The 142,854-nt window shown below is 38.9% G+C and overlaps 11 protein-coding genes and 1 pseudogene across 18 annotated transcripts; 5 read left to right on the top strand and 7 right to left on the bottom strand.

Annotated features, from left to right (window-relative positions):
* Positions 1 to 40,674: 40,674 nt before the first annotated feature.
* On the top strand, positions 40,675 to 41,149 carry LOC108045734 (shematrin-like protein 2). Its single transcript, XM_017125134.1, has 2 exons — positions 40,675 to 40,999; positions 41,079 to 41,149. The coding sequence occupies exons 1-2, from the start codon at positions 40,699 to 40,701 to the stop codon at positions 41,147 to 41,149; spliced, it is 372 nt and encodes a 123-aa protein (XP_016980623.1). The 5' UTR covers positions 40,675 to 40,698.
* A 786-nt stretch (positions 41,150 to 41,935) lies between these two features.
* Positions 41,936 to 46,506, top strand: LOC108045757 (delta-1-pyrroline-5-carboxylate dehydrogenase, mitochondrial). Of its 3 annotated transcripts, none has more exons than XM_017125176.2 (8): positions 41,936 to 42,064; positions 43,595 to 43,762; positions 43,954 to 44,427; positions 44,708 to 44,879; positions 44,940 to 45,127; positions 45,185 to 45,407; positions 45,475 to 45,842; positions 45,896 to 46,506. In XM_017125176.2, the coding sequence occupies exons 2-8, from the start codon at positions 43,698 to 43,700 to the stop codon at positions 46,128 to 46,130; spliced, it is 1,725 nt and encodes a 574-aa protein (XP_016980665.2). In that variant the 5' UTR covers positions 41,936 to 42,064; positions 43,595 to 43,697; the 3' UTR covers positions 46,131 to 46,506. The 3 variants fall into 3 exon arrangements, with proteins under 3 accessions (XP_016980665.2, XP_016980679.2, XP_016980672.2); XM_017125190.2 differs by having other exon boundaries at positions 41,963 to 42,110; XM_017125183.2 differs by lacking the exon at positions 41,936 to 42,064 and adding an exon at positions 43,326 to 43,422.
* A 1,495-nt stretch (positions 46,507 to 48,001) lies between these two features.
* LOC108045739 (nucleolar protein dao-5) lies at positions 48,002 to 51,715 on the bottom strand. 3 transcript variants are annotated; one of them, XM_017125155.2, is made up of 4 exons: positions 51,481 to 51,711; positions 49,755 to 51,272; positions 49,156 to 49,317; positions 48,002 to 48,383 (listed from the first exon to the last, which is right to left on the bottom strand). In XM_017125155.2, exons 1-4 carry the CDS (start codon positions 51,577 to 51,579, stop codon positions 48,231 to 48,233), a joined length of 1,932 nt encoding a protein of 643 aa, XP_016980644.1. In that variant the 5' UTR covers positions 51,580 to 51,711; the 3' UTR covers positions 48,002 to 48,230. The 3 variants fall into 3 exon arrangements, with proteins under 3 accessions (XP_016980644.1, XP_016980652.2, XP_016980637.2); XM_017125163.2 differs by having other exon boundaries at positions 48,274 to 48,910; positions 51,481 to 51,715; XM_017125148.2 differs by lacking the exon at positions 49,156 to 49,317 and having other exon boundaries at positions 48,274 to 48,910; positions 51,481 to 51,712.
* Positions 51,716 to 52,265: 550 nt separating this feature from the next.
* Positions 52,266 to 53,946, top strand: LOC108045780. Of its 2 annotated transcripts, XM_017125209.2 has the most exons (4): positions 52,266 to 52,307; positions 52,380 to 52,974; positions 53,030 to 53,726; positions 53,785 to 53,946. In XM_017125209.2, the coding sequence occupies exons 2-4, from the start codon at positions 52,424 to 52,426 to the stop codon at positions 53,914 to 53,916; spliced, it is 1,380 nt and encodes a 459-aa protein (XP_016980698.1). In that variant the 5' UTR covers positions 52,266 to 52,307; positions 52,380 to 52,423; the 3' UTR covers positions 53,917 to 53,946. The 2 variants fall into 2 exon arrangements, with proteins under 2 accessions (XP_016980698.1, XP_016980691.1); XM_017125202.1 differs by lacking the exon at positions 52,266 to 52,307 and having other exon boundaries at positions 52,319 to 52,974.
* A 19,211-nt stretch (positions 53,947 to 73,157) lies between these two features.
* On the top strand, positions 73,158 to 74,410 carry LOC108048300. 2 transcript variants are annotated; one of them, XR_006417679.1, is made up of 3 exons: positions 73,158 to 73,643; positions 73,828 to 74,180; positions 74,247 to 74,410. XR_006417679.1 is itself a non-coding variant. In XM_044460753.1 (3 exons), exons 1-3 carry the CDS (start codon positions 73,426 to 73,428, stop codon positions 74,262 to 74,264), a joined length of 720 nt encoding a protein of 239 aa, XP_044316688.1. In that variant the 5' UTR covers positions 73,158 to 73,425; the 3' UTR covers positions 74,265 to 74,410. The 2 variants fall into 2 exon arrangements, 1 of the variants encoding a protein (XP_044316688.1); XM_044460753.1 differs by having other exon boundaries at positions 73,158 to 73,774.
* On the bottom strand, positions 74,206 to 75,505 carry LOC108048299 (putative nuclease HARBI1). Its single transcript, XM_017128850.1, has 2 exons — positions 75,243 to 75,505; positions 74,206 to 75,186 (listed from the first exon to the last, which is right to left on the bottom strand). The coding sequence occupies exons 1-2, from the start codon at positions 75,455 to 75,457 to the stop codon at positions 74,346 to 74,348; spliced, it is 1,056 nt and encodes a 351-aa protein (XP_016984339.1). The 5' UTR covers positions 75,458 to 75,505; the 3' UTR covers positions 74,206 to 74,345.
* A 424-nt stretch (positions 75,506 to 75,929) lies between these two features.
* Positions 75,930 to 76,496, top strand: LOC108048298 (small integral membrane protein 8). The gene is made up of 2 exons (XM_017128849.1): positions 75,930 to 76,134; positions 76,205 to 76,496. The coding sequence occupies exons 1-2, from the start codon at positions 76,036 to 76,038 to the stop codon at positions 76,361 to 76,363; spliced, it is 258 nt and encodes an 85-aa protein (XP_016984338.1). The 5' UTR covers positions 75,930 to 76,035; the 3' UTR covers positions 76,364 to 76,496.
* On the bottom strand, positions 76,351 to 79,421 carry LOC108048297 (eukaryotic translation initiation factor 2A). Of its 2 annotated transcripts, none has more exons than XM_017128848.2 (4): positions 79,135 to 79,415; positions 77,800 to 78,964; positions 77,470 to 77,747; positions 76,351 to 77,136 (listed from the first exon to the last, which is right to left on the bottom strand). In XM_017128848.2, the coding sequence occupies exons 1-4, from the start codon at positions 79,172 to 79,174 to the stop codon at positions 76,703 to 76,705; spliced, it is 1,917 nt and encodes a 638-aa protein (XP_016984337.1). In that variant the 5' UTR covers positions 79,175 to 79,415; the 3' UTR covers positions 76,351 to 76,702. The 2 variants fall into 2 exon arrangements, 1 of the variants encoding a protein (XP_016984337.1); XR_001769478.2 differs by having other exon boundaries at positions 77,020 to 77,136; positions 77,196 to 77,747; positions 79,135 to 79,421.
* A 549-nt stretch (positions 79,422 to 79,970) lies between these two features.
* LOC108048295 (matrix-remodeling-associated protein 7) lies at positions 79,971 to 81,137 on the bottom strand. The gene is made up of 2 exons (XM_017128846.2): positions 80,946 to 81,137; positions 79,971 to 80,887 (listed from the first exon to the last, which is right to left on the bottom strand). The coding sequence occupies exons 1-2, from the start codon at positions 81,075 to 81,077 to the stop codon at positions 80,513 to 80,515; spliced, it is 507 nt and encodes a 168-aa protein (XP_016984335.1). The 5' UTR covers positions 81,078 to 81,137; the 3' UTR covers positions 79,971 to 80,512.
* A 604-nt stretch (positions 81,138 to 81,741) lies between these two features.
* Positions 81,742 to 83,117, bottom strand: LOC108048294 (cyclin-H). Its single transcript, XM_017128844.2, has 5 exons — positions 82,721 to 83,117; positions 82,461 to 82,662; positions 82,175 to 82,403; positions 82,005 to 82,116; positions 81,742 to 81,944 (listed from the first exon to the last, which is right to left on the bottom strand). The coding sequence occupies exons 1-5, from the start codon at positions 83,029 to 83,031 to the stop codon at positions 81,827 to 81,829; spliced, it is 972 nt and encodes a 323-aa protein (XP_016984333.1). The 5' UTR covers positions 83,032 to 83,117; the 3' UTR covers positions 81,742 to 81,826.
* Positions 83,118 to 89,295: 6,178 nt separating this feature from the next.
* On the bottom strand, positions 89,296 to 100,546 carry LOC108048296 (protein embryonic gonad). The gene is made up of 3 exons (XM_044460754.1): positions 100,335 to 100,546; positions 93,551 to 93,628; positions 89,296 to 90,820 (listed from the first exon to the last, which is right to left on the bottom strand). Exons 2-3 carry the CDS (start codon positions 93,626 to 93,628, stop codon positions 89,768 to 89,770), a joined length of 1,131 nt encoding a protein of 376 aa, XP_044316689.1. The 5' UTR covers positions 100,335 to 100,546; the 3' UTR covers positions 89,296 to 89,767.
* Positions 100,547 to 139,988: 39,442 nt separating this feature from the next.
* LOC123037903 overlaps positions 139,989 to 142,854 on the bottom strand; it is a 3,997-nt pseudogene continuing 1,131 nt past the window's right edge.

The raw sequence follows: 142,854 nt of genomic DNA, 5'->3' as shown, positions 1-142,854 counted from the left end.
GGCGCGCTCTCATTCTTTGCTCGCCAAGGAAGTCCCTGCCAAAGCGGATGTTAACTTAAAGGTATTAAGAAATTGAATCAAAGTTGAAATATTATAAGAGAAAATACGTACTTCTATAGCAGATAGGAAGTGAAAAAGAACATACACCAAGAAAAATAATACAATCATATTTCTCCGAATTCAGCTTTATTTAATTTTTATGTATGTCTTTTAGATTAAATAAATAAATTATACTATATTGGATTTATAAAGGCGTTCTTAATGGTTTTACTAAAAACAAGAGGGAACGTTATATTCAGATACCAGTAACTCTGTAAATCAATTTTAAAATAATGAAGTTAACGATTTTTGGGCATTAGAGTACGAGTGGCTTATCTCGTATAGTTTTCAAGATCTCGACGTTCATAAGGCTATGGATCCTGATCAAGAATATATAAGCTTTGCCGTAATAGTTTTAGAAAGGAGTCCTTTACACTGTTAAGGCAGGGGGCAAAACTGAAGACAACATTTTTTTTTGGTGTATAGTGGAGTACAGCGGCGAGAAGAGGGAACGAAATTGGAAACGAAGGAGTGGCGGATGCTGCAGTTGAATTTGCCGTTGCCTAAGTGCCGCTCCGACTTTGAACTATGACGTTGGCTTTTAGTGTATTAAGAAAATGTCAAAGGAGCTGGCAGCTCAAGCTCCAGTCGAAGCAGTACCAGGTGCTTTTCTGCGAATTCGAAGGGGACAGGGAAACTAATACATAATAATGCAATTTGCCAAGGACAACGGCAATGAGGAAGGCGGATTCATTTGGCTTATGCCAAATGCCAAGCAGAATTTAAAATCTGTAATATAAGAGAAAAGCAAAAAAGTTAAAATGAGGGTAAAAGGGTGTGCTTACAGGATTATAATTTTCTGCAATTATTCCAGGCATTCTTTTAAACCGAAATGTGTGCGGTATCACCGGCACTCAATGAACAGAATAAGCAAAACAGAATTTATGTGTACCCAGCAGAAATTCCATAAACCCAACATAACAATTACAGCCATGTTGGAGCACATAAATGTTTTATAAGGCACGAATCCCAGGGATCCCCGTCCCAGCAATCACCTGTGTGTATGTATGTATACACGGGATTCTTTCACCTATGTATAACCACTGTCCCAAGTGTCCTGCCCTGCGCTTAATCTCAATTTGATGCCTACGTATACCCTGTCGTTTGTAATTGAAGAGTAAAGAGTGTACTAAACATTGTAGCTTAACCAAAAATGCTATTATGAGTACAGCAAATTCTTATTTTTTACATTTTCACATGTATTAAAATGTCGGTCTGAGTTTTTTAAGAAAATAACAACGATAAGAATAAAAGGGAACCTGGGTCATTAAATTCACTTAATTAATAAAAATACAATATTAAGAACATTATTATAACTGCGAGTCTGTATATTTGTATATTCTGAAGAGTAAGTTAAATCATATACCAGATATCTCTTATTCGACAAATTTTCACTCACTACTCTTGGTTGTTTTATCATAGATTTTCATTTGCATTTTTATTTTCGCAATTTATTACAGACCTCCCAACAACCACTGAATCCATCCCCTAGTCCATTCCTATAATCGTATATGCCATAAGCGTATTAACGCAATTCAATTTTGGCCCATTTTGCCTCCCTCCAAAGGACAAAAAACAACAACTGCAACGATGGGAATAACTACAGCAATAAGAGCTGGCCAAAACAATGTAGATTGCGCCACCTGCGCATAGTCAGCGGATTTATACGAATCCTTAATGACCTTTTGGATATGGAAATTGAAAACATGGTATGCTTGTTGTAAAAATAGATCATACAAATTATACTGATCCAAAAAAAATACCGAAATATTATATATAATATATTATTGATTTGAACTGGAACCTATATTTAAATCACCTAAAGATAATGAATTAGAAACAATATAGTTTTTAACTGCTTTCATTTTATTAACGATTCAAAATTTCGTTTTGAATTCTAAAGGAAAAAGCACTGTTGGCAGTTTAGAGGAGGTTGGAACTAATTGGTGTTTAGGGATTCGCTGTGGGATATGCCGTGTGGTTGAAAGTAGGGCATCAAACGGTAAACGTATTAACTTCCGTTCACTTTTATAGGCACAAGCAAACACACCCACACTTCCACTTCCACCAGCGCACATTGTGGCACACATATGCCAAACTCAACTCGATGATGACCAAAGGACACGTATGGGCACCGCCTCCTGGACAAAAAAGGGGAGGGCTTGCAGGAGGGGGAAGGACGGGAGAGATCCGGCCCTGGGAGACCGGAGACCGGAGACCGAAGCAGGACAGAACTACATCGCGTGTTTGCCCTAGCTCATACATATGCAGGGAGAGGTAGGACGTACGAACAATTGGATGCTGGCGGTGGGTGGTCGTTGGTGTTGGTATTTTGTGTTCATCGGAGTACCTGTGTGTTGTGTAACGACTGGCAGTATACGTCGCTTTTTGTTTGCCCACTGCAAAAAATTTACGAACTGAAAAAATGTATTAGTATTATTATTAGAATGGGCAGCATTCCATAAGTACCATATGTACCAGAGTTATGCCAAACATATTGTTATCATCGTCAAAACATCGAGATGAGTCATCACGTTCATCAATCTCATTATTCAGTTAAGCACATGTAAATTATTTATAGGTTTCTTATGTATATTTTCAAAACAAATTTATTCCACCCGCAAATATGTTAACAGTTCAACATACTTTAAGTTCTGAAGCAGACAGGACCTTCTGGGTCATCTCTATTTTTGGCGGGTTGAATCCAATTATACTCCATTATCTTTCGGGCTTTTTCTTTTTTACATGTTAAGACACAAACGGATATGTCTTGATCACTTGAACTTTTACCTTACTCCATAATTTGTGGTTTTGATCTTGATTTCATCTATAAATGCTGTAATAATCATTTTTGCCACTGTATCTAAGGTTATTGCCTGACGCTGACAGCCAAGAGCCAGTTGAATGTTGCATGGCTACCTTCTTGGTCAACACATGGATGCCAACCTGTACGTGCAGTTCTCTGACTCGTTTCCACTCCGTTCTTCGTTTTCCCTGAGTCCCTGGCCTCGGGTCACCGTCCGTTTTTTTTGGGTCACCAGAGCGAATGCTCACGGACAAAGCGAAATGAAAATATTTGTCTGTTGTGCGTTAGACATGTTCGATTGTGTTAGAATCAGATTGGACTATTTGGAATGATGCCGATTTTGAATATGTGCTAAAAGGTTTAAGCGTTGAGAGGCGTTGGTTTGTCTTGAGTGAACAATGAAGTTCGGCAACGGTTTGCTTAGCAATGGTTCATAATAGCACATTCATTTTTATACCAGTTATTCATAGAGTAAAGGGGTATATTATATTGTTAGTTAGTCACAGATCGCAGACAGCGTTTCCTACCCTAATACTCTGGAAAGTATAAATTCCCGAGTCGATCTGGCCATGTCTCTCTGTATGAAATTTTTATTGGAAAACCACGCCTTTTACGGGTAATACATTCATTAAGATAAACGAGCTTCTTTTTTAAGGTCGGTGATAAACTGTTATCGAAAACTCGTCTATAGCTTCTGATGAGAATTTCCCGTAAGGTTCTCGGCAAAGTAGGTTTTATTACGTAATAAAGCCTTAACCGCTCTTAATACCAAAAATACCATAATCGCAGGTCTTGCTTTAAAAATAGTATTCTGATTTAAATAAATTGTAGTTGTAGATCTTGGATCTAGGACTGCAGTCCTGTCGACTGGGTTGTTGGAAAATATTTTGTAGCATACTTTTTTGACTATAATTCTTTGTTAAATTTATCTTAACATTAAAGTGCACATATAAGGTATGTTAAACCGATAAATACAAGAATTTGATCGCTAACATAGAATATGTCTGAGCTGTTAAGAAGAATACAAATTAAAAAAATAAAACTTATGTTCCAATTTGCCGCTCTGTTTAAAAAGCAAAACATGTTGTTAAAAAAAATAATAATTTTAGTTATACTAAAAAATGTACGCCAACAATATTAAGTATCCGCCATGTTGGATATGTGGGCAAAAATGTGACCGTGGTCCAATCGGCATGATAGTTATAATAATAACCTTAGCTTTAGTAGAGCTAATGTGCGCAAGATTTTAACGATAGACTGCTAGAAAAGAAACAGATTCGCTTTCGGTTCAGAGTACACAATCAATATTTTTTAACTGTGAAGCTAATTTTAATAAGGCTCGGTCTAGAACTATTTTTGTGGCAACGAGAATGAAATCTTACTTCGGCAAAAGTTTTAAATAAAAACAGTCGAGGAACCCGACAATAGAGTTTAATTTTCGGGTACCTCGACTGTAAGATACCCTCTCAAATAAAATGTAATATGTCCTATAACTTCTAAGGCATATAACGACGTTCATAGGGACGGAAATACGGACAGAATATATATACTTTATAGGGTCAAAAACGCTTCAATAAACCAATACTTTTTAGGGGATACAATAAGGTACTCGATTTTCATCTACGAGTAACGGGTATAAAAACGGAATTGTTATAAGAGTTTTTTTGCAAAACGAATAGTCTATGTCGATTTTCCTATTCATTTCTTTTCTTATAGGAGTTCAATTTTGACAAAACCTTAGTCTTATTTCTGCAACCATGACGAAGCTTCCATTTTTTGCAAATTTATTTTCGGACCTTCTTGCGATGCTGGTCAAGAATATACATACAATATAGAATCTGAAATATATCCTACTCTGATTTGCAATCATCCTTACTTTTGCTAAAAACTTTCCCAATAAAAGACTATTAAACTAACGAAGAGAGGAGGGCGAAGATCGGTGGCATCCTTTTAAAAAATCAAGATTTAAATTGAGTTATGAAAGCTTTCAGCCGGTTAATCTTGAGATGGGAGCAGAGCAGAGGCATGCCAACTAAACTTATCAGGCGACATCCGGTGTGTGTGCCACAACAAGACAAGACAACACACAGCAACCAGAAACTGGCAACCGACAACCGACAACAGTGACAACCACCCACCCACATGCACATCCACAGAGAATGCCAGCCAATATCCTGCACAACATGGCGATACAGTGCAAACAATTCCGCCCCTCCCCCTTCTTTCGGCCATGTAAACCAACTAATGAAACTGTCAACTGGCCACAACTGTCGGGGGAAAGGGATGCGGACTCCGGGGCGAAGGGCGGGGGAAGCGGAGGCTGGATTGAGTTGATAGCTGGCCGCTTTACGGCGCTGCCTTTCACTTTTCACTCGTCCCTATGCCAAAGCCACCCAAGCCCGCTATGCGGCATCCCACCGACAAGCAACAGGCTGAGCCTCTGAGCGGGCGGCTTCATTAAAAGAGCTCGCCACCAAATTGATTGCCCAGTCAGCGTTTGATTAGCACTCGAAGGCTTAAAACTTATCAGCGCCCGGCCACCGACATATGGCCAAGACAGAGGAGCTGCTTCTTCCCAGTTCGAAAATCCAATTTGGCCCGGACAATGCCTGCCTAGTGGACGATTGAAAATTTCCATGTGCTCGCGATATTTTTGGATTGGTCATAATCGCCAACCGGGTCCCTTGCCGAGAATGGGAATGAGCCCGAGACTGAGTTGGTTATGAAAATGGATTTTCCAGCCATTCACACACATATGTCTGTCTATTATGCATAAGCTTTCGTCTGCCTCGTCCTTAGTGGACATGTGTGAGTGTGCCGTCACAAAACGGAAAAGCTGCTTTTGCCTATCAAAAATATTCCAGTCATTGGTTTTTCGAATATTCTTAATTTTGCCAGGCGATGATAAAGCAGTATATATTTTGCCTAGAAACATTATTCTCCCCTGGAGATATTTTATGGGAAATAAGCTGAAAAATTTGGTGGAAAAAATTTACATGTGTAAAGATATATTCACTACTAATTTTTAGAGCTAATGTTTAATTACGATATGTATTAATCCTAAAGAATAACGTATGTTTTATAACCTATATGTATACCCATAGACAAAACATGAACTTTTGTGGTTTAATTAAGATACGGTTATGTTTAATTTCTTGAATCTTTGACCAAAGAGTAAATCGAGATATTATGGGTTTCATAACCTTAGTTTGGAAAGATATTTACAGAGGGTGAGTTCTCGCAAAAATAGTTTTAAGAATCGCCTATTGGCCGGGATATTCAAGCCGGGCCAAATAGTTTTTTGTTTTCTGCTAACAAAAATTTCGAAATTCAAGAGTCCAGCTTTAAGGCAGAAAATGTTAGAGGGTATTCCAGCTACGCCTAGTCCTGCGAACAGAAATACGTGTGTTACATGGGACCCAACCTTTGCGCGCATGCAAATTTATGACAGGTGGCAATGGGCTGCTGGCTGTTCGTTGCTGAGTTGTGTTCGCTGGAAACAAAGGCGGGGGGGCGTGGCGGTACATCGGATGTGTGCGGATATGTTTTGCCGCTCGAGTGAGTGTGTGTATGTGCGAGAGCTTTTTCCGTGTGCTTCTTCTATAAAATAAAAGAGTGGCTTTGTGTGTTATGAGCGGGGGTGGGGAGGTTTTTTGTTTGGGTGGTTGAATCTGTCAACACGGGGCTGACACACACACCACACCCACTCACACTCACACACACACACACAGGAAGCATTTGTTTGCTCATGTTTGTTGCATGTGTTTGACGTTAACGCGACACAATTAAGTCGCTGAAGTGCGCCCACACACACTGGCAAGCGGACATATAGACACACACCCACAAGTCAGCCATTACACATTTCAATTTTGAAGTGACAAGAGCGAGAGGGAGAGAGGCACCAGCCATCTTCCTCTAACACAACTTTCTTAATGAAATTTCAATTTATCTTCATCTATGAGGGAGGGAAAAAGAAAGTAGATGTGGGCTTGCAAATTACATTCCGTATTGCGATTCTCTCTCGTTCTCCACTCTCATTTATAATTGAAAGCATTATATGCACACATTTTAATTACACGATTTGAAAGGATTATGATTATGATTACGATTATGATTATGCACATAGAAGTCTCCTGGGAATTTCAACGCAGGAAAAAGCTTTAAATGCCATCGGGGCCAGGGGCTTTCACTAGGTTGAGTGAAAGTTGCCTTGAAGCGAGGTAAGCGCGCTAGTGAGCTCTTCAAGGGAAATCAAGCTTGGCCTGATAATCAAGTGGTTCCTTTAAGTGGTCGTTATAAACGCATCCAATGCCATTGGCTGCGATGATGATAGTGATGGATTCCCTTTCCGAGCGCACCTTGTATTAATTCCCGGTCTTGTTGAAAATAAATCTGGTAAAACTGAGATACATGGTTTTTTTTATAACAAAATAAGTAGTGAGAAAAATTCGATAATGATGAGCTAATAACAACCAATTTTTATGTATGTACAATTTTTGTGAACAAGAATGTGGATTAAAATCTCGAGAATAATTCCTAAATCAAAATTATTAGACATGAATACCAATTAAAAGCTAAATTTTCTTAGCTAAATGTCAATGAAGAAATTAAATTGTTTTTTTCGAAAATAAACATTTTATTAAGAATTTGGAAGAGTGGATATTTTTTTTAGATTCAAAAATATGGTTTAGATTGTGAGCTCCTTTTGCTTTTTATGTCGGTATGCCCATTGATTCGAATAAAATGGTCCAGCTCAACAAACATCCAGCGATTTAAAATTGGGTCTTAGTAACGGTATTTTTAAATTCAATTTTTTTTTTAAATTATAATTTTATTTTCTTTAAATATGCAATAAATATTTGTTTTATTAAAATAATGGTAATTTAAAACTAAAATTGATTTTTTTAGTGTAGGGTCCCCATGGCTAATTCGAAGCGAAAGAGTACCCGTCATCTAATTGCAACTTAAAACGACCATCCGGCAACACATTGTCATTTAAAGCCAGGTTTAAGCACACACATGTCTAATTAGCAACTCATTAGCCAGCCCGTGGATGCAACACAATGTCGTACCATCTAGCCCGCTTATAGAGGACCCCCGAAGAGGGTGTGTGTTGGGTGGGCGACGGGCGGCATGTGGAATCAATGCTTATCGGAAAAATGCAGCAACCGCAGGAGAAAAACGTGTGGAACTGAAGTTAATTGTTTCAGGCGGGTAAAATGGCGTCCATCAGTGGGGAATTGTTGCCACCGTCCTTCCTATGGCCTGAATGACATTTTTAGTTAAGCATTGTTGCCAATGAGTCAGTGTATCAATGGAGTGTATTACACTGCTAAAAATGTACGAGTCAGATACGCGTATAAATTAATAAAATTTTATTTACAAATTTCGAAACATCTGAAAAATATTTCTGCTAGCAGCATTTCGTAATGTTTAACAAAAAATAAATCTTACAACTCTTGTCATTGGCATTGATTTTGTTGTTAAGTTAATGTTATTAACTTAAAAATAGCTTAGACATAGAGAACCAGGAACATTATTCTGAAACTGAGAACACTCGTTCTTGTAGAGTAAATTTATATTGTATTCGTTGAAAAGTATGTAACAGGTAGAAAAACGTTTCCTATTCGTCAGTATGAACGTTGAGATCTCGGAAACTATTTGAGATTAGAGATTTCAGATTCTAGTAATACATAAGCAAGTAGAGACAAACAAGACACACCAAAAATTTTCCAAATCAAACTTTATTTTATGAGTTATTAATAATTTTAGTGTTTATAATATATATCATATATTATATATTCATATATTTGTAAGAGAAGAAGAAAGCGAAGCTTATCGTGTTGATACTGCAGTTCGGCAAATGGAGCCACCTAAAAGTTGTATTTATTAATTTATAAATTACTATAGCGTTTATCATTTGCATTTCCGATTGTTCCCATGTTCCTTTGCAAACTTTTGACTGAAATTATATTGCTATGTACAAGGGTACTACAGGTAATGAGAGTTATAATGTTGGCAGAGTTATTTATCACATTTAAATTAGATTGCTCGACTTGAGATGAAACATTGATAGAATCTAAAATGTGCTTTAATGAGGTCTCAGACCATTTCAGCTTTAAGTATGCCCTGGAGTGCAGCACCCATATATGTACATCCGGAGTCATGGATCAGGTTCAGAAGCATAACCAGATCCAGAGGCTATCCGATAATTTGGCCAATGAATGTCGTATGCAAATGGTCAAAGGTTTGCCCTTATGCTATTATGGTTGCTGTTGGTTGTTGGTGACTCTGTGACAGCAATTTCCAATTATCGATAAATAACTGAAGTGAAGAGTGGACAAAATTGTTGTCATAAAAAATGGCTTGTAAATTCAGCAGCTGTGCATCCGATGATGATGAGGACGAAGTCGCCGGCCAGGCAAATTACAAAGAGAACACAAGGAAGATGAAAAGTTTTAACCAATCTAAAGGGAAAACATAAAGTCGAATTGGGCATACGCTGAATTTGAAATTGGAATGCTTAGGAATCCGAATTTCTTAAAATATATTTTTAATACCAACCTAAAATCCCTATCCACAAATAAAAAATAAATGTTAAAAACGTTCAAAAATTAGTTATTTGAAAATAAATCAGAACCAAATGAAGATGAGGTCAACCACTAGCAGTTTATTACCCAGGATGAGGCAAATGAGTTAAAACGAAGTAGAGCGAAGGATATGGCAGCAGGACATTGCCCAGTCGATATACAAAAATGCAAACTTCGGACCTGGGCGAGGTCCCGTGCACATGAGCAGACGTTTTAATTTTATCGAACGGATGACAGGCAGAACACCACCGACCGGACAAGCCAGGACCAACATTGGGCCTCACAATCGAGCACGCTTGGCGGCGCAAATAAGACCAGTCCTGTGGGGAGGAGGCGTTGCCCACTGGACAATGACAAACCCGTATTGGAAACTGTGGGAAAACCAGCTGAAAGCAAACTGAGCTCACATGTGAGGCGGGGGGTCGTGGAAGGGGAGTGCATTTTACAAGCCGCTGCTTCTTAATTTAAATATGTTTCAATGCACAAAGCTAAATTAAAATGTATTTATAAAGGACAAAGGTGGGGCGGGCCGACGAGCAGAAGCAGGAACAACCCTTTTAATGACTATTTTTATCAATATGAGCGCGCTCACCTTGCGAGTGCTCAGCCCAGCGTTAAGTACAAAATCCTTTAATAAGGCCCAACCCGTGTCACCCAGATCCGCCCTCCCACTTCCTGTTTGTGTGCACTTGCTTCATTTAACCAGCGCTCCCGCATCCGCTCACTAAACAGTGTCAACCGCGAAGCCAAACCAAAGTCCCGCTTTTGCGTCCAAAGCAGCCGCACACTTTTGGACCCTCACACGGCGGGGGCAAGGGCTCGCCACTCCTGGGGGGTAATTAGCGACGGGGCAGGATCGGGCGACGGAAGTGTACCACAGTCAAAACTGCTTTGTGGTGGATACGCGTGTCGATGCTGCGGAGGGAAGGGAGTCTCACGATATTCCTCCCTAAATTATTTATGCTTACGTATCGTCATAATTAAAAATGGTACTGTAAACTCGTTAACTCGTAAAAAAAACGTTAAAAAATTACACGATTTTTCTTTTTGAAAGGTGTTGCATATTGCAACATAACTTTATTCGCCCACTTATCTTCAAATATTCCTAAATGTATATGGGATTTTTCTACGAAGCTTAGAAAAAAATAATTTCCAGTGGTAAATATGATTTATATATTATAGGCTTACAATTTATCCAAATCGAAAATGTTTAATTGTGTACCGTTGATCATTGAATCTATCTTGTTAGCCAAATTTTAGGCTAAGGACCTAACTGAAATACTAAACATTTTTATAATGTTAATTTGGATCCACAACTTAAAAAAGAACGTAGTCTTTAACCAAGAATGTGTTTTAATTTGCAGTAAATAAACAATAAACTGTTGAAAAGCGGAATCAATCATGCATCAGTTCCAAGACTGACTTCCAACCTTGCAAGGGGGCACTAACAAGCCGTAGTCGATGAGTTCAATTAACGCTGACAAACCAAACAGAATCTTCCCCACAATTAGCATCGAGTCAACTGGGATTCATGACTTGGCTAACCCCACTGTCATGGCCATCCTGCATTTGTGCAAGCTCTGATAAACAGAAAAGGAAGGATGGAGACGATTTCACTGCATATTTACACTGAACACAAGCTCCAATCTAGGAAAATATATGTATTTCTTAAATACATACATAAGGAGATTTGCACAACCTTTTTGTCCCGATATTATTCTCAACTCAACTAAATGAAGAACATAACATTTTATAGATTTTTTTAAAAGAAAAAAAACTACATCAGGATCGCATAATCATAAGTTTGCAATCATGGTCTTTAAAAAAAAGTAAAAAACTTAATTTATTGTGTAAACATTTTATAAAAAGCTAAGTTATGCGTCTATAAGTATAATTTAATTGATTTATTATATTATTTTTCACAGATTTTTATTAGTCTATTGCTATTTTGATACTCCTTGTATACTCCTTTGTATCTATTGGTATATTTTAATACATATATACTCGTATAATCAGAATTATAAATACAATTAAAAATTACCCTAATTCTTTTTTGATAAATAAAGACCTTATAAGACTATTAAGGAGATTTATTTCGAGTGCAGTCCGAAAAAAATGCGGGACTTGCAGCAGTAGTTCACTTGCAGTTGGCAGGCGTGCAAAGCCGCTGCAGAGGCGCAACCAAAGCCAGAATCGGTACTAGCATCTGAATCGGCCTCGGACTCTGACTCGGTCAGAAGGTGTGGGCCTGGCTAGAACAAGCTGAGCAGGCGGCTTCGTGGCCGTTTAGGTTATTTCCCTTTGATGATGATGATGGCATGCTTTGCGCGACCATTGAAGCATGCAATGGACTGGCGCACTCCAGCAAACAGCAGAACCAGAAGGAAAAGCAAACGGGTGGGTGAATGGGTAAACGAATGCGCGCCTGAATAGTTTCCCTACTCCTTTCTGGAAAACTTTGGGCCAACTCCTTTGATTTGCAGCAATCATTTCGCGGAGCAGAAAAAAATTAACTTTCAGTGGCTTCATAATAATCAAGCTTAAGGTTTCCTTCATAATTTTCCTTTATTTTGATATTTCTCTCGATAGGCCAGTCAAGAGAAAATTACACAAAAAAGGCCAACTCAGCTCCTAACCAAATTGAATTAGAGTAGAAATTTAAATGGCAAAAGGCAAACCAGACGAAAAGCAAGGACAAAAATGGGAGAGGTTGGGAGGCAGGAAGCATTTTGGCTGCCCGTTCTTGTTTGTATATTATTTATTTTAATGATTGTGATTACCCGAAAAGGAGCCCACAACCGAAACTCAACTGGGCGGAACCCAGTTTTCTTTTTACTATTTTCCTGAAAAAGCTCAGCCCAAAAGCGTGCTAGGAAATCATTTGAGAATTGCCTTGCTGGGTGGAAAATGACGAGGGGTCGTTATTCAGTTGGGCATGCCAACTTAAACTTTGATGGTTGAATGCGAAACCATGTGAAATATTAAGGGGTAATTTGTCACGAAAGGCACAGGCCGAGGGGGTAGCCCACAGAGATTGGAATGTTATTTCTTAACGAAAACCCAAGTTAACAAAGAAGGTTAAAAAAGTAATGGATATCGTTCGACCACCTAAATTGCACTAAGTGGCTCGACAAACCAAAAAAGTTCTTTAAATTGTTCTGAGCCATGAAAATTTTGACATGTTCTAAAACTGTAATTTTTCCAACTCTGTAGACTATCTGAAGTAGTAGAGCTATCTGCTCAACAAAAACTATTAGAAAATAAGTCTTTATTGAAAGTCAAATTTTGTAACATAATGGCAGCAGAACTACATGATCTTTTAATTTGTATCAATATTCTACCCATCAATATATTATGTTCAATGCTATAATTTCGGTGGTCCACAAAAACGACATTTTTAAGAAAATGAATGGCCAATTAAATAAAATTTTTTGCGATAATTACGACGCCACTCCCAGATTCCAGGCCGATTACTTTTAAGACTGCGTAATTTATAATGATCATCTAGACCAAAAATTGTTTTCCTTTTTGGCGTTCTATACATATTTACAAACTTAAGGAGCATTATAAACATGGTATATTCTGTTTTAAAATAAATTATTTTAAGATCTATATTATAGTACTATGAAAAATGTTCTTACCAACATTTTCTCCAACAATAGGTTTCAATGAAAATTCAACAAATGCCTAGTGCTTGCCCTAAAGCACTTTATGATTTCAGACACATCATAAAAACCCAATTTATACCAGTCACGCCGGCACACCCCGCCCGGCAAACATTTCCCCGGCCCGCCGTCATGGATATTGACTGAAATCTCAGCTGCGGAAATATTGAAATCTAAAAAGCAAATAATTTAATTCGCTTAAACTTTCAGCCTGAGTCAGGATCAGGATAGCGACAGGTAGTGGTGGCGAGGGGTTGGGGGGAGACATAAGGGACGACATAGACAAGCTCGCTGCCGTTGCCTCACTTCCGGCCATGGGGATGGTGGATGGGGTGGGGGAGGGGGTAATCGAAGGGCGTGGGAGGAAGCCACAGCCGCCATCAAATTTGAATTCGCAAAATGGGGAAGGGGCGGCAGGGGTGTTGCTGTCACGCATTAACTAGGAGCTGAGGCTGGCAAACCTCCCACCTCCACAAGACACTCAACGTTTTTAGCGCAAGCTGTCAAGGCACAGGACACACAGGACGCAGAAGGACACAAGAGGAGCAGAGACACACGCTGGCTGGCATGTACTGAGAACATATTTTATTTAAGCCCAAACATTATTTTGAGACTTTGTTTTTAGTCCAATTTTTGTTTTGAACTACATTTTTATTTTTACCTAGAAAAAAATGCTTTTGTCAGACATAGCATCTTGTTTTTGTATTTTGTTGTTGCTAACTTTTATGTAGTACTCTTTACACTTCTTGAGTTGTTTTTATGCTAATTGTAAAGTAACTATAACAATAATTTTTCTAAATATTACAATTTTTCTAATCTTTCTGCATATATAATTCTGGTTTCTGTACGTTTTTAAATACATACTTTACCCGCACTTTAAAACGGCCTGGCATGAACTAAAGGATTACATTGAGAAGGTAATTTTACAGTTTTTGTTGTACAACTTTCAATTTTTGACTTTTTTTGAATTTTAGCTAAAGAATTATTTTGCCAAGATGTTTTTCTGTGTTAAATTTATTTGTTGTACACCTTATTATTTATTAATTATATTTATCATGTGTTAATTTATTTTTAATTGAAGTTGAATCTTTTTTGAAAATGAATTTACATATTCAATTTTCTCATTGTGTAGGCGTGGAGGCTGGCGTCGCATGGACCGCTTTCCTGGATGGAGCGGTCGGCCCATGTCTGTCTCTCCTGCCTCGTTCGCTTTCAATTTTTATTTGCCGTGTTACAACCAACACGGAGAATGGAGAATGGCAAACAGAGCGAGGAAATGGGGCTAAGAACGGGGAACTACAACACAGTTGCCCGTGAGGCATTTGACGCGACGCAGAGTTTGCCTCTAAATGCTTTTGGGCCAGCACTTTAGTGCAGAAGATGGGGGGGATAACAGGGATGGGACCTGGTCGAGGCATTGTTGGGAGTTGGACAGGTCTTGCCGCTTCTGCGGCTGCTCCTTCCCGTTGGCCGCTCCACTTGAGCAGATAATTTTCACGGTTCTGTTTTTATAATGATGATGTGAAAATTCCGTTGTTTTTTTATGTTGCATGGGCTGTGGGCGTGTCTGACCGGGATTTGTTGTGACACTTTTTGTAACCAGCACTCTATATAGTTTGTCGTATTTCGGGGATGAAAATGGTGCGGAATGCAATGGAAATTTATACTTCAAAATACAATAAAAAAAGTGTTTCGTTTGGGAAAACATCTAACAAAATTGGTAGTTTTTAGAGGTTGAATACAGAAATCGACTTTTAAAAGTGAATTAACAAAACAAAACCTGTACACGTGAGAAAACCAGCCAAATAAGTCACCTTTGTATGACTAAGGAATAAATAAAGTACGAACTTTATTTAAGTAACATAAAACCGTAAAACTGATATACCTAAATTTAAATAATCTAAAGAATTTGCAATTTATTTGATTACCTTGATAAAAAAAAACGGATCGGAAAAATTTAAAAAAATTTATACAATCCTTCAATTGTTTTCTCTAATAGAAAAAGAGAAAAAAAGCATGAGCAGTATGAGTAAGACATAGTCAAAATTCATAGTCGTATTTTAAACATATTGTCCCTTTTTTGCACTGACAATTGAAAACATCGAAATTATATGCCACCCTTGCGACCCAATTAATAGTTGATTAAATCGAGTACCATTTCTTATCAATTTGTTTTTCTGAGAAAAAATTTAAACTGCATTTATATATTTGAAGAGTCAGACACTTATTGAATGTACCCTACATCTTGATTTCCTTTTCATCGCCTTACAAAAATTCCAGAGATATTACCTTTCCACCTCTCCTTCAGTCTTCCACAAATTCTTGCTTAAAGTTGGTTACCAACCACTAAAGTTGAATACCCACAGTCTTGGTCCAGGCTAACTTCTCCGTTTACATGCCATCAGGTTCTTTTAAATTTTATAGCCTCCCTCTGCTCCAGGTGAGTTTTGATTACCGTTTGAGGAGCTGCATTCGAAATCAGTTTTAGTTTGCATGTCCTTTGGCGCAGAAAGCGGAATCGAAATTGAATTTTCGATGGAACCGACACTTTGATGTTGTTGTTGTCGTTCCTAAACAAGGATAAACAACAGGACACTTAACGCTTTTGGGGCATTTAAGGACAGGGACGCAAGCGACCTGCGACTCTTGGCATTCTGATTCCTTCTCGTTTGATTGACTGACTGACTAACTGAATGCGTGAGTGAATGAGTGACAGGCTGACTGAGTGATTGACTGATTGCCCTCGCAAGTCCTGCCCGAAGCCTGCTCATTCTCTCACTCTTGTATATAGATGCCTGCGGCTCGTTTTAGTTGGCCAGGCTAAAAAGCTTTTTTGTGATAATCGCAGTTAAGTGTCAATTTTAATCAAAGGCATTAGTTCTTAGCTTAGGGGGAGATGGTCTTTTGTAACCGTATCAAAAGAGCAAAGTAATTCGTTGGGTAATTGAAAAATGTTTGTACTTTAAATTAAATCAGATAGATAAATCATTAGGGGATAGAAACAAGAAATTTGATATCTGCCCGAAATACTTCATTGTGTGAAAAGTTTTTGGAAATAATAATCATTTTATGAGTGTTATTTATGTCGTATGATATTTATTTTCGAAAACTTAAAGTTAAAATAATATTTTTTTGGATTACCTCGTATCTAAATTCATAAAAAAAATGATTTGAATAAAAGTTAATGTCATTAATTTAAATTTGCTATTTCATTTTTTCATTTTAATGCCATTTAATATTGGAACACTGAGGTCAACAAATCATTTTTGGGAGCCGTGGTCAATTAAAAAATGGTAATAGCCGCCCTAAACACAGTTTAAAGACAGTGCATTGCACACAACCTAATCCTTTTAATTTAATTTTCTTCTTCACGTTATTTTATATTCTGATAACATTGATTGGTTTGTATTCGCATTATGTTTTTAATTAGCGGATACAAGAGTCTGGATAAACTTTCAATTGTGTTTTATTGGATAAGTCATTATTTTTAAGTTTCATCGAAATTCAAATTTGGGTTAGGACCTAATATGTGTAAATCTAAGGAAACTGCGTCAAAAAATCGAGGTATGGGGAACTTAAAACCTACAAAAATCTGCGATCGGACTTTAGACTATATTAATGGCAATTAAAATAAATCGGAGACTTTCTGTGAAATTTTTTGCATTATTATTGACAGCTTCGGTTTCTTTTTCGCATTTAACCAATTAAGTTGGTAATTTTTCAATTTCACATGAATTTTGCATGCATCTATCTCATTTTATTTTCCCCTTCCTATCTCCTGTCTACTATCTCTCTTTTTCTATCTCCTGCTTAAAATGCAAATTACTTTGTTTCTAATTAAAATAACTGTGCACTGCTTTTGGGGGATTTCACCGCGTTATTTTCGCTTTTCCTGTTATTTTTTTGCTTTTTTCCGAAAACACTTTTTGGCCATGCCGCAGGAGGAAGAGTGGGAATCTACAGAGCTTTCTGGATCTATTATCGTTTGCAGTGCAGCAGCCGAAAATGGAAAACCAGAAAACCATCCCCAAAGGGGGCGTGGCTGAGCCACCGCAGAAGGTGAACGATTTTTCGTTTTGGGAATGCTTTCTCGTCTCATTTTCTCGTTTTCTGTCGCCCGCTTTGAATTACAAAAATATTTTCTGCCAGAGTGGCCACAGTTTGCGCTCGTCAAATTCGAGCAATTTATTTAAATTAGAGTGTTGAGCTTTAATGAGCCCATAATGAGTTTGTTTCGGGTTAAGAATGTATTAGTGAGTGCTTGACTTAAGTCCGTGGCGAAGATGGGAGGAAAGCGGACTAAATGAAACTGTAGTTTTTGATAAGCTTGTATTATAAAATATTATGGACAGCGAACATGGTTTGGTACCAAACTTGCATAACTTTTGTACACCCTTAAACAGGGTATTGTCCTTTCAGTCAAAAGTTTGCAACGCTGTGAAGGAAACGTTTTTAAAACCCTTTAAAGTTATTTTTGATGTGGCGATCTCCGTCCGTCCGGTTCTAAGAAAGCTTTCAGTTTTAAAGTTATTTGGATAAAACTTTTTTAGCTAAAGAATTTTATAAATTGCAATTATATACATAAGTCAAAACGGGACGTAATTAGGGTTTTAATATTATTAATACTATCAATATGGTCAGTGTCTAACAGAAAGAGCGAGCTGGGAACTGATAACTGAAACCGTATAAAATCCTCATCATAAAATCACACGGGTATCCTGCGATTATCTTTTCTTTTGAAACTATATGATATAGTCGTCTGACTTTTATAAAATTTATTATATGTCTATAATCGTAAATAATTTGTTTTTCTCTTCTTTTTCGATTGTTCCTATGATAAAGTCGACCGACCCAGACCGTTCCTACTTATGCACTACCCGCAGTAGAAAGGAGACTTTTATTAAAGTTTTATCCAATTAGCCTTAAAACAGAGAGACTAGTTTGCGTAGAGCGGACAGACGGACATGCCAAGATCGACTCTGCTGATCAAGAATGCTTAATAGGGCCGGAGTCGTCTCCTTCACTGCAATGCAAACATTTGACTCAAATTATAATATCCTCTGAAGGCTATAATAAAAAGAAAACTTTATAACAGAGTTATTAAAGTACATTTTTAAACAATAAAGATGTACGTAGCTCACATATGTATTATTAAGTGGGAACAGGGAATAACGTATACACTGAAAAATACTTATTTATCACAAAAGATGAAAGATCGTAAAAGTTGATTTCTCGGTCGTTTTGTTTTTGTTTTAATCATATGGTAACTAGGCTGATATTCTCAATAAAAATCTTTAAGTCAAAATCATTTAACAATAGGTACAACAGACTTTCGGGTTTTTCTGTTTTAAACGTTTATAAGGACAAATAAGCAGACAGAATTGGCTGTGTATAATGATGCATAATTGTCCACAATATGGCACTTTTGTGCAAAAACAATTCACATTTTTACTTCAAAGTAACAAGTATAATTACACTGTTAGTTCATTTGCAGCTAATTTCATTCAATGCCAATTATAATTTTATTGATAGCTCACTTTTAAGTTAAAATAATTTCCTCCCCTATGTCCATTTCTTTACAGACACTTTTCATTTAATCTAAGTAATTACTGTATAATCGCAATAATTCAACAGCTGCAAAGACAAAGGAAGATAAAGAAGGAATTCAATAAAACAATTCTATTTGGCAAATGCAGACAAAGCCAGAAAAACCCCCAAACATCTGCAACAAATCAATTATTGCAACAACTTTTCAACTTCGCATACACATACCAACATTGGTTGCAATGGCCATTGCAATGCTGTGCAGTTTACTTCCAACGAATTTTTATTAGTTTTGGATTTTCGGTCTTCGGGTTTTAGGAAAGGGGAATGAGGTTTTATCGATTAACTTTCCTGTGAAATGTGGGCGTTGGGGCGCCGGGGCATCCAAATTGAATTGAATTGACCTAAGTTGGTCCATCCCGGTTCTGTTGCTGGCGTAAGTGAGTCGAAGGCTTCACTTTGTTTCTGATATATCAAAGGACTTTAAATCAAAATTCAATTACACTCTACCCCCACACCTTCCGTACCGTAGAGCTCTTAAGAATTGGGGGGCCAGCAGGGGGCATGGCCAGCCCAAAGGTAAAGGTAGGTCGATCGAAATTGTGTCGAGAGGAGCTGCCTGGCAGTGACAGAGTTCAGAGGCTTTTCAGGCTCACTTTGAAGTGTTTGATTGTGGCACTGGCACACCTGCCCATTTTCCATTTCCCGATTTTCCACTCCCACTTCTACTGCATCAACGGCCACCGAAATGAGAGCAACCTTCTGCAAACAGAAGCGAAAATCAATCCATGCAGCATTTTGCATATTTAAATTAGCCAAAAACCCAAAAAATATTCCCCGCCCTCGGAAAGGGAAGTTTATCTTTTAGCTCTCCAGAGAAAATTCCCAATTTCCAATTTTCACATGGCATTCACCGGAGGCACTGCGGAGCTCGAGGGGGTAAAGGGGTTGGCTATGTCATGGCGAGCACTTACAACAACTTATAAATAGCCTGAGTCTGTGCAAATTTTCACATTAATTAAATTTCAGCAGCGACGACGACAACGCAACCAGAACAGCACAGAACAAACCCAGACTGCGAGAGTGGGGTAGGGGCTATACCACGACAACGTTGACATATTGAAGGAAAACGACAGATTTAGTACATAATATATAGACAACCTATATGCTGTTCAGATGCAGACACAACAGAGAGAAAAATCAGCTAGGGTTGCATCCACAATAAAAGTGGTACTCTCATAAAACATTAGACCAAAATTGAAAAGGTAAACTAAAATTGAAAATGGGTATTTTAACTAAACTTACACACAGTTTACGTTTTTAAATGGTTTTCATTATGAACAAATAATAACGAGTGTGTCGACTGAGAAACTTATATTCTTATATTCTCAGCCGTGTTAAGAATATGTCCATTTTGTTGTGACAAACGGGTATAATGAAAGTCAATTTATAATTGAGCATTGACAAGTTTATAAGGAATTCCAAATTTAAAATGTAATCTTCAACGTTATAATATAGTGTGGCTCTTTTAAGCTTTGTATTCATAAAATTAACTGTATAACTTTGCTTTACAGAATTTGATCCTTTTAACGAAGTCGGCCTTATTTTTGCGTCATAAATTTTCGTTACATTTTATTGATATTTTTATTTGTATACACCAACAAAATCTAAGACATCAGTTTGGGGGTATAGCTTAGGAGTAGAGCATTCGACTGCAGATCGAGAGGCCCCCATGAAATCTGTTCTCGAGACGCTTCTTTGGATATTTTCCACAACTATTTCAGTGCCAGGCTCTGCGTGCCCGATGAAGCTTAAAATGTTGCCATTGCCGTGGCATCATAAACCACTTCTCCAGTCTTGAGCTGCGTAAACATTTTCCACACTTCAAAAAGGATGCCTTGCACAGTGGCTATATTCTGTTGCAATGCGGATAAACTTCTTTATCCGAAATAATTGTATTTTTTTACCGTCAACTATCTAGTATAGCTTGGCAAATGCGAGATTAGCTATGGTTCACCATACATATTTCCCGTGCTGACTTCATTATTTATCATTTTTTATTTCCCAGCGCTAAAAGTAGTAATGAACTTATTTTTATTATTATTTAAATTTTAAAGTCAGTACTAACATCAAAAAATGGAAAAGCAGTTGACAATTTGTTTTTGATTTTAACATCCAATATTATATTATATCATATTAAGAATATTGGAATGTTTAGGCTTCTTGATTGTAAATGTGAATTTAAACATTTTTTAAGTGGTGTTGACTTCATAATCGAGATTCATTTGTAAAAAACTATTGAATACTGATAATATTATTTGTTCTTGCCAGAAAATTATGTTTTCGGTAAAGGAATAATAGCAAGTTTTTGTTATGTTCTAATTTTGAGTAGGCTATGTCTGGTAAAAAATGAAATAAATAATTTACATATCTCCAATATTAACCACTACACTATAGGAAATCAAGTTGATTTTTCGTGAAGGGTTCTCTGGGGCTACCCAAAAATAATTTCTTTTCTACTGTGCAGGGAAGAAGAGACCGTCGAGGACAGACCCAAGCGTTTGCCCCTGTGACGACTCTCGAGTGCTGTTGTGGTCCTGAGGCCACTGTATTTGGCATAGAGCGAAGAATCTTCGTCCATCCGATCCGTCCCGCCCCCAAAGTTGGGTATGCGGTATTGGGGGGCACTTAGGAGTGCCAGCGTTGTCGTTGTCGCCGTTCGCTGACGTCGTGTATTTATAGCCAAGATTTCTCTGCTTTTATTTTTCGCTTATTTTCTTTCTCCTCAGCATTTTTCCTTTGCCATTTACATGGCTACGCAAAAATATGCAAGTACAGCAGCAAAACAAAATGAATAAATTTATTTGTGTAATTTTTGTGTATGTTTTCTGTATCGCTTAACAACAAAAAAAATTGTTAATTTAATTGAATGCTACAAATACGACAAAACTATACAAATAGCTATAAATTGCAGAATTTCAGATCTGAATTAGAGTATAAACACTAATTGGTGAACATGGGTCGGAATGACAAGCAAATACAGACATATTTAAACAACGAAAAGGCTGAATTCTTAAAAAGTTATCAATATTATTTCTCAGAAATATATTCTACATTTAAACTTTTAACGGAAATGCTTTTATGAAAATATGGTACAACAAATTTGTTATGAAACAGCGCACCACCTAAAATTCTGGATACGCCATTTATAACTCTATTAGGTCTCTGAACATTGAATTGACAGAAAAATGTATTATTTTATAATAGATTTCGGTCCTTGCACTTCGTCCTTTCCAGAAAATGGAAAATGGGTTGCCAAAAAATTTAAAAATATTAATCCGTTTGCGTTAAACTTTGTTGCAATCGTGATAACCAATATTTAATTTTTTTAAATCGCACCATAAGGAAATTCATCATATTTGAGTATTGGTTACCGTAACTTGCAAAGAAAGTCAACGTTGAATAGATAAAAAGCCATACAATTCTATATCCTGCTATTTATCCTGCAGAGAATATTATTCCCCCTGATGCATTAAACTGAAATCAGCTCAGATATATTACGCACGCCAATCCCCTTAGAAAAGGCTGAAGAAAACGCAGACGAGAAATCAAGCTTGAAATGTTATTCTCCTGGCAGCCGACTGGAGATACGTATGATATGTGTATCTAATGGCCATGTAAGGAGCATGTAAGCCCTACCCCGCCCCATAATCTCCCCATCCCATCCCATCCCTCAAGGGGCATTGTCGGCCACATCAATCATGTGCCGTGTCCTTGTCCAAGTGCACCGAAAAGTATGCATCGATGCCTGCACTTAAGTATCTGTATCTAAATATGCTACTCCTTGTGCAGCGACTCTTTGTGTGTGCGTGGATTGGTTGTGGGTTGCAGAAACCGCACAAATATGCTTGCTCCTTCCTAGGCAAGATTTGTCAAGGCAACCGTAGGGAGGTCCCTGGGACCACTCTCTTGCACCGCCTCATTAAAATTTTAAATAAATATTGTGCTGGGTCGGGACAAAGTCGAGGGTGCAAATAATTAATGAAAAGTAATATCAGCAACACCAGCAGCCCAAAGGCAACCCCAATCCAAAAGGAACTGCCTTCGTCAAACTTCGGTTGACCGCAGAAAGTGGCTGTCTCATAATTTAGCAGGCAGCTACACAGCGAGGGCTTTGGCATTCTAATTTGATTAGCGTCAGCCCAGGAAGGCATTTACCTCAGCTCTGGATTGAAGTACGACTGCTGCCGCCGCCTCCATTTCCCGATTGATGGCTTTCGTTAACCGAAAACGGTTTCAGGTGGGGCAGAGCGGCAGCTTCATTAAAACTTCTGCCTCACCACGTTCCGTATTTCTAGAGCGAGCGATTGGTTGTGGTCTGCGCTAGAGCTGGAAACAGAAAGCGAAAACCGCAACTTTTCATTACCGCCCCGGTTGCCAACACGGCTCAAGATGCGGCGCGATTTCTAATTGCAACGCAATCGAAATCGGTTTGCAATCCTGAAGTGACAGACCTGTAATTATAGCAAAGGGCTTATAGACAGTTTGCCCAATTTTGTCTTTGCACAAATTTGTTTAACGGTTAGAGCCATATCCAAACATGCAATTTTTTTATGTTGATTAAAAGTTGAAGTAGCTTTTCTCTCTTTACGGTCAATCAAAAGGAGTCATTAAGAGGAATACCTAATTTTTCAATTTGAAATCTTAACCTACCATAAAGTCGGATTTTAAAATGTTTGTTATATATTTTACAAAGTTAAATGAAAGTCATTAGAAATTATATCTTAGAATTTCTAAATTTCGCAAAAAGAGTTATGAATAATACCAATATGAACTTGTAATCCGATAAATCATACGCCAGTATGATGTTTTCTATACTTTGAATTTTTTTATAGATTTAGACTGCAAAAACGTTCTGTCTTTATGTTTCATAGGTCCAAATGTCAATTATACCAATTATTTTTTCTCTACTCGTAATAAGTTGACTTTTTCCAATTATTATCAGACAAAATTGTTCATTTTAAGTATAAGAAATGTAAGCTTAGGAATGTTTGCCAACTTTTTCAATTCCCATTCATGATTCTGTATCTAACAAAAATGCATTCCAATTGCCAATTTTCATATTCCAGCATTTTTTGGGAGAGATGCAGTCCCTGTGAGAAGCTTCGCTCAGCGGCTGTCAAGCAAATAGCACATAAAATGCCAAGGGGAACTGCGAAGGACGAGCAGGAAAAATAGACCGGGCAGAGGCGAAGAGAAATCAACAAAGTGCGCCAGTTACAAATCAAAAGAAGAAACCGAAAAGAAAAGGATTTTTTTGCATTTTTTTCGCCGCTTCTGATGCTACTTCTGATATGCAGAAAAAAAAGTAGGATTAGGAAAATCTCAAGGCAATTTTTAGGAATTTATTCGAACCTCTATAAACTTTCCTTACTAGTGTTTTTAAATTAATAAAAATAAATAAATAATATATAAATAATAATAAATTAATAAATACAAAAATGTCTAAGATTTTCATAAAAATTTAATTTTTTTGCCATCTATGGCAGATATATCAATAGCGTATCTCTGAAAAAAAGAAGTATAGACGATTTTTTATTTCTAATTAAAAAGGTTATAAAGTAGGATTGGCTTCCATTTTATGTCAAGTTCAAAATATTTTCCAAAAAAGGTTTTTTTTAGAACAAATCAAATAAATTACTTAACAACTGAAATACTACTGTAAAGATTAAGAAATCCATGGCCATTTTTTTCAGTGAAATGCACGGATGCCAAGCAGATATAACATCCAGCGGGGTGGCAAAAAAAAGGGGCGGAGAGGCGTGTCTGGGCAGTGGGAGGCGGCTACACAAAATTGGCCAATTTACATGCGTTTGTGTTTTTGTGCTGTTGTTGTTGTACGAGAGGAAAGATTGAAGTTCAATTTTGAGTTTTTCTGTGAGTGTGTGGGTGAAACAAATGCAAAGTGGCAAAGCTGGGGTAGGGGGTTGGAGGTTGGAGGTGGTGGGGGGTGAAATTGCGAACTGCTGCAGCGTTGAAATGGCAGCAAAGAGTTTAAGCTCAGCCAAGCGAAGCACTCAAGAGGCATTAAGACAGAGACACAGACAAGAAGAAAGATAGATGGATAGCTGAATAGCTGGATAGCCGGAAAGAGATGGAAGGAGCAGTGGAATGAAAATCGCTTTGAAAGCGTCTGCAACGGAAGGGCTTTAATAAGCTCCAGGTGAGAGGGCGGACGGCTCCTGGGACGCTCTGGGGCCAATTGTGGTTTCTATGGTTTACTTACAATTTAAGCAGCCGTTTCCTTAAAGCCCACTGCACTGCACACATTGCGTATACGCAGCATATTCCCCTCTGACGCCTCGGGATTGGATCGTCATGCAACGAAATGTGGCGAAATGACAACATTGTTACTTGCATTACGTTAATGAGCTTATAAGGGCCTCCAATGTACTAATGAACCGACTGCTGCAATACAGTGTGTTTATATTTATCCTTCAAGAAGGCTTAGTCGTCATGCCAACAAAGGCAAATTTATGAAGTTTAAGGAACATTTCAGAATATTACAAATAATGGAATTAAATTTAAATCAATAAAGTGACTAAGATTGCAGACAAATGCTCTATTCTAAGCTATTAACTCGAAAAGCAAACAACACCGAAATTTGTGTTTAAATTTGAAAATGGTTGTATTTTAGTATTTAAATAAAAACCAAAACAAAGTGACTATATTTCAATATATAAGTTAATGTCTCTTGCTTTTGCCTATGGCTATTTCAATGTCAAGTAATGTCAGATTTAAATGAGTATTAAAAACTTAATCAATTTAATATTATTTATGTGGCTTAGAAAAATTTAGCTAAGCACTAAAAAGTAATTCGATGAGAAAAACAAGAAAGGAAAGCTAACTTCGGGCGGAGCCGATATTGATATACCCTTGCAGAATATTCTGTAAATTATATTGGCCAAAAATAGAACCAATAAAAAATCCCAACTTCCTAACATTAAAAACACAAAAGTTATTGCATTTCCAATCGTTCAGTTATATGGCAGCTATAGGTCGGATTGATTGGCCAAAAATAAAGCCCATTGAAAATCCCAACTTCCTAACTTTAAAAACACCAAAGTTATGGCATTTCCGATCGTTCAGTTATATGTCAGCTATATGATATAGTCGCCAGATCCGGCTCGTTCCGACTTATATACTACCTGCAATAGAAAGACAACTTTTGGGAAAGTTTCAAGCAGATAGCTTTAAATCCTGAGGGACTAGTTTGCGTAGAAACGGACGGACAGACGGTCATGGCTAGATCGACTCTCCTGGTGATGCTGATCAATAATATATATACATACTTTATAGGGTCGGAAATGTCCCCTTCACTTAGTTCAAACTTTTGACTGAAATTATAATACCCACTGCAAGGGTAGAGGAACTGCATTTGAACACTTTTAAGTTATAACAAGAAAGGAAAGCTAGCCTCGGGCGGAGCCGAAGTTGATATGCCCTTGCAGAATATTCTGAAAATTATATTGGTTGGCCAAAAATAAAACCCATAAAAATTCCGAACTTCCTAACGTTAAAAACACCAAAGTTTTGGCATTTCCAATCGTTCAGTTATATGGTAGCATTAGGATATAGTCGGCCGGTCCTTATGAAATTTGGTAGGTCGGATGGATTGGCCAAAAATAAAACCCAAAGAAAATCCCAACTTAATAACTTTACAAACACCACAGTTATGGCATTTCCGATCAATCAGTTATATGGCGGCTATAGGATATAGTTCCGACTTATATACTGTGTGCAAAGTTTCAATTCGATATCTTTAAAACTGAGAGACTAGTTCGCGTAGAAATAGACAGTCGGACAGACAGCCGGATAGACAGACGGACATGCTTAGAATATATATACTTTATAGTGTCGGAGATGTCTCCTTCACTGCGTTGCGCACTTTTGACCAAAATTATAAGCCTTTAATGCTTTTTATTTTGCAAGACAACAGGAGACTATCTTAACATTATACTTATACTTAATTAAGTACCCTCTCTCGTTCAAGAACCTCCGAAATTACCAAAAAATGGTTCGTCGCACATCCTGATCCATTCTCTAATCTGGCTTACCCCGTAGATCATGCTTCGTGCACTGTGTGCTAATACCAACACTTTTCACACTTTAGCCAAGAGCCCACAGATAGAACTTTATCAACCGGACGTCGGAAAATGTGCAAGTGTGGCAAACTTTGGCTGCACATTTGAACATTGCTCTAATTACTTGCCCCTATACAAGGCATAACAAAACAATTTGAAAGTCAGATCAAGGATGCGGGGAGAGGGAAAAACCACACACATGCAGGACAAGGTATCCCTGGAGGAGATGGAATCAAGCCGAAACAGGAAACATCAACATGACAGAGAGGAGACCAGGACAAACATTTAACAATTTTGCAGGAACAATATTCAATTTCCGACTGTCTAATAAGTTTTTGGCCAGCACACTCACACGCAGAGGAGTTGGCCCATGTAATAAGCCAACTCCAAGCGTCTGAGCTGTCTATCCATTCGTCGCCCCAGTCCCAGACCCCTGGCTTTCCCATTCCCATGGCCCGACCCGACCCCACCCGACCCGACAAAACTTCCATTACTCAAACCAGGGAAGCGACGCAACATTTTCCTTTAATTTCCTTTTTAGTTTTTTTTCGACGCCAAACTAACTTGCCATGCCCTGCCACAGCGAGCTCCTCTTCATCCGTCCGTCCGCCCGCCTTCCGTCCGCCTTTCGTCCGTAGAGCCGGAATATTGTCAGCTTTAAGCCGGCAATACGTGCACTCACCCACTAACCAGATCCCTCAACTTTAATGAATACCCGCGGGCCAATGCAAACACAACTGTAACGGCTAACGGGCCATATAAAATGCATTTCGAGTAACAAACTTTAAACACTGCGAACGCGTTCATTTGGGAGCGCCATGGATGCTCCCCAACGGGGTGGCTGCGATCTGGGAATTCGGGGCTTGAAACCAGGGGCTTTGGGCTTTGAGGGACATCTAGCGCGACAAGAGCGGGTGAATAGTTGTGCCTGCACCACCTTACCCCAATGATGACAGTCAATTATGGTATGAAAAATGCATGTTTATACGACATGATTTCACGATCCAGGGTAGCGATAAAACATGGAATGATTTAAAATGTTGCAGTATAGTAGTGGAATTCCTGAAATTCGCGTTAATAGCCACTGTTATGATTAAATAGTTCAGGGCAACCAGACCTTTAAGAGCATAAAGAGACAGAGAGGAGTAACTTATTGAAATTCCTAAATCTAGTGGCGATTTGCATGAAATTATTTAATAAAATTCAAAACGGATGTATTATAAAAACAAGAAAGGAAAGCTAACTTCGGGCGGAGCCGAAGTTGATATACCCTTGCAGAATACTCTGTAAATTATATTCTCCAAAATTATTCATATAATGCATTCTTAATACTCATAAAAAATCCCAACTTCCTAACTTTACAAACACGAAAGTTATGGCATTTCCGATCAATCAGTTATATGGCAGCTATAGGATATAGTCGGCCGATCCTTATGAAATTTGGTAGGTCGGACTGATTGGCCAAATATAAAACCCATAGAAAATCCCAACTTCCTAACTTTACAAACACGAAAGTTATGGCATTTCCGATCAATCAGTTATATGGCAGCTATAGGATATAGTCGGCCGATCCTTATGAAATTTGGTGAGTCGGATTGATTGGCCAAATATAAAACCCATAGAAAATCTCAACTTCCTAACTTTACAAACACGAAAGTTATGGCATTTCCGATCAATCAGTTATATGGCAGCTATAGTATATAGTCGGCCGATCCTTATGAAATTTGGTGAGTCGGATTGATTGGCCAAATATAAAACCCATAGAAAATCCCAACTTCCTAACTTTACAAACACGAAAGTTATGGCATTTCCGATCAATCAGTTATATGGCAGCTATAGGATATAGTCGGCCGATCCCGGCCGTTCCGACTTATATACTGCGTGCAAAGGAAAGAAGGGTGTGTGCAAAGTTTCAATTCGATAGCTTTAAAACTGAGAGACTAGTTTGCGTAGAAACAGACAGACGGACAGACAGACGGACAGACGGACAGACGGACAGACGGACAGACGGACATGGCTATATCAACTCAGGAGGTGATCCTGATCAAGAATATATATACTTTATAGGGTCGGAGACGTCTCCTTCACTGCGTTGCACACTTTTGACCAAAATTATAATACCCTCTGCAAGGGTATAACAAGAAAGGAAAGCTAACTTCGGGCGGAGCCGAAGTTGATATACCCTTGCAGAATACTCTGTAAATTTTATTCTCCAAAATTATTCATATAATGCATTCTTAATACTCATAAAAAATCCCAACTTCCTAACTTTACAAACACGAAAGTTATGGCATTTCCGATCAATCAGTTATATGGCAGCTATAGGATATAGTCGGCCGATCCTTATGAAATTTGGTAGGTCGGATTGATTGGCCAAATATAAAACCCATAGAAAATCCCAACTTCCTAACTTTACAAACACCAAAGTTATGGCATTTCCGATCAATCAGTTATATGGCAGCTATAGGATATAGTCGGCCGATCCCGGCCGTTCCGACTTATATACTGCGTGCAAAGGAAAGAAGGGTGTGTGCAAAGTTTCAATTCGATAGCTTTAAAACTGAGAGACTAGTTTGCGTAGAAACAGACAGACGGACAGACGGACATGGCTATATCAACTCAGGAGGTGATCCTGATCAAGAATATATATACTTTATAGGGTCGGAGACGTCTCCTTCACTGCGTTGCACACTTTTGACCAAAATTATAATACCCTCTGCAAGGGTATAACAAGAAAGGAAAGCTAACTTCGGGCGGAGCCGAAGTTGATATACCCTTGCCAAATACTCTGTAAATTATATTCTCCAAAATTATTCATATGATGCATTCTTAATACTCATAAAAAATCCCAAACTTCCTAACTTTAAAAACACCAAAGTTATGACATTTCCAATCGTTCAGTTATATGGCAGCTATAGGATATAGTCGGCCGATCCTTATGAAATTTGGTAGGTCGGATTGGCTGGCCAAATATAACACCCATAGAAAATGCCAACTTCCTAACTTTACAAACACCAAAGTTATGGCATTTCCGATCAATCAGTTATATGGCAGCTATAGGATATAGTCGGCCGATCCTTATGAAATTCGGCATGTCTGATTGATTAGCCAAATATAAAACCCATAGAAAATCCCAACATTCTAACTTTACAAACACCAAAGTTATGGCATTTCCGATCAATCAGTTATATGGAAGCTATAGGATATAGTCGGCCGATCCTTATGAAATTCGGCATGTCGGATTGATTAGCCAAATACAAAACCCATAGAAAATCCCAACTTCCTAACTTTACAAACACCAAAGTTATGGCATTTCCGATCGTTCAGTTATATGGCAGCGATAGGATATAGTCGGCCGATCCCGGCCGTTCCGACTTATATACTGCGTGCAAAGGAAAGAAGGGTGTGTGTAAAGTTTCAATTCGATATCTTTAAAACTGAGAGACTAGTTTGCGTAGAAACAGACAGACGGACAGACGGACATGGCTATATCAACTCAGGAGGTGATCCTGATCAAGAATATATATACTTTATAGGGTCGGAGACGTCTCCTTCACTGCGTTGCACACTTTTGACCAAAATTATAATACCCTCTGCAAGGGTATAACAAGAAAGGAAAGCTAACTTCGGGCGGAGCCGAAGTTGATATACCCTTGCCAAATACTCTGTAAATTATATTCTCCAAAATTATTCATATGATGCATTCTTAATACTCATAAAAAATCCAAACTTCCTAACTTTAAAAACACCAAAGTTATGACATTTCCAATCGTTCAGTTATATGGCAGCTATAGGATATAGTCGGCCGATCCTTATGAAATTTGGTAGGTCGGATTGGCTGGCCAAATATAACACCCATAGAAAATGCCAACTTCCTAACTTTACAAACACCAAAGTTATGGCATTTCCGATCAATCAGTTATATGGCAGCTATAGGATATAGTCGGCCGATCCTTATGAAATTCGGCATGTCTGATTGATTAGCCAAATATAAAACCCATAGAAAATCCCAACATTCTAACTTTACAAACACCAAAGTTATGGCATTTCCGATCAATCAGTTATATGGAAGCTATAGGATATAGTCGGCCGATCCTTATGAAATTCGGCATGTCGGATTGATTAGCCAAATACAAAACCCATAGAAAATCCCAACTTCCTAACTTTACAAACACCAAAGTTATGGCATTTCCGATCGTTCAGTTATATGGCAGCGATAGGATATAGTCGGCCGATCCCGGCCGTTCCGACTTATATACTGCGTGCAAAGGAAAGAAGGGTGTGTGCAAAGTTTCAATTCGATATCTTTAAAACTGAGAGACTAGTTCGCGTAGAAACAGACAGACGGACAGACAGACGGACAGACAGACGGACAGACAGACGGACAGACAGACGGACAGACAGACGGACAGACGGACAGACGGACAGACGGACATGGCTATATCAACTCAGGAGGTGATCCTGATCAAGAATATATATACTTTATAGGGTCGGAGACGTCTCCTTCACTGCGTTGCACACTTTTGACCAAAATTATAATACCCTCTGCAAGGGTATAATAAAGTTTATAGAAAAGCGAAAACTATTTACTATCGAATTGCACTTTCAAAGCCCATTTAAGACCGTTTTCTCAGTGTCATGTTAAGATTTGACAATAAATTTTATTGCTGTTTCGCAACCCTTTGCTTTGTCAATAAAATTGACTAATAACTCTTAACTTGAGGCGATATTAATATTTGTCGGTTGTATAAAATGACAAAGAAACGTGTTCCTTAGGCTAACTTTTTATAACATATTGCAAGCTCGAGCTTTAACATGTCATATGATCAGAAATCGACCCTTAGTATCAATGGGCATGTTCTGATCTTCTCCCCAGGAAATTTATTTTGGCATAAAGTTCAATATTGAATTCTGTTTTCCCGGCGCATAAACGTACACTTTTTCGCTAGGCCTGCTCCAAAGTAAATACAGCGTGTTTCCCGGCCTCTGTCGAAGAAGGCTCCATAAGGCCGACCTCCTCCGCCCTTTCAGGATTCAAAGCCATGCAAATAGGATCCAAATGAGTATTGGAAAGAGGTAGACATGGGGATATGGCCCAGAAGGGGATTTGGAGGGAGAGATGCGGGGACCTGCTGCGGTTTACAGTGCCGCCATGGAAATGACAGACGATGTAAAAGAGTTCATTAATTTTGCAAGGTATGCTCACGATGACGATGGGGCAGGTCAGGGGGTTAAGGCAAAGGAAAGAATGGAAGGAAGGACAACAGCAACAGCAAACGAGGACAACGTTTTGACTGTGCGCACAATTATTTTGTAATTTGTCATATTTTGTAGGCCTCGGCTCAAGTCAGACAACGTTGCAGTTTACACAGAACGGTAGCAGAAACTAGGTGGCAGCAGGAAGGGTGGTGAGGGCAGGTCACCGCTGCTTTGTCCAAAATTTCAAGTAGCGAAGCCTACGACTCAAGTGGCTTGGCGGCCTACTAAATGGAAAATGTGAGGGAAGATAGTTCACTTAAAATATTTTTTGGGTAAAATAAACAATTTAAATAAAATGCAAACCATTATAATAAATTGTTTCCTAATTTCAGGGAAAAATTTACCTTTAGTGCGGACATATAGGCTTGTGAACTTTGGGATTTTAATAATTCGAATATTTACACATGAAATATTAAATTTTTATTAAAAGCCTGTATCTTGTTATCTACAAATAAGACATAAAACATGTCCAGACAAAAATTGTATTGCATTATTTCCTACTATTTCAACAGTGCAACTTAAAATTTTCTGACTGTTCTCATAAATATAATATTACCTAAAATGTGCAATCAATACACAATTAGTTCATTCTAAATAAGTTACTATTTAGGGCATTTGAAAGTATTAAAAATTCATTACAAATCAATACCCAAATTTTGGATTTTATGCAATGACCATGTATACAAACATTAATATAAATAACAATAATAAAAATGTTCTCTGCATTGATAAATGGGTTGGTCGCAAGAGGATGAACGATCCCTTGCTTACCAGCTGCATAATTGTTTGTGTTTTACGCTTTACATGAAAGCTAAGCAAACCTTTTGTTACACTGTCTAACAGAGAAAATTCTTTTATTCTCAATTTTTTTCTTCTCCCTCTCTCTTAGCCTTTTTGTTAGCCTTACGCTTTGTGTGCACTTTCTAAACATGGCGGCGCCAAACAGTGGCTACCTCAACCTACTTTTGGTTCCTTCGCTTGCTACACAGAAACAATAATATTTCTGAAACTGATATTATAAGGGTTTTCCGACTATTTGGAGATTACAGTCGATTCAAAAAGTTAGATTATCCGAAAAGTTTCGACCCTTAAAAATTGGTTTTCAAAAAAGATTGTGTTTAGATTGAAAACTAGTTCAGATTCATAACCATAAAATAATCTTAACCACTTCATGAACATCCATGCCTATCTTTTGACCAATTTTGCACTTTCTTTATTTTGTCGATATCCCCTCTAGATAAGACCAAGTAATCAGCAACAATTTCATTCATGTATGGGTAGGTTTTACTTTATTTGTATTAATTTATCAATGACTGTCATTATGTAAATATACATAAGATGCACTGAAACAGCAAAACTAAATTATTTTTTCAATATAATATTTGATGGAAAGAAAAAGAAAAAACCATGTTCACATGTCAACTGAAAACTCATTTTAAAATATTGTTTTTAAATATAACAATATTTTTTGTGTAGCTGTAACGCCGTTTCTCAGACTTTAATAGTGCCTGTTCGCCCGTAAGCGACCCTCACCCCAGCCCCCCTAGTTAGACCCCATCATCCCAACACCGCTGTTTACCCCCCTTTTAGTAAGTCAACAGAGAGAGGCGCCGTCAGTCGGCCAGTTTTCTTGCCGCTGTTGTTTTCTGCATGTTTACCTTCCCGCGACCCCTTTTTCCCTCCAGCGTTCCACCCCCCGTGGAGCCGTCTCATCATGTGCCGCCCTTCATAATTATACCCTACAAATGAGTGGGCCATATAGTAGTTCGTGACAGAGTGAGCAAACATAATAATAACAAATTGATATAATATTTAGTTTATGTTACAAGTGTTATTATTCATCTGCTGTTGACTGATTATAGATATAGAAAATAATAAAATATGTTGACGAAGTTGTATATTAATGCACTTTATTAGACAATACATTTCAAAGTTTTTAATTCACATTTTTAATAAGAATTAATGTTTTTGTTAAATATGTATTTGATTAAAGTATTTATTTTAAATAATAATATTTCACAGCCTTACTGTCTTTTTATCAGCTTAAGTTGTAACTTTTTATTTTAAAATAACATGCATTTATATTTTTAATTAGAATTATTTATTATTAGCATCCTTCATCCTCCACCAAGAAGCCAATATATAATGTGCTTGCCTAGAGTAGTACCAACTTTTACACTTTCGCATTGAGGCTTATTTTTTTGGCTCTCATAATTGTAATATGCTGCATTTTCAGTCCACTGCTTCCAGTATCTCTGTTCGCCCATTTCTTTAGTTTGCGTCCGCTTCTTATATCATTTCGTGCAATTTTTGTTTGTGCTTGCAGTTGTTTTTGTTGAATTACATGCACACATACTGAGGGACAAATATTTATTTAAAACTTATGCCGGAGGCCTTTCATTACTGTGCACGGTAAAAATATATATTTCACTCTTCTATTCTGGCTTCCCCTTTATACCCGCCATCCCTTTGTTTCTCTTTTCACCATTTTGTGCCGGCTGTTTCTTAGTTCTTGTTACTTTTTGCTCTGTGCAAATGTGCGGAATGTTGCTTTGTGCTTACCATTCGCTTTTTTCTCCCTTACTTCTGCATCCTCTTTTACTGTTTTCTGGATTTTTGGTACACGACTATCAAGTGAAAAATTTTCGGTCCACGGGGCGAATGCTTTTATAGTCCTCGCCTAGTTAATGTACTTGTAGTCTGGCCCTGTTCCCTATCCTTTTAGATCCACCACCACCACACCCTTACCACCATCACTTTCCAATTATGACGTCTAGCGGAGTTTTAATTAGCCTTCGTACTACTCCCCACTCAAGACCCACTCCCGATCCTGCAGCTCCTTTCCGCTTTGTTTTGCTTGTGGCCTTGTGTATGGGCCATTGTCTTGAACAAAAATGCATTATGACGTCTCAACAAAATAACCAAAGTTGTTGAAATTTTTATGGGATTTACTCGGTGAGTGATTTTAAAGTATAGTGGCCAAGAGGCGCAGACATGATAGACAATGAATAAATATAAAATGGACGGAGGCGGAAGTGTCTTCATAGTAGTCAATGAAAGTTCGTCATGAATGCCGATGCATTGAAGCATAAAATACTTATCTTTAATTTTTGTTATACACAAATCTCCGATAATCTTTTTTTAGTTAACGTACGCATAGTAATTTTACAATTTAAAATAAAAATTGGCTCATTCTTCCAAATGGTTTCTATTTTAATAAATCTATATAGAAGCATAAAGAAATTTATTAGATTAATATATGCATTTATAAATAGGAACGTTCGATAACTTTGAGGGTATCTAATATAGCCTTACAATTATATCGGCACATATGTATGAGCTTGGTTCACATTGCTGTGCAAAATACCTATAAATTCTTGGAGAAACCAAATCCAGGATTTGGTTGACGGCAATTAGGACCCTACGTATTTAATTATTTTATGTTCTACGGAATAAAATTATAAATTATTATATGAAATAAAAAGGAATTTTAACTAATTTCAAATTTAAAAGTTCAATTACCAATGAACTTTTTAAACCAATAAATATTTATTATAATTAAATTAGAATTTACGCTTATTGAATTACAAATGAAACAGGTATCATGAAACCGCCATAAAACTCTTATTTTCAAATAAAGCATATAAGTCGATCATTTTTGATAAGTATTACAGAACTTCGAACTCACCTGTCAAATTAGTTGGTCAGAGCTAACATTAAAATTCGCTTTGGTAAAATTCTGTTATTTAGTTAGCCGTTTGTTTGTTTGTTTTGTGTTTGTTGTTGAGCGAAAATGTTTTTAGGCGCCAAAAAGTACAGTCACCAACACAAAGGAAAAACACGCACAGAGCGACTGTTATTAGCTGTCAAAACTGTAATTTCGCTTTCTCTGCGTCTCACTCACTCTTTATATATCCCTATCTCTCTTTCCCCCTGCCGAGAAATTTAATGCAGTTAGCGGAGTTTTGGGCTTGTGCACTTGATCCGCAGTAAACGGTCGCAAATCGGTGAAAAACAGGGACCCTTTGGGTAATTTTTCGGTAATTTTTGTTTTTTTCCTTTCGTCAAGTATGGTCGGCTGATTGATAGATGCCACAAGCGGACACTGCACCAGAAACACACAACTTGACTGAGCGAAATTGCACAAATAACTGAATCGAAATACCCCCCGCCTCTGGCACACACACGCACATACACACAGCTAGGGACGAAGAGAAAGAGAGAGGGTGAGAGGAAGCGAGAAGGCATGCCTTCCGTCGCTTATTTTCGTTCAAAAATTTCTTACAAATTTGCTAAAACCCAAAAAATGAGTAGAGAAGCGCGGTGCACTCGAGTGCATTTTAATTGATTTTTTTTATTTTTTCCCCGGCTTGCACTCACAACAGGATAGCCTGAGTGCTCGCATCTCGCTCGGTCCCATGCGGCGTATGCGTAACATTTCTGTTGCATTTCGGCGAGTTGAGTGAATTTCGGTAAGCACTGAGTGAGTTCCGAGTGGGCGATCTCCTGTGGGTCACGGCTCCAGTTGCTCTCCTCCATAATTTTAAGTTTTAATTAGCTTTTTGTTGCTGCTGTAACTTCGACGGCAAACAAAAGTTGCTGCTGCATCAAATTTTTAATTAATTACACGTAAGAATACTGAAAAATTGATGGCCGCAAGGAGGTTCGTTCGTTTTGGACAAACAATTAGCATTTCAGTGTCCCAAAATAATGCAAAAGTATGAGGCTAAATGAAAGAAAAGTTTGAGAACATTTTGTGAGGGATAGCTTTAATTTTTTAGAGCGAGGAGTAAGAAGGGGAGTCAGGATAGGCATAGACAAACTTTTTAATATGAAAATTGGTTGGGGTCGAGGAAATGAAGTGGCTGGATTGGGGACTCCGGAAATGTACCCTTTTCCATTTATTCAAGTCCAGTAAGTAATTCACTTTTGTAAAATTTTTTCATTGAATAATATTATTCATTGTTCAAAGACATTAATTTCAAATTTTTTAATGTATTAATTAACTTTTCCATACCAATTCAGTTAATGTCTGTAACAACTATGTTGCATACTTTAGGGAACCTTGCAAAATCGTGAAGAAAATTTGTCCATTCATGCCTGGTTAAACGTAACCTCTTCATCTTTATTAGTTTATTTCATGGATAAATCAATACTTAATTCTGAAGAAATATGTACAATGCCAGTTTCAAAAAATTAACTGCAGCTAGTACTAATTCTAGTGTCAGATTGTTACTAAAGAGTGACAAGTAGAGCGTTTTAATTTGCTTTTTATTTATTTTAATTTATCTTCTCTGCTCATACTTCCCTTTTTGTTAAATTACAGCTGCTTGGTAATATTTTGTAACTAGTTGTTAGATTTAAAAGCGTATCATGTCTTGACTCAAAAGGATTGTAGATGTTTTTCATTTTTTGTTTATTTGTTTTTCCAACTCATTTTGATTTTATTCGGCAATGTTGGTCAGTAAAAGCCCTTGTACTAAGTTTTCTATTCTTATATACTAGATTAGACAATAAGAGGATCAGCATTTAATAAGAGAAAATATTATTTGATTAAAGTAAACATATTTATTTAAAGTAAACGGTAAAGCCAACAATAATGACGTTTCAATTCAAAGACAACCTGCAAAGCCGAATTAAACTTGTAAATCACTCAACTCAAGCCAACTAAAAACAGGGTGTCCCGAAATCTGTGCCCATCCAGGCTTGAGCATGCGCAATTGAAACTCAAAATAAAGCAACTCACTCAACTGGAGAACGCAACACCTACGCGGCACAAAAACACACCTGGACAACCTGAAGTAATGCGACAAACAAAGAGAGAGAACCCAAAAAGGGGGTAGGAAAGAGGGAGAAAGAGCGAGCGGGCGGAAAACAAACGTCAGCTGCATGAGAACCCAAAGGCTGGACGATACCAATTGTGACATTTGCTATTGTTGGCCAGTGTAATGGCACACACCTACACAAATGAATACAGCACGGGAAAAGGGTTTAAATATTTATAGATGAAATGTTGTATACTTTTCGAACTAGTACAGAGAACAAAATTCTTTTACAATTACCCAACAATTTGTCTTAAGGGGAAAAAAAGTCGTGTTTTCTTGTAAGTGCTTGTATGTTATCTTATTTTATTAATTATTATTATTTTAACTTGTTTCAGAAAAATGAAAAAAGTAGATTTTTTTCACGAAGTCTAGGTTAAGAACGCCAGCAAGGGCAAGTATAATTTGTTTAAGTTTTGTTTTTTTTTAATAAGTCTCGTAAAACAGAACATTTTTTATATTTTATCAAATTATCAATGCTAAATTTTTTGAAAGCAATCTATGAATGTATGAATGTCGATTTGCATATTAAACAAAAAACCTCTGAACGATCAAAGAATGTTCGTTATATAGAACCTTCCACCTCCAAAATTTGTAAAACACAGTTTTAATACCCTTGCAGATTCTATTTATAATTTCAGTCAAAAGTTTTCAACGCAGTGACCTATAAAGTAGCATCAGCATCACCAGGGGAGTCGATCTAGCCATGTCCGTCTGTCCGTCCGTCTGTCCGTCCGTCTGCCCGTCCGTCCGTTTTTACCCAAACTAGTCTCTCAGTTTTAAAGCTATCTGCTTGAAACTTTCCCAAAAGTTGTCTTTCTATTGCAGGTAGTATATATATCGGAACGAGCCGGATCAGGCGACTATATCATATCAGCCATATAACTGAACGATCGAAAATGCCATAACTTTGGTGTTTTTAAAGTTAGGAAGTTGGGATTTTCTATAGGATTTATTTTTGGCCAATCAATCAATAAAAATTGTTTTCCCTTTCTTATAAATTTTTAATAGGACCCTAACGTAATGCCTTGGCAAATCTTTTTGGAAGTGATGATCCACAGTTGAACTATTTTTGCTGTACTTTTATTTACTAAACAAAATGTTGCTGTACTTTTATTTACTAAACAAAATTATTTGAAGTGAACATATTAACAAATGCCTAAGATGGCATAAGAACACAACGAAGTTTTGAAAATGTCAACCAATCATTCTGTTGGCAGCCAGAGGATTTAGTTTTTAATTCAGCTTTAAAGTCTTCCCGAACATAAATGGTTAAAATAAAATAAATAACAAATTATAACTTAAAGTCAAATTTTTGAATTTTTTTGTCATTTGGTTTTTCCTTTAAGACCTTTGAATCCTTAAAACGAGAAGCACAGCAAAAATAGTTCAACTCTGGATCATCACTCCCGAAAAGATTTGGCAAGGCATTACGTTAGGGTCCTATTAAAAATTTATAAGAAAGGGAAAATAATTTGTATACCATAACAAAAATAATTATTTAAGTTAATATATTACTAACAATATTCTTATTGAAATTAAAAACAACAATTTTTGGAATACGTATGTTGGATTCAATCGTACCTATCCAATGTTTAATTGAAAATTTGCTATTAAAAGATACAGTTTTTTTATTCCGAAATACCCTAGCTTAAATGTAATTATATTCTATATATGTATGCTTCTATGACATCAAAGGGATATAGAACTCCAATTGTGTGAGCTTAATACTAATAACTGATTGAAGTTTAAAACGAACAAATCTTTACGAGGAAAAACAAGTCGTGATAATTGCAACTTTAACAAGTAAAGTGTGAGATAAGTGACTAAGCAATCGACAAAAAAAAACTATTTAAAATTTTTCCATTCGGCACGCTGCAATAGAAAATTCTTGTATCGGAATGCGAAAAATTTTAAAAGTACATTTGTTTAGTCGAATGCTTAATAACTTTTCACTTCAAAATTTGATATCAGAAATTGTATATGTTGTCATGATAATTTTTTTTATTTCGTTAAGAAATGTTTTCGTTCTCCCGCACACTCTCGACTGGACTACCATACAGTGATTGGGGAATTCGCTTTTTTGAATAGTTTCACCATCGATCCATGACCAAGGGTAAAAGTCTGTTTCGAAAATGTCCTTCACAATGAACTCTCGGCCAACGGCCAAGCTAATCGCAGTGGAAAATCCAAAACCCAACATGAGTATAATTGTATCTGAATTATTATGGTTGACCTCATCCGAAGGGCGTTGATGAGCATTGACCACTTTCCAAGCCGGCAATGAACCTCAAAGAAGTGGAAACCGCCGTCTATCCACATGACTAAGCGGACCATCAACCAATTTTAAGGTTAATGACTGTGTTTACGCAAAATAATTCTAAACCCCTGACGAAAAAAAGCGGTTAACTAATTTAAATTGATAGCAAAACGGCAGTCGGAACCTGTAGAATGAGAAATCGAGTAGTTAGGCCAATAAGGGTCCGAATAGTTTTGTTTGGGTTTATTTTGTTTACGCTTATTTAATACGTTGGAAATGCGTTTATAGATGGATTTCGAAATATTGCGTATACGCCGCTTGGGTCATGCACGAACAAGCAAACCGAGCAGCCGCTGATGGGCGGCCGATTAAGCTCCATTAAAAAAGCGTTTTATGCTTTAAAAATTGCAAACACTCGGCGGTGAACTCTATAAAAACAGTTAATGCCGGAATTTTCGCATTCAGTCAGCATTCGAGGATTACACACGACAAACACAGCCAGCAAAATCATGTCAGCGAAACAGACTAGCAGTGGTCTCTGGTTGGGAATTGTCCTGGTCGCGATGCTTTTGCCGCTCTCCGAGTGCCAGTACTACGGATATCCCTACTACGGAGGGGCTAATGCGGGAGTGGGATCGGCGTACGGGAACACGTACGGCAGCGGCATGTACGGATACCCCTACAGCTACGGCGGATATCCCTACTACTCGTACCCCAGCTACAACCCGTACTCGATGTTTGGCGGAGGCGGTGGATACGGCCAATACGGGTACCCCTATGGAGGATATCCCTACGGCGGCAACGGCATGAGTGAGTAATCTGTCTCCGCGTCTTTTAGTCCTAGCAGACAAGTAATATACAAGTGTTCTGGACCTGTTTTCTTCTCTAGATGTGGCCTACGCCAGCAGCAGTGGAGGATTCGCAACAGCCAGTGCGGGCGGAAATGGATACTACGGCTGAAAGATTTGATATGAAATGATACACCCTAAGCTAGATTTACTGTACATATTGATTAAGTCTTCCTACTATGTAAGTGTGATGATGCGAATAAATATAATAGTTATGTAATATGTAATCGAAAGGATATCATTATTTTACGAGAACAAAGGCCTGCTAAAAAGAACTCTATCTGTAAACGCCAAAAAATTAGTTCAAAAACCGATTCAGCTATAAATGATTTTAATTTTAGTAATTTTGACACGACGTTTAAGCCAAAGCGACCCGCTATGCTGATCAACAATATATATACCTTATAGTATTCACAGTTTAATAAACGACTAACAACTTACATATTCTATTTTTGGGGACTTCTGGTACTCCGATCATAGCTTTGCACTTAGGGGGCACTATTTCCTTTGATTTTTATAAATTTAAGCTTTAACATAAGCTTTAAGAGTACATACATTCATTTGTATATATTAATATAAAAATAAATGCATGTAACATATAATTTTGATATTTGATCTGATCTTACGACTAATAGTTGATATTGTAATAATACAGGAAATCATCATAAAGTCCATTAGCTCAAAAAAATTTTTTTTTTGTGAAGATAGCTCTGTTTAAATAATTTGACCGCCTAACACATTAAAAAAAGTTAGAAGTCAAAGCGGAAATGCATAGGAAACTACAAGGCGCTTTTGTTTTGAACTCCCAACGCTATGTTCGCGCGCATTCGATAGCCGTGGCTAGTGTTGGAAAGTGCGCGGTTGCAGAAGGCCGTGAACGTATCGGTCTGCCGATAACTCCCGGCCGTTAGCCAACAGTCCAAATTCGTCCCTTCCATTTCGATCAAATAGTCCCACAAAATACACAAAACAAATTCGTTGACGTCGCTCGCCGAATTCCGCCGCCGTCGCTGGAAACTTACACGAAGTAAGTCCGAAATCAGTGCCAATATCGCCGAATAGGGGTATTAAAGGTGCGAAATGGGAAAAATTGTAATTGAAAAAAGGCCAATAGGCGGCATAAAAACATTCCATTGCGTAATTGGGGCCAACAAGAAAAACAACGTTGACAAAAACAAAGCCAACTGGCTGCATTCTAATGCGCCTGTGTGTTTGTGTGTGTGTGTATCTACAGCTGAGCAGCAAATGTTTTTTTATTTGGCCTTAAAAAGCAACTTGTGACTTGCAATTGCTGCCTGCGGATAAAAATCAATGCCTTAATTCATTGTACATTATTAACCACTTGACGGGCAGTGAATAACAAAGGAGGAAGATAAAACAGCAAAAGTATGCTTATGTACATACGTTAAAAAGAGCTTGCTCCACATTTTCGACACCTTTCTCCCTCACTCCTTCCCCATCTCTTTTCCTCTTATTGGCGCTGCTCACGCGCACTGTGGGGTGTTTTTTTTTGTGTGCCGCTTTTGCACTGCCCCTTCCCCACTGTTCGTGCCGCTTAATTTCATAAATCAAGGCAGCGTCAGTTAAAAAACAACAAGAACTACTTTGGGTCGAGTCCCCTTCAGCCCCTGTTCTATAAAATATCTTTCTGGTTTTGGCAATGGGAAATTTCCGTAGCTACCGCACAGTGGAAAAAGTCTAACAGCACTCAATCAAAACTATATGATTGCAATCTGTGCTTTTATAGACCGAACACTAAGAAACAGGTTAAAGACTTTCAAAATGTTTCAGTTATGGAGTATACAGGCCGACTAAGTTAAGTTTGGGTTTTTTAACTTATTTAGGTACATTTTCTTTTAACTCACCATTAACGGGCCATTGGTGAACAGCATTCTATTAAATTCGAAAATTCAAATAATGTGTATCGTGCAGAACGATTATTTGTTTGAAAAAAAAAGATATTATAAGAAGTAGCTGTGTATTAAAAAAAATAAATTTGTATATATATAACATTAATATATCGAAGACCATAATAAAAACTAGTAATCATTTCAAAATGGGTTTTAATAAAACAAAACACAAAAATGTGAGAAAAACATAGCATATGTATATAACACTTGACTTCTAAACAGTAAAACATAAAAAATTTTATCAACATTAAATTACACTTTTCCCACTGTCCGCATCGTAGACAGAACAGCTGATGCTCGTCAAATTTTGCTTATTCGTTTTTTGTTTGTATATAAAAGCGCTCTTAAATGCGCGAGTATGAGTGAGGTGAGCGAGGGAACTTTAGATATCGATAAAAAAATAAACTAGCAGAAATCAGTCATCAGTTGACAAACTACACAAGTTGGTCTATGCAGATTCTAGAATTTCTCCGCAGTACGTACATTTTCGCGACGCAGTGTTGCTTTATCTGGGGGGTGTGTCGTGCTTCACGTTTGGCTTCTTATCAAAATCACGCGACTCGACGCGGACCCCCAATGAATTGTCAAGGTTGCTGATAAATGAATACTAATCAAAAGTTTGTTCGCTTCGCTGGCTTATCGCTCAGCTAGCGAAATTCTAGGTGGTGCGAGCCGACGACGCCAAAGAATCCAGAGAGACATCTTATATAATCCGGCAGCGAAGAGGACAGGCCTCCAAATTCCGAAAAGATGTTGCAAATGCTGCGCAGTTCCTCCTCCAAATGCTCCAGTCTGCAGCAGAGCGTGTTAAAAAGGTATGTTTGCTTAAATTGACAATCTTCTCAAATGACCTCAAAAACATCTTTGCTAGACAGACAAATTAATGTTATTTTGAAGTTAACATAAGATTAAAAGTATTTTACTTTGTCATTAAAGACCATTAAACCAATATTTACAATAAATTTTTCTAATATTAAAATTAAATGTTTAAATTATTTTACCACAGTTGCACTCGGAGTCTTGGCTCTGTCATACCGGACCTCAAACTTAAGGATTTTCCGATTGAGAATGAACCGATCCTAGGCTATCGCAAGGACTCGAAGGAGCGCAAAGCCCTTGAGCAGGCTCTGAAGGGCACGGCCTCGAGATGCGAGGATATTCCCATCGTGATCGGCGGCAAGGAGTACAAAACGTCGGATGTGCGGTATCAGGTCATGCCCCACGACCACCAACATAAACTGGCAAGCTTTTACTATGCCGATAAGAAACTTGTTGAGAAGGCCATCAAAACAGCCGTGAATACGCAGCCCAAATGGGACCGTGTACCGATTGCGGACCGCTTAAATATCTGGGAGAAGGCAGCTGATCTAATGGCCACGACTTACCGCCAGGAATTAAATGCGGCCACCATGTTGGGTCAGTCCAAAACTGCTATCCAAGCGGAAATCGATGCGGCAGCGGAGCTCATCGACTTCATACGGTGAGTGCAAAAAGATTTCAAAAATTATGCAGAAAAAGTGTCGTAGATATCTCTTTAATTTTAATTTTACAAATCGGTAGTCTTTATTTGAAAACAGAGCATTGTGTGGTCAGCCTAGACATTGGGCTCTTTTGTTTTTAAATGCATTTCGTGATTCAAAAAAACATTCGTTTGGGTTTATATATTCAAAAAGAACAATATTCAAAGAAAGAAATTTGTTAAAACGTTATTATACTAAAAAGTATTGCTTCTGGAATTAAAATCCAAACCCACCTCACAGGATGAATGCCTACTTTCTGAAGGAGGTCACTAAATATCAGCCAATCAGCGAGGACATCAAGGTCACAAAGAACTCTCTACGTTATCGCGGCATTGATGGCTTTATCGCCGCTGTCAGCCCTTTTAACTTCACGGCCATTGGCGGCAACTTATCCTACACGCCAGCACTAATGGTAGGCTAGCCTTAAACCTATCCCTGAAATTTTCAATAAGTTAAAATTTCCTTTTCGCAGGGAAATGGTGTGCTGTGGAAGCCCTCAGACACAGCCATGCTCTCCAACTGGCTTATTTTTAAAATTATGCGCGAAGCGGGAGTGCCTGATGGAGTCGTTAATTTTGTGCCCGCCGATGGACCCGTTTTCGGGGACACGATTACCGCCAGTCCCCACCTAGCGGGTATCAATTTCACCGGCTCTGTGCCGTAAGTAATTGCCGGTCTATTGATTTTCCTATTCAAACCAATCCCTTTCGGCGACAGAACCTTCAATCGCCTGTGGAAGCAGGTGGGCAACAACATTGACAAATACGTAAACTTTCCCCGCTTGACTGGTGAGTGCGGCGGTAAGAATTTCCACTTTGTGCATGCGTCCGCTGATGTTGAGTCGGTGGTGACATCTACGATTCGTTCAGCATTCGAGTACTGCGGTCAGAAATGTTCCGCCTGCTCGCGCATGTATGTACCGGAGTCTCTGTGGCCACAAGTAAGTTTAAGAGGCATCAGATTACGATGTTTTCGGCATGCTGATCTGTTTAACCCCTCACCTGCAGATCAAGGAAGGCCTGCTGCGCGAGGCGTCCAAGCTGAAGATCGGAGACGTTCAGGACTTCAGCAGTTTCACGTCGGCTGTGATTGATGACAAAGCATTTAAACGCATTACTGGCTACATTGAGCATGCCAAAAAATCCTCTAACCTGGAGATTCTCACCGGCGGCACTTACTCGGACAGCAAAGGGTACTTTGTCAATCCGACCATTGTTCTTAGCAAGGATCCCAAGGACCGCATCATGACCGAGGAAATTTTCGGCCCTGTGCTATCGATCTATGTCTACAAGGAGTCAGACCTGCTTGAGACCATGAAGCTGGTGCACACCTCAACAAAGTTTGCTTTAACCGGAGCAGTATTTGGCCAGGACGAGTAAGAAGTGTCCTCGTATAGGGTAACCTCTATTCTACAACATTTGTTTTCAGGGAATTCGTCAAGTGCGCCCTGCAGGAGTTTAAAATGGCCGCTGGAAATTTCTATATCAATGATAAGTCTACTGGGTCTGTGGTGGGTCAACAGCCATTTGGAGGCGGTCGAATGTCCGGCACCAATGACAAGGCTGGCGGACCACATTATATTCTGCGCTGGACCTCTCCGCAATCTATCAAGGAGACTTTCGTGCCACTGCGAGATGTTAACTATCCATACATGTGCGAATAAGCTGTATTGCATAAGACGTGAATGGGGAGTGGGATGAGGATTAGGAGAAGCTAAAAAACCCGACAGGAATCTCATATAACTACTAACTATATAAATATATATAAATGTATTTTGTTGAAATATTTTTAAACACCACCCCAAGCCCCTACACCGTAACACCCCTAGTTCAGATAGCTAAAACTTTTACAAACACACACTCAAAGAATCTCAGAACCCAGAAGAATGCCTCGAAAAATGTTGTAAATTGATATGCTGATACCTTTCGAACCACAAACACACCGCAACATGGATATTTTAAAAGAATAATATATAACATCATTATATTACCATATAATTTATACGCAATGTGATCATTTAATTATATGATTTATAATTACATGGCCCGTCTTTTGTTTTAATCTTTATCGATATTATTTGTATTCTGTTGGACTTTTTTCCAGTTACGTACTATATAATGTGCGTTGATGTACACACCTATGTATGTGAAAGCAAACACTTGACAATACATTTTGATTACTAAATGTGAAAAATCACGAAAAGATAAATTGATACCTAGTTACATATAACGTAAGCATCAAATTCATATTAATAAATATTTAAATTTCAAAACAATTCGTTTATCAAAGGCTTGACAAAGCATTTTGAATGTCATATGGACAATATAATATAGCGTGGGGGGTCTCTTTAAGCAAAAATAATGTTCGGGTCAATTGCAGTGTTTTAATTTTCATTGGGACTATTAAATACCTTTAACTTTTGTAACCAATTTAAAAATAAATATATTTATTTTTTGTCAGCTGCAAAACATTACTGTGAAAAAGATACATAAAGGCATATCTGAATATGTTAGTTTCTAAATCACTTCTGAAATATTTTATCGAGTTCGATTTTTTGTGTGTCTATAGATATAGACCAAATAACTGGAATCTAGCATATCTCTTGGAGTATCGCGATTATTTGGCGTGCTTCAATTTTAAATAAACTTGCGGTGCGGAGGCATTACTAGAGTCTGCATTTTAAATTTCAAATCTCTAATTCGTATAGACAAACAGGCGGGTAGGACTCGGATCGACTCGGTTAGTGACCAGGATTTCTTAACTTGTTACATACTTTTCAACGAATACAATATAACCTTTTACCCTCGGTTATTCATTTATATAACCTTGCATAGGGCATTATATTTAAAGTCATATATATTTTGAATTTAAGTTTCGAGGACCGTGTTCATCCCCGTGTTTTTGATATAAAGTATGAGAACTTTTGAATTTGTGAAAATGAGCAATTTAACATCTGAACTGAAATTCTAAGATATTAGAGTGGTCCCCTCTGAATAGGTAATTAATTCCTAGAATCTGGACTTCTAGAGCAGTCTCTTTCAATTGTAAATCTGTAAAAAAATTAAAACCGAATCCATTATAAATAATACATTTTTTTTAATTTTACTTATTTTGAACTAAAATTTATTTCTTGTCCGTTTCGAAAGTAATTTACTCTTTTCGATATTGAAGTTCTGGAGGGGTATTACAATTTTACAACTGGGATCCTATAACTGGTTTTCAACGCAATTTAAAGGAAAATGGCTTAAATACTAGTCGGAATTTCTAACCCTTCGTTTAATCTAAGCGTTTGGCCAATCGTTTAGTTTTTTCTTTCGGATCTTTTCGTAAACCTTTTTATAAATAAAAAAAGTCAAAACAAGTTAGAGGTAAGGTAACTAAAATAAAATAGATAAGGATTTAAGTTTAAAAAGGTTTATAAAAAGCCAGCGAAGTCTTTCCGTTAAATCCAAGTTCATCAGAAACAGAAAAGGTTACAAAATCCGCTAGTCATAATAGCCATTAGATAAGATGAGAAAAAATATTACTAAAAAGTATCTTGGTCACGGTTTTATTGACCGCCAGTTCGCATTGAATAAATTCAAATTAAAACTTACGATCTAAAAGCAAGGGACTTACTCAAGTCAAATCAATAGTTTGGAAAGATTTTACATGCGTGCGAAATTATTGCATAATGAAAATTTTATACTTAGTTACTCCGTTGGCTTACGTACTAAACGTATTCCTTAGTGTATTGATTATTTTATATAGTGTATGTATAAATCTAGTCAAATTTTATAGAATTGACTCCTATGTCAATTTGGCCGCCTCGGTAACTGCCACGCTTCTTCTTGGTTTTCTCATGTTTGAACGACTTTCCGCGCGTGTGCTTCAGGTCTTTATTGGCTCGTTCACCCCAAGAGCCGGCTGCGTTTTTCTATCGTGGTTTACAAATAATATAAACAGGTTAATTCGATAACATAACTGCATCTAGGGTGTGTGTGCTTGCAGGTGAATGGCGTTAACTTAACTTAACTAGCTCTAATTGTCGAACGTGATTTTTTTGTTTGGCTTTGGCGCCGACGAATCGAAGGATTTGTTACCGAATCCACCGCCACGTCCGCCCCCACGGCCACCACCTCCACGTCCGCCAAAACCGCCACCCCCACGGCCGCCGCCACCGCGTCCACCGAAGCCACCACCGCCTCCACGGCCTCCACCTCCGCGTCCTCCGAAGCCACCTCCACCGCCGCGACCGCCACCGCCCCGTCCTCCGCGGCCACCACGCTGGTTGTTGTCAAAGCCTCCGAAGCTCTTGCGATCACCAATTTTCTTGAAACCACCTCCCTCGCCGCCATCGTCACCATTATTCTTGTTGGTCATCCAGGAGCTACGGTCCGGACGTCCGCCGAAGCCAGATCCACCCCTGCCTCCGCGTCCGTTGTTGTGCTTCTTAAAGCCGTCCTGGAAGGAAGAGAAACGCCAAAGAGGGCAAACCACAAATTAGCAACGATTTGATATGCAAGTTCGAAATGGATCAGGAAAGTGCCACAAATGATTTGAGTTTTCTTCGCGGCGCAGCTTGCTAATTTGTGTGTCACCCTCTTCTCAGAATCTCGGAGAGCATTACCCCATTCCGGGCTGATCCTCAGCCCTCTCCCCAAACACACACACCCAGACGCGCGACTCAAATCCTTTGCGGCACTTACCTTCGCCTCGAATGACATGTCCTGGACACGGGTGTCCACGAGCACCTCCTCGGTGCGAACCCGCCGGAAGGGTGACCTTCTGCGGCCACTTCCCCCTCCGCTGTTGTTTAACTGATTGTTCCAGCTTTTGTTGTTGTTGGGTGTGGAGTTGAAACTATTCTTCTGCGAATGTTAAACAATTAAAATATGAACTCTCTAGACAGAATTCGGACAAGGTGTACAGTACGGTTTACCCTATTCGGATCGGACTTGAAAAAACTTCGAATCAAAATAAAAAACACCTGATTATGTCGATTTGACCATCATTAAATCCAATCTTTATAAATCTATCAATACCATTTAATGCAATAAAATGGCTAATAATTTAGAATAAGAAACTAATTTATCACAGGTGTTCCATCATCTCAGATGACTGACTGGAATGTATAGGAAATAGTTTGGCTCAGACTTCAGGAACAATTAAATGGTTTTGAGCAGAACACCTTTTCGGCTTATCACGAAATATACTATAAATACACTAGTATTTACGAAACAAATCTACAGTTTGCACCGCGCATCACTATTACTTAATGCCCGAAAAATAAAATATCCCGACTTACCTGCTGTTCTCCCGATTTGACGAAGTTATTGTACTTCTTGCTGGGAGTGTCCTCGTCCTGGTCGCCCCCACTAAACTTGCGCTTCGCTGCGCCATTGGCTACCGCCGCGGGCTTCACCTCGCCGGATTCTTCGCTAGAGTCGTCACTGCTGCTCTTTGCCGCCTTAGCAGGGGCAGCGGTCTTCTTGACAGCTGGCTTCACAGCCGGTGTCTCATCGTCACTAGAGTCCTCGCTGCTCGAGGTGGCAGCCTTGGCCGGTGCCTTGGGAGCAGCAGTCTTGGCAGGCTTTTTGTCCGCGGAGCTGTCGCTATCTTCTGACGAGTCCTCGGATTCGGCTTTCTTGACGGAAGATGCCTTTGCAGCAGGCTTAGCAGCCGGCTTCTTAGGAGCCTCCTCCTCGTCAGAATCGCTATCCTCGCTGGATGAATCGGCCTTTTTGGCTGGTGTCGGCTTTGGCGGGACAACAGTTTTCTTGGGAGTCTCGTCTTCCGAGGAGCTGTCCTCGCTGGAAGAAGCCGCCTTCTTGGCAGGAGTCGCCTTGGCCGGAGCCTTTGCTGGGGGCTTCTTATCATCATCGGAATCGCTGTCCTCGCTGCTGGAAGCGGCGGGTTTAGCTGCAGGTTTAGCGGCAGGTTGGACCGCAGGCTTCTTGGCTGCCGGCTCGTCGTCGGAGTCGCTGTCCTCACTGGAAGAAGCAGGCTTCTTGGCAGGAGGGGCCTTAGATGGTGCTGCTTTTTTGGGTGCTTCGTCTTCTGAAGAACTGTCTTCACTGGAGCTGTCAGCTTTCTTGGTGGGAGCAGCCTTGGCCGGCGAGGCCTTGGCTGGAGCAGCCGCCTTGTTGGGTGTCTCGTCTTCCGAGGAGCTGTCTTCGCTGGAAGAAGCCGCCTTTTTGGCCGGAGTCGCCTTGACCGGTGCCTTTGCTGCGGGCTTATCATCATCGGAATCGCTGTCCTCGCTGCTGGAAGCGGCGGGTTTAGCGGCAGGCTTCTTGGCTGCCGGCTCGTCGTTGGAGTCGCTTTCCTCACTTGAGGATGAAGCCTTTTTGGCTGGTGCACCCTTAGCCGGTGTAGCCTTAGCCGGTGTAGCCTTAGGCGCTGGTTTCTTCTCCTCCTCCGAACTGCTGTCGTCGCTGCTCGAGGCTGCCTTCTTGGCAACAATCGGCTTTGCTGGTGCTACCTTCTTGGGTGCCTCATCTTCCGAGGAACTGTCCTCGCTGGAGGAATCTGCCTTTTTAACAGCTGGAGCTGCCTTGGCTGGCGTGGTCTTTGTCGCTGGCTTCTTCTCTTCCTCGGAACTGCTGTCTTCACTGCTGGAGGAGGCCTGCGGCTTGGCGGATTTGCCATTTGTCAGTGCAGCCGCTGCTGGCTTCTTGGGGGCCGTTTCCGCCTCAGAGTCCGAGTCGCTGTCCTCGCTACTGTCAGCCGCTGATACTTTGACGGCCGGGATCTTGGTGGTGCTCTTGGTCTGGTAGAACTGTACAATCTCTATCAGCTTTGGCGTGCTCTTAGCTACGTTGGCCTGTATGAGAAAACAATGGAAGTGCGGTTGGTTAGCAAACACGTGGTCACAGAGATAATTCAGAGCAACAGGTGAACGGGCCATGAACCAACTGGTGTACTTAACAGGAAACCGGCACCTTAATCCTGCTCTGCGGAGGCATACGGAACACGTTTTAAGTGCATTAAAAGCGGGCACATTGCACTTGTCGCCATGCACTGAAACTTACCGCCTTCGTCTTCTGCTGGTAAACCTTGGCCAGGTTCTTGTCCTTGGATTGCAGGTACTCCAGAACGATTGCATCAGTAATCTTCAGCAGGTCCGTCATGATTGTTTCAGCTATTTCTCTATATTTTCGATCCGTTTAGTTCCTAGCCCCACGCTCGTTCACACAAAAAAGAATGCGCACACACACGTGTTTCGTCGCTTTGATAGTACGACAACCCTGGCACTGGTCTGGCTACTCTGCACTAAGTGGCTTTGAAACGCTTTGCAACACTTCTAAAACAGTAGACATCTGTTTCGAAAAAAAAAGTTACCAAATCACCCACCAAACCGAAGATAAAATCCTTGGGTCAAGGCTTATCTAACTTATGGTTAATAAAGTTTTCTTTACTTCTTGCCGTCGATGTCTTCACATTTTCTCGTGCCATTTTAGTATGCCCGACTAAGTAGAATTCTCCTTCTGAGTTGAGGAAACATTCCACTTGCTAATGCAAAATTGTGTATTTAGTTTTGAGTTAGTATTCCTATTTCTTTTATTATTTATTTATTGGCGGGAAAAGTCAATTTTCAAATTTTTTTTTTCTTCTTCGGTTTGTTTAGTTCTTTTAGGCCAATCAGCTGTTTTTCGCTACAACTTTTTTAATCCGATTTGTGAGGACCATATAAGGTAAAGATTTTTTGTTCGCACTTTTATATTTGTTCCTATTTTGAATTCAAATTGTGTGGATATAAAAACAAATAAATACCTAAATAACACATAAGGTTCGTTCGTTACGTTACGTTAGGTTCTATGGGTTATTTAGGCGCTCCGGCTGCGGTCACACTGCGGGTGTAATGTATTTTTGTTTGTTATTCAATTGAGCTGCGTTCCTCGAAAGGATCTAGATTCGATTATTTTAACAGACCTGCTGCTACTCCGGATCCGGTAACAAGGAATCTCCACGGCCATGGCTGCGGAGCCGATTCCCCAAATCCTGCGACTGAACGACGACTGTCTAGACGAGATTTTCGATCGTCTGCAAGACCTGCCGACCGAAGTGTCCTTAGCACGGACCTGCCAGCGACTGCGGCACATTTGCTTGGCCAAGTGGCGCACCAGCCGTGCCTACGAGCAACTGGATCTGGACAAGTGGCGGGAACTGCTCCCCAACTACGAAGATCTCGTATACTTCCTCACGCAGATAAGGCCGCACATCAAGGAGATGTGCGTCAGCAGTTGCCTGTGCGCCCTGCTGAAGGACCTGGACGAAATGCACATTGCCGAGTTGCCACTGGTGGCCAGTTTCTACTACGATCCAGAAGACGTCGACTGTTATCCCTCGAATCGGAGCATTCGCAAGCTGGCCCAGCTGCTTCCGGGATTGCGAAAGTTGCGCCTTACCACGCCCATTGACGGGCGGTATCTCTCCCACTTCCAACACCTGCAGGAGTTGCACCTTTATGAAGATCAGCACAAGGCCTACGAGCTGCAACAGGAGTATTTGGACGAAGTGTGTCAGTAAGTAGGGATCTAAAGTACTGGGCTTGCAACTCGCTTTTCCTTTGCCCCACAGTAAGCTGCACGACCTCCGAGTTTTGGACATTCGGACATACGACATGATCAGCAAACTGCAGCTGGGAAACTGTGTGCAGAGCCTCAAAAACCTCTCCGTTCTCAAGCTGAATCTGGCCACCTTAAAGCCTATTCTGCCCGCAGTCCTACAACTGCCCTCCCTCAGGCAACTGGTGGTACTGCTGGACAACGAGTGGCACATTTCCCCGCTCGTCAGTCCGGATAGCTACGACCACAAGATCCGCGAAGTCTGCGAGTTCTACGAGATCATGGAGCGCAAAGCCAAAAACATCGTTGGCTTCGCTGTGGACGGCTACTATATGCCCTTGGAACCGGGTTGGGATGAGAAACTGTCCATTTGGACGCATCGTAGGCTTAAACGTCTGGCCATTTGCAGCTGGACTCATTCAGCCGACTACTTGGAGCGCTATTCCTGCATGGCAGACCTCCAGCTGCTCTGCCTCCGTAACTGGAACCACCTGAGCGACGACATTCTCGTCCGATTCGTGGAGCTGTGTCCAAGGCTAGAACATCTGGATGTGTCCTACTGTCGCGATCTTACGCCAAAATTTCTACCCCGCGCCCTGAGTGTCCTTAAGAGGCGAGAACCGTACAAACAGAAAACAGGATTTGGCCGGTCGCCGCCTCTGCTGCTCTACTATGACCTCAGTGGTTTTGAGGACTTTGTGGATAAAGCGGTAGGTATCCAATAGTCAATGTTGTTCTACTTCTGCCTAATCAATTTATCCACTGCAGAATCTCAAAAGCTCTCCGGAATATAGGGGATATATTGTTTTCACTGCCGACTTTCCGGTCGGATCAGAGCGGGGTCTGAGCTTTGTGGACCGCGGCTATCAATTTGAATTTGACTGCCCTCTAAATTTGTAAATAAACATATAATAAATAATTATTATTAAAAAGTATGTTGCACAAATTACATCAAAGTGTTTAGTTATTTGCAGTTTCGTGGAACGTACCGATTAGATTTTAAAATCAAAATTATATTTATATTGAGTTCTAAGGCGCTATGTTTGCCTCACTTACCAGGAATATGGGATTTTCTATGGATTCTATTTTTGACCAATGAATCCGACCTACCTAAGGATCGGCCGACTATATCCTATAACCGCCATATAACTGATTGATCAGAAATGCCATAACTTTGGTGTTTGTAAAGTTAGGATGGGATTTTCTATGGGTTTTATTTTTGGCCAATCAACTCGACCTACCAAATTTCATAAGGATCGGCTGACCATATCCTATAGCTGCCAAATAACTGAACGATCGGAAATACCATAGCTTTGGTGTTTTTAAAGTTAGGAAGTTGGGATTTTTTATGAGTATTAAGAATGCAACATATTAATTTTGGAGAATATAATTTACAGAATATTCTGCAAGGGTATATCAACTTCGGCTCCGCCCGAAGTTAGCTTTATACATACATATAGATTTATATATACATATAAATTGAATTTGATGTCCTACGTGTGAAACAGTGAAAAAAAGGCAAATTAAAAATCATTATTAGATTAAACAAGTTCAAATACAAATATTTTGATATTATGAGAAAATATTATTAAAAAAACATGTGCCACGCGCCAAAATTGCATTTTACCGTTCTTTACTATTGGTTCTTTTCTTATGTCCTGTGTACTTACAATGTATACAGAAGTCATTTGACCTCTTAAGTTCACAGCGAGTAGTTGACCTAATCATGGACTTGGAAATCATTAAATTTGAAATTCGGGAAGGAAGTCGAAGGGCTCACAACGTTTGGTTTCGATGTGTGATGAGCAGTTATTTGTAAAAAATAAAATATTGAAGCTCGGTGATATAGCATACATCTGCCGCGTGGAAGGCTGCAAAGCCAGACTATACAATTTAACATTTCCATGTCCTAGGAGTTAATCAGTGACAAATTCATCATTAATTCATCACTTTTTCATCGCTTTTACATTTTTCATCAGTAAATCATAGCTTTTTCACCCCATTTCCATCAGTATTTCACCGCTTTTTCATCGCTGTTTCACCGCACTTTCATCAGTAAATAAACACTTAATTTTATCAATATTTCCATTTATTTAATTAAATATTATTCTTACATATAATGGTTATTATTAATTATTAAAATTCTAAGTATTAATCTTAATTCAATATATATACATAAACACTTGGAAAAGGATTCTTAGTTCTGGAACACAGTTATATTTGCGGACGAGTCAAAATTCAAAATTTTTGTCTCGGATGGTGCTTCCTACGTGTGGTGAAAGCCGAATACCGAGCTGCAGACGAAGAACTTAAAAGCTACAGTTAAGCACGGCGGAGGAAGCGTAATGGTTTGGGCCTGTATGTCGGCAGCAGGTGTAGGAATCCTGGAGTTTATAGAAACTTCGATGGACAAAACTCAATACCTTCAGATCCTAAAAAAAAATTTGCTCGAAAGCGCTTATAAACTGGGCATTCGGGAAGATTTCCGCTTTTATCAGGACAATGATCCGAAACATAAGGCAGGCATTGTACGAGCCTGGCTTATTTGGAATTGCCCGCACGTCATGGAGCCGCCAGCACAGTCGCCCGACATGAACGTCATTGAAAATTTGTGGGCAATTTTGGACACTAACATTCGAAAGCGGAAAATTTCCAACAAAACGGACCTAAAACAGGCATTGGTCGAGGAGTGGGCAAAAATAAGCCCAGAAATAACCTAAAAGTTGGTAGATTCCATGCCAAAAAAGCTTAAAATGGTCGTCGAGCGTTTTGTATAATTTAAGTTTGTACCGGGTTGAAATTGGCTGTGACCTTGTTTTTCGTTCTTTTTTCGTTATAAATTATATAAAGATCAACATATAACCATTCCGGTCTGTTTCTACAAACTAGTCTCTCAGTTTTAAAGCTATCGGATGAAACTCACACACCCTTTCCTTTGCACGCAGTATATAAGTCGGAACGGCCGGACTATATCCTATAGCTGCCAATAACTATTGATGGAAATGCCATAACTTCGTGTTTGTAAAGTTAGGAAGTTGGGATTTTCTATTTTTAATTGGCCAATCAATCCGACCTACCAAATTTCATAAGGATCGGCCGACTATACCTATAGCTGCCATATAACTGATTGATCGGAAATGCCAAACTTTGGTGTTTGTAAAGTTAGAAAGTGGGATTTTCTATGGGTTTTATATTTGGCCAATCAATCCGACCCAAAATTTCATAAGGATCGGCCGACTATACTATAGCTGCCATAACTATTGATCGGAAATGCCATAACTTTGGTGTTTGTAAAGTTAGGATTTTCTATGGATTTTATTTTGGCCAATCAATCCGACCTATCAAATTTCATAAGGATCGGCCACTTTCCCTATAACTGAACGATTGAAATCCATAACTTTGTTGTTGTTAAAGTTAGGAAGTTCAGATTTTTATGAGTATTAAGAATGCATCATATGAATAATTTTGGAGAATATAATTTACAAAATTCCTCCCCCAACTTTCCTTTTTTTTTATTTTTCGTTATAAATTAAAAACAAAAAGGAAAGCCAAAGTTATGGCATTTCTTAAAAACACCAAAGTTATGCAAATCAGTTATATGGCAGCTATAGGATATAGTAGTCCGATCCTTATGAAATTTGGTAGGTCGGATTGATTGGCCAAATATAAAACCCATAGAAAATTCACTTTACAAAAACGAAAGCTATGGCATTTCCGATCAATCAGTTATATGGCAGCTATAGGATATAGTCGGCCGATCCCGCCCGTTCCGACTTATATACTGCGTGCAAAGGAAAGAAGGGTGTGTGCAAAGTTTCAATTCGATAGCTTTAAAACTGAGAGACTAGTTTGCGTAGAAACAGACAGACGGACAGACGGACATGGCTATATCAACTCAGGAGGTGATCCTGATCAAGAATATATATACTTTATAGGGTCGGAGATGCCTCCTTCACTGCGTTGCACACTTTTGACCAAAATTATAATACCCTCTGCAAGGGTATAAATATATTGAACAATTAATTAAAAATAAGTGAAATGAATAAATATTAATTTTGAACATAAGAGAATCATTGTGCGTTTAAAATATTTGGATTATCCTTTTGATTCATCTTTTATAGGATTTTAAAGTTTTGGGTTGGGTCTAGTTGAAATAAGCTCTGAGCCGCTGAATATACGTTTTCAGTTGTCTCGGAGGTGTTGAGGATGATTGAGGTTTCGGTGCTCTTTTTTTGACTTCGTGCCTTATGGGCTGGCTCTTCCTGACCAAGTATGTACAGTGGCTCACAGCTTATTTGACCCACACCTAATTTTCAACATTAAACAGGTATAACTCCTGAACCATAAGAGATACCCATACAAAAAAACGCAGGTTAACTGTTGTTTTAACTTTACAAATATGTTTTCATTTATTTATTCTAGCAAGGAACTTTTTAATAAAACAATAAAAACTAAAAATACTGCCTTTTTCAACGCCACAGCTTATTTGACCCAGTTCATCAAATTAATTATAAACAAGAGAGAACGCTATAGTCGAGTGCCTCGACTATTAGATACCCGTTACTCCGTTTCCTTTATTAGAAATCCTTATCGAGAATTAACGTTAACTCTGTTGAGCACCTTGGCCAGCTGTTCCAAAATCATCCGTTAGATGGCGCCATGAAAGGCGGAAATTTAGGCGCTAGCCAGGCTTAAGCGTTTAATGGGTTTTTGGGCGTTAGAGTGGGCGTGGCAAACTTTTATTAGGCCAATCGATAGGTATTGACGAAACAAATACATATCAATTAAAATTTTCATAATAGCATCAAAACTGTGGCCCCAGCTTGTGGCTTGTGGGCGTCAGTACATTTTGAAATAAACTTGCGCTGCGTAGGAACTCCTAAAATCTACATGCAAAATTCCAATCTTCTAGCTTTTATAGTTTCCGAGATCTCAGCGTTCATACGGACGGACAGACAGACGGACAGACGGACATGGCTAGATCGACTCGGCTAGTGATCCTGAACAAGAATATATATACTTTATAGGGTCGGAAACGCTTCCTTCTACCTGTTACATACTTTTGCACGAATACAATATACCCTTTTACTCTACGAGTAACGGGTATAAAAATTGAAAAAAAAACATTTTTTTAACTTTTAGTATTTGGTATTTCCAAACTTTTGGTCCACAACCGACTTCAGTCGATTCGGAATAGATTCGACCATTCTTAGAGCAAGGCCGTCTTCAAGTCATTTTTATACCCTTGCAGAGGGTATTATAATTTTGGTCAGAACATTGAAACGCAGTGAAGGAGACGTTTCCGACCCCATAAAGTATATATATTCTTGATCAGGATCAATAGGGGAGTCGATATAGCCATGTCCGTCTGTCCGTCTGTTTCAATACCGTTTATGAGCTCAGTTTAAAAGCTAGCGATCTAAAACTTCCACAGTCGTCTTAAAACATGTGTAAGCAGATCAAGTTTAAAAACCGCCCTGATCGGACGGCTATATCCCATAGCTCATATAGGAACAATCGGATATAACTTGCAAGAATGGAAGATATTTCGCGCAGTGTAAAAGATATTGACATGAATCTTTCCAAATCGTATTTTTGTATGCATACCTTGATCAGGGTAAAAGCGCTTGATGATCGGACGTCTATATCCTATAGCTCCAATAGGAACAATAGGGTGAAATCGGTTAAAATTTAATGATTTTTGGGATATTTCGGGCAGTATATAAGCTATTTAAATGAATCTTTCCAAATCATATTTTTATACCCTTGCAGAGGGTATTATAATTTTGGTCAAAAGTGTGCATCGCAGTGAAGGAGACATATATATATTCTTGATCAGGATCACCTCCTGAGTTGATATAGCCATGTCCGTCTGTCCGTCTGTCTGTTTCTACGCAAACTAGTCTCTCAGTTTTAAAGCTATCGAATTGAAACTTTGCAAAAACCTTCTTTCCTTTGCACGCAGTATATAAGTCGGAACGGCCGGGATCGGCCGACTATATCCTATAGCTGCCATATAACTGATTGATCGGAAATGCCATAACTTTAGTGTTTGTAAGGTTAGGAAGTTGGGATTTTCTATGGGTGTTATATTTGGCCAATCAATCCGACCAAATTTCATAAGGATCGGCCGACTATATCCTATAGCTGCCATATAACTGAACGATTTAAAATGCCATAACTTTGGTGTTTTTAAAGTTAGGAAGTTTGGATTTTTAAGAGTATTAAGAATGCATCATATGAATAATTTTGGAGAATATAATTTACAGAGTATTCTGCAAGGGTATATCAACTTCGGCTCCGCCCGAAGTTAGCTTTCCTTTCTTGTTTTATGCATACCTTGATCCTATAGCTCCGATAAGAACAATAGGGTGAAATCGGTCCAAATTTGATGATTTTCAGAATATTTCGTGCATTTTTTTTTTTTTTTAATATAACATATTTTATATTTATACGTTAATCAGCCAATTAAATGGCTATAAAACGTAGGGACTAAAAAGAGTAAGAATCATAACATGGAAAAACATAACAGCAGCAATAAATAAAAATATGTTTTTGACTTTAAAAATAACAGGAGATTATGGTGACGATCACGATTATATTTTATTTATTGGGGAAGGACTCTCGTTCTTTGCCGCCCTCTTATCCATAGGTCTGCTTGATGCCTTCTCTTTAGCCTTTTTCTGATCATCGGGGTTCGCAGTGCTCGGTTTTGCAGCCTTTGTACTCGCATGATGTTTGAGTCGGATGCCGTACCCCATATTCGCATGCAATATGTCATGGAAGGGACTACTATTGCCTTGTAGATTAGAATTTTATTTCTGAGGCTCAGATGACTCGCTGCTCTAAGCATCCAATTAAGCTTCCTAAGCTTTCTACGGCATGTTGCTGCTATTTTATGGTGTGTTGCCTCCATGTGAGCCGCTTGTCGAGGATCAATCCAAGATACTGCGCCTGAGGGGATTGTGGGATGAGCGTGTCTTGGAATTTAAACCTAGGGAGGGTTTGATGCCTTAAGGAGAAGTTGCAATGTTGCGATTTATTTCCGTTTATACTTATATTCCACCTGTTCGTCCACTCGCTGTACAGGTCCAAGAAGCTCTGGGTAATTCTGGACATCTCGATTCGACACGGAGAGTTTGCGATGAAGGCTGTGTCGTCAGCATACGTTGCCAGGAGGGTACCCGGGTCTCTGGAATTTGGCAAGTCAGAGGTGTAAAGGGTGTACAGCACAGGACCCAAAACACTACCTTGTGGTACGCCAGCTCGTATGCAACGGATAGATGCTTCTATCCAGCAGATATGTTTTAAGAAGGAGATACTGCGCAGTTGGCAAGAGAGTCTTCAGCTTAAATAGCAAGCCATCGTGCCACACTCTATCGAAAGCTTCCTTTACGTCCAAGAAGATAGCAGAGCTGTACTGTCTATTCTCGAAGGCATCCAAAATATGTTTAGTAACTCAGTGCACTTGCTCCGGGTTTCCATGGTAATTCCTGAAGCAGAACTGGTGGTCTGGAATTGCATCCTGAACCCTTCTTAATGCCATCATTCTGCTAAGAAATATTCTCTCGAATATTTTAGAGAATGTGGGCAGCAAGCTTATTGGTCGGTACGACGCAACGAGGTTCTCCGGCTTACCTGGCTTCGGTATCATCGATATCACAGCGCACTTCCATTGTGTGGGAAAGTGGTGGATACGTAATATGAAGTTGAACAGGAGGACTAAAAACAGTATACCCTTTTTCGGAAGTGCCTTGACAACCCTGCTGTCAATACCGTCAAATCCTGGAGCTTTACTGAGGTGCAGCTTTTTTACTTGGTGACAAACTTCTTCCGGACTTATATGACGAATAGGCTCTGCTTCTGGGGAGGCAGCATTAAGAAATTGCAGTGTGTTTTCAACGTCATCACGCTTCGCAAAGTTAAATGGCTGAAAGCGATTTTCCAGTTCGTCAGCAAAAGCCAGAGAAATTTCGGAATCCGATCTGCACCAAGTGTTGTCAGTACGCTTAAAAGGTCTTCTGCGAGGGGGGTGCCTTTTTATAACTCTAGCTTCTTTCCAGATGCTAAATCCATATGGTTTTGTAGGATCAGCATTACGTAGCAGATCAGCGAAGTAGTCATTTTTTGTTTTGTGCAACCACTTTTTGAGATCGCCCTCAGCGCGACGATATGCCCTTTTGTCGGCTGGATCTCTCGACAAAGCAAAAAACATAGGTACTTCAAACTTTTCAGGTATATTTCTGATATATTAAAGACTAGCTGTACCCGGCGCGACTTCGTTCGCTTAAAATTAGTTTTGAGTACGGTTGTCAAGACTTTCCCAATTCCACACCACCCCTGAGGTAGAGAAATTGGCTCGTTTTTTTTTAATGTGGTATCTCCAATTAGACCTATTCCACTGAAACTTTCTAGGTTTAATAATGTTAATTAATATGATTACTTTAAAACCTCTGTGTAAACAACATTTTTAGAAGATCCTTCAGGAGCGAGAATAATAAGGCTACTGGCAGAGCTAACTCTAGAGCATGCGACATAAAATTGTCCGTGAGAGAAGCAATCTTCTCTAAGATCTAGTCCAGCCAGCTTCAAACTCTGCCCCTGCGATTTATTTATAGTTATTGCAAAGCAAACTTTTAGAGGGAATTGTAGCCTTTTAAACTGAAACGGCAGACTGGATGGTATTAATGGGATCCTGGGTATAAACACTGTTTCCCCCTTCGCGCACCCCGTAAATACTGTTGCTTCGATTACATTCTTATGAAGACCTTTTATCTGCAATCGTGTCCCATTGCATAACTTTGGGGGACTTAAATTTCGCAATAACATTACGGGTGCTCCAATCCTAAGAGACAGATTATGCTGAGGAATTCCTGGAGGATTCAAGGAATTTAAAAATTCAACAGGGTAATGAACAGCATTATCAGCATCAGGAACAGAGTCGACCGATTTATAGGAGACTTCTAAACCATCAAATGAGTTTAGCAATAAATTATTAATAGTGGTTGCTCTTTCATTTTTCGTTGTCAAAATGGCGCGCTCAGATAGCCAATCTAAGCTTTTACATGATATGTTGGAAATGTCAGGAAATATTTTGGATGTAAGGTCTTGAACGTTTTTGACTACATTTCCTAAGCGTGATGTTATAACTATTTTTCCATCAACTGTTGGATGGACGCCATTCCCAATTTTTAAAAGAGTTTCGGCAAAAATTCCTGCAGAACTGTCTCCTTTTAAGTGCACTCGCATATTTTTCGTGACCGCTAGTTTTTTTATCTGTGGCCATAAAAATGAAGATTTTAAACAGGCCTTTATTTCGTCAGCTCTTGTACCTCTTGGCACAACAGGAAGGGTTTGGCGATAGTCTCCAGCTAGCAGGACTGTAATACCACCCATCAACATAGTATTCTCATTAATATCTTGCAGGGTTCTATTTATGGCTTCAAGCCCACCTTTATGTGACATTGTGCACTCATCCCAAACAATTAACTTACAATCTTTAAACACCGCAGCCATATTACATTGCTTTGAAATAGAGCAATGAGGTGTTTCTAAATTAACTAAATCCAAAGGAAGTTTAAATGTAGAATGAGCAGTTCGACCTCCATTGAGCAGGGTAGCAGCTATACCGGAAGATGCTACAGCTAGGGCTATTTTTTTTGAACTTCGAACTTTTGCCAACAATAAGTTTGTCAAGAAGGTTTTACCTGTCCCTCCAGGTGCATCCAAAAAAAATATTTCACCCATCTCAGCCCCAACGCTTTGTAAAATTGTATTGTATACGACTTTTTGCTCGTTCGCTTAATATTAGTTTAGAGTTAGGAAATTGGGTTGTCAGGACTTTATTATTATAGAAGATCCTTCAAGAGAGAGAATCAGAAGGATACTGGCAGAGCTATATAATAAATGAAAGAGATCCAAGTAAAAGTCGTGAGCTAGTATACTTTTTATCAGTTACAATGTTATCAATGCAATTTTAATTTGCGCACAAATATGTATACTTGTTTGTAAATTGGAATTTGTTGTTTTCAAATTTCTTGTTTTGAATGAAACGAAAACCTTTGTACACAGTAAAAGATTGGCATCCAATACAAAAACAGCAAAGTAACGTATTATTTTCAGATTCCACATTTGATCGATAAACGGGTATAATAAATCATTTTATTTGTATTTAAGCACATTATCTACTTTCGAATAGAAACATACACACACATTGTATGTATGTACATGTATTGTACATATAAGCAAATCAAAACATATCCAAATATACATATGTACATACGTATTTGGTCAAAAGTTCGAATCTTAAGATTAATATTTAACTTGGAAACATTTTGGCTTTGCTTACAGAATTTGTAGTAATTTTCTATTTTCTTCCATGGTGGAAATTAAATAAGGCTCTTACTTCTGCTACAAAATGAAAAATAAAACCTAAGCATTTGATCCACAGGACTGACTATTGATCGAAAATCCTATTGATCGGAGCAGCAGTTTAAGTTTTTAAAATCCAAAACAAATTTAACTTAAATTGCCTCTTTCCCCTCCCCTTTCCCTGCAGCACTACCCCTCCCCATCATCAGTTTTCTTGGCTGTTGCTCTCTCGGCCGTCGCTCTCTTGGCATCCGCTCTCTGGGTTTCGTTCTCTCGACAGGCTCCCGCAAAATGCAACGCAATAACTTAGAAAATCTAAATAAATTCGTTAAAATACTTTAAAAAATGTTAAAAACTTGAAAAATGAAACTTAAGCATTTGGGCCATAGAATAACAATTGAGCGAAAAATCATCTTGATCGGAGCAGCGGTTTAGATTTTTTAAATCGAAAAGTTAATTTTAAATGTAGCCCCCAAATTATGGGGGATATCGAAATTTCTTTTAGATTTCTAATTAGGCCTTTTCAAAACCTAAAATTTGGAAAAAACCAAATATCGAAATTCCAACCACTTTAGAAGTTAAGCTTAAATACAAAAACTTTATTTTGCTCAGAATAATGGATGTTGGAGCTGTTTGGGGCCACTGGGGGGACATATCGGATCTAAGTGGGCGCCCACGCCCCCAATGGAATACTGTGAAAAAATTTGGCTGCTCTTGCTCTTACGGTTTGGGCTGTGGCCGTATCCCCTTAAAAATCGGTCTTTAATTTTATAAACTTTAGGGATAATTTTGTACAAATTTCAAAAATTTTGAAGCAGGACACAAGGCGACGTAGGCCAATGCGCGAAACAGGAACCCCGCTGGCGACTCTTCTAATCGAAAATAAATAAAAAATAACAAAATGGCGGCGTTTTTAAAATTTAGTGTCGTTTTTACCGAAATTTTCTTCACTTTTTTGTCGATAAAAAATCCAATCTATAAGCTTTCAATGTAATTCTAGTTCATTCTATGGACAATTTAATTACGCGTACGAAAAAAAACATTAAGATTCGTTAAAAATTGACTGAGATATGATGCCAGCTCGAAAAATGTAGTTTTCCAGAAACTTTTAAACTTTTAACTTTTAAACCATCACGTATTTCGATTTGTCTTTTAGTATGATATTCTAGACACTTGTAGCTTTCGAAAAAAGCAAAAAAAATGTTTTCGATAAATTTGAACAAACTAACCAGGATGGACCCTTAAGAATTAGTATTTAATAGATATTTTGGGCTAACAACACATTTTAATATATATCTTATAATATAACCTTTAAAGAAATTAAACTTCCAAACAACTTTTTTCGATTTTTAAGCCTAAATGCAAAAACATTAAAATGTCAATTTAAAAAAAAATTGTTTAATTTCAATTATACGATTTTTATAAAATTAAATCTGTAAATGCCGAATTAAGCTTACGAAAGTTTCCTACGAAGGTCCCAATAAGTCAAACACCCAGTTTATAAACAAATCTCAATTTCAAATAACAAAATTAAATACATATTCTCCCGCCTTCGATTGGCAGCTGTTCTTTGTTATTGTTTGTTGCTGCTGCCCCTTGAGTAAAGCCTAGTAGCCACTTGAGTAAACCGTACGCCAGTCATGAGAGAGAGCGAAAAGAAACAGCTGGCGTTCACTTGTCGTCGGGCCTTTTTTCAGCTTCGGTCTCCTGATCGACGAAAAAATACCTTTGAAAATTGATCTAGTTGCCAGTCTGCGGAAATGAGTTTTGGGTGAACCCTAGCGAAAAGATTAAAAAATTTAATCTTTTGGCAAGCGCTTCTCACTGAACATTATAAGAAATGTAGGGAAAAACTATAAAAACTTCATCAAAAGTCGATTGTAGGTGTTTCCTATCGTGAGGACAAAATAACATTAATACTATCTGGGGTGCCTCTTGTCAGAGCAAAATGTTTTTTAGGTCCAGAATGTACTAAAAAATACAATAAAAGTGCAGCTATGAACTTTAAATTAGCAAATAATTATCATAAAATTAAAAAAAACAACTGTTAAATTTAAACCGTATTGTTTTTTAACTTCTTTGTACAGACGGATGGACAATCAGTCTTGCCAAGGCTATTTGATAATATCTTTATAAAGGCTCTTTCCCGCAAATACGATATTTGAATTTTTAACTGCTTGTCAACAAACCCAGCTGATTGTCAGTACGACCGTAGCACGCTTAAATCCGATGAACTCTCGAAATTTGGGTCACACTGGAAAGATTAAAGTTTTTACGCTAGCATACTCGTTTGTCGATCTGGATACTAGGCTTAAAGCGATAGGCAAAATAGGAACCCAAAAAATTTAGTTGGTGGGTCTCAGCTTCAGAAGTTCAATTTTAAATGCTTTGATAGATCTAGTCCACTATGTTAAGCCTTTGTAAGCCCATCACGCAATAACGCAGTCCAAGCGTATTTAAAAAGAGCGAAGTTATAATTTTTGTCATTTCTTTTTGTGATATTTCCTATAGCCTAGTATCCTGATCGACGAAAACCGTACGCCAGTCATGAGAGAGAGCGAGAGGCAAACAGCTGGCGTTCACTTTTCGTCGGGCCTTTTTATCGTCGGTCTCCTGATCGACGAAAAAATACAGGAAAATTCCATAGCGTTGCCAGTCTGCGGAAATGAGTTTTGGGTGAACCCTAGCGAAAAGATTAAAAAATTTAATCTTTTGGCGTGCGCTTCTCACTGAACATTACAAGAAATGGAGGGAAAAACTCAAAAAACTCACAAAAGTCGATTGCAGGTGTTTACATGTGAGGACAAAATAACATTAATAGTATCTGGGGTGCCTCTTGTCAGAGAAAAATGTTTTTAGGTCCAGAATGTACTAAAAAACACAATAAAAGTGTAGCTATGAACTTTAAATTAGCAAATAATTATCAGTAAATTAAAAAAAACAACTGTTAAATTTAAATTGTATTGTTTTTTTATTTCTTTGTACAGCAGCAGATAATAATATTTGATAATATTTTTTAAAGGCTCTTTCCCACAAATACGATATTTGAATTTTAACTGCTTGTCAACAAACCCAGCTGATTGACAGTACGACCGTAGCACGCTTAAATCTGATGAACTCTCAAACTTTTGGTCACACTGGAAAGATTAAAGTTTTTACGCTAGCCTAATCGTTTGTCGATCTGGATACTAGGCTTTAGAGCGCAAATAATCGTTATCGGCTTCGGTTGTTGATATCGATTGGAACAGTTTACTGGCAATTTATTTAATTTGGGACTTCCCAGTATTCTGACCCAGCAAGAGGTAAATATTAGATGCCTATTAATACTCCCAGAAATTCTTACGTGATATATTCCCAAGTCCAGGCTCAGGATGAGCAACATTTACCAAGACCACTACCACGTGTTGGGATTGCGCAGGGACGCCACCGAAAGTCTTATTAAAAACTCTTTTCGGAAATTGTCTCTGCAATGGCATCCCGACAAAAACATATGCGGATCGGAGCAGTTCTTGAAGATCAACAACGCGTACCGCGTTCTGATCGACCCCAAAAAACGCGCTTCATACGATCATTCCACTTTGAAGACTAAATCTCAAAGACACGTCCACCCCTCCGAAGACTTTATTGTCTCTGATATAATAACTCGCCGTGATCGCTACTACTTGTCCATGGGTAACTTTGAACAGCCAAATCGATTCTTCCCAATTCCAAACCCAGGCGAACCTAACCAAGACGATTTTTACGAAAAGCTCAAAGTGGCTGTATGTATCGGAGGCGTGCTATTGGCCTATGTGACATACAAAATATATCGGGGATACCATCTTCCGATGCCAGTTCCGGAGGCAGTCATCCCACAGGTTGTACCCCAGGAATTCAGTGAAATGCACCCGGCGTCTCTGTGGACATGGATCTCTTGGCTGGCCGCTTTAAGATCGAAAACACTTTCAAGACTCGGCAAATTGAATTCAGGTACAAATATTCGACTGACTTCCAAGACTCTAAATGCATCTTTATCTTCTACTGCTAACGTCGTCGCCAAAACAGTAACCCAAGAACCACATGCCGCAATTCTTTCGGCGACTTTAACTACGTCTTTGACTTCCGCTGCCAACGTTGTTGCTAAGTCACTAACACAAAAACAAATTGAATTGAATCATGCTGCTGAGAAGATAGTCGCCAAAACTCTAGCCCAGGGATCACAAGCCGGAATATCTTCTGCTTCGAAAACAGTTGTTGCCAAAACATTAACCCAGGGATCACAAAGCGGACCTTTTAATGCTGCCGATTATGTAACTAAAAAAAATTTCGCAGGACTGCTAAAATACTGGAAGCAGCTCACAGAATCAGTAAGAAAAGGATCTGCCTCCACATTTTCATACAATGTTAGTCCGGCCTTAACATCATTCACAAAAGCCACAGGTGAAGGTGTAGGCAACGGTTGGAAATGGGCTGTATCCAAAACCACTCTAGATCTGGGTTCTCCTCAACGTTATATAAATAGAGCTACTTTAGACAAGGCAACAAAAGTTATAGTTACTAATATAGTGCCTGGCTCAAGTTCGGTTGTTTATTCAGCAGCAAGAAGTACCATCAAATATATAAAAACAGGAACTTTGAAGGCTAGAAGTATGTGGCCAGTTAACTTTTCTTCTGTGATGCCCTTACGCTCCGTCTTTTCATCAGCTCCCAGGGTGGCTACCGAAGGTATAAAAAAACCAACGCCATCTTACCGCTTCTCTTCCAAAACGGAAACGGCACCGCCGGCTTGTGAACTTTGTCCGAGTTCTCCAAGTTCAGCTGATCTTCCAGGAAATCAACCAAAGACTTCAACAATGGTACGCCTTGGTATATGTGTCACAATCTTGATACCATTGTGTGTTTCTGCATATTACGTAATAGCTCAAGCACCTAAAATATATTTACCAGGAAAAGCATAAATTAAATTGAATCCATCAGAGTCACCAACCGGTTATGTTTCGGCTGCCAACAATCTTATTAAGAAAACTTTCGCAGGAGTGTATACGGGCAGGAAGTGGGCCAAAGGCTCTTATACAACTACAGTAAATCCGACTTTAACAGGTTCTAAAAACGCTGTTGTAAAGGGTGTGAGAACTGGCTGGAATTGGACTGCATCCAAAACGGGTCCATATCTAGTCCTCGCTGAAGAATATCTTTAACGCAGTTTGCGACAGGTTAGTACCGCCGAAGTAATTAAGAAGCGTACATATCGAGTTCTAGGGGCGAAACCAATTTTTACAGAAACAATCGGAAAAAATAAATTTTAAGAAATATAACTTTGTTGTTTTTAATTTTTATACCCTTGCAGAGGGGACCAAAATTATGGTCAGAAGTTTGTAACGCAGTGAAGGAGACGTTTCCGACCCTATAAAGTATATATATTCTTGATCAGGATCAATAGGGGAGTCGATATAGCCATGTCCGTCTGTCCGTCCGCGTCTGCAATACCGTTTGCGAGCTCAGTTTAAAAGCTAGCGATCTGAAACTTTCACAGTCGTCCAAAACATGGTACGCAGATCATGTTAAAAACGCCCCGATCGTCGATATCCTATAGCTCCCATAGGAACAGATATATCTTGCAAGAATGATGATATTTCGCACAGTGTAAAAGATATTGACATGAATCTTTTTTTTTATGCATACCTTGATCAGGATAAAAGCGCGTGCCGATCTGACGTCTATATCCTATAGCTCCCATAGGAACAATAGAGTGAAATCGGTTAAAATTTAATTTTAAGGATATTTCGTGCAGTGTGTTAATAAATTTAAATTAAATTAAAAATAAATTTTTCAAGTCTTATTTATTTACGCATATCTTGATCAGGGTAAAAGCGCTTGCCTATCGGACGTCTATATCTTATAGTTTTTGTACAAAAAATTGTTAAAGTCTGCGGAAATATCCCTTTTTTCTATTTTTATGTGACATTTTTGCAGTATAAAAGCATTTGACATGAAACTATGCAAATCTAGTTTATTTATGCATACCTTATTCGTTTCGCTACTTTTTCAATTTGAGCCTGCAAGGGTATTAAAACTTCGGCTTGCCGAAGTTAGCTTCCGTCCTCGTTATTGGAAATATTGCGCTCCCAAATTTTTGAGTCCAGCAAAGCCCACAAATTCTCAATAACATTAAAATCGGGTGACTGAGCTGGCGATTTCATTATATGGAGACAATTATAACCCAGCCAATATTGAACAATACCGGACTTATGCTTTGGGTCATTGTCTTGATAGAACCAAAAACCCTGTATTATTCTCAATTTCTCAGCACTTTGGAGTAAATTATCCTTAAGGATATAAGGATAAACATTTTTATTCATTGTGCTTTCAATAAATTTTAGGTTTCCGACTCCTGCTGCGGACTTACAGGCCCAAACCATAACGTGTCCACCGTCATGCTTAACGGTGGGTTTTAGCTGTTTGTCCTGCAGCTCTGTATTGGCTTTATGGCGTACCTAAGAATGCCCACCGACCCAAAAATTTTACGTAATTTTCGCTGATGAGTCAAAATTTAATATTTTTGGGTCGAAGGACGTTCTTAGAAAGAGACAGAAAGCAAACTCTTAAAAGCTACAGTCAAGCATGGCGGGGGTCATGTTATGGTTTGGGCTTGTATGGCAGCATCTGGCGGGGCAACCTCGTTTTTTTTAAGTTATCATGGATGGCCAAGATTTTAAAGGAAAACCTGCTCCAGACTGCTGAAAAACTGGGCATACACGATCGATTTCGATTTTAGCAGGACAGCGATCCAAAACAAATAAATTTTTACAAAATTACAGAAAATCTCGAAATTTTGGGAAATTAGGAAAATTAACTCTATGCTCATTTCAGCTAAGAATTAAAAATTATCGGAAAGCCGGAAAAGTAGGAAAACCTGAAAAATCGAAAATATACTCATTTTATTAGAGAATTCACTAGGGACGTGATTCGATGATCGAAAAATCGCTAAAAATAATGGGAAATCCGGAAAAGTAGGAAAACCTGAAAAAATATAGATGCTACGATTATAGCTTTAAAAAAATCTACATTTTTATTTTTGATTATAGATTTGTCTTGAAAATGGGTGCGGATGATTCAAATGATGCTCAAAAGAAAAAGAAAAAACTCAATAGATGACTCCACTTGTGAGGATGAAGTAGAAAAAAGAAAACAAAAAAGAAAAGAATATAAGAATATATGTAATAAAGGGTGGACCACGAAAGATTTGCGTTTTAAAATCGCTATAAAAAACAACGAGCCCCATTTCCACCTCGGTGGTTATGTTAATAAGCAAAACTGTCGCATTTGGGGTTCAGAAAATCCACACGTCGTTTTGGAGAAGCCAATGCATCCCCAACGAGTGACTGTTTGGTGCGGTATGTGGTCGTGCGGCATCATTGGGCCGTTTTTCTTTGACGACATATGGTTCCAGCAGGACGGCGCTACGTGCCACACGGCCAACGTCACAATCGAGCTTTTGCGCGGTACGTTCGAAAATCGCATAATCAGACGAAACGGCGATGTCAACTGGCCGTCTAGCAGCTGCGATTTGACCCCGTTGGACTATTTTTGTGGGGTGCCGTCAAGGATAAGTGTTACGCCAACCACCCAGAGACAATTGACGACCTAAAGCACGATATTGAAGTCGCCATCAGGGCCATTGAGGGCCATCCCATCGAAAATGTGTTTAACGAGGACGGAAGCTAACTTCGGCAAGCCGAAGTTTTAAAACCCTTGCAGACTGCCGAAATTGCTAAAACTGAAAAAGTAGTGAAAGGAATAAGGTATACATAAATAAACTAGATTTGCATCGTTTAATGTCAATTGCTTTTATACTGCAAAAATGTCATAAAAAAAATAGAAAAAAAAGGGATACTTTTGCAGCATTTTACTATTTTTCCTACGGAAGCTATAAGAAATAGACGTCCGATCGGCAAGCGCTTTTACCCTAATCAAGCGTAAATAAATAAGACTTGGAAAAATGTATGTCAGTAGCTTACACACTACGCGAAAAATTCAGAAAATCATCAAATTTGGACCGATTTCACCCTGTTGTTCCTATGGGAGCTGTAGGATATAGACGTCCGATCGTCACGTGCTTTTACCCTAATCAAGGTATGCATAAAAAAATACGATTTGGAAAGATTCATGTCAATAGCTCTTACACTGCGCGAAATATCATCAATTCTTGCTAGATATATCCGATTGTTCCTATGGGAGCTATAGGATATAGACGTCCGATCGGGGCGATTTTCAAACTTGACCTGCGTACACATGTTTTAGGACGAGTGTGAAAGTTTCAGATCGCTAGCTTTTAAACTGAGCTCGCAAACGGTATTGAAACAGACGGACAGACGGACAGACGGACATTGCTATATCGACTCCCCTATTGATCCTGATCAAGAATATATATACTTTATGGGGTCGGAAACGTCTCCTTCACTGTGTTACAAACTTTTGAGCAAAATTATAATACCCTCTGCAAGGGTTTAAAAATTGGGTCGACCGAATGGGCTACTGTGAAGCCAGCCGAGGAAGCCATATGAACGAAGTGGTGTTTCACACATAAACCGCAATGTTGAGGCCATCCAATAAAAAATTTTGAAAAAAAAAATAAAAAAAAATTTGAATATTAAGATTTTTTTTCAGTGATTTTAAAACTTTTTAAAATTGGTTTTTATTAGATTTTGTATTTAGATTTTTGTCATTCAGAAATTGCCAACGAACATGTAAAAACATAAACTTCTTAAGTATATAATAAGAATTAGCGAATGTATCATAAAAGAAATCAGAGGCGCTTTTATTAAAATTAAAACAAATAAAAACGGCCCATACATCCATATTTGCGTATGTTCTATGTATATAAAGTTGGTTGCACAATATACATTTATATATATAATGTACATATAACGTATTACATACTTTTATAATTTTGGATATTTAGTAAAATACAATATTTAAATTTAATTATTCCTTTAAAGAAACCAAAAGTGATGAGGAAATTGAGGTAAACTACGACTCTGTCAAACGACCTCTACAAAGAATAAGGCAGCCATTCTTGCCAAAGTCTCCAACAACCTCAGGGAGCGTTCGCTTAATATTTGATGATGAAAACGTCATGAGCCTATTTGGTATGACCAAAGGAAATTCTCCAAAACGCTTTTTCAAAAAAGGTATACATATCGGGCCAAATTGGATCAATATATCATATAGCTTTTATAGAACAATAGGGGAAATAAATAATACTGTTTCATTTTTATTAAAATCGTATTTTTTTATATGCATAATTATGTATCTAATTATTATTTTGGGGTAGATTTGTTGGTACAGAACTGTTGTAAGAAATGAACTGACTTTTCCCTAACATTAAACCTTTATTTCCGTGGTCTTAACTACTAGTTAGCTTATGGTCAATTCAATCAATCCAATATCTTTAAAGCCGCTTTCTTAACTGAGAGTTAAATAATAACTGGATGCTATTAGCGAACAAATAATTTTGAAATCTTCAGAATCCATGACCTTTGGTTTTTTTTTGGAAAAAACAGCAAACACTTGACCAAGAAGTTCTTCATTTTATATGTATTATAAATACAGCTAATCGCATGAACTAAATGAAGCACTTTCAAAATTTTTTTTATTTTAAAATTGTGAAAAACCGAGAAATTAGCCCTTAACATTCCAAATTGATAAATATGATATATTAAATAAGACAAAAACTAGACGACGAGACGAGAGTACCCTTAATAAATATTTACTGTGATTGGCAAAAAGAATAACATCTGTTTTAACTTAACTAACAGATAGAAACTTAACTGTGGGGTGTAATACAAAGTCAAGACGAAATTTTGTTAGTTTACCGAAAATCTAGACAACATAGAGCAAATAACTATTACTTAATGTACATCTACCACATAAGTTAGCCGGCAGTTAAAGTATACGACAGCCGTTTTCTGTTTTCCAACATAAACACATATGTACATACATATGTAGTTGGATCTTGTCAAGTGAATTATTTATGTAGTTTGATCAGCAACAGTGAAAATGAAAAGCCAGAGAAACAAATTTAAGCGGGGTCAAAATTTTAGCACGGACGAAGAGTTTTTGCTCATCACTTTAGCGGCCGAGCAGAGAAAGATCTTCGAAAACAAAAGATGTGATTCTGTGACCTGGAAAGAAAAGGAGTTAGCGTGGGAAAATTTGGCAGCAACCTATTCGATGAAGTCTGGGATACAGCGCTCCGGTCACAGCTTAAGAGCCAAGTACGAAAGTTTAAAAAAAAAACTTAGTGCTGGGCTTCCGCAATGGCAGCCCCCCACAACATCCGTTTCCGAAAAACTAAAAGCCATACTTGGAGATGATGATACGGGTGGCGAAAACTCCGACAGTGATTGTAAGTCTAAATCATTTATTGTTCTAAAAACAACGCCTTCAATTGCCTTCCAGATGTTAAGACTGATCCGCAGTCAGAGGGTCCTTCAGGATCGTTTGTGGATATAATCGATTTCATTGAGGAAAACTCAAGTGAAAATGTTGCTTCCAAATCTAGTATTCCGACACCCTTTGAGGCGACATTGGTTGCACCACCTAGAAGTCCGTCTGGAAGGAGTGTACCCAAAAAAAATGACATTGGCTATCTAATTCTAGAGGAAAAGTTACGTTTGATCAGGACTCAGCGTGCTTTCTACGAACAGGAAAACAATCGAGCACAGGAAAAGCACCTGGAAGAAATGCAAACTTTAAGTGCGAAACGCGAGCTCCTTTGTTTAGAAATAGCTGAAAAAAAACGAAATCTTAATGTAAGCCACGAAAATTAAATGTATATGTGTGTTTTTCTTAATTAATATTTTGCTTTTTCTTTGCAGGACTCTCCAAAGGATTGATGCCCTGTAATTTTTACTTACATTAAGGTTACATATTACAGTTAATAAGTTATTATAAAAGTTGTGTCAGAATATTTTGTATTATCTTTCGAAATACTTATTAATTAAATCGTTTCTGTGAAACCCATCGGAGACATCCACTATTGCATCGACTTCCTCGCCATCCTCAAACGACTCAGTGGCCAAATCCTCATCCATAGGGGGAAGTGGGTCATTTTTTTGGATTGCTATGTTGTGGAGAACCGCACATGCAACTATGACAACTTTCGCAGTATCAATGTTGATGCGCAATCCGTAAGACAGAACCGGAAACCGTTGTTTCCAAGCCTCAAAGCATCTATAAACGATTTTAACAGTGCCGATCTGGGATTCATTGTAAAGCATTTCTGCATCTGTAGTGGGTCTTTTAATAGGGGTCATCATATATTTGCTTAGTGTGTAGCCATTGCCCAAAAGGAAATTATTTTCAAATTCACCGCTTTCCCACCGATCTTTCAGTCTACTGCGGTTGAAGATAGTGCTATTAGTGGTTGAGCCTGGCCATCTAGCCACCAAATCTTGGATAACCAACTGCGCATTAGAAACGGCCTGGATATTCAACGAGAAGTGACCTTTCCGATTGCGATATGCTTCATCTTGGCTCTGCCCTGGGGATCTTATCCGAATATGTGTGCAGCCAATGGCCCCCATCACATTAGGAAATTTCGATATCTTTTGGAACTCCTCTACGACTGATTCGGTTTCTCCAAACTTGATGTAGTCCCTGGACATTGCCGCAATGTTAAAGGAAACCTCTTTTACCGCTCGACAAGCGGAAGATGTGCTCACTTTGCAAAAGTCTCCGACGGCCACTAAAAAGTTTCCACAGGCATAAAATCGTAGGGCTAACAACAGTTTGTCCTCGGGACTGAGAGCGTAGTTCCTGGACAGATTAGTAGCATTAAAAGATGCTTCTTTCCACGATAAAATGTTACAAACCTGGATGTTAGGTGCTCCACCTTCCTTCCTATTTTTTGTAAGAGCATTAAGCAAGTAGCTTTCGAAATTCGGAATTTATTTATAAACTCAACTTCCTCCATTTCATCCAAAAAGTTGGGCCTGGTTTGGTATACTCTGGGCTTACGAGATCTTACATCTAACTCTTCATCAGAGTCCTCGAGTGAGTTAAGGTAAATAGCGCGGCTCAAAGTCATTTTGTTTACATTGGGATAATAAACACCGAAAACAGTCTGCCAAATACGTATTTACTTTTATGAGAATGGCTAAAATGCTGTCAGCTGTTTTAAAATATTCAACAGGTAGTACCTACCAATATATATATTTGTATCTGCAATATACTCAAGATATTTTGCCTGCATTTATAATCATAATATAATCTTGGTTTATAATTCTGAAACATCTAAAAGTTATTTTCATTAAATTCATTGGAGGGATTCAATAACTTTTTATGATTTGTTTTCGTCAATTGGGACTAACAAATCCCTTTATTCTCAATAAAGTCTATATTTAAGTCTTTATACTTTAGGTAGTAGCTTAAAGTGGAGGAGAAGGACTGTTCCTTTACCCTACATATTCTTAATAGCATAAGGATACAAAATAAGCAGAAAAACGTGATTTCACCAGTAGAAGCTTTACTGTAGCCCAAATCAGAGGTATTTTATACTTCAACGGGCACACTGCCCACACAATGTTCGAATCTTTTCACATGTTTATATTTACAATTTCATTGTGCAATAAATTGACCGGTGATTGAGTGGAGTACGCGGACACGATGAGCGAGGGAAAGCAACAGAATCCGGGCGATGGCATTCGATCCATGCGAAGCACTGGGGTCTTTCGCCTGATCAACTTCGAGTTGTACACGAAACCGGTAATGACACAATTGAAACTAGCGATTGTAACGATTGCAGGGACAATATAACAGTCAATTACTTTGGCAGAACAAAATCATCATGGGCCTAGGACTGACAGCCGTTACCGGGGTCTTCGGATACATAGCCTACATGCGGTACAAATACGAAAGTCTGGGCTACTATGTGGCGGTCCAGGAAAACGGACAGGAAAAGTTCGTAAAGAAGAAATCGAATTGGGAGCAGTAAATCCACCTGGCGGAAGAGCGATATTGGTGGAAACATCTTTATTTACTCGGTAGCACAATTTGGTACATAAATTTGTTTTGTTTGGGAGTTACGGTTTGTTTTTGCCAAAAATAGATCAGAAATCACAATAGTAGAAAAATGTTTTTAACTAGAAACTTATTGCGGCAAATGGGGGCCGCAAAATGAGCGTACAACAGCAGGAAGGGGACGGACAGGAAATTAAAATGGAGTGGAGCTGAGAGGAGGAGGTGGTGTATCACAATCACAAGAGTAATCACTCCTCGCATCTGTATCCTTCTTTTCGGCGCCGTCGACGTCCTTATCGCCATCATCGCCCTCCTAGGCAGACAACTTGAGAGCCTTGAGCTCGTCCAGGTACCGTGCTTCCATCTTAATCTTGTTCAGTTGATTCAGCTCCAGGTTTTCGCCCTGGCTGCGACGCACCTTCAGCTTCTTGATGTCCGACAGCTTCTTGGCGACGCTACGAATCTTGCGGTCCTTCTCGCTTATGTTCTGGCCATTGGCCTGGCCCTGTCCCTGCAGATCTTGATGCTGATCGGTAGCATTATCCTGCTGGTATTTCGGTCTGGGAGTGGGCGGATGCCTGGGCTCCTCTCTGCCCACGAACTCGGACGGCTGTTGAGCACCCGGAGCACCTGGTTCAGCCAACTGAGCCGTGGCAGAATCCGCATCGCCGCCGTTTACTACGTTGACATCCTTCCTAGCGCCCCGGGGTTTGTTCTTGTTGTTTCTCTTGTTTCCATTTGCACCACCTGCAGGCGGAATAGAAATGCAAACAGCAATTAGCAAACACACAGCCGAGCCTACTTACGGCCGCGTCAATCCCTAATCCTAATTTTCATGTTAATACAGAATGTGTGTGGAAGGGGTGAATGGAGCTGAGAACTGCGTGAATCTTTGAATCTAATAGCGTTTGTGCTGGTAGGGCCGATAGCGCCGGTTGGGGCGGCTGGTCGAGGTCCCGGTAGCCGGTGGACCTTCGCGCCCATTGCCCACCACCAGCTGGCATTGGCCCTGCTCATTCCGCCGCATGATCGGATTGTCCAGGTCGTACTGCCTGTGCCAAAACTTCCGCGTCGTATTACCTGCTGCTGCTGCCGGGGCCAGTCCGGGAACACTCGGCTGGGGCAGATACTTTTCCGGATTCTTGCCCTCCTTCAGCAGCCGCAGATGGGGCGGTGTGTAGGCCTTCTTGCTGGCCTCTGGCTGGCTAGACTTGATGCCTTCGTGCTTGGCCTTGGTGATCTTGGGCTCGCTGAACGTCTTGTCCGCGAACTGTTGCCACTCGATGCCTAGCAGCTCCTGGCCCTGCGGCCACATGGTCTCATGGAGCAGGGCACCCGAGTAGTGGTACACCTTAAATCTGTAGGAGAAATACATTAATATTATTACGTCAACCTTTTGGATCCACTTACCCATTGCTGATGCGGAGCCTGGGCGCCGTGGTGGCCGTAACAAACCACTCCCCGTTGGGATGCCACTCGAAGACCGTGGTGTCGGCGCACTTTAGGTTCGCCAACCTCTCGCGTTTTGACACATCCCACACCTCGACGGCTCCGGGCAGATTGCCGAAGCCGGCGAGCACTATGAGGTTGCCGAACGGATTGAAGTAGGCGCAGTTGCGCGGTCCCTCGCCAAAGTCGAAGACCACATCGCACTTGAGGTTGTAGAGGGCCGCTTTGGAGGGCATGAACCCGTAGACGACCACAAACTCAGTTGCCTTGGGACTCCACTTGACGCAGTGCACCGGACCCTCCTTGGAAAGTGGCACGGAGCAGGTGTCGCCCTTGGTGGCCATGAAGTGCACCGCCTGGTTGCCGTAGTAGGAGGCGCCGCTCTTGTCCACCTCCGTGCTGGTCAGGAGCAGCAATCCGCTGCCACGCTTGTTCCACAGCATCTCGACGCGGTCCGCTTGGAAGAAACTCTTGCAGGCGACGGTCTGGTTCTGTCCCAGTGCCGGGTACTTGTACAGCTTGCACATTGATGGCGCGCCCTTGGCGCCCGGAGTGTAAAAGGCCAGGAAGGGCGGACAGTTGCCGGGGCCCAGCGACAGCATCCCCCCGCGACTTCCACCGATCTTGCGCGACGTGGAGGCGAATCCCTTGTCGGTGCCCTCGCCGAGGTCATAGAAGAGAGCCTCACCTCCGACGACCAGAGCGAAGATGGACTCATCTGCCGACCAGGAGGGCTGCCAGTCCGTCTGGTTCTTCTGGACGATGGCGAACACCTCGGCGCCGGTGGCCACCTCGTAGACGAGCAGGTTGGGCGACCCCTCCGGCCGGTCCTTGGTGATGGCATAGTGCTCCCAGGTGCACAGGTAGCTGCCACGTGGCGAGAACTGGAGGTAGAAGGCCTTGGGCCTGGGTAGGAGACACTTGACCGGCCAGCTGGCGGCGCTGTCCTGGCTCGCTTGGAGCACCTTGACCTCCTGGCCGTTGGAAAAGGCGAAATACCGGCCGTCGGAGCTGAAGCAGATCGAGCGGGAGCTCTTCGTCTCCTCGCGCGGCAGGTGGGGCTTGTGCTCATAGGGCTGCTTTGAGCCCGCCGAGGACCACAATTCCACGGCCACGCTAGAGCGAACTGTGGATGAGATTTAAGATTGGGTCTCGATTAGCAGGTGGAAACACGAGGTCGCACGGTTCTGGGCTTTTCCCGCTGCCACAGGCAGCAAGGTGGGGCTTTTGGTGCCTGACGAAGTCCCCATCATCTCGGGTACATTTTGGTCAGGATTATAGCGCGATTATACTCACTGGCAAGGGTAGGAACAACCAGATCCGCAGCTGCAGCCATTGTCTTCCAATCTCACACGCACACACACACAGGAACACGCTCGTCGATGTTGTTGTTTTTGCCGTCTGCCGTGTTCTGCTGCAGTCAGTGTTGGTCAACGGATTTGTGTGTTTGGGGTCACACACGGTTGCCGTGTACGCGGTGTATCGATGAACGATAGTCAACATGCATTGGCGCCACAACGACACGTTTAACAATCAACCAAACCAAACCGAACGTATTTAAAACTGCAACAAAATTTCTGCTCCACGTGAATTTAAAAACATCTTAGTACTAACAATTTTGGGACTGACACATCAGAGATTTGAGTGGCCAGACCGAGGGTGGGTTGATAGTCTATATTTCTTGTTTCTTTTTAGTTTTCAAGGGCTGAATCGTTTTAGTTTAAATAAAAAATGTCCTTTCGCTACAACGGTCCATGATTTACCGGTTTTTAAATATGATTAATTTGTGTGTTAGTTAAAATTGTATGCAATAATTTATTTTAATTTGTGGGCGAGACCAACCATTGATATAAGCTTGCGCTGCAAGCTCATCATAAGAGTTTGCATGTTCAACCCAGAGTCTCTAGCTACTATGATTACCGAGATCTAGACATACGAATAACGGTTATAATACCTTACAAATTTAGAACATTAAAAAAAAATATCCATGTAGGCTGTTATTAGATTCCTTAGTCATGGCAGTCTCGTCTGTTGCAACTCCTGTTTTAGGGTCAAAACAGTTTTAGAATACATCAGAAGTTTTCAGAAATCCCAACCGACAACTGCACATTAGTTAAAATATTGGTAAAAAATATATTTAGCTTCGGTTTATACAGCATTTCACACTCTTTATTCAACATATACTTGTATTAATAAAACTAAAGCTATGTAAGTACTTTTTGAACTAACCGATAGATTTGGCAACTAATTATACGAAAATACTTTAGTTTGCCAAAAGTATATCGCTATATACACATAGTCTGCTTTTAGATTTTATGCTTAAGCTGAAACATCTTCTAACATTACCAATAAAGGTCTTTAGTTCGTAAGCTGATTTAAACTTAATTAAGATTAGCAAAATCATATAACGCTCACATACTACAAATTATGAAAAGAAACGAAATTAATCTCATTTTAAAACTTAGATTAGGGACTTGAGGAAGTGGATATAACTTTGAAGTAAAATAATAGTTGTGCAGAAAATTAATAAACTAATAAAACTAGTTTTTAAAAGACGGTCCTACTATAAGTGAGCGGCATATGGTAACAGCAAAACTGGAATACTTGAACATATAACTTATTGATCACACTAGTTTCTGCTTTCAGGTAAGCTGAGCCTTCGTTTCCCTCCTCTTTAGCGGTAAAGCCGCACCTGCTGCTTGAGATCCTGGTCGCTGATGCGGTCCTGGAGATTCAATTCCACCTCCTGTTTGCGCAGAAGATCGAAAATGGCCGCCAGCTGCTCTCGCTCTATTCGGCGCTCCTCCTCGATCTGGCTGGGAGTCAGGGTCTTCTCCATCTTGTGATGCAGTCTCTTGGCCTTGAACTGGCCCATCAGGTGGTTGTAATTGTGGCCTGGTTCCTGTTCCTCGAAGAACTCAACTTCGCTTTCGGTGGAGTTCTCCTCGTAGGCTTCATCGTCATCGGTTTCCTCCCCCTGCGGTGTCCTTGATTCGGAATCCTCCTCGTCGCGTGGCTCGTCGGCTCCCAATCCCTCATCCTCCAGTTCCTGTAAGGGAAAAAGGCAAAATATTCCAGAAAAAGCCGTTTATGTTGGGAACACCCACGGTTTTGTCCTTGAAGAAGTTGGCGAAATAGAGAGCAATCAAAACGCAGATGAGTAACGTGACTAGTGCTACCGAATAGTGACCTGGTAGACCTAGGAAGAGGACGTCTAGTGAAGGGAATATATCCTGCATTATGTTTTTCCTCTTGTTATTTGTTGTTTAATTTCTGTTTGTATTTTTTCTTTTTGGCGCAGTGTGACCGCAGACTGTAAGCATAAAATTCCAAAAATACTTTTTATTTATTTTTAAATTTGTATTTAAATTAATAATTATTTTATACAAACCTATCTTGGCGAATGACAAAAATTTTGTCAAGCCCGATGATTCTACAGGCGAACGTCTATATCATATAGCTGCCATAAGAATGATCAGAAATGAATTGATTAAAATTGTTGTTTCTAACAATATTTATTAAAAATATTGTTTTTAAGTAATCGTAGGTATACTAATAGTGTAGATTATATCATAAATAAGGTTTTAATTTCATGAAATTCAGATGATGGTAAAACTAGATAAGTTTTGTGGTTTTGTTGAGTTATGCGTATATTATGCTGTTTATTCTTATTATACTAATTGTATACTGTTTCGGGCTTTCATGAGTTTGATCAAAACTTTATGACTATATGTCTGTTATACTAACCGTTCGGCTCAAAAATCTGGTCGATTGAAAATGATTTTAACAAACACATTTATACATTTTCTGCATATCCGCTAAGGTAATATTTCGGCTTTCAGAATCTTGCTTTCGTTATCGGAATGTTTTTAATGATTGCCATTTGAAAAAAATCAAACCAGGTTCATGATCCTAAGTGTTTTTAATACTTTAAAATCAAAGAAATTCGCTCAAAAATAACAGTTATGATAATAAATATTTTCAAAAACTATTGGCTTATATTCATAGCAGATGTATCCGAGCTAACATCAGCTATATGGAATGATGCATCTTCAGCGGGCATATCATCCTCATCGGTGTACAATCGGCGTAAGCGCTCCTTATAGCTTCAAAAAAATACATGGGTTATTAGAATCTGAAAGCATGAAACGCTTCATTTTTCTCACAGTTCGCTGTCCGGATTATTTGCCTGGTTGCGGCACTTATCCAGCTTCTTCTCGATGGCTTTAACCTTATCCCGATCCGGCTGTTGATACTGCTTCACCATAATTCGAATTTCTCTCAGGGAAAAATAAATAAGTTTTAAGCGATCCGCTGTTTTAACACATGAACTTACTTCTCACGGCATCAATGAGACCGGGCAACTTATCCCTGGCGGAAACAAATAGAAGATCCGTTACATAGCTGTCAAGATTCTCTTGTTCTCTGCTGGCAGCGTGAAGAACGGCAGCCAATGCAATCTGCGATGGCGTGTGTAGAAGACAAGCATCCGTGTAGAAAGTGGAATCGATGAAGCTATCAATATGTGGGCGTAGCCGCTCTGGATTTTGCATGTTGCTGCGGGTCTAGAAACATTTTAAAAGGTTGAGGATATAACATTCAATGAAATCTCAAAAACTCACTTTTATATCTATTAGGAAGCCCTCTATGGGTCTGAACGGATTGTGTATGGTGAGGTAGTAGTTCAGCTGACCAATCAGAAGTAATTCGTTGGATAGCACTATGTCTGTAGCCTTATTTCTGTCGCCTTTAATGTTGTTCACGAATTGATTGATGGACACGTTGAACTCCTCCACTTTGCAGGCAACAAACACACATGTGGCTCTGAAAAGTCCTTATTGGTAATATAAATCCATAAACATTAAAATAAGGGTGTTCTTACAGAATCTCCTTGGGGTGATAATCCATCGGCGTGTTGTTCAGATAGAATCGCTTGAAGTAGTGGAAGGCCGTGCCGACCACGCACTTGGGCATTGGCGGATCGAAGCGTCGGCAGAAGTCGAACAGGTAAATCTCGTACTGCTTCAGCAACAGGCGCTCTTCCGGAGGCGTGAGAAAATGCTCCTCTATGTGGCCCTGCGCCTCCGCCTCATGGCCTTCGATATACTTGTTGTTCTGCTCCACGCGAAAGGCCATTAACTGACCCTCGTTGGCGAACGTCCAGGACCTCTTTTGGGAGCTCACGGGATACATTTTGCATATTAGTCGGCTACTTGTTTAGAATGCGAAAACAGACCGCTCAGGAGCTAGAGGTGATATTAATGGCAGTAGGGCTGGAGAAACATCGATGCTTACGTCGTTGCTATCGATGTTTTCAGAACATTGGTAAAAGTTCTTGCGCTATGTTAACGATTTCACTCTTGTTCAAGTACTCAGATCGACAAACGAGTACGCTAGCGTAAAAACTTTAATCTTTCCAGTGTGACCAAAATTTCGAGAGTTCATCAGAATTAAGCGTGCTACGGTCGTACTGTCAGTAAGCTGGGTTTTTTGACAAGCAGTTCAAATTCAAATATCGTATTTGCGTGAAAAAGCCTTTAAAAGATATTATCAACTACCTTGGCAAGACAAGTCTGCTGCTGTATAAAGAAATTAAAAAACAATACAATTTAAATTTAACAGTTGTTTTTTTTAATTTACTGATAATTATTTGCTAATTTAAAGTTCATAGCTGCACTTTTATTGTATTTTTTCTTACATTCTGGACCTAAAAAACATTTTGCTCTGACAAGAGGCACCCCAGATAGTATTAATGTTATTTTGTCCTCACATGTAAACACCTGCAATCGACTTTTGTGAGTTTTTTGAGGTTTTCCCTCCATTTCTTATAATGTTCAGTGAGAGGCGCACGCCAAAAGATTACATTTTTTAATCTTTTCGCTAGGGTTCACCCAAAGTTCATTTCCGCAGACTGGCAACGCTACGCTATTTTTTTCGTCGATCTGAGGACCGAGGTGAAAAAAAACGTTGACGAAAAGTGAACGCCAGCTGTTTGCCTCTCGCTCTCTCTCATGACTGGCGGACAGTTTATGTCGATCTGAGTATTAGGCTTATGTCAAGACATTTCAATCGATGTATAGCATTGCCCGATACCGATATGAAGCGCATTGCACAAGGCCGCCAAATTCAAAAACCAAAAAAGCGGAAGGGAGATATTTGATAACCCGATATATTGATTTTTGATGCATCAGCAAATATCCCGTCATCCCAGAATCCGCAGTCAAGTTTTAAACGAATATTCCGATTTGCATGGCGGGGGACATATGTATAATGGTTTGGACCTGTTTGTGCACTGTAGGTGTTGGATGGCGTAAATTCTTTGAAAGCACAATAACAAGCAGGAAAGGAAGGAAACTTTGGCACGCCGAAGTTTATATACCCTTGCAGTTATTCCAAAACGACTAAATTTCGGTTTCTATACCTATATTACTAAAAACTATGAAGCTATGTCGATTTTAGGCTGCATTTTGCCATTTCGATTTTCCTATGGGAGCTACATGTTATATACATAAGTATGTCCGATTTTAATTTATTTAAAACCGTGATTCCGTAGTATTTAAATATTACTAAACCGAAAGGACAACAATAAAAATTAAAAACAAGAAAGGAAAGCTAACATCGGGCGGAGCCGAAGTTGATATACCCTTGCAGAATATTCTGTAAATTATATTGGTTTCCAAAAATTAAACCAATAAAAAATACCAACTTCCCAACTTTACAAACACCAAAGTTATGGCATTTGCGTTCAATCAGTTATATGGCGGATATAGTCGGCCGACCCTTATGAAATTTGGTAGGTCGGATTGATTAACCAAATATAAAACTCATAAAAAATCCCAACTTCCTAACTTTAAAAACGCCAAAGTAATGGCATTTCCGATCGTTCAGTTATATGGAAGCTATTTGATTTAGTCGGCCGATCCGGCTCGTTCCGACTTATATACTACCTGCAATAGAAAGACAACTTTTGGGAAAGTTTCAAGCAGATAGCTTTAAAACTAAGGGGACTAGTTTGCGTAGAAACGGACGGACGGACAGACGGACAGACAGACGGACATGGCTAGATAGACTCTCCTGGTGATGCTGATCAAGAATATATATAATTTATAGGGTCGGAAATGTTTCTTTCACTGCGTTGCAAACTTTTGACTGAAATTACTTTTTATACCCTTGCAGAGGGTATTATAATTTCAGTCAAAAGTTGCAACGCAGTGAAGGAGACATTTCCGACACTATAAAGTATATATATTCTTGATCAGCATCACCAGGAGAGTCGATCTAGCCATGTCCGTATGTCCGTCCGTTTGTCCGTCCATCTGTCCGTCCGTCCGTCCGTATCTACGCAAACTAGTCCCTCAGTTTTTAACCTATCTGCTTGAAACTTTCCCAAAAGTTGTCTTTCTATTGCAGGTAGCATATCAGTCGGAACAAGCCGGATCGGGCGACTATATCATATAGCTCCCATAGGAAAAATCAGAAAAAAAAATTCCAAAAAAATTATAACTTTGTTGTTTTTAATTATTCTTATATTATTCTTATTTATTGTTCTTTAAGATTTGGTAATATGTAAATATTGTGGAATTACGGTTTTAATTAAATTAAAATCGGACAACAATATCATATAGCTGTCATGGAAACAATTGCAAAATGCTGCGCAAAATCGACAGAGCTTCATTGTTTTAGTAATATAGACATAGAAATCGAAATGTAGTAGATTTGTAACAACTGCAAGGGTATATAAACTTCTGCTTGTCGAAGTTTGCTTCCTTTCTTGTTAAGTTTTAAAATTGGTAGACTAAAATGCTTTAATTAGATCATTTTCCTAAAGGGGGGGATTAGTATTTCGCATATTTTTTCTGAATGCACAACATCTCGACAATATTGTGTTAAAAACTTAGATCGATCCGAGTAAAACTTCCGAACTTATGGGCAGTTGAACGTTGGTAAGTAAGCGCGTTTTATGTTCAATTTTTGGGTGTCCCAAACTTTAAAACGCTCTCCTGAAAAGTTGCCATTTCAAAGTCGGTGTACACTACTGCAAAATCTATCAAACGGATAGTTTTGAGATTTTGCACAGTATTTCTCTACTAACAAATATCTCGACGTTTTGGCCTTAAAAAATCAAAAAAAAAAAAAAAATAAAATCTGGACGTTACCTGAGGAATCTTGTCCTTTAACTAATGCAATTTCATTTTTATACCCTTGCAGAGGGTATTATAATTTTGGTCAAAAGTGTGCAACGCAGTGAAGGAGACATCTCCGACCCTATAAAGTACATATATTCTTGATCAGGTTCATCTCCTGAGTTGATATAGCCATGTCCGTCTGTCTGTCCGTCTGTCTGTTTCTACGCGAACTAGTCTCTCAGTTTTAAAGATATCGAATTGAAACTTTGCACACATCCTTCTTTTTTTGCACGCAGTATATAAGTCGGAACGGCCGGGATCGGACGACTATATCCTATAGCTGCCATATAACTGATTGATCGGAAATGCAATAAAATTGGTGTTTGTAAAGTTAGGAAGTTAAGATTTTCTAGTTTTCTTTCTAGTTTTAGTTTTGGCCAATCAATCCGAACTACCGAATTTCATGAGAATCGGCCTGATTGATCGGAAACGCCATTAACTTTTTAAGGTTAGGAAGTTGGGATTTTTTATGAGTATTAAGAATGCATCTCATAAATAATTTTGAAGAATATAATTTACAGAGTATTCTGCAAGGGTATATCAATTTCGGATCCGCCCGAAGGTAGCTTTCCTTTCTTGATTCATTTAAAATGATTCTGTTACCAGTTATCGTGTATACCGCAAAATGTGTTTTTTTCGAGGCGCCGCCGGAGATTGCTTGTATCTCACTTAATTTGTAATATTTTTGGATGATAAAATTCACCAATAAAAATTCTTAAAAAATGACCGATTTTGCACCGAATTAACTATACCCACCCTTAAGTGCTCGAAAAATTGTAGTGTCGACTTTGTATATTTGTGGGTAAGAATCGCCCTAGCTTAAATAAGTTGGTACATGCAGTCCAATTTCCCTATCTGGTACCAATATTTGCCAAGAAATAAATTCCATCCATGAAGCATTAAAAATAGTTCGACTTATAACAAATTCATTTATATAAGTTTAAGCATTGGAAGTAAGTCTGTAGCTACAAATATTGTGTAAGCTAAGTTAAAATCAGGGGAAATTATTAGCAGACCTCGTAAATTGCTTTGATAAGTTTTGTTATTGATGCAAAAAATATCTGACGTTGGAATGCTGCTTCTCGGTGTTATTTTAATAGTACCGGGTAAAAGTATTTCAGTAGAAAAAAGAAAATTAAATATATAATCTGAGTTTGGTTTTTAAATGTGCCTGGAAAATTGAACCCACTGTTAACCTACTGTTCACGTTTCACCCATACAAAAACTGACTGTGTTTTGGGGCCAATTCCCTCTTAAGAAGCTAACTGGTTCAGCGAGACGACGCCTTCAATTGTACATCTCCGGACTGAACAGTTTATGCGCGTGCGCGACACACAGGCAAAATGACACAAAGACAGTCGGACGGAGATGAGATGGATTGCCGTCGGCGGGACTGACTGACTGACTGACAGTCGGTTGGCCTTAGCTTATCGTCAGTCTCTAGTTACGGATACAAAAGGAAGCTCGGCTCTGGGCGTACTTAAAATTCAATTGAATCTTGAATTATTGCATTGAATTTCATTGTTTGTAAATGCTCGCCCGCTGTGTCTGTATCGGGTTGTAAACTGATTTCATTTTCTCCCTGTGCCATAGATTTATTTATTTCTCTCATTTTGTTGAATGCTTCAAGTTCAGCCGTCGTAAATCGTCACAAAATGTTATGATTATTATTGGAGCAGGTATTGTATTACATAAGTTGGGTGGTCTTTGGCTTTTGAGGGAACCTAAGCCAAAACAATGTATTACCCAACTTTATCTTTATCCCTTCTGCCTGCGTACTTACCGTCGATCTGTAGATCTCTATCGACGACACCAATAAAACTCATTGCGAAAGTATCTGCAACAAGCATCTACACCAGCAGCCACTTGTATCTCAGCGCCCCATTCCCCAACACAGTGCATAAATGCATTTTAAAAGCATATTGAGCACGCGATTCCCCCCGATTTCGATTCCCTGGTCTTCGGTGTATTCATTTCGCTAGGAGCATTATTTCTGCTTAGCAGCTACTGTTTGCGCGGCTAATTGTGCGTGTGTCGTGCGATTATTCAGCTTTGTATCTCACTTTGTCTGGCTGCTCTCGGGGGGCGTGTTCCCAAAGATACTCTCCCGAACACACCGACAGACACAGACCCATTGGATAGACGTGTGAATTGCCATTCGAGAGTTTCACAGCCAATCAAGAGAGTTATGTCTTCGTAAATACATATGAACACATCGGAGTTTAAGTGATGGGAAAGCGTAAGTTAAATTAAGTGCTTAAGGTGTATAAATCAACGAAGATGGGTAGACAGCAGCAGATATGTAAATGCATTTGAGTTTGGGTCGATCTGTAAGTACCGCTTTTAATAATCAATACGGCAAACACTATAAAAGAAAACCTTGAGTTAACAACGTATTAAAAATGCAAGTACTTCAATGCAAAGTAAACATTTATAAAGATTTTCTTTAAGAGTAAAAAACATAAAAGAATATATAAAAAATTAAAACCATATTATTTAATAAGTATTTGCTTAAAGTACTCACACAGTTTTTCTAGTCGAAATCATCGCGTTCGTTTCCTAAGTCATTTGTTTGGTCTGTATTTCACGTCCGAGTCTCTGCTCTCCCATTGAGCAGATATAAACTTGTGTCATCTGTCTTGGCCTGTCATAATTACATTTATATAGTCAACATCTAGGTAGCCTGACATTTGGAAATATGTCAGCCAACACTGTTATGTAATGAATAACGCATTGACTGGCCAGGATTTTCTGCTCCCCACTTGATGGATATACACGTAAACACAGATGCCGTGACAGTTGAATCAAAAACACATACGCATATATATCTTGATATGTACCTGCATATTGAAGAAATTTCTTTTGTAGATGGTCAGCCAAAAGTTTGGTCATGTGTCAATGGAATGAAGCTTTTTACGTCAGCCACAAGAGGGAAAGAGTTAGAGATTTTGTATAGGAAGTTGGCGGATTTAGTCTGAAAAATACAACATACTATTGCTATTTTTACTCCATTTTTCATATTTTTATTTTATCTCTTTTTACATTTTATTATTTTTTAATGCCTAGTAAAATAATTTATTTAAAAATAATAAAACAAACAAAAAGTCAATACGAAAACAACACTTTAAATTAAGAATTCTTAAGATTATCATTACAGAATTTGTAAACATAAATTAAAAACAATAAAATGGTTTATTAATTTACATCGCACATGAAATTACAGACATCTGTAAATTTGGCTAACTATTATAAAATATATTAAGTAAATAAACTTAATTATTTTAATTGTTAAATTATCTACTGTGATTGAGCTAAATTAATACATATTAATATGGATATTTGTACATAATTTCACTGGCACCAACATTTACAATTTCTCATTACTTCTTAAAATATGTATGTAAAAAAGTCGAAGGGTTTTTAAGGTTCTGTGTAAATAATTGTTGGTTATATTGTAATTTTAACACTTATTTGAAAACTACTTCACTTTGTATTATATAGGTAAGCGAACAATTTTCAGTTTGATCCTAAATAACGCTGAGATGGTATTTTATATAAAATTTTTTAGTAACACCATATGTATTTATTATCCGTTGTAATGTTGATTTAAATGTTTTCAGTTTCCAAAACGCATTCCCGATCGACTTTCCCCAGTTGATTAAATACTTGTTACATACCTAAACCTAAAGTACGCGAAATTGTTTTGGCACTCGAACGAATTCTCTGGCAATCACGAGATGATCTCAGCCTGTCAATGTTTGTGACCTCACTAGGGTGAGATCGAGGGGCGTGGACTTACGCACGAAGGTCGGGGATTCCCCCAAGCAGTGACTCACGGCGGCAGGCTCACTCAAACTGGGACTATTCGAGGTGTGGGCCAGAGGACTGGCGGGATCTACTCGCGATCTAAACGACAGATCGATGGGCTCCTCCAGCTCCGGGCTGCTGGCCGTCGGAAACAGCAGCTCCGCCTTGAACTGATCCTTGAAAATGGGCAGTTGCGGGACTCCGGCGGCGAGCAGGACTGGTGGCAGGTGGCTGAAGGGAGCGAAGGAGCTGTACAGCGGCTCCGAGTGGCTGCGGAAGATCTCGAGCAGTTCCTGGTGACGCTGCCGCTGTAAGTCCGCATCCGGCTCCGAAGTCGCCGCGAAGTTGGAGTGCCTCAGATCCAATTTCGGTAGGTTGGTAGCGTTGGTGGATGAAGGTGTGGGGATCTGACCACTGAGCAAGCTGGTGGCTCCATCCTCATTGGGATCCCCTGCAGAGGATGCTCCGGAATCACTGGGCGTATTGCTGAGGCGAGACTCGAGCTTCAACTGCCTCTGGTGATGATGGTGGTGATGGAATTTGGCCGCCTGGAGGAACGACGGTGAAGCGGCACCACCAACTCCTGCGCCCACTGCCCCTCCCTCGATCCTGGGCGATGTTGCAGTGGCGGACTTAATGCAGGGATTGGTCTTGTCCTGATAGGTTTGCCGTGCCTGATTACTCGCCTGCTGCAGTCGCGCCAGCTGCTCCAGACTCGCGGTGCTCACCCCGCCACCGGACCCACCTCCCGCCGAGCCCCCGCCTCCCACGCCGGTCGTCGTCTGCTGCTCCTGCAACAGGCAGTGGATCTTGAACCAGTTGGATCGGCGACCGTAGCGGGAGCCACTCTTGGACATCCCCACCAGGAGGCACTTGCGCAGGCGGCACGCCTTGCAGGCCGTGCGGTTCTTCTTGTTGATCACGCAATCTCCATTGTGCTTGCATCCTGCTATTGCCGCAATGTTGTTGTAGGTGCGTCCGAAAAAAGACTATGGGAAAAGAGAAATTGCTTTTGATTATATACTTCATCAAAAATAGGACTATAGGTAAAAGAGATTTGTTATAAATAAATTAAAACATAATCTGAACAGCTTAAACAACAAGAAGAATAGAAAACTTTGGCAGCCCGATCATTTATCGATTTTTTTGCTTGAGTGTTTAAAAACAATAATGATGTGATTCCTTTTTACGGCAGCTACATGAAAAAAATCGATAATTTTTGTAAAATAAAAATGTATTTATAAAACCGTTCAAGAGTAAGTGCTTAGATTGATTTTAGTCAATTGGGCGTGATCAAGATAATGTTTTCCTAGAAATAGAAAACTTCTCTTAGAAAAAAAAGTCTTGAATTTAAAAAAAAATGGTTGAAGAATAAAAAGCGTGATATTTTCTAAAACTAAGTCGATTTCCTTTCTTTTTTCAATTCCGCATTTGGTACTAGAAGCTTTGTTCTCCATCCTTTAGGCATGGCTGTGTACAATGCAGGCATTTGCGAGCGGCTACAACGTACTTTATAGTGTCGGAAATGGGCTTTTGATTGACATTATGTGTGTTTATTATACCTTAAAAGAGGGTATTAAAATTTAAGTCATAAACGCATTACCATCAGCATTGCTCTAGCCATGATCGATATCCGTCCGACTGTTTCTAAACAAACTAGTCTTTCAGTCTGATAAACCAATAAGGATGGTCAGCGTGACAAGTCACACGAATACGACGATTTCTTCAAAAACAATGCAATTTTAAAATATGGTTGTCAAATAAATTCTGACATAGAACAGAACGGATCAACCATGTAACAACTGGCAAAACTTTGTTGATTTTAACGATGCACTTATAGTATTTTTTTATAATTTTATAGTTTATTACTGTTATAGATGCAAAGGTGTATAAGGTTGGAATTGGCTTCATTTCTTTTTTAATGTATTTGTTTATTAATAAAATCTTTAAATCGAGAAATTAAGCTTAGACCAAAGCTGAAGAATTATTGTTGAAACAATCTTCTAATAAAGCTTTTCATAAACTGCTAACGTTCTTTTATTCTGAAAATTTCGCTTTGTATGAATTACTCTTGTTTATTTAAATATGGGATATACTTCAATGCCTATTACAAGAAATTTTGGCCTTCAAAAATTCGTATTATTTTGGAAAAAACGTTTATTTATCAACATTTGAACGAAGTATCGCAATCGGTCGAAGTTCCATTTGAAGGGTATTTTAAGCAATATTAATAATATAACAAGAAAGGAAAGCTAACTTCGGGCGGAGCCGAAGTTGATATACCCTTGCAGAATACTCTGTAAATTATATTCTCCAAAATTATTCATATGATGCATTCTTAATACTCATAAAAAATCCCAACTTCCTATTTTTAAAAACACCAAAGTTATGGCATTTCCGCTCAATCAGTTATATGGCAGTTATAGGATATAGTCGGCCGATCCTTATGAAATTTGGTAGGTCGGATTGATTGGCCAAATATAAAACCCATAGAAAATCACAACTTCCTAACTTTACAAAGATCAAAGTTATGGCATTGGATATAGTCGGCCGTTCCGACTTATGTACTGCGTGCAAAGGAAAGAAGGGTGTGTGCAAAGTTTTAATTCGATAGCTTTAAAACTGAGAGACTAGTTTGCGTAGAAACAGACAGACGGACAGACGGACATGGCTATATCAACTCAGGAGGTTATCCTGATCAAGAATATATATACTTTATAGGGTCGGAGATGTCTCCTTCGCTGCGTTGCACACTTTTGACCAAAATTATAATACCCTCTGCAAGGGTATAATAATAAATATGAAATTTGGCTCTTTCTATTTTTATCCATAATTAATTTGTCTGTAACGTTATGTTATTTTATGTTGTCTAAATCTTAGTTCTGACATCAATTAATTAAACCGTTTTTCAATCTCAAATGAAAATCCCAATTACGCATAGAACTGAAGCAAATATATATCTGATAAACCACTTAACACCTCTGCATGTTGGATTTGTATAATCCCATTGTTTTCGCTTATTTGCACCTGTCACTCCTCTGCTCCACCTATTGAACTTGCATACAATTACAAAATGTGCGTTTATTATTTGGCCAACTACTGGTAAGACAGCATAAATGGTAAGGAAAATAAAAAATCTACTCTCCGTGATACATTTACTTTGCCACAGCTGATTCTCTTTTGTTTTGGTGCCATGCCAACTCATGGTGGAGAGCTTGCCCGAGTTGATTTTGAAGTTCAACTTTGAGTGGTCTTTGATGGATGTCTGAGACTTTTGTTTCCGATTGCGCTGAATCATCTAATATGCATGTAATTTTTATTTGATTGACTGCAGTTTACAATTGTGCTCGCCTTGGGGCTTACCTAGCTCTATATATGGACCCGCCCCCCTCGCCCTAACGACTGCTCTGAATTTCGCAGACTTTTTCCCATGCTATTTGAAGGTGAGCCTTGTATTGTGTCCGCTGCGCACACGTATCTACTTATAGTCAATTAATAATCGATTAATCTACCGAATTGAATTTTAATTATAGTAATAATGTTTTCGAGTTTGCTTTGTGAAAAAAAGTAAAAGCCGAAATCGAGATCATTTTTTGCACATTTTGTCGACGGAATGTGCGAAATTGAATCTCTCGAGTTTCTCACAATTGGTCGGATTAAATTCTATAAAATATCGATTTGGGTTGTTTTGGTTGTTTTCGCATAGTAGAATAACTCACCTTGCAGCCCTCACATGTAAATGCCCCGAAATGAAAACCAGCCGCCGGCTCGCCGCACACTTTGCACAGCTGGTTCATCTGCAAAAAGGGAGGTATGGGTATGAGAATAATAATAATGTTAATTATTGTAAAAAATATGTGCGATAAATTTGTAATGTTTAATTGCTTTTGCTTTTTATACAAGAAGAGTCAATCCAGTGGATCAGTCATTAAAACATTAATTAAATGTGTAAGCTATTTGTATACAAAGAAAGGTACATTCAGAGTACCGCTTTAAAATCTGCGACTTAGATTACATTACTTCCCTGCAGATGTGAAAAAATTTATGATTGTTAGTATTGAGCAATTTTAAAAATGTATTTAATTGAACTGTACTTTTATCATTTAAGCAATATTTCTTTTTTCTAGCTCCTTTTTCAGTTGTTCTATTCCCTGGCTACGACGCCCACAACGTGTTGCTAAAAGCCTAATTGAAAAAATCCAACTCTGGCGACCTCTTCACGATTGTCCTTGTTATTGATGATGCCTTTTTTCACAGATAATTTTTCTCTTGCCTGTGTTTTTTGCTGCCGGGCCAACACATTGACTCTCGGCTCAGCTGTGATCAAGACGAGGCCATGGCCAAAACTACAACCACGAAAGCCACGCCAAAAAGCACGAGAAGAAGAACTGCGGCGGCAAAAACAACAACATGCATAACCGATGACCCACTGCGTTTCTCTTTATTTTTATTCTTTTTTTCGGAGCTTCATTTTTTTTATTTCGCTACAGGTCGTGGATAGAAATTGAGGTATGCAGCGACCGGTTTGGGCTTGCACCATCAAAGTTTCGGTCGCGGCAATGTCAGAAGACCGTGCACCCCATCCTCCCCTCTCTTTCACCCCCAGAATCCCTATCCCTCTCTCTCTTTTTCCAGGTAAGGCCGTAGTATACGTTCACACATCTAATGCAATGTACTATAGTGACTTGTTTTGCCTGCCCACAAAGTCTAAGGTCAAGCGAAAAAAAATTCAGCGAGGAGCAAATAAAATATTTACAAAAATCTTGCGTCAACTATTTAATGAGCATGAAGAATCTGAGGGAGGGACCTATTTTGTCATGGATATACAAAATAAATTCTCAGATGTGTGTGCTTATAATCTATGGCATTGGGGTCTTTATTGCCACATTTGTTAGTATACAGGCGTTTTGGAAAAGTGCACGATGGTTTTGTAACATCCAAAACATTTAACCTTTGTTTTATAAAATACAAGATCGAACTGATTAAAACTTACTTAGGATATTTTCGGTTTAAGAAGTTAAATTTAAAATGAATGGCCAGGAAATATCTGACAATTTGCTTATCCTTAGTTTAATTTGTGGTTATTTAATAAGAAGTATTGAAATATGGCTATTGTTCTTCGCTTTACACTTTTTTGGCCAAAAGTGTTTTTTTTATTATAAAGAGTAGTCATAAATTTTAAAAATGTAACACTTTTCATTTTGTAATTTAGCAATAAGAGCTGCTTTTGCTAAATAAAAAGGCCAGACAATTTACAACTAGTAATGTATACACCAATTTATCTACAAGGGATTAATTTTTTTTGAAAGAATGAGTAACTCAATATAAAATAAATAAAACAAAAAAAGTACTTACAAATATACGCAACCAACAAAAAGCTATATTAGAAAAACAAAGGGTTGAATTTCTTACTAAATAAATATCATCAATAAACAATCTATTAGTCTAAACAAAAAACAATAAGGATGTATTTAATTTATTTGGTAAATGATCGGTCATGTTTAAGTAAAATCATTATGGATATTTTTAAAATATTCTGCAATGGTAAAAATACAAGATAAAATATTTCAAATGTGCAATTTTGAAAGAAAAAAAAATGTGAATATGTGAATATGAGATTGACAAATTGTCATTTTTACAAATATTTTTATAAGAACTTTTCTGTGTAGATAGCCTTAAAACAATAGTACACTCTACCAAAATTAACAAAATGCCTTATTGAGAACATAATTTTAAATTTTTCAAAATTAAGGGCGTTCCTTTCTAAAATCTAAGTGCGATAGAGCAAAAAAAAAAACTTAAAAAATAAAATATTTCGGGATTTTTTTAAAAATAAAACATTCACATGAGTAATTTTCATTCAGGATTATATGTACATATATGATATATGATATTTTTTTTTTTAAATATATTTTAACATACGGTGAAAACATTTTTTGTTAAATCAGTGCGGTAGAATGCTTAAAAAGTATCTTTATTCTTTTAAAGTTTCGACTCTTTTTCATAGAATAACTCTCTTAATCATAGTCATAGTAGTTAGATTTAAAATAGATTTATATTGAAACAATAATTAAAAATTCAATTTCCTTACACAAAAATGAGGACACACATTCAAAAGTAACACCGAAAAAATCTATTGTTTATACCGATGTTTTAATCAAAATTATATGAAGTCAAATGCTTGGGTAAGCTCTTGTCATTTCGAAGACCGGAGATCTAACCCCGACACCGTTAACACAACTTGAATAGAAACCTAATAAGTATTTCAAAAAATAGATAGAATATTTTTCATTCAAAATTGTCATTATGTAAACAAAATTAATAAGCGAACATAGATTGTACTCTAGAAACAAGTCCTAAGTCACTTAAAGTTTTTTTTAACAATTTAAAAAAATATTATCCTAAAACAAGAAAAGAAAGCTAACTTCGGGCGGATCCGAAGCTGATATACCCTTGCAGAATACTCTGTAAATTATTTTGGTTGGCCAAAAATAAAACCTATAAAAAATCCCACCATCCTAAGTTATGGCATTTCGAATCGTTCAGTTATATGGCAGCTATAAGATATAGTCGGCCGATCCTTATGAAATTTGGTAGGTCGGATTGATTGGCCAAATATAAAACCCAAAAAAAATCCAAGAAATCCCACTTCCAAACTTACTAAAAACGCCAAAGTTATGGCATTTTTGATCGTTCAGTTATTATATACTGCGTGCAAAGGAACGAAGAGTGTGTGCAAAGTTTCAATTCGATATTTTTAAAACTGAGAGACTAGTTCGCGTAGAAACAGGCAGACGGACAGAAAAGGACATGGTTATATCAACTGAGGACACGATCCTGATCAAGAATATATATACTTTATAGGGTCGGAGATGTCTCCTTCACTGCGTTGCACACTTTTGACCAAAATTATAATACCCTCTGCAAGGGTACAAAAAAGCTAGATACGTTTGTTTTCAAAATAAACAAAAACAAAGTGTTATTAAGCTATCATCGTTAATGTTAGAATTTTAGACCGTTTTTTCTTAGATCAAGTAAAAAATCGATGGTTTATCATTTTCTAAACATTTATAATTCTTTTTTGAGTGTTGAATTCTCTAGGAGATCAGAATCCCATATTCATTTTTTTTGATTTTCTAATGGTTTATTTTTGACCGAAAGTACTTTCTCGTTTAAAGACTCGTACTTTTTACTGCACTGCCAGCAACGTAACGTACTATCTTATTTTTCAAGCAGGTAATTTCGTAATTCTTGATCTTTCTTTTCAGAACCAGAGCTCCCCACAACGCCTTGCCTCGCCCCCATGGCAGCCAGGTTAAGTGCTCCACAGAGGTGTCCGTATCTGGAAATTTTCCGGACCAGAGCGTCCAGTGGCAGGGAGCTTCTCCGCGAAATGCGCCCAGCAGGTGGTGGAGCACAACGTGATGCTGCTTCTGTGATAATGGTTAGCCCCATCCGATCCCCGCCGGCTGCCACATCCTACGCTGGCCTGCCAATGCCGGCACTTTGCATATAAACGCTCGCTAATGGACACCAAAGGTGACAGCAGAGCGTTGCTAAATTGGCAAACATTAAATTTGCACCTTCACAGCGAGCGAGCTAGCGACCGCGAATCCGTGACAATTTTCGGCACAGCGGTGCGCTTTTCCAGAAAGCAGGAAAATCATCAAGCAGAGCTGCAGCCCGAGGAGACCTTCCATTGCTGACAAAAGTCTCTGAGTTTCGAAGACCCAGAACCAAAGCTTTTGATGGGACTGCAGTGATAATCTGGACTCTAAGCTGCCAGGCAAAAATATAGAAGAATGGAGGAGTTTTAAAATAACTGACTTATAAAAAACGCGTGAAACAGTGCGGCGAAAGTTTAAGACACAACGCAATGTGACAGTAGATCAATTGAGTTGGTCTAAAGGGTAAAGTTCGCCTTGAAATAGGGACAGTAAACAAAATATTAATTGCAGAAATATAAGCATCAAAGTATAATCAACATAAAAATATATTCTGATCAGCATCGCAAGTCGATCTTAGTTAAGACCTAGCAAATTGGATTTATTATTATTTCAGATTGCCTTTTATTACAAGTGTGTTTAAAATGTATACTTGCCACATTTAGTCCACGCAGATTACTAAACTCTGCGATTTTGTCATTTTCAATACAGTTTTGGTAAATGACTCAAATTTTCAAAAAATGACTAAAAAAAACATTTTTCTTACATTTTTAGCGAGGCACCAATCGCTTCTAATAAAACGTTTTTGATCTAAAAGTTTTAGATGTTTTTTCCAAAAAAAAAAATATAATAAAAAAATAAAATAAATAAAATAAAATAAAATAAATACTTGTACAAATCAAATATTTAAAAAATATATTAGAGCGTGGTTGCACCACGCGAGCAGTCATTGATCGGATTTCTAATTTTTTATACGCATAAAATACATTTTAGTAGCCTTACTAACTCGTAAATAAGAGGTGTTCGTTTAATTTACTCTGCTTGCCAATCTGCCTTTAAATTTAAGCGTATCTCGCATTAGCTGATCTTCTGAGATAAACACAAAGTCCCCAATCATTTCGATCCTTATTGAGAAACCCGAAAGCAATGCAATTGGATGGCTAGTGCGATAAAGTTGCAGATTTCTATCCGGAGTCGGCATCTCAATCCTTTTAGTATTATCACGACAACAACCAAGGCCACTATTCCAAGTAACTGGACTCATAGTTAAAAGGCTGGTTCTTGGAGCATCTTCAGTTGCCCTTTCATTTTATTGAATAGAAGTCATGAGGGAGGACATAATTCCCAGCCACGAGCTAATTAAAAGTCCTCAAGCCGAGCCCCTGCTTATGGTGAATGGTATGTTCCTATTTATTTGGTTTGACTGTGGAAAGGCAACGAATAGCAGAGAGTAGTGAAAATTTATAAAATTTGACTCTCCTGTGCCGATTCCTTTCAAATTTAGAACAAGAATCCCCATTGTTCATTTCTGAGTGTATATCGAAGCGAACAGATCACAACATAGGAGCTATCTTGGCTGACGGGCTTATCGATTAAGCCAAGATTAATGTTACACATTGAGCTGAAACAGACAATTAATTAGAAACCTAAACTGCTACAGAAAATACTTATTGATCGTAGGACAAGTGGATGATTGTTCAGATCTAATCTCTGGAAATCTACAAAATGTTGTGTGCCATTCCGAGTTTAACTGGAGATGAACTTGATGGGGGACAAGTTCAGAGGGGCTTAGACAATAAGAACCAGATCAGTTGGTCGTAGCTACATTCTCAACAAGCTCATCAAGTTGCTGTTGACAGACCTAAAAAAATTGGAAAAAATTGTAGGATTTTTCTCAATAAGAATAATAAACAAGGGTCCAAAAAATGTGTCCTTAAAAGCAAACAAAATGATGGACAATGCCAAATCAGATAAAGGCAACATAGGGAGAAAAGGTGTTCAAACAAGCAAACCACGATTGTCTCAAATATTTTGAAGCCGCTACAAAATAGAACAAGAATCAAGAACACAGACCGGTGAACCCTGGAGCAATGACACAATCTGCAATCCAAACCCTTCTTCGACCCGAATCTCCTAAGATCTCGGCAGACAATTGCCGGTAATATGCATTATTATTAGCCCTGCCAGCCACTGGAGACGGACATTCGCAGTATGCAAATCCACTCAGCAGTCACACGCTCTAGTTTGAATTGTCTGCTTCCGCGATCCTCGGTCCTCCTTCTCCATCCTCCGCGATCGAGGATCCGCGATCCATTCGAAACGCTGCCTCTGGCCCTTTTCTGCTTGATTGCCGACAGCAGTTGGACAATTAAATGTTTGAATACCTTCCAACTTTGTCCATTCTCTGCCCCTATTGTAGTAATTTCTTGACACTTATCGCACAAAAGGCAATAACATTATTAATGAGCATGTCAATGAGCTTCTTTTGTCTTCCCCATTACACTTTATCTGGTTATCTGGTTATCCTTGGCTGTCCTTAGTGTTAAGTATGAACTCTTGGGAGTAAAGGTTGGGTCTTGATTACAAAGTAAATTCGCTAATTCCCTTTTATAATTTAAGATTTGTGATTGCTTAGTGCTTTTTTGTTTGGTATGTTGTTGATTTATTATTTGGTTTTCTTTTTTTTATAACAGTTTTGTATTAGCCAAGTAATAATTTTTTTATATCTTCGATTGAAACATTTTCTTTGTTTGTTTTATGTGCATATTTTTTTAAATTAACATATTCTATTAGTTATTCTGACAAGATTATCTGATGCCCTGTCGACAGCTTGGATATTTTTAATTTATGCAAGATATGTAAAATAGTTATAATGGTTTATTAATGTCCCTTTTTCGTAATTAGTGTTTCATTATTATATTTTAGCTATGACTTATCAATTTTGAATTTGGAATTCATTTTAATTTTTTTTAATTTCACGAATTTATGTTTTATATCTATTCAGTTATTACTATGTTTAAAATTGTATTATTATTTATCTTAATGACATTAATCTTACCTTTTCCAGAATGTAAATTTCCAAAGCTTCATAAATAATAACCTTAACAATATGCACTATTTAATATTTGTTTTTTTTTATTCATGTAATATTTATTAAGTATCTTGAGTATTTTTTGTAACTTCACACACTGGGGTATTTTTGCATGAATATCAACTGATCATATCAGATGTATTCTTCTCATGACACTCTTTAATTCCGAACAATCGAGGATGATATAGCGACGGCTTTCAAGAGGTTGTAGCAATCACGTGGCGCACATAATGCCGAAGAACTTCGCGATCAGTCGGATATAATGCGATTGCGATGCGAGAGCGAAAGAGCAGCGTAAGCCTGACTGACGGTGCTTAACAGCGTAGCGTCCATCCGAGACTAAATCGTCGCCGTCGTTCTGAGCGCCAAACAGACTCGAACTGCCAGGCTTGGCCCTGGCCTCAAAGATCGCCTCATCCCAGCAGCAACATCTGCAACAGCAGCAGCGCAAACAGCAGCAGCAGCATCAACAGCCGCAACAAAAAGACAACAATCCGCACGCGCCTTAAGATTGTATTTGTGTGCGTTTGGCAGGGCAAGGCGAAACTTAACTGTTAATCGTTGCGCCGCTGCTGCAGGAATTCCTGTTTGGCGAACAGCTGCTGCGGCAACTGCTGCGCATCACAGCGCTGCCGCCTTTGCGGCCCTGTTAAGTTGGTATGATCTGTTAACTGAACTGTTGGGCCAATTCAAATGATCACATGGACTTTTATTTACGTTTTGAGCTGGGTTGAGAAGCTCGAATACTTTCTAAGTATTGGATTTTTGGACTGGATTAGGGCCTCTAGAGACTTTTAGAAATAACAAAAAATGTAATATATAGGAAAACATTTTCTTATTCCAACCAAAAAAGAGCATAGATATTCGAGCTATTGGGTTGCAAATAAGACACATCATATTGATATCCCACCATATTTAATTGTTTCTAATTCTTCAAGTTAGTGAACAAGATTTTAAATTATAATTATTTTTTACAAGGCAAACGTTTAGAGATGAATTTATTTGCAATTGCTTTGTTGGTCACAGACTTGAAAGATTGTACCATTCATAACCAATATTTAAGAAAGTTTTGATTTCGGCGTGAAATGACTTTTTTCTAAGTGCACTCTGTTACCGACTTTACTTCGAACATGTTCGCTGTGGGTTTTCAGTCCGGTGGTTGCTGTGGCTTGAGGCTCGAACCTCCCCGCTCTCTGAAATGCTGCCGCTGGGTTTCTTCTGTGTGCTGAGCTGTGGTTGGCTGTTGGCACCGGCACGATCTTAAAACGTTTCGTTCGTTTTCATTGAATATTGTCTCGATGCGGTTGGCTGTTGGTTGTTGTTTTTTTTACCCCCATTTGACTTTACACACGGTACTGTTATCATTTGAGTGTATTGGCTGCTAGAGTGTTGGCTCTGCTTTGTTTTCATTGTGCATGTGCATCCATTTGAACTCGTATTGGACGACTAATGTGGCAAAGAGGTGGGCACTTAATGCCCGGCGATCAGTGTAAATAAACATTGGGAGAAACCAAGAAAAAATCGGGGGAATTTGTTGCTTGTCTCGCAAAATGGTGAAAACAAGTTTGTTGCCTGAGTCGTTTGTCTTAACCGTATATTTGAATGGTTTTAAATTTTAATCTTTTTTCAAGAGTTAGAGATTGGAGCAAAGTAAATTTATAATCATTATTTCAAATATAAAATGTACTAAATGCAAAATATTGACTGTTTCTGACATTTTATTTACATTGTTGCCACAAACTATTTATATCCCTGAAACCCTGTTGTTCGTATATAGATCCCAAGCAAGTTTTCTTCAAATGATGCGTACGATAACAGAATTAAACCAATTTAACTCAATAACCCAGAAAAATATATAAAATCAAAGTTTATATTTCCTGGTTTTATTTGGATTTCCACCAGCGGCAATCAACGCGTTTCCATATGTCTAATTGAATTCTCTTGTCATAAGCATGATCAGATGGCTTCCTCCGTGCGCTTAGATGCCCACTCAAGTGATCCTCGGGCAGTTGGCCAGTCTTTGTCTTTATCTGCAACTCTAACTCTCAGCTTCTGTCACTTGGGGATGATGATGATTTCATTTTAATAACACCACTGGACGGAGAAAAGACTAGCACGGTGGAGATCGTTTAATACTCTGCGTTCGCTGCGGCCGTGTCAACACCACTTGACGGAGTAACAAGGAAGCGCAACACTCTAAAATGACGTGTAATTTATCACAGCCAAAAGCATTTAGCCATGAACTGGAACGGAGACTTCAAGTCGGACTACAACTGCAACTGAATCTGGCTAGTTTCTTGCAGTAGTTTCCTCCGGCCAGCCTGTCAGCATAGTTGTCGTCATAATCTGCCAACTGGCGATTGCGCTGCAATTTTTGTCGTCATATTAACATTTCTCCTGCTCGTGGGCAAATCTCCCATCTTCCCTCTGCTCTGTCTAAATTTTTAATTAAGTTTGGGCCTTGGCAACGGGCGCATATCTCTCCTGTTCGCGTGCTCATCTCACGGTGATGAGTTGGGACATTAGCTTTGATGGCTGCTCATATTTATTAGAGCGCAATCTGGCTCAAATTGTAGCCACTTGCACCGATTGGGAGAGCAAGGAACTCTATTCCAATTAAAAAGTAAAAAGTCTAAAGTACATTTAAAACGGATTTTTTTAAGAACTTATATAAATATAATTTAAGCACTTATAATCTATAAAATTGGGTTTAAACAGGCTTACTTTTAAAAGTAATCTTTTTAAATTACAATCTTTCAAATATTTGAAAATAAATTTCAAAAAGGAGCGTCTCTCCGAAATCTATATACTCTTAAAGTAGATAGTTCTAATTTTTTTATAGTTAAATGGTTTTTATTGTAAAAATTGCAAATTTGTCTACAGATTTCGACATGTTTTAAAATAGTCTTATCAAAATCAAATTTCGGAGTAAGAATTACATTTTTTTATGAAATATTTATATGAATTTTCAGATTACATCTTTTAACCAAAAGCTCAATAACCAGCTAAAGGTCATTATACTGAAGATAAAAATTAAAAAATACCATGAAGTGTAAATGTTTGTTCTGCGGACCTTCTGACAACCAAATCATGTATCTCCCACTAAAACGTATAGTTAGATCATTTTTACTATGCTTCAGAGCAAAATTACAGCTTGCCCATTCCTCAAACGTTTCAGAGAAAATTTCAATCAAGCCAAACCAAGATTGCCAAACACTTAAACAGGTCTGTTTTGTGCACTAACATGGCCAAATACAAATTGTCCATGGCCAAAAAAAACGAAAAGCCAAAGAAATCACAGCAAGGCACAAACAAAATAGGCGACAAATCTTCCGATGCTGACTTGAAGCCGGCATGCCACCGAATTGAAGACATTTGGCGACATACGATCGATGCCAAATCGATCCAGATACAGATACTTTAAATCACAATTTCAATTGAGCGAACGCAGGCCAAACAGAGCCAAAAAAATCTACAAAATCGATCTGCGCACATGTCAAAGGCGGTAGCCAACTCTCCAACAACAGCGCGCGTAGACGCAACAACATCAGCAGTAGCAACAACAACATCAGCAACCACTGGCAGGCAGCATTTTATTTCAATTTCAATTGATTGTCGTACAATCGCCATGAATTATTCAGTTTTTAGAATTGCATTGCATGAAGTCAGATAGAGATAGCTGCCGGACAGGCGATCGGCGAGGGAGAAAGAGAGGGAGTGAGGAATACGGAACATGGACATATTTTTGCCACTGTCTGTTGTTGTAGCTGTAACTTACAGTCATACTGCCCCGTCTTCTTCTTCTTCTTGCCCGACCCCCAAGTCGCTGTCAATGTTATTGGCGATATAAGGCAATAAAGAAGATGGACCATCTATATGTTCCTATAAATGTTATTATCAAAAATTGTATGACGTTTGTAAATTTGTTATTTCCTGTTTTATTTCGTATAGACAATATTTTAGGGTTAATGCATAAGACTAAGGCATAATTAGAACAGTATATAATTACATTAGTCTCAAGTTTGTGGGGCAGTTTGACAACCTTTTGTTGCAAAAAATTATAAAAGCTTTTTTAGTTTAGCACCATGCTCTTAATTTCATTAAACTGATATTTATTTTAATATTTATTATTTAATTTTACCGTAATCGAAATAATTATTTTTAATAATAAAAATTTTGTTTAACTGCAACGGAATAGTAACATAAAAATGAAGTATTTTGCAACATCATTAACAAAATTATTTTCAATTTCTTTCTTAACACACAGTAGTTATTCTCAAAGGACCAAAAAACATCTATGATAAAAAATAAATATTTTTTAAGCAACAAAATAAATCATTTTCTATCTTTTCACTCAAGTTCAGAATTCTAGCTTACTTCCATAATTAAGGCACTTTAAAAGGAATATGAAATGAAGGCAGATGCTTTGATTTTCAAACTACTTTTTAGGGTTCAGAGAGGAGGAATACGAAAAACGAAATGCATCAAAACATCATCTTGAACCATTAGCAATGTCAGACACATTAAGCATCCCCTGCTAAAAACAGGACTGTTTCATCTGCCATGGAGCTCCAGTCAAGCAGCGTTGATTAATGAGTTTATTATGCAACAATTATGTATATAAACACCGAGCATTGAATGCGAATACAAATCAGAGTGATTGTCCCGGTCGCGTATGAATTTGGCTCTTGAGCGTTTCAAGATCAAGGATCATGTCAAATTAATGAACTCGCTCCTGGCTCTTGACTCTGACACTTCATAAAGGTGTCGACGCAAGGGAAGATAAAGTCGGCGTCCCGCCAAGGACAATAACCGGACTGCTAATTTCATTTGCTTTATTTTATGCAGGGACAGGCCTCGTCTCCCAAGACATTCCCAGCCCGCATAAATCACACGGCGTTGAATTTGCATAACTCCTGCTGCAGATCTCTCAAGCAATTTGTTCTGCTTAAGAGGAAACTAGTTTGCATCCTGTCATGGGATACGTATACACTTAACATCCTTTTTTGGCCACCGATTCGCTGATGAAGGCATGTCAAAACGAAGGGCTCCCAAGTGTGAGTCGCTGCGATGCGGACTTCGATCTAGATTTTCCTTCATTCATCTGCCGGCTGCATTCCATCGCTCATCTGCTTGGCACTCCATTTGGAGCCGCGCCTTTTGGGGCACATATTTGGCCTGTGATGTCATCTTGGGCACATTTCTCTCTGCTCGCATAAATTCGCAGCCTAATTTGTTAAGAGCGCGTGCTTCAGTTTTCGTCCGCCGGTCCGTCTGTTTATTCCGCCTCAGTCGGCGGCTTTGCTTAAAAAGATACTAATAACAATTGGGCGATCTGCCTGGCTCCCTTTCGTTCATCTTTGGGGCCAATACGGGGAAGTTGCGGCCTTTACGACTGGGAGATACTCTTCGATGGTACTTAAAAATAAATAGATTTTCATATTTACTTTTTACTACCAAATAAATAATACAAGTTTAGAAACATAGGAATATGGAAAAAATAATTAAGCCAACTGTTTATATTATGGGATATTTGATCAAATTTTTTTAAATTTATTGAATATCACTTTTTAAATTGATTTCTTGCCCATTTCGGCTATGCACTTATTAATTTAAATCACGCAGAAACAACTATACAGATAAATTAGAATAGAGAAAGATGCCAGTGTAACAGGGATGTTGTTTCATAAAAGACAACAATTTAAAAAAAAACTAAAAAAAAAATGCCATAAAAAACTAGACGTCGGACTTTATCCTAAACCAATTTTTAACATGCTCTGCGATCTTTGATTCAGTTACCAAATACGTTTAATACAAATTTAAGGACGCTTTCAGGAAGAGTATCACTCCGGCTTTTGCATCTCACCCGCTCAGGCCTAAGCTAAAGTGACAAATTGGAGCGTTTTCGGTGCCTCAGTGCTTAAACTTAAGGCCTGGATCTGGGTGCAGGGGTCCACCGGGGCCCAGACACCTCTCCACACATGTGGAACGACGAGATTCGGGGCTTGGCCACAGCGAGCCACACTTAAGTGGATTTCGGAGCATTCTGCGAGAGGCGAAACAAAAAAACGGTCTGCCCTATAAATCTTCTGGGTGTTGACTTGGTTTTCTTTTCGGTTTGCCTTTTTTCTGCACGTTTTACGACTGACATTAATTGAATGCGTCTGAAATTGGGGAACTTTCCTTTGGGCATAGCACACGCTTCATCTGATTTATTCGCAATGCGTAATCTTCGCGGCCATCCAAATATTCGGTGAACTTGGCCTGACAGTTCGCAGTGGGAATTAGAGGCCGAGGACGCGGCCTCTCCCCTTTTTGGTGTCGGTGTGTAGATTTGTCGGCTCGAGAACAAAGTGCAACCGAAATGCCAGAAACAATTGCTTCACATTTTCCAACTTTCTTTCGGTATGCTTAATAGTCTGGGCCACGGACTTGGGGCTAGAGCCCACGGATCGCTCCTAGAACCAGTCGCAAGATCAAAGCTCGGCGATATAATTGGTCGCTGCCGCTCGTTGACCGCAGAGATCCACATCCACATCCCAATCCCAATCCCAATCCTCCGGCCTGCGCATGCTTAATAATAATTCGTTTTGGCAAACAATGTAAATTCTTCATTAGCCTCCTAATTTGCTTGGGATCCCTCTAGCCGCTCGATCCTCGGCAATTGTTTGTGCCGCCGAGATCTGGATAAAATGGTATTTTATGAGGAGCACGGCGAAATTTGTTACATTTTCTTCGGCTATCTTCGGAAGGGGGTTTCTGTCATTTCCACGGGGACATAAATGTTTCTATTTGTGGGCGGTTAAGTAAGAAAAGAAGACGCTGTTTATGGCTTACTTTGTTTATGATTTTAGCGGGAGGACAACTTATGGAATCCCCAGCAGAAAAAGACTTTTGTTGCAAATTGGGAGCGGACAACTAATTTAATTTTGTATGAAAAGCCCAATTATTAGAGTAAATTAAAATGTTAAGTACGGAGCTAGCTAGGTCATACTTTTTCGTTGCGGAAACACGGATGTCTAAAAATATGTGTTTTCCTGATAAACTTCTTAAAAATGTGGAGTTTGTTTACTTACTTGCCAGTCGTTATATCCTCAATGATTATTAATTTCCAATAGGAAAAGCAATACCATATTACGGTCATTTGGCATTCTATCCTGCATATTCGAAACGCTTCTCGGCTCTTTCTGTTTTTCCATCTTGGAGTAATTTTTCACTCCGCATGCTTCGAAAGCAAGTCGCAGGAATGCCGCTGATTTGCGCTGATTGATCGATTGATTGAGTGATTGACAACGGCGCCAATGAGAGGCCGATCATTTGCTAACTTGGGTAGTTCACGTTTGCTAATTAATTAAATGCCGAAATGCCAAGGCTGTCATAGCCAGATCGAGGCGAATATGGTCAGGATAGTGGCTTTTAGGTTGGTAAGAGAGCTGCTGCCAGAACTTTCCATTTAGTTTCCGATGCTATATGTTAAGTGGTAAATAGTAATTGGTAAATGGGTGTTGTGTTGGGTTTCCCTGCACTCCAGTAACTTACAAGCTGAGTGCATTACGGCAGAAACGTTTGCGGCTTTGTTGGTCTGTTGCTCTGCTTCTCTGACTGTAACTGGGACCATTCTTTACGAGAGGTAATAAATTTAACAATTTGTTTAGTGCAGACATCCACCAATACATGGACACGCAAAGTGTCTACGGCTTCTGGCCATATATGGAGAATCCTGAGGCTGGGACTGCTTTAGAGATGCCAAAAGCAAAGCAATTTGTCGTGCGGTAAACCAAAAGCCAGCAACAACATTGGGGCAGCTGTTTGTCGCCAGCTGGATTGGTTATTGGGGGTTAAGGGGGCCTTCGAGGAATGGCATAGAAAGCAAGAGTTAAACAGTTTCGAACCATTTCGCAATATCGTATTCCCGTCACGCAAACATCCATCGCCATAGGATTTCGTCGGCCAAACATGGCGCGGCGATAATCGGACCTGACCGATAGAATTAGTGACTTTCTTCGGATAAACCATCACTTTTCCACACGAACAACTTTCAACCTGATTGATCTATTGATCCGCGAGGAAAGGTGAGAGACATGAGGAGGAAATACTATTGTTCTATTTGTGCTTATTTATTTATTGTTTCATTGATTTTCGATTTTCGTTGGCATTTTCTTTATTTTCAAACGAAAAATATACAAATAACTTAAAAGATGTGTGAAGTTTTCTTAGTTTACCTATACCACCTATATTGTTTAGTCATCACCATTCTCACCAGTTTTCCCTGAGCATAACAGGCAACTGCCAAAACTACCAAAAACTATGGGCGTTCCCGTGCAAAATAGAATTTGGTGTCAATGCGCAAAGACAAAACAGCAACTCAAATATGAGAGGAAAAGCCAAGGAAGAACCGCTAAAGTGAAAACCCGACGAGACAAAAGACAACAAGCAGAACCAAAAGGTAAATAGCGGCAACCAGGCAACAAGTGGATTCCCGATGCCCATGTCCGATGCCCGATGCCCCATGCACTGCTCACTTGGCCCCGGTCGAGACCGCATTGGTCTCAACGGCCCCACACTCGGAAAAAATGGAAGACCAAATTAAATGTAAATTATTTATTTAAATAAAGCCCATTTAAAATGAATTTTTATCTTTTTTAATTTTATCAATCTTTATCAATTCCATTAATACCAATTTGACTAGGCAGGGTAAGATTGTTTTTTAATTGAACAAATCCGTGTCTGTTAGACGGTGCTATGAAACAAAGATATTGCTGTGTTAATACATAATTAACGCAAAAATACTGAAACTTTATCTGTTGGAAAGAGAAATAGGTTCTCTCTTAAAAAAAATTGTTTGCTGAAACATTAAATATATTGGAAGTGCACAAACATATTATTATCTTAGAATAAAACTTGGAAAGCTTTGTTAAATAAATTTTAAAACTAAAAACAAACTAGAGAGGAAGAAAACCTTTGCAAGCCGAAGTTTATAATCCGTTGCAGCTATTATTAACATTAACTATCCAAAACCGGCTTTTTTCGATTTTTCCGTATAAGGATAACAAAGTTATAATTTCATAATTTCATAAGCTGTTTGACTCCGGCCAGGCTTTTAAACTACATACTCTTTCTGATAAAATCAAATTATATTTTTTTGATAAGAAAATAAATATTAAAGTAACCAGTAAATCCTATTTCTTTCTTCTTTTTTATAATCATTTGTTCATTAAATTGAGAGAAATATTAATTTTATCAGTTTCTCTATTTGTTTTGGTAAAGGCGTCTGAAGTGGACTTATTTAAATTATTTTGAACACTAAAGACTGTTTTGTGTAGTCTGAATTCCTCAAATTTAATTGGGAAAACATAATTTATGGTTAAATATTGTTTTGGTTGATTTAATTCAGACAGACCTTGATTAAATATTTTCGATTGGGATGGATAACTTTTTGGGTCTTGGAAATAGTTTACTTAGTGGGACTAATTTAAATAGACTTATTTAAATAGCATCCCAGTGGGTCGCACACCTATTTATCAGTATAATTAGTGTTCGATTTTGTGTTGGAGTTTTTGCCAGTGCCGGCATTCGCCGCGGCCTCGCTGTCTAAGCCAGTGTCTCAGTCTGTGGCTGCGTCTCGGGCCCTGTCCATGTCGATGGCAACGTCGTCATCTCTCCGTGAGTCGGTGTCCGACTTCTGCCCCGGCCCACCTCCGCGTCCCCGGGTCTCCACAGGCCATTCCAGTTGCCGGCTCGTATATGCATGCCAGCCATATAATGCAGCTCATCAACAACAAAACGGCAGCGGAGGCAAATGCAACATGTGCTCCATGCCGCAAGTGCCCTGCTTCTTTGGCCGGGCTTCTTCTACAGCCATAAACAAATATGAGTGGCTGCGCATGCGCCTCTCTCTCTCTCTTTTCCCGGACTTGTGTGTGTGCGTGCGCCTCCTTCAAGAAGTGTGGGAAAATTTTCGGAATTTCTTTTTCTCGTTTCGGTTTTTCCTTCTGCAAGGCCTCCCAGTCCACCGCTTTTCCCCCGCCTCCCAGAGCAGGTTGCAATGTGGAGAGGGGCGGCTGGGGGGCGTGGCATAGCGGGAGCCTGGGCTCGGCATGCCAACTAGTGAAATTCTTTTTGATAATTTAATTTAAGAAATATTGTATATAGACGCCAACGACCCCGACCCCTTGACCAGACGGTAACCAGAATTAGGCTTAGCGAATCCTCAACTGTTGGCTTTTTGTGTGTGCCGAATTCTCAGCCTGGCAAAGCAGAGAAAGTTTTTGTCGCTGCTGAAAAGAGGCTTAATTACTGGCCAACAAGATTGATGGAAACTGGAAAAATTATAAATGGTTAGAGTTGGCAAAGAGATTCTTTGTGATTTGAGTTAGCATTGCTTTCATGTATCAAATCCAATTAAAAGACAATGATGAAAAATATGCCTTGAAAATGTTTTTCCAACCTACGACACAGATACTTACAACTTAGTTTTGTAATTTTTTAATGTATGCAAATAACCATTTTGTAATTATAACTTGCAAAGTAATAATAAAGTTATTATTAATATTTATGGAGAACAAGTAAAATAGTTTTAAGCTTTGTAAAATTTTTAAAATGTAAATCGCACTTGGACGACCAAGCTAACTACTCAAATAAAATAGATTAATATACTTTCGATAATTCCAATATTATTTATTTAATATTTAATAAAGAGTGTTTATTGCTTTGCATGAAGTAATAGATTCGATTTTAATAAATCATTTTGCTGTCTACTTAAAAATTTGTTTTAATTAAGTTCTTAATAATTTTTAAAATACAAATTAAAAAGAAATGTAACTATTTTAAAAGTAATCACAAGAGTCTTCCCCACCTCTGGAGAATTTTCAATTAGGCCTTATATAACTAAAAGCCATCCCACCTTTTATTACCCAGGCAACAATCTCAATCGTGTAATTGAACTCGTATTGGAGGCAGGCATTCGTCCATTCCACATTGTCATCATCATTTGGCGGACACACATTAACCGATCTCGTTTAGCCACGCATAGTTTAGTTTATGATGTCGATTAGTTGCACTATAAGCAACACCTTTAACTGCCAACAAATTACAACTTTATCATGCCGCAAACGACGTCCGCAGGCCGCAGTCTCGTTCTGCGGACCCGTTCCCATACCATGGCCATCAATTCTGGTCCGATCTGCTTCGAGAGCTGTTCGCATAATTAATGAAGTGCAGGAATGGCAGCGAATGGCGGCAGCCGGGATGCCGCAAATGAAGCTATTCCACGGAGTGGGCCAGTCCCGTGGATGCCGCGAACTGTGGCTCCTCCATATTTATACAGAGCGAACATGTTAAATAAAAGATAAGCGGCCCGAGCGGCGAGTGTCACGCGCTCTTCGGCACCGCTCCACCTCCTGGACCCCACTTACCCTCACCTTCCTCCCCCTCGGTCTACTCCTCCGTCGCTGAAATTTCAATATGCAGTTGGGCCTTTCTTCTGGTGTCGCATCATTTTGCAAGTCTAATCACATAAACTAAAACTGCCGTCATTAGGGAAATGTTGCGCCGGCTTCTTTGGATCTTTCTACATAGCTGGGTAAGGGAAAAGCAGTGGGTTCGCTCGGGAGATTCTATGGGAGAAGAAGTTATGCTAATGTGGCAGCGGCAACAGGAAAATGTAACATTTCAGGTGATACAAATACAAGCAATTTTGATATAATTTAATCATAACTTAAAAACCATCAGACCTTATGTTCCTAAAACTGTTAATAAGTTATTCTTAAAATCGTAAGCGGGACTTTGTTTATTGCTTTGCTTTATAGTTTACAAATTGAATTGAAATTATTATAAATCAGGATCTCGAAAACTAAAAACAGCATAAAGGTCAACGAACATCAGTGATTCCCAAGCTGTAAAATAGTTTTTTTTTTAATTTTTGGGTGGACAAACAGGTTTTCACAAAAGGGCAACATTGTAATGTGAACACGAGTCTCTTGTTTGAATTATACATTGGTAATAAGTAAAGGAAGCATATAAATATTATTCAATATTTTAATATAGAATATGATTACAATTTTAAAGCTCCATAAACATATTTAAGCCCCGAGCTAAAGGCCTAAGCTGCTATGGCTCTAACGAAACATTAGCACTTAGTTTAACACTGATTGTTAGCTTTAGATAAATAAATAAATAAATAAATATTTTAAAGCTTAACATAATATATTTAAAAAGTTAAGTTTTTAACTTAATTTAACTCTTTTTTTTATTGTTTAATGTTCACTGTGCACTAAAATATAATTTTCAACTCCCGAAACACAAATGCACCAGTTACCCTTTTTCCTGCATAAAAAAAGCCAAAACCAAAAATGTTGTTAACAGTTCTCGCATCGTTTTCAGTTGACCAGGAGTCGAATGTGTCAACACTTAAATATAGATTATACCATATACGTGTGCGTTGACTGATTTTACCATCGGGTGCTGCAATATTTAATTTTAGACTCCAGCAGCGACTGGGTCGCAGTCTGCACTCCCAAGTCGGTAGTCGGTAGTCGGCAATCGGCAGTCGGCAGTCGGTAGCAGTCGCTATCCACAGTCAGTGACTGTGATGTTGATCAGAAAGCATTTGCTCGGCCAGCTTGTAATTCAATCTGCTTGCATTCAGACATGTAACAGCAATTTTAAAACAATTTTCAACTTACTGACAGACCGGCTACCGGATTGGCCTGGCCCCTGCCTCAGCCCCAGTGGCAGTCTCGGATCCAGCCTCCGATCCGACTCAGATCCAGAGCCCGGGGCTGGGGCTCGGCTTTATCCGCTGTCTGGGTATCAGAATCGGAGCTGGCAACGGCAACGCTTTTTGAGTGACTTTGGTACCAATCTGTCCATCATCATTACCATCAAGTGTAACATTTGTGACGACAGCCAGCGGCGAACCGAGAACCTCAGGTGCTGCGGAGGATGCTGAATCTGATACTGATGACGATGGCGATGACGATGACGAAGACTGTTCCCCTGCCCCTTGGAGATTCAACTGCCACTGATGTCGGTGGCAGGCCGAAAGCGCAGCGAAGCTGCTCCAGCGTGCTGTGAATGCCTGTGCAATTACTTTGTAATTTAAGTTATTGATTGCCAGGCTCCCCTCCGGACTAGGCCTGCTCCCCTCGCCCTGACTCCTGGGCCTCTTAGATAATCTCAGTGCGGCACCGTTACAGGCAGCACCCAATGTTACTTTGTTTTTCTGCCCTATACAAAGGTAAGTGTGTCGAAGGGGCATATTGGGTAGGAGAAGAAGGTAAATCGTCGAAATAGAATAAGAAGATGACCATAATGCCATACACATTTAAATGTAGTCTTATGAAAGGATTTCTGTGAAAGGTTAATTATCTTTTAAAAGGCGTATTCAATGATAGTTTTGTAATCTGTGGTATACTTTATTTAAGAAATATAAATCATTATCTGTATGAAATTAAAGATTAAAGCAAGGTAAATTAAAGTAATTGTCTGCCTAATTTATTTATAAACATGTTTTCACCTTAAATATTTGCTTTTGGGACTCAGAATATTGGATTAAATTTAAATATATTGAGAGCTATATTAAAGTTCTTCTTTTTGTTATAAACTATGTATAAATTGACCAAATGAAATGCATTATTTGCAATAAAAAAAGCAAAGTACATAATCTTAGAAAAAATATTTAATGCTGAACATTAAAAAAAAGAAAACACAAATATATTGATAAATACACATACTGAGTTATTTTTTTTAGGAATTAATATATTCACTCTAAAATATCGTAGATCATTACGCCAGTCGCTTATGACTGACCAACTTAATTCCCATTTTTTGCTTCCTTTTTATAGATTATGCGTTTACCTACCTTAGAATTTATACAGTTGAGCTGCTGCGCGTCGGGACTGGGTTATTCCGGCATATTTCATGTTTGGATTAGCAGCAGTCAGCGGGTCCATGGAGATGGCCATTGATTCGGTTTATGGCGAAATTCAATTTAGATTTTTGTAATCATTTAGTTGTACGGTTTTTTATTTGTGTCTTATTGTAGCGGATGTAGCTGTTAGATGTTGAGTTGGTCGAGGATCGGCATAGAGACTGTAATTGCATCGAAGGTGAAGCCAGGAGCGACACTTTTTCTCTATATATTCCAGTTTTTACAGCACTGGAAACTGTCATAATTCATTGTTGTTGTGGCTGTTCCTGTGTTTTGTTTGAGTTGACAAGGGGCAGAGATTGATGTATTGATTGTTGTCAGTTTGTAATGCTGACATTTATGACAGTAATTTGTTTCCACAATTTGTTAGCCACTCCAGTGCGCACACGGATGCACATAGGATGGTACAGATATTTTTGTATCTGTAGGACAGGTGGAAAAGCCATCACCACCACTTCAGGTTTGATTTGGAGAGGGGACCAATACCACTGCCCGAGCTAATTAGTATTTGAGGACTGCGCATCGTATTTCACAGCAATAGCTGAAACCTTTTTATGGCCAGTTGGCTTTTACTACGTGCCACAGATGAGCTTCGAGGTTGATAGCTCGTTTTGGTGTCCTTCGGCTCGAGTTGGAATCGAAATGAAAGGCCTTGGCACTTTGATGTTTCAGCGTCGATTTGATTGCCTACTTATATGCGGAGTATGCATTTCACTTTGTTCTCCCACCGACTTTCCCCCAGCGCAGTGCATCGCATCGCATCGCCGACGAGTTCAGTTCGAGTCCAGTTTCGACGGGGACTAACAAAGAAATCAAAGACAGTCTGCAGAAATAAATCACAATTCGAACCAAATCAGTAGAAAATCCCGAACCATAATAGGCAAAGTGTTTGTCTATGAGTGCCTCACTAATTTGGTCATTAATTGGCATTGGCTGTATGGATGGGCTCCACATTCAGACACACAAATGCGTAACTACGTATGTATATTTCGCTATTGGGGCGCCAGTGATGATCAATTTTATTTGGCAGTCACGCTTGGGGAACATAATAATGTTAATATAATTTAAAGACGTTACAAAGTTTATAATGAACGCACTGTTGAGAACATTAATCGCTTTCTATTTCTAAAACAAAAACTCAAATGTTTAAAATTTAAATAATATCTTAATATTTTTTTATTCTTTTCAATTTGTGTAAATATTGTATTACTTTCATTTTCACATGGTTGCTTAGATCTACTTTTGAGTACCTTATTATACATATAATTATTATATTCTTCTTATTATTAAATATAGAATATTTTTTTATTAAAAAGTTAAGGTATAATAGAAACTTGAAAAAAAATTAAAATATTCAATATATTTATCCTTTTCCTCAGAGTAAAATGTCCTTAAATATAAATATTTGTAATTTGTAATGCAGTGTAAGTTCTAGTAGCACCATAAGATTATCACTGTGACACAATCACTATTAAACTGCTATCGCCTGGGGGCATCACAGCTAAAAAGTGTGTGTGTCATGCCCAAATTCTCGAAACACCCAAAAGGCATAACTTGAGCTCATAAATAACAAAAATTGCTAACGACAAACAACGTTGATATTTAATAATAATAATAATAAATGTGCCAAAACAAGACAGGCAGCTGCCGCTGGAGGAGGCTAGAAAAAGTGGCCATTGGCCACTATCCTCGGCCGAGGAGCAGAAGCAGAAGCAGATGCCTGCCGCCTGTTGCCTGTTGCCTGTTGAATGGTGCCTGAAAAGAAGCAATTCCCGCAATCACAACTCGAGCAGAGTGCAGAAGAAAGTAGGAGTTCGCCAGTGCGATTTGGTCATGCGATGGTGTTTTCCTACGCAGCTGGAAGCCATTTTTAGCGAGAGCCCGCCAGATGATCGATGATCGATGATACCCAGGTCGCCTCCGCTTGGCCAAGAGCGGCCTGCCTTTTGAAATGGATTCAGCCCGACCCGGCAGCGCCTTGGGGCATCGTTTTTAGTTTTGGTTATCGCCTTACCAGTAGCAACAGCCACAGAGCACCAGCAACAGCAGTAGCTCTGGCCATCAGATCAGCCAGGAGCAGCCACCAGCTCGTATCTGGGATCTGGGAAGATATCGCCTCGGACAGAGGCAACAAGTTCATTTCGTTTTTGGTAAATTACTCTGGCTCTCGCGTCTCAAGGTGATGTCTGTATTCGACAATCTAGATCAACACAACAGTTTACGACAGTTTTATGACACGTTTAGGCCTCCGTTAATGTTATCAATTACAATAGCTGTCAGCTAGAAAAGGAATCTGTTCGCCAAACATGAGTATAACGATATTGTTGGTCAGCGAGGGCAAGCACATTAGGGATTATAATTAATCGGGATGTGATCCGAGATAGATTGTTATAACTGAATCCAACGCGACATTTCAGCTTTGAAGTTTCCGTTCGTGATCAAAATAAGAAAGGGTATTGTCCCATATATGGTAACATAAATAAAAGTGGACGATTTACAAAATTTTTGAATTTTTGGGTGGAAAGCATATGCTAGAGTGTTACTATTATTTATAATTTATATTATAATTATTTTTAATAATATCTTATACTATATTTTTGTTTGTGTATTGTTATGGGTATTCTGAAGGTCCCAAAAATTGTAGGTTGTAGGTGCACTGTTCTTAGAATCAATCGACCTCCATATTAACTTATAATTATAGTTAGGAAGTTGGGTTTTTAAGTTTAAGGTGCTTCATAGGAAAAAATATATCCCCCCTTTTCTTTTTTTTTTAAAAATTTTTTTTATTTTTTTTTTTTTTTTTTTTTTTTATGGGTATTCGAAGGTCCCACAATTTAGGACCTATTTATTGTATTACAGATTAATTATGTCAGCAAGAAAAGTATGATTTTTCTAGCAAATTAAATATTATGCAAATTAATCTAAAATGTCTGCAAAGTAAAATCTCCTCCGAGGGCTAACGGTCTGCCAGGGATAAGCTCATTCCAATCCTGAGTGCCAACGTCGACGGAGAAATGCTAAAAATACGAAACGAAAATGAGAAAGAAAAAACTAAATTAATCTTTACCAAGTTAGCAGATGATGAGTGGCATGCAAAATGCCAAACGGATTTATGAGAACGGACAGATTTGGAGCAGTGAGGTGGGGAATCCAAACGATGTTACGCATTAGACAAACAACAAGCAGTCGGACAAGTCTGTGGCTGGTCAGTCCGAACCCGAATCCGAGTACGAGTCCGAGTCCGAAATTAAGCCGTATGCTGATTTCATTTTAATTACGGAGCATCCCCTTCGGCCCCCCCTGACTCCTGGCCCGGAGTGATGGCAATCAGGCATGGCAGAGCTGGATCAGCTTAGAGCGACAAGTGCGTAATGCACATGCAATTACAAATACCCAGCCCGAGACGCTCTTCCAACATGTGTCCAGGCACACCTGAGTAATTGCAGTGGATCTCCGGAACTCTGGAGCTGTGAGCTCAACATGTCAACCCAAATAGGTGTAGATGAAGAGAGTGCTGGGCATTCAAAATCGAGCAGATTCCGAGGTGGAATCACCTGGCTGGTGAGAAGATTGCACATGTAGATTAAAATAAATAAATCAAATCATAACTTATATATCTTCTAAATTATGAGTTAACAAATAACTAAAATAGAAATTTACTACCTTTTATAATTAAATAATATTTACCTCGTATAATATATATAATATATGTATAATGAACCATAAATTCATCTAAAACCAAACTCAATCATCTCACATTGACCATTCCTGAGCACTTTTCTTTTTCCATCGTGATCACCTAAAAAGGGTCTCATTTTCCATGAGGTTGACCGTCATTCGTCAAAGTTTTCTCGTTCGTATTTGTGGTGCTAATGTGTCGAGCCAAAGTGCCAACAGTCATAACTCATTTGGCTTTAAACGGCTGCCTAAAACGGCATTTATTGTTGGCTGCCCTGAACGTGCGAACTGAACCACAAAAACGCTGCAAATTTGCAGTTACATATAGGTATTTTCATGTATTTTTAGCTGCAGCCGAAACCAAGTCACGCGTTGCAGTTGAATGCAGCAGGAAACGGAGTATCAACCTATGACGGGTTGCCCGCAGCGTCTCCACGAGTTAGTTACAATGGAAATGGACCCATGCGGATTGCAGGCGAAAGTTTTTTCGTTACATATTGCAGCAGCAGCAGGAGGAGGAGGAGGAGGAGGAGGATGTTGCGGGGCAGTTGGGGCAGGTGGGGCGGAGGACCCTCTCATTGAAAGCGGCGACATTGACAAATGCATGTGGCAAACGCAATGTTGCAGATTTGTAGACGTGCCAGCGCATGGAAAAGACCACAAACGGATTTATTTAACAATTTATTTATTAGCGTTCTGCTGTAGCCCTTCATATGAAGGGACTCAATTTGAAGATAATGTTAGTTTTCGGGTAAAGTAAAGTGAATCTTTAAATATATAATAGATAATAGAATCGATATTTGGAGTATGTTAATTCTTGGAGAAGTAAATGGATGAAACCGTAAGCCAAAGAACTATAAGTTGAGGGTAACTCTTAAATGTTTGATTTAACTGTTTTATTTTTCTCACTCTCAATAAAACATTATCCAAAAACACTAGGATATTTTTAAGATGGAAGTTTACCCTTCGAAAATTTTAAGGATTTCTGAAAAATTTCTAAGAAATAACTCAGATCTATTAGATAGGTTAAGTTATATATTCAAAGGTTTTGGTTATGAAAAAAGGAAATTAGCTTGTAATGACACTGTATCTTCCTAAACTATCAGACGATCACCCAAGTGTTAGAATATTATATATAAGTATACCTAAAGATTTTGTAAAATAATTGTTCTTGAACAATTCTAAGAGCGTTGGAGCGTGTAAACTGAACTTTTGGAACTGGAACACCTAAACAGTTCGCTTTGGAAGTGAACTGCACACTCGGCGATCTTCATCGTGGCTTCTTTATACGGTTAACTTGGCTATGAAATTATGGCACCGTGCCGCCATATTCGGTTGTCAGGGTTTCGTTATTGAGTGGCGACATAAATTAAGGCATGATTTATTGCCGAGTAGGTGGAATGGACCATAAACTCCTTGACAAGTCATCGGCAACAGTAGCCACTCGAGTGAGAAGAAGGAAAAAATAGCCAAATGTAAACAAAGCGGATAAATGACTAGACATTAATTGAAAGCTAAGTAAAAACTAGCAGAAAATGAGGGATATGCACAGAGCGGCACAGAGTTCCAATCCCGCCGTGAATAAAGCCCCCAGATGAGCCGCATGGAGATGGCTCAGCTGCCCCGCCGTGGGCAATAATAAATTTCACCTTGTAAGTGTAACAATTTGTATGTTAAACGCGCCCAGCGAGAAGCAAAAACAAAAAGGCAGGCAAGAGCCCCAGGAGTGGACGAGGATTGGATGGGGTCCCACCAGGCTGCAGGAAAGCAGATCCCAGCCGGAGACTCCTCGACTGCCCCCAGGGGAGACGTCGTCGAAGTCGTCGTCTGTGTCCCAGCATAGCTGCTACCAGGCGGCAGTTGCATTTGAAAAAGAATAGACAATTGTTTGGGCCGCATAACAAGTTGAAGGCGAAGGCAAACAGCCCGGAGAAGATAAAGCAGAAGACGCTCTCGCATGCTGGCCAGGCTCCCAAACTGGGCTGAGATGGGGACACCTCGAACAGTGGTAAGAAGCAGGGAAATTGACCCTTTCTTGTACTTAATGTATCTATTAAACTTATAATATAAGTAGAAAAGCAAAAGAGTAGCATCTCTTAAAAGGTGAATCATTTTGTACAAACATAGAAATAGTTTTTCAACTGCAAAACAATGTTGTGAAAAATGGAAATGTTTTTAATGGTGTGGTTCATTAGTGGTATGCCCCTTTAAAAAGTTATTAGTAATCAGTACAAAATAAACGAAACATATATAAAAGAGTTTTTCTATTAAGATATTGTCCGTTTATAGCCCTTTAAATTACTTACAATTAGTTAATGAGCTGTAAGTGGACAACAATTAATTTTATACTTTTCTCAAAAACAGTTTTCAGTTATATACTATGTATTACCCGTGGATAAACTACATTGTATGATTATCTGCAAACCCTTCATTTCTGAGCCTTTATTCTAGTTTCTGACATTATTTCCCAAAAATGTTCGGTCTTATTGGCACTCTGGGTCCACTGTCCCGAGTAAACAATATAATAATGCCGAACGAAACTGAACAGAGTCGGGGAACGAAAATAGATTTGTATCGAGTGGCGGCTCCTCTGAAGCGCGCCTTGCGATTTGCAAATATTTTGTCATTGTGTGGCGAGATTTATGGAGTGGAGTGGAGTCGGAGGCAGCGGCTCAGCCGAAGTAGTAGCAGCAGGAAAAACTTTTGGCACAGGCAAATATACCGCTAGTCGGACTATAGCTCCTACTCCACTGGAGTCGCAGAGTGTCAGCGCCTGACTATGTGACACAATTCTCACTCACCTGACATCGAGGCGGCTCTGGAGGGGGTTGCCGATGGAGCTGGAGGAGCTGGTGGAGCTGGAGGAGCTGGAGGAGCTGGTGGAGCTGGTGCCTCGCTCCCAGCATGTGCAATGTGTCACGGGGGCAGCACGCTCGGCAGACTCGGTTTCATGCCCAGGCTCTGTCCCAGGCTAAACACTCTTGGGCATTTTTCTTCATCCAAGATTTCTGGTCACATTTTCTAGCCGATCATCAGCTGTGCATGCCAAAAGAAAATAAGGAAGATTTCGCTTAGAGATGAGAAAATTACTACAAAGAACCGAATACAAACGTAAATAGAGGAAAACGATTCATTTAAAGAAATCTTTGTAATATGTATTGTACATTGTAAATTGCTTGTAGGTATTTCTATAATTTATTAGAGTCTATCCTTTTTTATTGACATTTTTGCCAAACAAAAAAACATTTTATATCGATCGGGAAACTTCTAAATATTATCCTTTGTATTCGTCACAGTCTGTTAATAGAAAAAATTAAAATATTTTTACGATCTGGGGGTCGGAAAGGTATAATTAACCAACCAACTGCCCAAAAATGTAATGTAAAAGCATATATGGTTCAGTGCAGCAACGCAAAAGTTAAAATAGATGACGAAACAAAAAACAAATATACAAAATAAGACTTAATATACCAAATCACAAATACCAAACAGGGACCAGGTACCAGAAATCTGCAAACTTAAAAAACAAAACCACACCAACGGTATAACAATCATAACACATTAAAAGATACAAATTAAATCAATTAATCTTAACACAAATAAAAACATTATTATTAATAATAAATAAATATTAAAAAAGACATTACGCATTTTTTTCAAACAAAACGATAAATTATTGTTCTATTTTTAAATACACTTAAAACTGGAATTGATTCCAATTTGGAAATAGTAGTAAAGGCATTGCCATAAAATCCAACGAATTTTACTATGTTGAAAGGCCAAGCGGAAGTTTTTTCAATCAAATCCATTTAAAATCATGTATAAAAACTTGATTACTAAATACATTTTGTAAGGGCACACCATTCAGGCAATGCTGATCGAAATCCAGTTTTCCAAATGCAAAACTACATTTGAAAATCGCTAACGTTTAAAAGCAGTAATATACATTTCTTTGTAATTCTCCAACTTTAACATGCAATATAAAGACAAAACAAAAAGTAATTTTATAAATTATTTTATGACTATTTTCAGAAAAGGCCTAAAATACCTGAAACGCAATCTGTTAAGATTGAAAAGTCACAATTTGATCTGCTGACGATCGCAGCGTTCGATTTGGTATGCCCAGCTTAAAGTCAACAATTAGTCAACAACTAAACACCTTTCACACCTCGCCAGCTCACAGATGCACACTCGCACTCTGCGCCAGCGTCTCATTCGCATCCCCAACGTCAGACATTCAATATCACTCAGTCGCAATCACGATCGGAGAGCACAAGTGAACTTCGGTGGCATTTAATGGCCAAACGAGAATCGGGCCGAGACCAAGACCAGGGGCAACTGCTGCCGCACAGTTACCATCGCACAATGCGGCACAGTGACTCCGAACAAGAGCTAACAATAACGGCCTAGGAGCTTGTGGGGATGGGAAGGGGATGGGGCTCAGGCTGGGAGAGGGCAGCAAAGATTTGAGCCTTAGATCAAAGCCAAATGCACCGCCACTTGCTGTTAACTCGATGGCGCTCCAAGGTACACGAGCTTGGGGATGGATACATTTTGGACCTCTGTCTAGGCCATCCCAGAGGCTCGGGCAATTCTTATTTGATTCCATTTATTTTTGCTGATTTTTCTGTTGTTATACCCGGTACTTTGCAGAGTAGATGCGTTCGTTTGGACGTATGTAACAAAAGAAGGGGTTTCAGATATTTCAGATATCAATAAAAGCATGTGCAATCAAATTCGTCACACGACTTTGCTTTAAATCATAATATTACTATGTCCGCTTGAACAATATGATGTCATTATCTACTAACACTTCCTTCATGATCCCTAACTAGTCCTTCGACTTTTAAGCTTTACTGTGACCACCAGGTATATCATAGTCGAAAATCTCATTTTCAGCCTTCTTTCCTGTTTTTTCGATCAGCTTTCTGTTGATTCAACTGTTTGCTTTGCTTTCAAAGTGTGCAAATGTTCGCGTCAGGCAATTTGCTGACGCGTTTGTTGTAATTAAATCGATGGCAATGCCGTCTCAGGATGGAGAGGTACACGATACACGGCATCGATTTGATCGGCAGTTCGCTGCGGCTATAGCCTTAGCTTTGCGACTGCGACTGTGACTGCGATTGCGATTGCCGCTCTGTCCATTCATTGTGCACATGAATCTCCAGCTGTCCAAGCTCTGGGGCGGTCGATCGGCCCGCGTCCAGCTAATCTGTTGGGACTCAATGCATTCGATCGTCTCGCTGGCTTGTTACTCTTGCATACAAATGACACAAATGCCTCGAACGACGTTTCTTTTTGTTTCGCTGGCCGGCATCTCGCTTGGCTTGTATTTCTAATGCCGTCACAGGCAATCAGATTCATTCGCCGGCCGATCTCCCGGCGACTTGGGCAGCTCCTGGCTGAGATTTCACCTCGACGCTAATGGCGACAAACTGCCGTGGAGCGCAAAATTGTAGTCATGTGTCTTTAATTTGATGCTGCCACTGCTCCTGCTGGAAAACAATTTATCCGTTTTGTTCGGCTGCGCTGATCACGATGATCTACATGCTAATCAAATCAAATCACAACAAATCAACTCGCCAATTACTCACTTGAACACCATTCGGTATCGAGCACATAACAAATGACTTAGGCGACAAACTCGATGCTTGAGCCACACACTCTCGCACACACTGAACCAGAGCGAGATGGCGAGATCTGGCAGTGGGCGGCGGATGGAGACTGCGCAAAGTGTGGATAAGTAATGGCCACCGAGCTGGTCATTTGTCTTCATTGGTGGCACATGGTGGAGGCGAAGAAAGCTTAACACCTGCTTTGGGGCCATTTAATGGACATTGCTTTGGTGATTGGTTAATCTGGTGTAATTCAAATTGAATTGTTTTCAACGGGGATTAATATAATCTTTATTTGTTTACTGATTTTTGATATAAGGTTTAGTTTTCTTAGTTAGGGCTCTTATCTTACATTTCATTTGATTTTGTGACTTAAATAGATCTTATAAACGATTAAAAATAAGCAACATCATCTATCAGGTGAATATTGTAAACTTATTTGCTGTAGTTATTGTAATAGTTATATGTACGTATTACCCTTTTGGTAATATTTATATCTATTGGGGCATGATGCTTTCCTAAGATGGTTTTAAAGATTAAATATGTTTTAGATTGCCTGTTCATAACTCATTAATTAAAACACGTTTAAAAATGGAAGGTATGGAGGTTAGAGAGGTATCTAGGATTTTGATTATTTTTATGTTGATTTTGGTTATTTTTTTTATTCCCATATTAGCAATGAAGTATTTTATACGTACACCAAGCTTATATTTGTCTCATAGTTTAGCTTACCTGACAGAACTGACAAAGCGATTATTGGAACTATGACATTTAGTTATTGATTAGCTAACGGAAATGTGCCCTGCCATGCGAATTGAGATATTAAGCTCGATGTATGCAAATGCTACCGACTTCAGCCTTCAACTGTAGCATTTTTAATTTTTAGTCTTCAGCATCGGATCCCATTTAAAATATCATTAGGTAAATGCCAAAAGTTAAACCGATCATTGCGATCGCGCACTTTATAAAGAAGCATGGCCAATCGACAGCCCAACGCCTAGCAAAACATGTCAAAACAAATTTATGGCTAAATAATGAACTTTATATTGTTGGCAATGAGTTCCGATTTTCAAACTGTTTGCAAACGGTACGATAATCTATCTATATGGGGGGAGAGAGCAAAGCCAATCGTTTGGTGATTGGCAATTGTTGAAAACGGCATTCAGCAAAAGTTAGAAACAAAATCAGAGGGTAAAATTGTCGCTCTTGTTGGTAATTTATGAGTTTATTTTTTCTGCAGCCAACACAGAAGGTCTTTTATGATCGAGATCGAAGTCATTCAGTTGCGAGCCCGAAGAAGCATTAATCAATAAATTTGTTTGCCTGCCAAGCGATGACATACCGCACAGTCAACCCTCGATGTCGGGGTCGCTCGAGCATTGTCAGCAGTCCCGTCCAACAAAGGGACAATGTTTCTCGATAAATATTGTTGCTCAACGGCAGATCGTGCTCATTTTAGCGCCCTCATTGTTGTGACAACTTCGCAGGGGATTCAATGGAGCGGGTGTTCTTTTCGCGTTCGAACCGACTCTTTTGATAGGACAGCTGCTCAAGTGTCCTTTGTGCTGTTGGTGATGTTAATAGGTGTTGCCGTTCCCTTTAAGTTACTCCCCAATTCATGCCCCATTGAACAGCACTCAAAACTGTGCAATAATTTCACAACTAACCGCCGCGTTAATGGTCCCAAATGAAGCAGCATCCCATAACTGTTTTGGCAACACCTACTTAATATTCCATTATACCATAAACTGATTCTATTCATAAGTTTCCGTAAATAAATGTTAATGTGTTCGAACAATACTGGATTTTCAAATCATTTTTTTTCATTCTGTTAAAAATATCAGAAAGACGAAATAGGCAAGATCTAAAAAAAGTGCTTTAATTTAATTCAATTCTGCAGCAACGAATTACAAAATATTTATAATGTTTTTTATTTGATTTTATCTCAATAATTAGAGTCGTTTTAAAAAAATATATAACAAATAAATTATAAAACCATAATAAATAAATAACTAGTATTAAATAAAATTTGTATTCTTTAGTCTGATTTTGACTCGATTTGGTCGTGAGAATACCCACTCCTGCCGGCAATCTTCTACCGCCGATCTAAGTGGAGTAAACAGCTGAGGCAAGAGCAGAAGAAAAGAAAAAATAAATTCCGGTGGCCATGCCGAATCGTACGCAAGCGCATGCCAAAGATAGCTCGGATGCCAGCAGTCCGGGGAAAAGGGGCGATATGTCGCCTTTGGGGGAACCAGGCGAGTAAGTGTGAAGCGCATGCGCAAATGCGCGATAAGAGAGTGGGGCCTTTGCTGGTGCTCTTGACCAAAGACAAAGGCAATTGAGTGGCAGTCCAGTTCAGTTTCAGAAATGGTAACAAACGATTACATCAATTTATGCGCGCCAACACTATAAAGTAATTTTCAACTGAAAATAGTCATGGTGTGCGAAGCGGGATGCGGGGGAGGACACAACATATGGAGCTGCCAATGCCAGGTCGGTAGGCTGGTTTTTCTGCCTCAAATACTGCTCGAGTTGTCTTTGACAAAAAGTGTCTGCACAGTGAAAAATGTCACCGAAATTCGTCTTACGTATACATATATTATTTCTTTTCAAACGAAAACATTATACTTAGGTAATTATTATAATACAACGAATTCACCAAGGTAGCATTTAAATATACATAAGTGTAACCGAAAATATATTATACTTATCCTTATTATTTTTCGTTCATAAATTTAATTTTAGACATTTTTTATGCTTCAGGAATCGATTGACACTATTTTTCCACCTCGTTAAAAGGAGTTTGTTTTTTCGCCATTGCTTGTCATAGAGCTAGCGATATAGTGAACGGGTAAACATAAAAAATATGCTGAAAATTAACAAGGAAACTTCGCAAGCCGAAGTTTTTATACCCGTTCTTATGTATTACCTGTATCAGGGGAAGACTTTTTCAAAGCCTCATCCAAATAGCTTTTGACAGAAATTATAATACCCTCTGCAAGGGTATACAACAATTCCTCAACATCAACCATTTAATCAAGTTCCAGTTATAATACTCATCCAATAACAAAGTGTACACTCATACCAAAATTAACCCTAAAAACAAGAAATTCGCCTTATTTTTGACTTCAAAGGCATCGCACCTTAAATTGTAGGGTAAATTTTTCTAAAATTAAGGGCGTTCTTTTCTAAAATCTAAGGCAAAGAGCCCTAAAAACAAGAAAAACTTTCTAAAAATAAAAAATATTTCTTAAATGCAAGGTATTTTCCTAAAATTAGAAAAATGTGCCTACATTCATCATGATGTAATTTTCATTCAGGATTTATGTATGTGTATATTATATGTACATATATGATTTAAGCACTTCGCTTTCATTCAGAAAAGTCACCAATTTTGTATTAGTATTGCACTAATGAATTGCCAATATCGACTTCAACTGTAATTCTGTGCTGAAGAGAGAGAGAAATTAGAACAATTATGATTTATTTAAGTTCTTACAAGTAAAATCCGATAAGTATATTATCCGAAAAACTTTTAATTTTATTGGTCCGTCGGTGGGATTCGAACCCAGGTCTCCCGCGCGTGAGTTCAAATACATTGAATGGAGCCACGGTCGCGCGCGAAGAGCGCATGCCAAACCAAAGACTATATGATGGGGCGTTTGCGAAGAATATTAGGTTAAACAAGAGAGAACGCTATAGTCGGGTGCCCCGACTATCAGATACCCGTTACTCAGGTAAAGGGAGTGCGAGGGAGATGGAGATAGAAACTTTGATCACAAATAACTTTTTAACGAATGGTCCGATTTGAAAAATTTCTTCTACATTTCGATAGGTATTGATAAACACAATAAAACTGCATTTTTACTTTTCCGAAATATTAAAATTTTTAAAATCGTATATAAGCGATTGTGGGCGTTAAAGGGGCTTGGCACCATTTTGAAACAAACTTGCGCTGCGTAGGAACTTCTAAAATCTACATGCAAAATGCCAATCTTCTAGCTTTTATAGTTTCCGAGATCTCAGCGTTCATACGGACAGACAGACAGACGGACAGACAGACGGACAGACGGACATGGCTAGATCGACTCGGCTAGTGATCCTGATCAAGAATATATATACTTTATAGGGTCGGAAACGCTTCCTTCTAGCTGTTACATACTTTTGCACGAATACAATATACCCTTTTACTCTACGAGTAACGGGTATAAAAAGTTTTTAGAACTCGTTAAGTCGCAACTGTGAAAGTCGAAATATTTAAAATAAATTTTCTAAGATGATATTTCATATGACAACAAATATTTTAATTACTTTTCCATAAAGGGTAAAACATTAAGTCGTGCTAAGCATTACTTCTCATCTGTGTTTATAACACAAGTAAAAAACAAGAAAGGAAAGCTAACTTCGGGCGGAGCCGAAGTTGAAATACCCTTGCAGAATATTCTGCAAATTATATTCTCCAAAATTATTCATATGATGCGTTCTTAATACTCATAAAAAATCCCAACTTCCTAACTTTAAAAACACCAAAGTTATGGCATTTCCAATCGTTCAGTTATGTATATGGCAGCTATAGAATATAGTCGGCCGATCCTTATGAAATTTGGTAGGTCGGATTAATTGGCCAAATATAAAACCCATAGAAAATCCCAACTTCCTAACTTTACAAACACCAAAGTTATGGCATTTCCGATCAATCAGTTATATGACAGCTAGAGGATATAGTCGGCCGATCCTTATGAAATTTGGTACGTCGGATTGATTGGCCAAATATAATACCCATAGAGAGTCCCAACTTCCTAACTTAACAAACAGCAGAGTTATGGCATTTCCGATCAATCAGTTATATGGCAGCTATAGGATATAGTCGGCCGATCCCGGCCGTTCCGACTTATATACTGCGTGCAAAGGAAAGAAGGGTGTGTGCAAAGTTTCAATTCGATATCTTTAAAACTGAGAGACTAGTTCGCGTAGAAACAGACAGACGGACAGACAGACGGACAGACGGACAGACGGACAGACGGACAGACGGACAGACGGACAGACGGACAGACGGACATGGCTATATCAACTCAGGAGGTGATCCTGATCAAGAATATATATACTTTATAGGGTCGGAGATGTCTCCTTCACTGCGTTGCACACTTTTGACCAAAATTATAATACCCTCTGCAAGGGTATAACAAGAAAGGAAAGTTAACTTCGAGCGGAGCCGAAGTTGATATACCCTTGCAGAATACTCTATAATTATATTCTCCAAAATTATTCCTATGATGCATTCTTAATACTCATAAAAAATCCAAACTTTCTAACTTTACAAACACCAAAGTTATGGCATTTCCGATCAATCAGTTATATGGCAGCTATAGGATAAAGTCGGCCGATCCTTATGAAATTTGGTAGGTCGGATTGATTGGCCAAATATAAAACCCATAGAAAATCCCAACTTTCTAACTTTACAAACACCAAAGTTATGGCATTTCCGATCAATCAGTTATATGGCAGCTATAGGATATAGTCGGCCGATCCTCATGAAATTTGGTAGGTCGGATTGATTGGCCAAATATAAAACCCATAGAAAATCCCAACTTCCTAACTTGACAAACACCAAAGTTATGGCATTTCCGATCAATCAGTTATATGGCAGCTATAGGATATAGTCGGCCGATCCCGGCCGTTCCGACTTATATACTGCGTGCAAAGGAAAGAAGGGTGTGTGCAAAGTTTCAATTCGATAGCTTTAAAACTGAGAGACTAGTTTGCGTAGAAACAGACAGACGGACAGACGGACAGACGGACATGGCTATATCAACTCAGGAGGTGATCCTGATCAAGAATATATATACTTTATAGGGTCGGAGATGTCTCCTTCACTGCGTTGCACACTTTTGACCAAAATTATAATACCCTCTGCAAGGGTATAAAAAGAAAAAAAGAAAGATGTCGGCAGCTGAAATTGAACTTGCGGTGCTTAGATTTCTGGACAGACGTTCTAACCCCTAGGCTACTCGGACAGGGTTAGAACAATTTTATGGTCATTTTAAAAAATGTTTCCTATGTTATAGAAAATATTTCTATATTTTGGGATAAATTTCTATTTTTTAGAAAATATTTCTATATTTAAGAAAATATTTCTATATTTAAGAAAATATTTCTATATTTAAGAAAATATTTCTATATTTAAAAAAATATTTCTATATTTAAGAAAGCGTTTCTATTTTTAGGGTTATCGTATTTTTATGGTTAATTTGAGAAAATTTTTCTATTTTTTAGGGTAAATAATTTTTTAGGGCAGAATTTCTAATTTGAAGAAAAAATTTATAAAAATAAGTACAATTTTTACTAAAATATAGAAATTCTTTCTTGGATTTAGGGTGAGCTTAGTTTATGGCGACAATTTCTACATTTGAGAAACACTTTCTTGATTTAAGAAAAGTTTTCTTGTTTTGAGAAAAAATTTCTTGAAAATAGAAATCTTTTCTTGGATTTAGAAAAAATAAAGTTTTAGGGCGAATTTCTAAAATTTAGGGTTAATTTTGCTATGAGTGTACCTAGAAAATTCTCTTTTGTTTGAAAATAAACCAACAAATTTGTGGCGTAACGAGAAAATTTAAAAAGCCAACTCAAAATCTCTAACTCGAATAAGGAAGATTTAGTCTAAATAAACTAATATCTTTCAATCGTGCGTTAATGTATTTAATTGCTTAATTTTTGACGAGTGCTTGTCGTAATTGCCGCTGACCTTGTGACCAAGTGATAGGCGATAATGCGGTTGCATGTATTAATTAAGTTGCCGCTTGGCTTTGGGGCAATAACTCAGCGTGTTCGGCAGCAACACAAGACATGCACAGCAGCAGCTACATTCACCTTTGGCAACATGCGGCCAATATATATCTGTATCCGTACGCGATGTAGCGGCTACCTGAACATGCAACTTGCAACTGGGATCTGCAACTTGCAACCAAATCAGATAAACAAGCTGCGCAATTGCAACAAGCGTAGTTTGCACTAATAACAACTCAATAAATAATAAAAGCAACATTCCCAATCGGCAACGGCCGCAAAAAAGACTACGGCCAGCAACAATAAACATGCGCATCTTTATTTTATTTACTTTTTACGCCTTATTTGCCTGAGCAAATTTTCATTATTTCCATCTTTCTCTAGTTTTTCAGCTTCCCACAGCAGCCGCCATCAGAAGCTAAGTCCACGATCCCGTTTCCTTTCCCACCATTCCGCCCTGATCCACAGTGGGACAAAAACCTGAGTACGGTACAGCTTTTCTCGATAAAAACACCAAAAACGGAAGTTAGATTCGGCAGGCCCAAATTGGTAATACCCTTGCAGCCGTACCGAAACTTATTAATACACACGTTGCATAGAATAAAATAATACTAGATAACATCGAGATGAACATAAAGTTTATTAAAATAACCACATTTATCAAATATTAACCGATTGTTCCCATATCACTAAAAAAGTCTTTAATTTAGTTAGAATTTTTAAAGTTTTATGTTGTTTTATACTGCGCGAAGAACGTACATAAGTAGCATATTCAGAAATCAACATTTTGTTATTTACTCAAAAAATATAAAATCTTAAAATACCCGATACGTTGAGTTCAGTATTTATTTTTGCTGAGTTTCTGTAGGCCAAAGAATTGTTTGTACTTCGTGGATGTTTAAATTAGAAAGTTTAGTAACTAGCTATTGCAAGTGTTTAATTGATTTTTGTGTTCCAGTGTGTCAACGAAATTCTGTTGGTATCGTACTTTGGAATTGGTTTTCTTGGCACTACAGAATATATTACAAAATCAAACATTATGGTAATGAATTGGAAATAGTCCCAATATATGGTGTTCAGCGCATTCGAAAGGGAACATTTTTTCTGCAACGCTTTGTGGAATGTTTCATTTTCATGTAAAGCCTTAAAGATATTTGCTCCTTAGTTAGTCATCAAAAAACTCGTAGCTGAATTGTATTTAATAAGATTTAAGTACTAAAGTAGAAAAAACAAATGTAACTATATTAAATACATAAAAATACCACTGTAGCACAGACTTGCGATTTGTTGCTCGCAACATTTTCTGGCAATGGGCAATCAATGGAGCTGCAGCAACATCTGTGGCCGTGTGTTGCCGGCGCAAAATTTATGCTAATATCCATTATGTCAAACATGTTATAGTTTCTTCTCTCGTTTCATATATATGCGCCGATATATGTGTACGATTCCCTGCTCTTTTTCGGGGCGTTAACTTGGAAATTGCCGGTTGCCGATCGCCGGCTGGCAGTAGCGCAAGTGTTGAGCTCTTAATAGAAAAATAAGCCGCGAACCGCGATCTAGCTCCAGTCCGACTTCATCTGTCCGTAGGCGGCGGGGATCTGCATGCGATGCTGGTGTAAATCAGAAGGTGTTATCGTCTGCATAAATATTGATATTGTTGGTGCAAGTGATAGCCGGCGTTGTGCTCGAAGCAGTAATTGCACGGCTCCAGACGAGCGACTCCACCAGATTCAGACTGCATCCAGACTCTGGGAAAATTGGCATTGGCATTGGCATTGGCACTGGCTCTTCTGCCCCTCTGGACCACTAATCCCGCCGCTTAGGTGCGCCTAATGGCTCTCCGTGGGTCTTGGCTAGAGTTTGCTTCGGGCCTTCGGGTGACGCCCACTTCTCCGTGGGTTCCGGCTGCTTCGATTTGGGCTTGGGTCTGGGTCTGGGTCTGGGCTCGCCTTGCGCCATTCGACAATTTAGTGATTGCGATTAGGAGGTGTAAATGCGCTTCAGAAATTAATTTGTTCGCCACAAATTAAATTTTTATTATTAAAAAGTCTTGCGTGTGGCTAAAAGGCTAAAAATATCCCATTTTTCATGCGCTGCTTTCTTTGGACACGTTTGCTTTTAAGTGATTCCAAAGTGGGAAAAAGCTGGGACTCTTATTTGCACAATCTATATTAACCTATTCTTATAAAAACATAAAAAATTAAAGATAGGATTTCCTTATAAAATATATAAACGGAATTCATCATTATTTTTCTAATTTACCTCCTCTTATACCTTTTCTTGGTTTGTTAAAATTTTTCCATGTAGGGGAGGGGCAAATTTACAGCCTTAGTTTTAGTCGTTCACTTTTTTAACTTCTTAAATATGTTATTTATGGTGCAATTATTGTATACATAAGATGTTCTGGAATCGAACACTTAACAACAATTAATTTAATCATTACTTATACGTTGCATTTTGTAGAGTAGCTTATTCAGTTTAATGTAGTTATGCTCAATTAAGGAACTCTAATAATAAGCTGAAAATGTTCTGTACTCCATTGATGCTCCTCCTGAAAGTCTCGTCCCTATTGCTCCACTGTTAAGGCACTCCCCCATCGACCAACGGTAGCCGTTGAAGATCTGGAAATGGGCCCCGATCATTACCCATTCGGTATTCCCATCTCTGATCCATTAGCATAAACGTAGCATAAATGAAGACATTTTTCGGTCAGCAGCGATGCAAAGACAGTGAAACAACAAAACAAGAACAGTATCGACAGGCATCATCATCATCATCATTATCATCGGCATGACCAATAATGGGAATCAGAGCACCAGAGGCAGGCTATAAAAAAATTTTCCCAGCTTTTTATTATCGCCGGGCGATCTTGTCTTTGCATTGTAATAGAGTCAGATGCAATTTTTTGTTTGCATTTGGCTTGCATTGAATTAAATTAAAATTCAATGACAGCGAAGGGGGGAGGGAGGAGGAGTGGGTGGGCAGAGGGGGTGGTTGCAGGATGGGGCAGAGGTTTGCGGCAGAGCACCTACGTTTTGGATTTGTCGTGCAAATCAAAATGAAATCACGGACAAAAGAACATGCCAGTCGGACCCGAGTCCGAGAGTCAAAGTCGCTGAGCCAGTGGAAGCGCATTTCGGGGCAGTTCGTGACTTAAATGAACCGCAGAAAATCATTTGGCAAACAAAAACTCAGCAAAAATACAGAAGCTTCAAAGAGCAGGAAAGAGCGTGAGAAGGGGAGTGCAGGCGCCATGGCCATGGCTAAAACAAGATCAGTTATGGTAAGTTCGTTCTCATCGACGTGGACAAGCCGGGGGCCACTTGTCATATGCCCGAATTGCCGACGTCGGATGACAAATCCTCTAAGGAGCCAAATCCAAACCGATCCAAGCCGAAACCAATTCGAAGGCAAAAAGTCTTCCTGAAAGGGGAACATTTACACTGTAAAATAATCCGCATAGTTTGTAGGCCTTTCAATAGAAATTCAGAATTTATTGGTAAAAGCGAAATGGTTTTACCGCACGGCCCTCTTAACTTTTGAACTTTTCATCAAAACTAATTTCTGTACCTAAGAATAAAAGAAGTTTTAGTGGTAAAGGAGAATATGAGGAACAAATAAGAGAATTTGGAGAAGCTAAAGTTATTTTGAAACGTTAAATTAATAAATAATGTTTCTATATTTGTATAAATTCGGGAACGAGTAAATTTAACAAACGGTTTTCAGCTGCTAAATTGGGTCATCAATTCCTTTTTTATTCGGTACAATTTACTTTTTTTCAGTGTTTTGTCCCTCACACATGGCGGCAAATATTAAAAGCCTTTCCAAGGCGAACAAGGGAAAAACCCGGCGAAAAATTATAAATTTAGGTGGAATGTCAACGTTATCGCCGGGCTCATATCTATTGGGGGGCATCAGTGGAGGCAGCGCCTGTCCCCGGCCAACCAGAGATGGCCTTTTGCATGGATGGAGATGGAGATGGAGCTGACGATCAATGGCCAGCCATTTGGTAGGTGTTTCATGGTTAGCCAACAGTCACCCGACTACCAATTCCCAAAGCAAGCCAATCCAAACCAAACCAAACCAAGCCACCGACCAACAATTGCCGTTTGTTTGAGTTGCACATTGCTGGTTTCTAGTCGCAAGTTGTTGTTGGCGTCGCCGACGTCGCTGCCGCTCGGGAGGCAAATTAAACTGTCGAAACTATTTCATGTCCAATGCGCGATTTGGCAAACAATTTGTGACATTTGAATGGCCGTTCAATGACAATTGTGGCTGCCTTTTAGCCAAGTCCTCCGCTCATTCGCTCTTCCTTCGCTCTGTTATTGATTCCCCAGTTCTCTGCGTCGGCATCGCTCACAAGATTCTGTTTGGGATTGGGTTGGGTCTTCGGATCTCGGATCTCGGATCGGTGGGAAATGAAATCAGTGCCACAAAATTACGACTATCTTCTGGGGTATAATGTGTGAGAAAGCTTTCAGATACCGTTGGGCATCAAGTTATTGCGGAATGTATACCATGATTACTTATTAGGAATCACATGTGGCGAAACTCATAGAATGTGGGATTTGATAGTCTTCCAGAAAAGGTATCCTATAACATTGTTCTATTTTATATTGATTTAGCAATTGATATTCCAAGCAGAATTTTATTACTATTTTACAACAGAACTTTATTTCACTTGGACTTCACTACTTTCCTTTTAACTCGAATAATGCGAGTAATAACTTTATAGTAAGTTAGTGACTGGCCTATAAGCAAGAAAGAGGTGTTTTAAACTTTAAATTCCATTTACAAATTCTTAACTTTATAATTTTTTTTAATGAAGAAATTTTGACCTATAGTTAAACAAAACCCTTTCAGCATTTGGAAAATAAAAATTTTAATTTTTTTATTTTAGAAATCTTAAAAAAAACTTTGTATGGCGACTCTTCTTGACAAACTTTTCTTAAATCGATTTTCTAGTACACAGAATAAAAATTGAACGGATGTTGAAAATCTAAGAAAATAATTTAAAATAATTCTATTGGCAAACTTTTTGAATCGGTAATTTTAGACATATTAAAATCTGTTCTAGTATTTAAGACGGGGCAATGTCCCAGCTCGGTTAATTTATCAAAAATTAAATTGCGACTTAATATATAATTGATTCACGATTTAAATCAGTGCTGGATCCACTAGGGAAATGTAGAACTAAGGCTGCTTTTAACTCCAAAACTGTATCAAGATTCTGAAACTAAAAGGTGAGTGGAGCGGGAATAGCAGATTTACGCGGCTACCGGTGTGGCTGATGTAAACAAGCCGCTAATGCCCCTGTCCAAGTTGCGGCTAAAGTGCGTGCATTGGCACAATGCGCAACATGGGTTTTGCATTTGGCAGTGAACTGGCTCAGCACCCGGGCCTCCCCTCGTTCGACAAACCGCCGTTTAAATGAGCGCAAATTAAATGCGGGTCGGCAAAATGTTGCACAAACGAAATTAGCGCACACAAAAAATGGCAGGAAGAGGTGGAGAGGGGATGGGGCGAGGAGTCAGAAGTGAGGAGTGAGGGCATCCCCACATCTCGTCGTGTGCAGTGGCAAGCAAATTATGCCGGCTTCGAATTGACACGCCACATAGACCAAAGGCCGGGCCAAAGAAGAGGCTCCAACCGCGGCTGGGATCTCAATGCGAACGTGGCGGCCAATAAAAACGAGCATTAGAAAGGTAACAATTGCCTGGTCAAGATTAAAAACCAGAACGTGAGACACTTTGCACTCCATGGGGTGCCCATCGGGGAGCTGAGTGCAGTAGAATTTGGCATGTGGGAGCCCGCGTTTAAGCCACCATCAGAATCTCCACTTCAAATGCGGTAAGTGTTTATTGCCAGTGATCACTTTTTTTGGTATTAGCCGAAAGCAGTAGTAATGGGTGGGTAATTTCATCGATTCGATGCTAAAAAGTTAATTAAAAGAAATATGTATTAAATGTATTAATAACAATTAAAAGCAAATCCTTTTTTAATACCTCAATCATAAACAGAATAATCGTAACATTTGGAAAAAAGGTATTAGAATACATTATTTTATTTTAATTTTATAAACAACATTTAATTTTGTTTTTTTGAAACTCGAGACGCCTAAATAGATTGTATTCCTAAATATTAAAAGATGTTATTTTTAGTGATTTTTCCTTATTAATGCTTCCTATCTTCATTGGCTTCAACAATCTTCCAGTGCGTATGCCTATTAAACTTTAATTTGGGCATAATAGTTTCCCCATACTATGCAGATCATAGCCAGTTGGCAAGACGATCACTACCTACTTATATGAGTATTATTCTTCTTTAAAGCTGGCATTAAATGTCAATGCTAGGCCATTTATGAGAATTGTAGCAGTCGCATTTGTGCTCCATATTAAGGATTATTATTATTCATTTCCCCGAAACCAAAAACGGCAGACAATTGGACCTGATTACGGCCCGCCGATAGGCTAAACTGTCAATCGATGGATGGGCCTTGGATCGGAGCCGATTCGAGGTCCGAATTAGTGGAACGACGGTTTCAATGCGGGTATTAGCCTGGCTGAATGTCAAAGTGGAAGCCCAGGCAGACCCGGAGATCTGCTCGGCAACAAAGTTAATGTACTTTTCAAATATGTTGTTTCTTTGTTCGGGCGGCTAGTCGGTTTGTCGGCTGGTTGGTTGGTTTTTAATTAACGCTTTCGCAACAAACTTGCCATTAGCCAGATTTTACAACTTGCGATTCTTTTTCGCAACGCCCGCATTACAACTAACCGGCGGAAAGAGGTGCAAGCAGAGCGAGACCGACTCGCGGGCTGAGACAGTCGCATTAGTTGCCGGAATTTTTAGTAGTAGTAAAAATTGTTAAATAGTCTGCGGCGGCAGAGGCTGGGCCGACTTCAAAAAGAGAAGACATATGCAAAAACCTAATTGGATTGCTGCTGAGATCTAAGCTCGATTGTAACGCGCACCTGCAAAAATATATTCGTAAGAAAAAGTTCTTAAAAGATCACTATATAACAAGTTTGATGCCAAGGTTTATTTTCAATATTTAAATAAGGATAAGAATAAAAAATTCATTCATTAAAACTTAAATTCTTACTCCCAAAATGTTTATTAAATAGACCCAACCATTCAGTTCAATTAAGATAATGACACCACCTGTATGCCCTGATATGAAGAGTATTGAAACTGCAGGGTCTTCAAACTCAAAACCGAATCCACTTTGGAGTCATTACCACTCGCTCTAACTGCCTCTTTCAGCTAACTACCCAGCTCCCCCATTTCCTCCCGCGACTTCTTATTGGGCTCAACTGCATTTTCACGGATTTCGGATCGGTCCGGAGGCCCGAACCACCGATTGCTAATCATCCTCGTCGGCCAGCTGATGAAGTGCCATTTTAGCATACATTGTTGACGGAACTCTATATCTGCTCCGAAGGTGAACCGCGGTCGACACTGATGCAGCTGAACCCAGTAGGAGGAGTTGAAATTTACCCGGATTCCAATTGCCACAGTCTGGCAACAGGTTTGCCATCCAACCCCCAAATAGCAGCATCCGTGCCCAAGTATCCATGCCGTCGTCAGCTCGGTTGGCTTATTAGCCAGCTATGATTTATGCTCGGCTTCCAAAGCAATTGCCCAGTGCGATGGAGCCTTACTCGATTTATTTAAGATCACTAATGAGCAATTTTCGAATATGGGAAACAGATAAAACTTTAATTGTAGTTAACTTGCAAGGTGAGATTTGAATGTGTCTTGGATATAAGTCAAAACTGGTGAAATGTGTCTGTTTTCTCTATAACTTGAAATTTCTAAGGAGCTTTTTTAGTTTCACTTGATTTTATAGATACATTCTCTTCTGTGATTTACAAAGTGCTAAAATGGTCCAGTTTTGTTAGCACACCCCACTCTTGCTTGTACCTACCGATTCCATCTGATCGCCTGAGCGAATCTGGGAGTCAACTTTTGGCACAAATATTTGAAATCACAAAGCCACAAAGTGAACCTCATTGGGCCTTGGCGGCGTCGGCGGCTTTAGAGGTTGACAAAATCGTGTTCAGCGGCCCAGAGTGGCTTGGCGGAGTTCCGCATTGAATTGCGGCAAAGATTGTTCGGCCTCTGGACAGCCGAACTATGCTGGTATGGTATGGGAATGGGGATCCGACCGGGATGCGAGCTGCTAGCGAGACAAATGTGCAGAAACATTTTAATGAATTAAACGCTGAGGATGGCAGAATACAACCATAAATATTTTAATTTTATTAAACGCGATTTAGCCAATGTGGCAGTTCAGCAATTAATCGGAGAATTAAGTAGGATTCAACGGATTATTTCTAACGATCTAATTAAATAATTAACAATTTCTTAATTGATTTATAAATTGGCAATAATTCTTTCTATTGGCGCAAACAAACATGTAATTAAATTAAACAACAAAGAGTCTGCTGAACGAAAAAGTTGTTTCGGTTTTCGAAATCAATTTAAAGTATGATTTTAAAAAAGTCTTAATTATTTAGCTAACGACTTATATAAACTGTAAAATCATCTTAATATTTAAGAAAAATATATAAATATTTAAAACTGTAACTGTAACATTATCCATTGGGTTTTCCCATGTGTTTCCCTTTTTTCTTGCGAACCACCAACCGACTATTTGCTAATAAGACAATCTGTAGAGCAATCAAATGTCAATACATTGAACGTAAAGTTCGCTGATCTGGCGATGGAACAATATAAAACCATTTATTACTTCAAATAGTCAAACTTATGGCGGACTAATCCGGCGCAGTTTCCCCTGAGTTCTCAACTTTTCCCTCCTAGCGACAAACGACGATTGGTCGGATAAAATATTTGGTGCCATTCGCTCGCCGATGGCCGTCGACATGAACAAAGCCACATCGTAAAGTGACTTGACTTCGCAATCCTCAGCTACACACGTCTGATGCGTGCACTAGAGGTGGCACCGTGACAAGGAAAAGGTTTATTTCATTACCATAGCGACAAACTATACTTTACTGTACTTAAGCCACGAACATGTCTGTTTCCTATAAGTAAAACCATGTACTGAAAACACCAGTGGGTAAAAAGTGTTTTTCTTTTTTAAATGATATAGTTATGATTTGGTTGCTTAGGCTTATTTTTAGAAAAATCTATACCGATTTGTTGGTGATGGTGATGAGAAACCTTCGGATGCCTTATAAATCTTTTCAAACCAAATTCCAAAATGCCTTCGTTTGGTTTATTGACTAAAATCTGACTTTCAATCGAAGAAATGTGATTACTTGTCTTTTAAAAAATCCAACGGTGGAAGAATATATATCACTCCCTCACGCACACATCTCTTGTCGTTTCTTAAAAAGTCTCAGGAAGATATACAAAAACGGCGATGGAGCTGAGCTCCTTTGCATAGTCTCGTTCTCCTCATAGTGCGAAGAGCAATGCAAGGGATTCGAAAAATTCCCAGGCGTTTGCTGCTGCACCGCCGCACATCGCGAGATGGCCATCTAATAAATTCAGCTAATTAATGGCGAGTATGAGAGCATGAGATTGAGCCACGGCAGCCCGGTGTGGTGTGGTGCAGAGCAGTGCGAACCGCACATTAGCAAAAATCTACATGATATTGAGATGCCACAAGGTGAGCCCCAGAAGATGAGCCCCAGAAGATGAGCCCCAGAGTCCTCCACCGACCGGATTGCACACCTGAATGCCGGCCTCATTATGGCCAGGAGCTGAGCTGCCTGCCGGCGGCAATGGCCTAAGATACAGATTTCTTATCATTAATTAAACCCAAGCATGTTAGCTACCGTGTTCAAAGATATAAGGCGCTCTGGCCTCGGATCCCGATCCGCCAGATCCAGCATCTTTCAACTGGCCGCTGGGGGCGGCATCCATCGATTCCCTGGATGCGGCACACGCCTTATCGTCGGCACGCAATCGTTGTGGTTTGTGTGGCATGTCACCCGCCCAACCTGCCCCTTCGGGTTCCTCGCACCACATGGAGGTGTTGGGTCACCCGGAGCACCGAAGATTGCACATCGGGAGCAACTTCATTTGCCTAAACTGAGCAGCGCTTAAGGTGTTCTCGATAAGATGGGGATTTCAGTGATTCGTCTTAAATTAGCTTAAATTTTTAATTAAAGTGACTATGCCCACAAATTATACCAAGCTATAAATACCATATTAATCATAACATTATCTATTGATCACAAGCTCTAGATATATTTCTACAGGTAAGATAGTAAATAATTTATATTTGTGTGCGTCTCAAAAAAGATTATTGCCTTATTAAATCTCTTGAGGACTTCGTTACTCCGGGGACTCATGTAATGGGTATGTATTTGTACTGATATTCTGAAGTACATCCTAGACCCCCATTACAATTTCCGTCTTGCTATAGAAAAACATTAAATAATTGTTGCCATTCATTTTATTTAATAAGAACAACATATTTAATTATAATTTGCTGATCTAGGATTATCTCAAAAACTATATTGAAAACAGTATTTTGAAAATGAAAAAACTAAACCGAAATTTCGCTCTATCGAAGCACTGCAGAAACTTTACCCATCCATTAAGTTAGTCGTAATTTCCCATCGTTTCCAACGATACTTTGCTACAAGGCCCGCCAAAGTGGGATTGCAGTGACACCAAAGCTTTTCATTGAATCCCGCTCCACCGCCGCCTTGCCAAAAATGATTCCCCCGGGCCAAACTCTCCCCACTCATCGCAGCGCGGCCCATTCCCATCTCATCTCGCCTGGCGTTGTCAACAATGTAATTTATCAGGCAAGCGACATAATTACCTGCCACTTATGGCAATAAAAAAGCAACGCAGACGGAGCGCGACAGGAAAGAAACTCGGACCCCGTCTCGAAGCTCAAGGCCCGATCCGAAGCCTGGCTGGAAAGCTAGCTGGCTGCATTCAAATGCCGTCCGCAGCGGGCGACGAGCGGCGGCCACTGAAGCTGAAGGATTTATGTTCTTACAAAACGCTCCGAGGCGCTTAACAAGTGAGGCAACCAACCGGCGACCAGGGCCATAGATTGATTGTCTTCGCGTTGGGCAGAGGGAGGTACACTCAGAAAAAAGGTGGACGAAATCAATCAAATTGATATTTTATGGTATATTTTAGCCCGATTTCTAATCTTAAGCTAACAGAATGATATAGGTTCCATTGAAATGGAGGCGTGAAAACAGGGATTAAAAGAATACAATATAAAACCTATTTAGTCTTAGATCTTTTAAGTGATCTTTGAATAAAGAATCTTATCTAAAAAATTATAATCCTATCATTCAGTGTCTTTTTTACTGAGATCGGTAAAAATTTTATATTTTTTAGCAGCGGTTTCTCTGCTTAAAAATAATTAACTTAACACAACACATGATCGGGTCTAAAATTAATAAAAACAATGTTGTATCATAGGAAGTGAAAGGTATATAACCACAAAGCTTTTAAGTATCCATCAACAACATAAGACAAAGTGTTCATTAATTTTGTGATACGAATTAATTTATAAATTTTATACATTTTAACCAATTCTAGCGAGCTACACATGGCTGTTTTTATATACAAACAAAATATTAAACTGAACAAAGTAAGAAGGTATTAACATAACATTTGTTTAAAAGTTAAGAACGAAAGAAGTATTTGTATTTTCCTGTGTATCTTGGGCAGAGCATAAGAGAAGAAGCCAAACCTCGGCCAAGACAACGGGGCGTATGGGCAATGAAATTTGCGCCATTTGGTAGCCGCCGTTTAGCGCCTGCCTCTGCAACATATTCCCACCACTGGCGGCACACCCGCTTTGATCTCCTTCCTTTTTTTCGCCAAGTAGCTGTGAAGGAGATTCGTGCCTGCCCCGAGCTAAGCGCGTTGACAAGTCACATGAGCATTGTGATCCGGCGAAGATTTAACATATTGGCCAACACTGCGGCTAACCCTGAGGCTGTCCGTCGTGGTTGCACCTGCGGGGGGTGGTGGCCCTCTGCCTGGCGTAAATTAGTTGACAAATGGCGGGGTCTATGCAAAGAAAAAGCATTATATTGCATGAGTTCTAATTGCCGATATATTAGTTTGTAACAGATAGAGTTTAGTTTTATCACTATTTATAGCTAGTAATTACTAAAAAAAAAATCCAATTCATCTTTAATCATTTTTACACAACCTTGATTTGACAAATCTGTTATATAACATTAATAATAATATCTTTAGTAATACTACTTGATACAGACTTGTCCAACTGTACAAGTTGTAGACAATTTTTCACAATCATCTTATTTTACGTGAAAAAATAACGTCTTAATATTTCACGGATAAAAATTCGCAAGCCTATTGAAGCTAAATCATACCCACAGAAAAAATACAAACTTTTTACCTGTTACAGTTAAGCTTAAACTGTTTATAAATATTAATTACTAAGTTAATGGCAACTTATTGGGAATTTTGGGGTGTACTTGATTTACGGATGTCGTGGAAG

This window comes from Drosophila rhopaloa, unplaced genomic scaffold (genome assembly GCF_018152115.1).
Source record: "Drosophila rhopaloa isolate 14029-0021.01 unplaced genomic scaffold, ASM1815211v1 contig_217, whole genome shotgun sequence".
NCBI lineage: Eukaryota > Metazoa > Arthropoda > Insecta > Diptera > Drosophilidae > Drosophila > Drosophila rhopaloa.
This window is presented reverse-complemented; position numbering and strand designations above follow the sequence as displayed.

Coding starts and splice junctions, on each gene's coding strand:
- LOC108048299 (XM_017128850.1), bottom strand. CDS start 75,457: ATGACTTTGAGCCGCGCTATTTACCTTAACTCACTCGAGGACTCTGAT. Junction 75,187..75,242: donor GTGGAGCACCTAACATCCAG/GTTTGTAACATT, acceptor TAATCTGTCCAG/GAACTACGCTCTCAGTCCCG.
- LOC108045734 (XM_017125134.1), top strand. CDS start 40,699: ATGTCAGCGAAACAGACTAGCAGTGGTCTCTGGTTGGGAATTGTCCTG. Junction 41,000..41,078: donor CTACGGCGGCAACGGCATGA/GTGAGTAATCTG, acceptor TTTCTTCTCTAG/ATGTGGCCTACGCCAGCAGC.
- LOC108045739 (XM_017125163.2), bottom strand. CDS start 51,579: ATGACGGACCTGCTGAAGATTACTGATGCAATCGTTCTGGAGTACCTG. Junction 51,273..51,480: donor ACCAGCAGAAGACGAAGGCG/GTAAGTTTCAGT, acceptor TTTCTCATACAG/GCCAACGTAGCTAAGAGCAC. Junction 49,318..49,754: donor TCAAATCGGGAGAACAGCAG/GTAAGTCGGGAT, acceptor TAACATTCGCAG/AAGAATAGTTTCAACTCCAC.
- LOC108048296 (XM_044460754.1), bottom strand. CDS start 93,628: ATGAACCAGCTGTGCAAAGTGTGCGGCGAGCCGGCGGCTGGTTTTCAT. Junction 90,821..93,550: donor TTACATGTGAGGGCTGCAAG/GTGAGTTATTCT, acceptor CTTTTCCCATAG/TCTTTTTTCGGACGCACCTA.
- LOC108048298 (XM_017128849.1), top strand. CDS start 76,036: ATGAGCGAGGGAAAGCAACAGAATCCGGGCGATGGCATTCGATCCATG. Junction 76,135..76,204: donor TCGAGTTGTACACGAAACCG/GTAATGACACAA, acceptor TTACTTTGGCAG/AACAAAATCATCATGGGCCT.
- LOC108048294 (XM_017128844.2), bottom strand. CDS start 83,031: ATGTATCCCGTGAGCTCCCAAAAGAGGTCCTGGACGTTCGCCAACGAG. Junction 82,663..82,720: donor TATCACCCCAAGGAGATTCT/GTAAGAACACCC, acceptor AGGACTTTTCAG/AGCCACATGTGTGTTTGTTG. Junction 82,404..82,460: donor GCTTCCTAATAGATATAAAA/GTGAGTTTTTGA, acceptor AAATGTTTCTAG/ACCCGCAGCAACATGCAAAA.
- LOC108048297 (XM_017128848.2), bottom strand. CDS start 79,174: ATGGCTGCAGCTGCGGATCTGGTTGTTCCTACCCTTGCCA. Junction 78,965..79,134: donor GGTTGTTCCTACCCTTGCCA/GTGAGTATAATC, acceptor TCTCATCCACAG/TTCGCTCTAGCGTGGCCGTG. Junction 77,137..77,469: donor GGCCCCGGCAGCAGCAGCAG/GTAATACGACGC, acceptor TTCCGCCTGCAG/GTGGTGCAAATGGAAACAAG.
- LOC108048300 (XM_044460753.1), top strand. CDS start 73,426: ATGAAAAGCCAGAGAAACAAATTTAAGCGGGGTCAAAATTTTAGCACG. Junction 73,775..73,827: donor CGAAAACTCCGACAGTGATT/GTAAGTCTAAAT, acceptor ATTGCCTTCCAG/ATGTTAAGACTGATCCGCAG.
- LOC108045780 (XM_017125209.2), top strand. CDS start 52,424: ATGGCTGCGGAGCCGATTCCCCAAATCCTGCGACTGAACGACGACTGT. Junction 52,975..53,029: donor TATTTGGACGAAGTGTGTCA/GTAAGTAGGGAT, acceptor TTTGCCCCACAG/TAAGCTGCACGACCTCCGAG. Junction 53,727..53,784: donor AGGACTTTGTGGATAAAGCG/GTAGGTATCCAA, acceptor TATCCACTGCAG/AATCTCAAAAGCTCTCCGGA.
- LOC108048295 (XM_017128846.2), bottom strand. CDS start 81,077: ATGCAGGATATATTCCCTTCACTAGACGTCCTCTTCCTAGGTCTACCA. Junction 80,888..80,945: donor ACTTCTTCAAGGACAAAACC/GTGGGTGTTCCC, acceptor TTTCCCTTACAG/GAACTGGAGGATGAGGGATT.
- LOC108045757 (XM_017125176.2), top strand. CDS start 43,698: ATGTTGCAAATGCTGCGCAGTTCCTCCTCCAAATGCTCCAGTCTGCAG. Junction 43,763..43,953: donor CAGCAGAGCGTGTTAAAAAG/GTATGTTTGCTT, acceptor ATTTTACCACAG/TTGCACTCGGAGTCTTGGCT. Junction 45,128..45,184: donor AATTTCACCGGCTCTGTGCC/GTAAGTAATTGC, acceptor TTTCGGCGACAG/AACCTTCAATCGCCTGTGGA.